Here is a 141,060-nt window from a genome sequence, read left to right as displayed (position 1 = left end):
CCAGGGAAATTAGTGAAGAAGACGTACAGGTTACCAGGAGCCTTTGGGATGGTTAAAGTGGCATCAGTGAGCATGAATTGTTATGGGTGCTGAATGGAGATTAGGTGGTTGGTAAGAGGATGTGAGGGTTGAGAATCAGAGATCATAATAGTGAATAAAATAACTGGACAAAGCTTCAGAGAATACAGACAGGCCTTTGAACCAGTCTAGTGCAACACTTAGTAGCCAGTGTGTTCACCTCTGAACTACTTCCTGGGGCAGACATCCTGACTCTAGTGCGCATCCTCACTATTGAATTAAGAGCCTGAAACACAGCCTACTCTTTCTCAAGATGGGTGAAGCCAGCTGGGAAATTTCCCAATTCTGTGTACTTGCCACAGGCTGAAAATCTGGGCTACAGTTTGTGGCTATCATTTGTATGTACCAACCATATCATGTGGTGCATTGAATTGGAGTGGAAACATTGTACATTAGCTCAAATGTAATACTGAATACATACCATTGTATGCATTGCAATGGCACATTATTTCTTTTAAAAAAAGATATGTTCTCTCTTTGTAGCTGTTTCTTGCACTAATTCAGATTGATTTCTTTCTCAATATATATTTAGTAGTTTAATGTGATCTTCATGTCAATGAGTGTTTTTCCATAAACTTCCTGAGGGAAATAATCTAGTCTTTACTCACTGCCATCAAGAGACAGTGAATTGAATTGAATTGAATTGAATTGAATTGAATTTATTGACACGTGTACCGAGGCACAGTAAAAAGCTCTGTCTTGTGAGCAATATAGGCACATCACATAGTCAAGTAGCATAGATAAGTAACTAATAGGTAAATAGCGGGAAAACCAAAAACACAGCTACAGGTGAATGCTAAGAGTTTTGTGAGTCCATTTCAGTATTCTAACAACGGTGAGTAGAAACTGTTATGAAACTGGCTGGTGCGTGTGTTCAGGCTTCTGTACCTTCTCCCTGATGGTAGACATTGTAGAAAAGCATTGCCAGGGTGGGATGGATCTTGGAGAATGCTGACGCCTTTCCTTGACAGCGGGCCTGGTAGATGGATTCTATAGTTGGGAGGTTGGCCTTTGTGATTGTCCAGGCCGGTTCGCCACTCTCTGTAACCGCCTCCAATCTTGAATGGTACAGTTGCATACCAGGTAGTGATATATGAAGACAAAATACCCTTGATGACACACCTGTAAAAGTTGGCAAGGGAATTTGCCGTCATACCAAATTTCCTTAGCTGCCTGATGAAGAAGACACCAGTGTGTCCACATGAAGAGTCCAAGAAAGCTTGCTGTGGAAAACCATTCCCAGGAGCTTGACATTTTCCACTCGTTCCACATCTGTGCTGTTAATGTGTGCGCGTTTGTGGCGGGGGTGGGGGGAGGGGATGGTGCATGCATGAGTAATATCCCACTGAAAGTCAATAATGAGTTCCTTGGTTTTGCCAGCATTGAGAGCTAGGTTGTTCTCAGTGCACCATTTTTCCAGGTCTTACACCTCCTGTCTGTAGTCTGTTTCCAAATCAGAATGGTGATAGCTTGGAGAGGAACTTGCAGACGGTGGTGTTCCCATATAACTACTGCCTTTATCCTTCAAGATGAAAGTCATTGGGGGTTTGGAAGGTGCTGGTTAAGGAATGTTGGTGCATCTTGTAGATAATGCACCTCCCACTGCTACTACTAAAGAAGGAAGCATATGTCAGGTATAGACAGGATAGATCGAATGAATCCTTAGAAGAGTATAAAGGAAGTAGGAGTATACTTAAGAGGGAAATCAGGAGGGCAAAAAGGGGACATGAGATAGCTTTGGCAACTAGAATTAAGGAGAATCCAAAGGGTTTTTACAAATACATTAAGGACAAAAGGGTAACTAGGGAGAGTATAGGGCCCCTCAAAGATCAGCAAGATGGCCTTTGTGTGGAGCCGCAGAAAATGGGGGAGAAACTAAATGCGTATTTTGCATCAGTATTTACTGTGGAAAAGGATATGGAAGATATGGACTGTAGGAAAATAGATGGTGACATCTTGCAAAATGTCCATATTACAGAGGAGGAAGTGCTGGATGTCTTGAAACGGGTAAAGGTGGGTAAATCCCCAGGACCTGATCAGGTGTACTCGAGAACTCTGTGGGAAGCAACAGAAATGATTGTTGGGCCTCTTGCTGAGATATTTGTATCATCGATTGTCACAGGTGAAGTGCTGGAAGACTGGAGATTGGCTAAAGTGGTGCCACTGTTTAAGAAGGGCAGTAAAGACAAGCCAGGGAACTATAGATCAGTGAGCATGACGTCGATGGTGGGCAAGTTGTTGGAGAGAATCCTGAGGGACAGGATGTACATGTATTTGGAAAGGCAAGGACTGATTAGGGATAGTCAACATGGCTTTGTGCATGGGAAATCATGTCTCACAAACTTGATTGAGTTTTTTGAAGAAATAACAAAGAGGATTGATGAGGGCAGAGCAGTACATGTGATCTATATGGACTTCAGTAAGGCGTTTGACAAGGTTCTCTATGAGAGACTGATTAGCAAGGTTAGATCTCATGGAATACAGGGAGAACTAGCCATTTGGATACAGAACTGACAAAATCTTTTCCCTGGGGTCGGAGAGTCCAGAACTAGACGGCATAGGTTTAGGGCGAGGGAGGAAAGATATAAAATAGACCTAATGGTCAACTTTTCCATACAGAGGGTGGTATGTGAATGGAATGAGCTGCCAGAGGAAGTGGTGGAGGCTAGTACAGTTGCAACATTTAAGAGGTATTTGGATGGGTATATGAATAGGAAGGGTTTGGAGGGATATGGGCCGGGTGCTGGCAGGTGGGACTAGATTGGGTTGGGATATCTGGTCAGCATGGATGGGTTGGACCGAAAGGTCTGTTTCCATGCTGTACATCTCTATGAATCTAATGGCTGAGTGGCAGGAGACAGAATGGAAGGATAATGGGTACATATTCCAACTGGAAGGATGAGATTTGCTGTTACAAAAATTGATATTAGATCCTCAATTCTTCATTGTATTCATTAATAATATAGATAATGGAACAGAAATTTGCAAAACACAAATTTGTCAATGACACAAAGACAGTCTGTCTTGTTAGCAGTGTAGATTGAAATGTAAATTTGTTGTGATAAAAGTGGGTGTATTTCTTTTGGGAATTTTGATTCTTAAAATAGATTTTAGATTTTAGTTCAAGTTCTGCAAAGGGAACTTTTAAAAAATAAGATTTGTAATAGTGACCTAGTTTCCAAAAATTTCAATCAGTTGCCTCGCAGGTTACCAATGGTGTTAATTAATGAAATGTTTATACTGCTGAGTTCATCAAGGTACAGAAAACAGACCAGAGGCCATTAACTTAGCTCTGACTTCAATTCAGGAGATTCAGGGCTTCAGTTCAGTGAAGAATCCAGTGCTTCATTCAGGAGAATAGTCATTGTAGCAGAACAGTTTTGCTTGAGAAATATGCAAGGTGTGAGTGTTGGTAAAGAGGTTTCAAAGTTGTCATATCAGAAAATCGCCAGGCCAGCAAATATGGAAAAATGTTTTAAGACCCACCTCAGCAGTCTGAAAAGGAGAACTGGAAAGAGTCAAAAAAAAGGATATATACAGTTGAGATGGAGTGTTATTTCTTTGCGACTTGGGTATCTGTTATGGATATTACTGGCAAACAGGTTGAAACTTTATTTTCCTGTTAATGTTAAGATTGTCCTAAACTGTCTTATCAATGTAGCTATAGTAATTATCGTTTTTTTATAGTATAAATTTATGTTCTTGAGTTAAAGGACATTGACAACTTTTGTGACTATGTTCTATCACTGACTTACTGTGGTAAATAATTTCAAAATTAAATTTAAGATCTTTCAATTCAAGTTTCACCCTGGGATCTGACTTGTCCAATGTTACCACCAGCTGGAATCATAACATTATTCACAGTAATAAGTAAACTGGCATTAAGTAAATAAGCAAAACTGTAGCAAAAGTTGATGATGTTGGAGTCAAAAACTGTAGTGCTGGAAAAGCACATCTGGACAGGCAGCGTCCAAAGAGCAGGAGAGTCAACGTTTTGACTCTGATCTCCAGCATCTGCAGTCCTCACTTTCTCCTGATGGTGTTGGGGGTATAATATTAACAGAGATAGAAGATTGGCTAACTAATAGAAGACAGAGATTTGGAATAAAGGGGAGCATTTTCAGGATGGCAACACTTACAAGACATGTTAATGACATGAATAAGAAAAGTGAATGTACTATAGCCAAGTTTGCGAATGACATAAAAATAGGTGGGAAGGCATTTGATGAGGATGACAAAAAGAATCTGTAGAGAGATTTAGACAGGTTAAGCACAGCAGATGGTCTTCCTTTATGATAGTGGGCAATACCTTCTCCAATTTCAAAGCTACCATTTTAGACAGGATTTTAAAATCTACCTTCAGCAGCAAGATAGGCCTATATGAGGCACAGTCCTCAGGCTCTTTCCCAGTCTTTAGAATAAGGCCTCCCTGAGAGAGGCCTTATTTAAGAAACGAGATAACCACCCCACACCCAGAGGAAACAAGGAAATAACAGGAATTAGCAAAAGAAAAAGGGTATTTTACATCCAAGAAATGCCAAGCATATAAAACCAACAACCAAGAAAGCAAAAGATATACCATTGTCCATAATTTTTTCTGACCCAGACCATCTATTTCAAAGAGTCCAGGAAATCCCTTGCTTTCTCCACTGAGTCAAAATTGTAAACAGACCCTCCATGGTCGAAATGCAGTACTGCTGGGTACCTCACAGAGTATTGGATATTCTGGTCTCTCAACCTCTTCCTGACTTCATCAGAAGATTTTCTCTTCTTGATTACAACGCCAGAGAAATCTTGAAAATGTAATTATCGACCCCTTGTACGCCAGGGCCGGTGAGTCTTTTCCCAGCCTTCTGGAGGCTTGCATTATCATTTGCTTTTCCTTGTAACACTGGAGTCGCACTAGGACTGAGCAGGGACACTGATCTGACCTGGACCTGCACATTGCGATCCGGTGGGCCCTCTTCACACGCGCCCAGCCAAACTCGACTTCCAACCATAGAAACTGCGAGTGCCATTGCTCCATGAAGCTGACCAGGCTGTCACCTTCTTCACGTTTCGGGAGCCCGACTATTCTTAAGTTTCTCCTTCGACCTTAATTCTTGAGGTTGTCGACCTGATCCAGCAGAGCCCGAACCTGGAGCTTCCAGTGTTTGGATCTTCCCCTCTGACTTCTCTGCCACGGTCTCTGATGCCATGGTCCTTTGTTCAACTGCCTCGATGCGTCGATCCAGCACTTGGATTTCCTGCTCATGCTTCTGCAGCATGGCAGAGATTGGTTCCAGTGCCGACTCGATTTTTTCACAGAGTTTTACAAACTCCAAGATTAAATTCTGTTGTTCCAGTGGGTTCTAGGGCGTTGCCAGGGAGTTAGGGGTGTGCCTGGCACTGTAAGGGAGTGCCCTGCTGGCTGCAATCTTTGCACTCCCTTCCCTTTAGTCGTCTTCATCTTCTTCTTACAATGTTTTAATCAATATTTAAAGGGTTTAGGGTCTTTAGTTTACTCTATATTCTCAATTTTTCTCATAGATGGCTAATTGGGGTGGGGGATAAAAGCATCACTTAATTTGGGTTATGGTGCAGAGCCCAGCACAGCAGACTTATCAGATTGCCACCATTTTGGATCCCGCGGAGAGGCAAATGTTTAATCAAAAAGGGACTCAAGATTAGGAGAAGAAGGCTTGAAAGTGAAGTGGAAGATTAGCAGATCAACCATTGAATAGCAGACCAGATGCAATGGGCTAAATAGCTTACTTCTGCAAATGGCAAATGGATATCAGTTAAGTTTCAGCAATTTGACCAGACCCATCCTTCATGTATGGTGACAGGAAGAACCTCATTTGGCATTTGTATCCTGAGGGTCTATTCCTAGCTTGATAGAGCTACTGAAAAAGGTGAAAATCCAGATGAGGATGATGTTGATATAATCTACCCCCTCTTTAAAATACATTATGCAGAGATTTGTACATGGTTCCCCATTGTCACAATTGACATGCAATGACCAGATGAAGTAGAGTATGGCTGGAGTGACCACTGCATTATCGGGAAACGGACCAGATCGGCAACATCAAGAGCTCTTGTCTCAATTTATCTTGGGCCCATGAGGCCAGTTCAAACTGGTCATAGATGCACATGAATTTGCACACCAACAGTGGATCAGAACAGAAAATGGTGACTTAATTCACGTATGCAGAAGTCTAGACAATCCAATAGGGAGGTGTTGCTGCACTAACAGAGACGCCCCTTAAAGATTAATCAAACCCCATGTGTCCAGACAGAGGAATGTATTTTTCACAATGATATTTGCTGTTTGCATTTTGCTATCTACAAATTGGCTGCAGCGTTTTCTGTGTTACAACAGCTAATGTACTTTAAAAGTAATTAGTTGACTTTGAAGACATGTGATAAGGTGCCTCTCAAAACTTATTGCTGAAAATAAAGGCTTATGTTATGGGGTAACAAGTTGCAATGGATAAAAGGTTGCTTGCCTGATAGAAAACAGAGAGGGTTATGCGCTGCAAGATTCCCAGCTTCTGACTTGTTCTTGTAGCCAAAGTCAATGATAATTCCCAGGATGTTAAGATAATTCATCAACTGTAGCCATTAAATGTCAAGTGGCAATGCTTACTTTCCCTCAGTTGATGATGGTGATTGCTTGGCACGTGTGTGATGCCAATGTTACTTGCTGCTTTTCAGCCTTAACCTGGAGATTAACCAGGTCTTGCTGCATTTGGATATGCTTCATATCTGAGGTGTCTCGAATGGTGCTGAAAATGGTGCAAAGATGTAATTGACTGGATGTGGCATCAAGGAGCCCTAGTAAAACTAGAGTCAGTGGGAAGACAGTGGAAATTCTCCACTGGTTGGAGTCACACCTGGTACATAGGAAGATGATTGTGGATATGTCTGCAGTCATTGGTGAAAGTATCCCTTCTGACCCTGTTGGAAGAAATATCATTCATGAAATAACTGCAAATGGTTAGGGCGCAGACACTACCCTGAGGAATTCTTGCCGATTTGTCCTGGAACAAGGATGACTGACCTCCAATAACCGCAATCATCGTCCTATGTACCAGGTGTGACTCCAACCAGTGGAGAATTTCCCCCGTCTTCCGACTGACTCTAGTTTTACTAGGGCTCTGTGATGCCACATCCAGTCAAATACATCTTTGTTATCAAGGGCAGTCATTCTCACTTCACCTTTGGAGTTCAGCTCAAACTGACCTTCAGTGAGCAGGCAGTTGCTAAGCAAGCGCTGTTTGATAGCACTGTTGCTAACATCACTTCTTTGGTGATCAAGCATAGACTTACAGGGCAGCTATTGAATTGAATTTTTGTTGGATATGTAATGTGTACAGGACATAACTGACCTGGCAGGGAGATACCTTGATCCAAAAGAAGGTTCTCCCTGGTCAAGGAAATCCCATTGCACGTTAGGTGTGCTGATGCCTGCAATGTGGGAATGTGGGAAACTTAACTGCAAAGTTTGTACCTAAGGTACCTATGGACCTTTGTACCTAAGATGGTGCTGGGAATGGCGACTTTGTAGACTTTTCACTTTACTCCTGTATCCCTGTACTTGAACGTAATTCTAATTCTAAACTGGGTAAGTTTCCACATAGTTGGGTAGGTGCCAGTGTTGTAGCTGCACTAGAACACCTTTGCGAGAGGTGCAGCAAGTTCTGCAGCACTATTCTTCAGTACTATTAGATTACTTACACTGTGGAAACAGGCCCTTTGGCCCAACAAGTCCACACCGCCCCACCGAAGCGCAACCCACCCATACCCCTACATCTACATCTACCCCTTACCTAACACTACGGGCAATTTAGCATGACCAATTCACCTGACCTGCACATCTTTGGACTGTGGGAGGAAACCGGAGCACCCGGAGGAAACCCACGCAGACACGGGGAGAATGTGCAAACTCCACACAGAGAGTCACCTGAGGCGGGAATTGAACCCGGGTCTCTGACGCTGTGAGGCAGCAGTGCTAACCACTGTGCCACTGTGCCGCCCACAATTGTTAAGATTACTCAGAGTTCACAAACTCAGGTTGTATTCTCTAAAAGTGAGCAGGTTAAGGGTGCTTTAATGAACATTTTCAAGATATTAGGCAACCAGATTATGTTGAAAGAGATAAGTTAGTTCAGTTGATGGGAAGCCTTGAACTGAAGAGAGAGTCATACCTTTCAGGAGTGAAATCATTCAACAGTGCATCATGTGAAGACTGACAGGTTCGAAACCCACTTCTGCAAATGACTTGGTGTTAGACCATTCATTTATTTTAATACCAAAATAGATTTTTGTTGATCAAAGTGTTTAAAGGACATTGGACAAAGGCAATATAAGGGGGGGGGGGAGTTGGACAGGGGTCTGAGCAGTGTGGGCTATGGTGCAACACACGGTGGAATCAGAGCACAAGTACAGCCAGGCCCATCTCGCCGTCAGGAGTTAGGTGCACCACCTTTGATGTCTTTCACACAGTAAGGTGAGTTTCTCAAGAGACAGTGACAAAGTTGCCAATTGAGGGGGAATTATTGTTTATTAAATGCCTCATTGATGACCCAACTCACATCATTACAAATCAGCTTCCTGTCTTACCAAACTCACCAAACAAGCTTCACATCAAGAAGACCTGACAAGAACACCAGTGCCTGACAGACTCAACTTGCTGCTTGCACTAAATGACCTCAATGTTGCATACATTTGCCAAACTGCAGCCCAGGCCAAGATCCACAAGCACCAACTGTGCTCATCTTGTGTCCATGAGCATTGGCATCCAACATCTGCCAACACCTTCCCTTTGCATCATTCTGATGCACTGGAATCTGACCACTTGCTCCCTTAGCACTCACTCACTCAGCAAGCATCATCCTTGATATACCTTGCCTGATTTAGTGTACCCATATCACCAGGCAGCTTACCTTGTTGGTCAACAGTCCTCAGGCAAGGAAACATAGTAAATACAAATAGTATACCATTCCACCCCTTGAGCTTGCTCCGCCATTCAATATTATCAGGGCTGATCATCCAGTTCAAGTCCCTCTTTCTCCCCATACCTTTTGATCCCTTTTAACCTAAGAACTAAATCTAAGGCCTTTTTGAAAACACTTTTACTCAACCAGTTTCTGTGGCAGAGAATTCCACAGGCTCACCACTCCCTGGATGAAAAAAATTCTCCTCATCTCAGGCAAAAATGGCCAACCCTATTTCCTTAAACTGTAACCCCTGGTTCTACACTCCTCAGTCATTGACAGCGTGCTTCCTGCATTTACTTTGTTGAGTTCTGTTGGAAATATGTAGGTTTCCATGAGAACCCCTCTCATTCTTCTAAACCTGAGGAGTATATCTTATTCAATGGTATTATGCTACATTATTCTTACACCTATTCCATGAGGCAACAGTTCATGCACTAAACACATTTCATGTGCAGCAAGCAGGCAAATGTCTCGAATTATTAGGGGACAAGTCCTCACTGAGCTCCATGGAGGCAGCCATCAGTCATTTGGGTCTGACACAGTAAGTTAAGGGCAGCCTCCCATACCAGTCAAGGGGATTGGCCAAGATCAGGCGGACAGTCAGGGTGTTCTCAGTCAGGGAGACTGAGCTACTACAATCCATGTCTGTACTGCGGCTCCATAGGACCAATGCAGTTAGGCCCATGTACAGGTATCAATCAGGGACTGAGCACAGCTTGTCTGAGGCTATCAGGTCAAGTTGCTCAAGAGGGTGGGTCACCATCAGTCCGTTGGAAAAGGGGGTTGAGGCAGGGGTGATAGAGCCGATAGGGACAGACACTGCTGCGGGGCTGAAGGCCGCAGGATCTAGAGAAGGTTACAATTTGCAAAGAGTGTCAACAATATCTGCAACAGATGATATGGTAAAGCATGCTGGGAAGAGTGTACTGCAGTGGGAGGGTATTTGTCCATCAGGAGCACCTTGGCTTCAAGGGGAGAGCAGGGGGAGGGCATGGACCCATCATATGGTGGGAAAGGTGGGCAGTAGCATGTAGATGGATTGGATGAGGACTTGGGCAAGAGTAAAGCCTGTGGGGTTAACATTATAGAGAATTAGGAAGGGGATGTGAATGTTTAGGGGCTTCACTGACATGTGAGCCTGAGACTGCAAGCCATTGACTGAGGAGCTTTCACTGTCACCTTCCATCATCCTGAAAGTCAAAAGTATGCAATGGGGAAGAAAGGACAGGGTAAGTGATTCGACCTGTGAGAGAGGGGATTGATCCTACATGAGAACGTTTTAAAAAGAAAGAACATTGCATACAGACTCATGTATTATACTAGTCACAGACCTGCAGGGTGCCTATTCCTTGACCACCCTAACACATTGACCCCTCTGTATGTTGCGTCTCCCTGCTGCAGACATCAATAGCTTACTCTTCTGGACACAGAAGCCACAAATCAATAGGAATATTGCACAATAAGGGCCAAAAGTGTCAGTGTGACTCAATGCCATGTACACGCACTGTTCCTCTTCCTGCCAAATGATGCAGCAAGCTCTCTACACAGACCTCCATTGATGGCACCTCATCTGTGACCATGTTGTAACAATGTCATTCAGCCCTACACAGAGAGGTTAGGTTTATACATTAGTTCAGAATCATTTATAAACCATTGACATCAGTGCCACCAAATTGCTCTTAATAGATTTTCTTCCTCCATTCCCTTCTAAATGAAGACCTGGGTGTTCTTTTTTGGCCTGTTGCAGAGCTCTTGGTGCTCACCAGATTGTGCTCCCACAATTTCTAAGCCTAATGTACCTACCGAGCCATCAGTTTCTGAGCCAGAGGGTGGTGCCGGTAGCAACCTTGGTACTATCGTCCTCAGACGAGGTGGCTTCTGGGAGAATCGATTGTTACACTTTGGATGTGGTGGACATACTGATGGTATCTGCACAACAAAAGAGAGAGAAAGCCAGTGAGTAACTGGTGAGACTGGTGTGGCTGAGTTTATATAAGGTTTACAGTGGATTGAAGAATAGCACTTACTTGGTTGGTGGGACATAGATATCTCTACATCCCCAGAGGAATGTCTTTTCCTGAAAAAGCCAGGATTTTCTCCTCATAAAGGGTGAGGAGCTGAAAATCAGGAACAATCCACCTCACAGCCTCACTCTTCCCTGTTGTATGCCATTCTCACCGATAATAAAAGAAACAGCATGATTGAGTTAGGGTTAGGGTTAGGGTTCATGACATGGTAATGGGTAGCACAGTTGTTAACGCTGGTGCAGGTGATAGAAGAGTGTTTTGGTGGCCTGAGCACATGAGTGGGTAGCACAGAGGGCATGGGGGCTGGGTGGTTGTGAGCAGGTGAGGCAAGATGTTGCATGCAGTGGTGAGAATGGAAGAGCCTGAGTCTTAGTGGGGGATGGGTGCAGTAGCAGAGATAGAGTGAGTGAGAGGTAGTTAAGAGAAGATTGTGGCACTTGCCCTGCAGGATCATTGACCTTCTTGCAACACAGCTGGCACTTCCTCCTCATGGAGATGGTATTAACCCATGTGGTGACCTAAGACCAGGCTAGAAGGGTCTGATGATACAGGCTTCTCTGCCAATCCTCCAAGAAGACGACTTTTGTCCTTTTAATCATCCATCCACCAGAATATCCAGGTCCCTGTTGGAGACACAAGGTGTCGTGCTCAGATCTGTTCATGACCAAGCAGGGTAACCTCAGAATGCTAGTGCTTGTCCAAGTGTGCAGGGACCATTTGGTGATGGTGTGACTGTAAGGATAGTGGCCTTTCAGCAAATATTGGTTGAGTGGTGAGTTGTTCCAGGTACAGCATATAGTAAGTTGGAGCTGGATTCACTTGTAAGAGATTCCACAAAGGTGTGGCTGGTATTTAATTTGGTGGGTCTGGTAGGATACACTGAGAAATCTTGTAAGGCCTCGGGCAAAAAACCCTCCATATTACTCGCAGCAACTCAGACATAGCCAAACAAAACGTGGAGTCAGCTGTGATCTTTATGAATAGTTGAGCAGACTTGAGGGGCTAAATGATTTGATTCCATTCATATGATCCTATGTATTTTCGAGTCTCTTTTTAAAATTTCTGATATTCAGAATTCTTATACCTTTATTATTTTGAAACTTGATGTATTATTTGTGAGCAATACATTCCATTCTTTGAGAGTTTTAAAGCAAAGCCTTCAGTTAGCAAAGAAGAGTGTCAGAATGAAACTTAGATATACAACAAACTAATAATCAGTTTTCAGTTCTTTCTCAAAAGAATATAGGTCTTTAAGTGCAGCAAGTGTTTAACCATTTCTTGGTGACTCACTAAAATCCTTCAAAATTAATCTCCATATAAACTGGTTTTAAATTTTATATTGCAATCAGATTTCTTGTTGGATGCATTTTGTATTTATATGTTATCAAGATTATTCTAATGTAACTTGTCTCTTAAAATTATTCAATACAATTAGAAATCAATATTTTGAGGAATTCCATTGACTCTGGGTAGATATTACAACACAAAATAAAAAGACAAAGGAGAAACAGAGTTAACGTTTAGGTTCAAATTCTCTTCTTTGGAATTCAAATCAAAACATTTCTATACATATTGTGAATGGACTGCATTGACTGCTACTTTCCAAGAAAATATATAAAGACATTTTTCACAAACTTCCAAATTAATGATCAAGATTGAAAGTTGCAGAATTCTTTTATTCATTCTCAGGATCTGAGCAATGTTGCATGGTCAAACTTTGCCACCCATCCCTAATTGTCCTTAAGAAGGTTATGATGATGCACCTTCTCAAATGGCTGCAGTCTGTGTAGTTTAATACAGTGCAGTTAGTCAGTGAGTGCCAGGATTTTGACCAAAGACAATGAAGTCAAGGCAATACAGTTCCATGTCAGAATGGAATTTGACATGATTAGTGTCTCATTTTAGTAATGACTTTTATACTTCTTTGAAGACTACTATGCATTCATACAATTCATAGTGACATTCAATGTTCCAAAAATAATTTGTCAGGCACTCAGTTACTGATTGACAAATACCATTTGCAATAACTTGAAAGGAAGCAGCAGATTCTGAACTGTTTTCAGGAGCAAAGTAATATTAAAGAAACCAGCATCATGTGCTGATTTTGCAACACTATTAAATTTAGAGTGCTTTGGCATTTGTACAGCTCTTGGTACTGTGACTGCAGCCATGTCCAGTTTGGATTTTGTACAAAATATGATTCTGTACCAAAACATGGTGAAATCAAAAATGATTTTTAAAAATTGAGTTGATTTTCCAGTCATTTTCCCTTCATTTATGTAATAAGTACCTATATTTTTGAACTTTAGGTAATGTAATCTAATCTATTTTTATTCTTGATATTTCTCTCAGGTTCTCGAACAGACTTGCAACTTCTCATCTTTCAGATAGTCTCATTCCTTACATATCCACATTTGAGGGTTTGAGCTATTTATAAATTTGCTGTCATTTTGATGGATGCATGCAAGACTAGACATTTGGTCTGACATGCAGCCTTTCAAGACAACAGTTGCTCTGGAATAGGAAACTGTTTCCATCATACTTTAAAATCCTCAAGTGTAATATTACTGTTATACTTTACTGTCTGAAGTTACATTGCCCTTGCTGCTGCTTAGCAACATATGTTCTGTAGAAAACATTATTGGTGCAGATTTCCCATGTTCTCTACTGCTTTTGTGTTACAGGATATATAACAAAAAGAGTGGCTTAAGTTGGCTTGATTAGATACTGTGTTATTTTATTTTGTAGTTTCTGCACGCCCCCATTTCTCCATTTTATCTCTATTTTCTATCTTGGTGTTAACAATCTAGCTTCTGTAAGTGTAACTACTAGTCATTTTTAATCCACTACATGGAATGTAGGTGTTGCTGCTTGGGCCAGTATTTATTGCCTGTCCCCATTTGCCCTTGAGAAGATGGCGGTGAGTTATTTTCTTGAACTACTGCAGTCTATGTGCTGTTACAAAGGGAATTCCAGGAGTTTGACCCAGTGACACTGAAGGAACAGTAATATATTTCCAAGTTAGGATGGTGAGTGGCTTGGAATGGAACTTGCAGGTGGTGGCATTTCCACGTATCTGCTGCCTTTGTCTTTCTAGATGGAAGCGAATGGGGTTTTGGAAGATGCTCTCAAAGGAACCTTGGTGAATTTCTGTTGTGTGTCTTGCAGATGGTACATAATACTGCTACAGAGCTTCGGTGATGAAGGGAGTAGATGATTGTGGATATGGTGACAATCAAGTGGCTGCTTTATATCGAATAATGTCAAGCTTGTTGAGTGTTGTTGGAGGCTATCGGGAAATGTTCCATCATGCTCCTGACATATACCTAACCGGTGGACAGATTTTGTTGAGTCAGAGCGTAAGTTACTTGCTACAGGACTCCTTTCCTCTGATCTTGTAGCCACAGTATTTATATAGCTAGACCAGTCCATATTCTGGTCAAGGAAAACTCTTAGAATTTGAAAGTGAGGGATTCACTGATGGTAACACCATTGAATGTCGAGGGGTGATGGTTAGTTTGTATTTTATGGGAAATGGTCATTGTTTGGCATGAATGTTACTTGCCACTTTTCAGCCAAAGCCTGGATACTACCAAGTCTGAACATGGACTGATTCAGTATCGAGGAGTCACGACAGTGCTGTTATCTCCACTTTTGACCTTATAATGGAGCGAGTGTCATTGATGAAGCAGCTGAAGATGATTGGGCCGAGGACACTACCCTGAGGAACTCCTGCAGAGATGTCCAAGAGCTGAGATGACTGACCTTCAACAATCACAACTACCTTTCTTTGTGTCAGGTATGATTTCAACCAGCAGAGAGTTTTCAGAAACAAAAATAGAAATTGCTGGAAAAGCTCAGCATGTCTGGCAGCGTCTGTGGAAACAAATCAGAGTTAATATTTTGGGTCAAGTGACCCTTTCTCAGAATGTTCTTTTGGGTTTTATTTAGCAGAGAATTTTCCTTGATTTCCATTGACTCCAACTTTATTAGAAAAGCGCAGCAAGTCAGGCAGCATCCAAGGAACAGGAGAATCGACGTTTCGGGCATAAGCACTTCTTCAGGAATGAAGAAAGTGTGTCCAGCAGGCTAAGATAAAAGGTAGGGAAGAGGGACTTGGGGGAGGGGCGTTGGAAATGCGATAGGTGGAAGGAGGTCAAGGTGAGGGTGATAGGCCAGAGTGGGGGTGGGGGCGGAGAGGTCAGGAAGAAGATTGCAGGTTAGGAAGGCAGTGCTGAGTTCAAGGGACTTGACTGAGACAAGGTGGGGGGAGGGGAAAAGAGGAAACTGGAGAAATCTGAGTTCATCCCTTGTGGTTGGAGGGTTCCTGGGCAGAAGATGAGGCGCTCTTCCTCCAACCGTCGTGTTGCTATGGTCTGGCGATGGAGGAGTCCAAGGACCTGCATGTCCTTGGTGGAGTGGGAGGGGGAGTTGAAGTGTTGAGCTACGGGGTGGTTGGGTTGGTTGGTCCGGGTGTCCCAGAGGTGTTCTCTGAAGCGTTCCGCAAATAGGCGGCCTGTCTCCCCAATAGAGAGGAGGCCACATCGGGTGCAGTGGATGCAGTAAATGATGTGTGTGGAGGTGCAGGTGAATTTGTGGCGGATATGGACGTATCCCTTGGGGCCTTGGAGGGAATTAAGGGGGGAGGTGTGGGCGCAAGTTTTGCATTTCTTGCAGTTGCAGGGGAAGGTGCCAGGAGTGGAGGTTGGGTTGGTGGGGGGTGTGGACCTGACGAGGGAGTCACGGAGGGAGTGGTCTTTTTGGAACGCTAATAGGGGAGGGAAGGGAAATATATCCCTGGTGGTGGGGTCCGTTTGGAGGTGGCGGAAATGACGGCGGATGATACGCTGTACATGGAGGTTGGTGGGGTGGTCGGTGAGGACCCGTGGGGTTCTGTCCTGGTGGCGGTTGGAGGGGCGGGGCTCAAGGGCAGAGGAGCGGGAAGTGGAAGAGATGCGGTGGAGGGCATCGTTGACCACGTCTGGGGGGAAATTGCGGTCTTTGAAGAAGGAGGCCATCTGGGTTGTACGGTTTTGGAACTGGTCCTCCTGGGAGCAGATGCGGCGGAGATGAAGGAATTGGGAATATGGGATGGCGTTTTTACAGGGGGCAGGGTGGGAGAAGGTGTAGTCTAGGTAGCTGTGGGAGTCGGTCGGTTTATAGTAAATGTCGGTGTTGATTCAGTCGCCCGAGATAGAAATGGAAAGGTCTAGGAAGGGGAGGGAGGAGTCTGAGATGGCCCAGGTGAATTTGAGGTCAGGGTGGAAGGTGTTGGTAAAGTGGATGAACTGTTCAACCTCCTCGTGGGAGCACGAGGCAGCGCCAATACAGTCATACAGATCATGCCACCAGGGATATATTTCCCTTCCCTCCCCTATCAGCGTTCCAAAAAGACCACTCCCTCCGTGACTCCCTCGTCAGGTCCACACACCCCCACCAACCCAACCTTCACTCCCGGCACCTTCCCCTGCAACCACAAGAAATGCAAAACTTGCGCCCACACCTCCCCCCTTACTTCCCTCCAAAGCCCCAAGGGATACTTCCATATCGGCCACAAATTCACCTGCACCTCCACACACATCATCTATTACATCCGCTGCACCCGATGTGGCCTCCTCTATATTGGGGAGACAGGCCGCCTACTTGTGGAATGCTTCAGAGAACACCTCTGGGACACCCGGACCAACCAACCCAACCACCCCGTAGCTCAACACTTCAACTCACCCTCCCACTCCACCAAGGACATGCAGGTCCTTGGACTCCTCCATCGCCAGACCATAGCAACACGACGGTTGGAGGAAGAGCACCTCATCTCCTGCCTAGGAACCCTCCAACCACAAGGGATGAACTCAGATTTCTCCAGTTTCCTCTTTTCCCCTCCCCCCACCTTGTCTCAGTCAAATCCCTTGAACTCAGCACCACCTTCCTAACCTGCAATCTTCTTCCTGACCTCTCCGCCCCCACCCCCACTCCGGCCTATCACCCTCACCTTGACCTCCTTCCACCTATCGCATTTCCAACGCCCCTCCCCCAAGTCCCTCTTCCCTACCTTTTATCTTAGCCTGCTGGACACACTTTCCTCATTCCTGAAGAAGGGCTTATGCCCAAAACGTCAATTCTCCTGTTCCTTGGTTGCTGCCTGACCTGCTGCGCTTTTCCAGCAACACATTTTCAGCTCTGATCTCCAGCATCTGCAGTCCTCACTTTCTCCTCCAACTTTATTAGGTCTCCTTAACAGATGTCCCTTATGTGATAGGAAACTTGATGAACATTTCCCTGGTCTCCTGCCAGCCCTGTTCATTAATGATTAGGGTATACTGTATTCATTCATCGATTCATAGAATCCCTACAATGCAGATAGAGGTCATTCGACCCATCACGTCTGCACCAAACCTCTGAAGAACATCTCACGCCTCCCACCTTATTCCCGTAACCCCACACTTACCATGGCTAACCCACCTATCCTGCACAATCCTGGACACTACAGGGCAATTTAACATAGCCAATCAACTAAGCTGCACATCTTTGGACTGTGGGATGAAACCGGAGCACCCACACAGACATGGGAAGAATGTGCAAACTCCACACAGTCACCCAAGGCTGGAATTGAATCTGAGTCCTTAGTGCTGTGAGGCAACAGTGCTAACTACTGAGTCACCATGCTGTCCATTTGTTACTGCAAGTTATTCAATTTAGCAGCCTTCCCAAAACCTGTGAGCCTCACTTAAAAGCAAGGAAATTCTTAAAGACTGGAGTTGAATTTTCTGAAAGGGAGTTCTTCCAATTGATACATTTCACAATTAGATTTATCCAGTAAATTTCTGATTTCTCTTTCTAAATAATATATATTTTAAATTGTGCCAATTTTTGGGGTATCACTTCCCTGAGCTACTGCTCTGAATATGCAAAGCGATGGACATGATCTTCCTTTGTCCTGAATTTTCAATTTCATCAAATCCACTATAGGAATTTATCAATCAGGTGACAGGAAGTTGGACAACAAAGTTGACATTAGGCTCCTATCAACTATGAACTGGTTCGAGTAGGCTCAGCAGAGCTTAGGCACATCGTCCCAAGCTATACCTTTCAACTGAGCTTCCTGCATGACTGTGGATGGAGGACAATGTTGAAATATGAACACTGTCAATAATGGATTAAATTATGGTGTAATCATGAATAAATTAGTAGAATGGATTGTTCTGAGACTATATGGAAATGTCATCTTTGATGTTTCTTTCCTAATTTTTCCGTCATTCATAATCGTGTTGTGGCATAATTTGACAGATATTAATAGGTATTTACATTATCAACAATTTCTTTATGCCAAATAGGTTGCTATAGGTAACATAGAGCAGTGCTTCCCAAAATGGGGGTCATAACCCCAAGTTGGGTCACAACCTAAACGCTTGGGGTCGTGAGATCCAAGGCAGTATTGGGTTCTAGAACTTAGGACCAAATTTATAACAGCTATGCTCCTATTATAATAGGTTCTCACTCTCAGAGTCCTCACTGAGGGGTTCCAGCAATTTCCAAATCTCAAAATGGGGTCACAATATACCTGAATACTAAATGTGTGTGCCAGAACTATATTTGATTATGGAAGACATGATGCATTAAACTTGATGTAATAACCATAAGTTTAAATGCTGATACACTTGCTAGCAAACGATTCTAGACAGTAGTCAGGAATGGAGCATGTACTTTCATTGATCTTCAATGTTACCAAATCCAATGCAGTGGTCCTGCTATTGTGCTGGTAATTGGACCCCTAATCCTTCCATTACAAATTCCGATACTAATTAACAGGCAGCTTTTCATTTCCGCATTGAACCACATCTCCATAAACTTGCAGAATGGGCAAGTTTAATTTGCAAATTATTTTCAACACTGTTAAGAATGTGCTATTATATTTTAGTTAAAAATAAAACTAAGGAGATCACATATCACTTGAAAAAAATAACTTAAATGGGTTGGAAGAACAAATCGATGAATGAGTACAAATCACAAATCAGATAAAAGATTGTAGGTTAATAAGATCTTGAAAAGGTAGAGTTTGTTTTTAAAAGGATAAAATTTAAAAGTTGAAATTTTATGTAAAACTTTGGATTGAGTTTACATTAGATCACACTTGTAGAATTATGGTTTCCATATTGTAAAAGAAATATTGAGGCACTAAAAGGTACAAAAAAGATTTATGGAAATGTTACTAAGATGTTGTTTTTTATTTTCATCAGGAATAGATTAAAGGTCTCTTTCCTTATGAAAATGGGAAGGCTGAGAGGAGACACAATAGAGACCTTTAAATTATGGAAGTTTTTTTAAATCAAAAGACACAGATTTTTGACTTTCTGGGAAACAGCAAAACTAGTGACATTAATACAAAATAGTCACCAATAGATCAAAGTTTCAATTCAGAAGAAATGTCTTTCCTGATGTGGTGAGAATATGAGAAACATTATCACAGGGAGTGCTCGAGGAAAATAATGTAGACGTGTATATGGGGAATTGTCAGATTAGCACTGGAGACAGAATGAACTAGAAGGCTATGCTGCTAGTTATGTGAGGAAGGATAGGAAGAGGTGTGAGTGGAGCATAGTCACAGACATTTGTAGCAGATGGCATTTTTGTATGCTGTCTATCATATACAATGTTATGTCTTTCATTCATCGTGTAATGAGCTGTATTATGGACTATGTTCAACAGACATTACACATAATAAAAGACACAAATTATGAAAGAAAACCTTTCTTATAGTAATTATAATTTTTTTTCCTTTGTATAGATTGAAACTGCACAATGTAAACACTGTGACAAGCATGTTAAGCTGCTTCAAGAAAAAGAGATTGAGATTCGAGATCTGAAGGTTCTTTTGAATAGGTTAGGTCTCCTTTTCTTGTTGTACAGTTCATAATTTATAAACACTAACACTAAAATCTTTAGGTTAACATAAATTAATCTCATCCATCAATGCTTTTTCTGGGGGTGTACGAAAACATTATCCAGTATTTTACTTTAAGTATTTATTTCAATTCTCACCTCATTTACTATGTCAATTATCATCAAAATTCCAAAGCTTGGAGTTTGGAAAGTGAAAGGATCTAATGATCTTGCAGAGCCCATTTTGAAAGTTGATGCAAAGCTGAAAGGAAACGCACATAGAGGTGAATTGTTCATATTTAGTTTTTTTTTTAATTTTGGGAAAATTCAGCAGGGAAGTAGGGAACAAAAGTTCTGTTTCTTGGCAGCAGTTACAATGCTGCCTTGATTCTGTGAAAATCCATTCAAGCCAGTAGCATTTGAGCCATTTGACAAATCAGAGAGTGGCTAAAAGGTGATAAGAGTTATTCACTAACAATGTGGATCCATAGTCCTGAGTGCATTCTGTGCATCCTATGTAACAAGCATACAACAAAAGCCATACTGATGCACAAGCTGTGATACAGCAAATGTTTTGCATGCATCAACAATGTTTCTGCTACCTGCCAGTCTGCAGGAGCTCTGTTAGGAAAAGTCATCATAGAGTCATAGAATCATAGAGATGTACAGCATGGAAACAGACCCAACCTGCCCATGCCGACCAGATATCCCAACCCCATCTAGTCCCACCTGCCAGCACCCCGCCCATATCCCTCCAAACCCTTCCTATTCATATACCCATCCAAATGCCTCTTAAATGTTGCAATTGTACCAGCCTCTACCACTTCCTCTGGCAGCTCATTCCACACACGTACCACCATCTGTGTGAAAAAGTTGCCCCTTAGGTCTCTTTTATATCTTTTCCCTCTCACCCTAAATCTGTGCCCTCTAGTTCTGGACTCCCCAACCCCAGGGAAAATACTTTGCCTATTTATCCTATCCATGCCCCTCATAATTTGGTAAACCTCTATAAGGTCACCCCTCATCATTCAACGCTCCAGGGAAAACAGCCCCAGCCTGTTCAGCCTCTCCCTATAGCTCAAATCCTCCAACCCTGGCAACATCCTTATAAATCTTTTCTAAACCCTTTCAAGTTTCACAACATCTTTCTGATAGGAAGGAGACCAGAATTGCACGCAATATTCCAACAGTGGCCTAACCAATGTCCTGTACAGCCGCACACCACAGGGCTGCTTTCCCATGAGTGAGAGATGACTGGTGGTGCTGTAACTTGAGTGTCACCAAACCTCAGATGTTGGAAGAGTCTTTAATGGTAACTTCAGCCAGTACAACAATTGAATCCAAGCTGTTGTGTCACTCTGCATAGCAAACCAGCTGTCTAGCCAACTGAGCTAAACCAATTCCCCACGAGGTGCTCTGTAGGACTCAGCCAAACAGTTATCAAATTTTGTGGTGATAAGTTGCCTGCTGTATAACCTGAAAGGACACCAACCTGGCACCTACTGTGTGGTGAACAACTGAAGAAGATGAGCATGAGGAAGAGGACAAAGAGGAGGCAACAGGCAGCTAGACAGCTTCTTCCTACTAAAGAAGAGTCATACCGTTCTCGAAACATTAATTCTGTTTCTCTCTGCACAGATGCTGCCAGACTTACAGAATATCTCCAGCACTTTCAGTTTCTGTTTTCTTTCTACCAAGGCTGTTTGTGAAAACAAATTTGAGTGCAACATCAGTCACCACACACTCCGTTTTTCAGTTTTCCAGTCCCTTACCCTATTTTCCTGAGCATGGATCAAAAATCAAAGCAATCACAAAGTAAGTATTCTGAAGGAAATCAATAAATAAAATTATGTTGTTATACATACAAATGCGTATTTGTGTATTTTGTCACCGTCTGTTTTCTGATGTGGAGGTGCTGGAGTTGGACTGGGATGGATAAGGTCAAAAGTCACACAACACCAGGTTAAACTTCAACAGGTTTATTTGAAATCACAAGCTTTCAGAGTACTGCTCCTTCATGAGGTGAAGTCGTTTCACCAGATGAAGGAACAGTGCTCCAAAAACTTGTGATTTCAAATGAACCTGTTGGACTATAACCTGGTGTCATGTGACTTCTGACCTTGTCTTCTACCTATCATCGCCTGTCCTACTGTTCCTGCACAGAGCGATCTCACTGGCAAACTACACCATCTTGACATGGGCAGTAGAGTATGGGAAGTTTGGATGAAAGGCGATACCAGGAGCACAGCCACAGTTTATGAATTTAGTTTTTAATAACCCATACAAACTGATCACTCTGTGCCTTCCTTGTAACTGATCCACATGCCTCTTTTCGCATTCTGGTGGTCCTCTGAGGTAGTTTGCCAATGGTTACAGCATGGTTTTCAATAAGGAGAGTACAGATGGCTTTGCTAGGTGACCTTGATCAGCTGTGGACTAAATGCCTAGCTTTAGGCTGTGCCATCTAAGCCTGGGCAAATTGGATGGCTCACAGGTTTTTGCAAAGTCTGGCAGAGTGGCAGGGATGGAAGCATGATTACAGTAGCAACTTGGAACTTTGTGCCTTAGTGGAAGTAGCAACATTGATCACCAAATGCTACATAGTGATTGGGTTCACACATGTGCAATCACCACTTCCTGGAAAGACTGAGCTACAAACTCTGTGCATAGTTCTGCCTCAAGTTGGTGCTCCTTTAACATTGAAAATGAGATTCCCAATAAACCAAGTGTTTTGTTATGCATTCCTAGATTGTTCCTTTGAATTCCTAAGTTGAGCCTTCTGTGAGGGAACCTATACTATTCTTTCTCCCTGCATTAGCTGCAGTGCACTCCTACCTAGTGGCTGACCACATCCAGATCTCACTACTAATCTCTCCTCTCTGATACTTATAATGCAGGATTTAAGGTGGTGGCTGCAAGACTGAAATCAAGTAGTGGTGTGCCAGGATCACCACTATTTTTGTGTTGTTCCTCCACCGCCTTGTTAAGTTGCAACTCTTGCATATTAATAGGTTAAAAATACAAAAGTAAGGCTGTGGTAAGAGATGATGTGGAAGAGCCAGTGTTGGACTGGGGTGGACAAAGGTAAAAATCACACACAACACCAGGTTATAGTCCAACAGGTGTATTTGGAAGTACTAGCTTTCAGAGCACTGCTCCTTCATCAGGTACCTAATGAAGGAGCAACAGTCCAAAAGCTAGTGCTTCCAAATAACACTGTGATAAGAGAGTGAGATGAAAAGTAAGAGGAGTGAGCTTACACCATCTTCATGTAAATCTTGAAAACAGAACAGAGCATATGATGTGATAAGGAGGATTAAGATTTCTAGTTCCATCATCATGTCACTGTTTTCAGTTTCACTACTAGTCACAAATTCAGCAAGTCCAATCCAATAACCAGCAGTACCTCCTCCTCAGAGTTTGGAGAGACAGCTGCACCTAACTGCTTCAGTTAACTGCTGCTACCTTGAGCAGTATATCACTTTGTCATCCAGGAGAGGATGAGGCATGCTGGACCACATTAAAATAAAATAAGATTACAGTATGGAAACAGGCCATTTGACCCAATAAGTCCAGACCGACCCTCCAAAGAGTAATCCACCCAAACCAAGTCCCCTCCCCTATATTTATGCCTGACTAATGCACCTGACACTATGGGCAATTTAGCATGGCCAATTCACCTAAGCTGCACATCTTTGGATTGTGGGAGAAAACCGGATCATCTGGAGGAAACCTGCACAGACACAGGTGAATGTGCAAACTCCACACAGACAGTTGCCCAGGGTAGGAATTGAATCTGGGTCCCTGGTGCTGTGAGATGACAGTGTTAACCACTGAACCACCATGCCACCATGTTGCAATCTGTTTGGGTGAGGTGGCTTGCAATGTTGACTGGCAGTGTGTGCAAGGTGTAAGATGGAAGCATGACACTTGTCTCAAGGAATGGTGAGGTAAAGCATATGAGTGTTTGATTTGAGACCTAATTGATAGAGATTATTGATTGGTGAATGATAGGGCATTTTGAGATAAAGAATCACCAAGGTTTGGGATACAGTTGACAAGTAAGTACTTAGTATTTAAATATGCACTCACTTAATTATCATTTATTGCCTTTGAACCTCAAGACTTCCTAACACTGACCTCCTCAACTCAATACTCTGGCTGCCTTTCAACCATGTATTGACAGGGACTTCCAATCCTTACAAATATATGAACAAATGAGCAAGGAACAGGAGTAGGCCACTCCTGGTCGCCTGCTCTGTCATTCAATAAGCTCATGGCTGATCGGATTTTAACCTCAACGGTATATTCTAATTTAGCCCTGATAATTTTTCATCCACTTGTTATTTAAAAATCTAAGTCCTTAAAAATATTGAAATATTGTGCATCCATTGCCTTTTGAGGAAGAGAATTCAAAGACTCACAGAAAATGTTTCCTCATCTCTATTTTAAATGAACACCACCTTATTTTTAAACTATGATCCCTAGATTTTCCCAGTGGTGATTGTCCACTAGAAACATCCTTTCAACATCCACCCAGCCAAGCCCCTTAGAATCTTATGTGCTTCAAAAATATGTATTTGCAGTGACAAAGCCTGTCTTCACCTTTTTAACCTCCTCCAAGATATTGGTATCATTGATAGTCACAGGTGAGGTGCCGGAAGACTGGAGGTTGGCAAACGTGGTGCCACCATTTAAGAAGGACAATAAAGACAAGCCAGGGAACTATAAACCGGTGAGCCTGACCTCGGTGGTGGGCAAGTTGTTGGAGGGAATCCTGAGGGACAGAATGTACATGTATTTGGAAAGGCAAGGACTGATTCGGGATAGTCAACATGGCTTTGTGCGTGGGAAATCATGTCTCACAAACTTTATTGAGTTTTTTGAAGAAGTAACAAAAAAGATTGATGAGGGCAGAGCAGTAGATGTGATCTATATGGACTTCAGTAAGGCGTTCGACAAGGTTCCCCATGGGAGACTGATTAGAAAGGGTAGATCTCACGGAATACAGGGAGAACGAGCCATTTGGATACAGATCTGGCTCATAGGTAGAAGACAGGGGGTGGTGGTGGAGGGTTGCTTTTCAGACTGGAGGCCTGTGACCAGTGGAGTGCCACAAGGATCAGTGCTAGGCCCTCTACTTTTCATCATTTACATAAATGATTTGGATGTGAGCATAAGAGGTACAGTTAGTAAGTTTGCAGATGACACCAAAATTGGAGGTGTAGTGGACAGCAAAGAGGGTTACCTCAGATTACAACAGGATCTGGACCAGATGGGCCAATGGGCTGAGACGTGGCAGATGGAGTTTAATTCAGATAAATGTGAGGTGCTGCATTTTGGGAAAGCTAATCTTAGCAGGACTTATACACTTAATGGTAAGGTCCTAGGGAGTATTACTGAACAAAGAGACCTTGCAGTACAGGTTCATAGCTCCTTGAAAGTGGAGTCGCAGGTAGATAGGATAGTGAAGAAGGCGTTTGGTATACTTTCCTTTATTGGTCAGAGTACTGAGTACAGGAGTTGGGAGATCATGTTGCGGCTGTACAGGTTAGGCCACTGTTGGACTATTGAGTGCAATTCTGGTCTCCCTCCTATCAGAAAGATGTTGTGAAACTTGAAAGGGTTCAGAAAAGATTTACAAGGATGTTGCCAGGGTTAGAGGATCTGAGCTTTTGGGAGAGGCTGAACAGGCTGGGGCTGTTTTCCCTGGAGCGTCGGAGGCTGAAGGGTGACCTTATAGAGGTTTACAAAATTATGAGGGGCATGGATAGGATAAATAGACAAAGTATTTTCCCTGGGGTCGGGGAGTCCAGAACTAGAGGGCATAGGTTTAGGGTGAGAGAGGAAATATATAAAAGGGACCTAAGGGGTAACTTTTCATGCAGAGGGTGGTACGTGTATGGAATGAGCTGCCAGAGGATGTGGTGGAGGCTGGTAAAATTGCAACATTTAAGAGGTATTTGGATGGGTATATGAACAGGAAGATTTTGGAGGGATATGGGCCTGGTGCTGGCAGGTGGGACTAGATTGGGTTGGGATATCTGGTCGGCATGGACGGGTTGGACCGACGGGTCTGTTTCCATGCTGTACATCTCTATGACTCTATATTGAGTGCAACAATTGAAATCATTGAGACTGTACTGTCTCTGGTTATGCTATTCCTCAAACGTTCCCAGAATAAATACATATCCTGCATAACCCAGCACCTGCTCCAGTCAAAATGTACCTCCTCTTCAAGATGAGTAGGTTAACTTAATGTCATGCTGGGAAATTGAAATTTTGGCTGATCAGTTAGTGTTGTGTGTATAGTACTCACAATAATGATGATAGAGGACAAAGTGAACATGGCCACTTTCAGGAGCTGTCCAATTTTAAAGTCATTCAAGTGTAAATGAAATCAAATTATAAGTTATTAGATTAGTGTACACAAATGTAACCCAGTTACATTTGGATTTGTTGTTGGCCTATTCGCCAAGCTGGTAGGTTTATTGGCAGACATTTTGTCCCCTTTCAGTTACATTTCTCAGAGCAACGTAATCTGAACCTCATCCATCACCTTCAACATTCACTCTGTAGCAACTTTGTGTACTGTCCACAAGATGTAGTTCAGTGACTCACCAAAGATCCTCCAGAAGTATCTTCCACATCCATAGCTGCATCACGTGAAAGGACAAGGGCAACAGATCCATGGGAGCATCATCACTTGCAAGTCCCCTTTCAAGTCACACACCATTCTGACCTGAAACCATATAATTATTCCCTCATTGTTGCTGAGTCAAAATCCTTGAACTCCTTTCTCAACAACATCATGGGGGACCCTACACCACAAGATCTGCAGTGATTCGTTACCAGCTTATTAAGGGCAATTAGGGATGGGCAATAAATGCTGGCTGAGCCAGCAACATCCACCTTTCTTGAATGAATTTAAAAAAAGGTAACTCAGCTGCTATTGTAAAATCATTCTGCTTTATTTACATAAAAACTTTGGTTTTCTGTAATTATTTATTGGTAACTAAAAAAAAAAGTTGTTTAGGCTGTACAAAAACATTGATTAGAACTGGAAATAATACAGAAAAAGTGAATAGATGTGACCAGCCAACAGATTTGTTAGTCATGTCATAATGAGGCCTAGCAATTTAATCTGCTGTTCTTCAATGAAAAACTCGTCAAAAAATATTGGCAATGGTCACGGTTACATGAATCATCTTTATGTAGCCAGAATATTAGCTAACAAAGGACAAGCAGTCCTTGGAAATTGGCAGTCGTATGCTTATGTTGGAGTTTAGCTACGGCCATACTTACAATAGAGTTATTTCATAATCAACCTGTGCAGATTACATTACACATGACTGGAGCAGGTGGGATTTGAACAAGAGGTTGCTCACAAGACCACTGCACCACAGAGCCCCCTTCAATCTTCCCACACTGACAGCAGATTTCAAAACTCTCAATTGGCTCCAGTTGATCCTGGAACTTGCAAACGTAGTTATACTAGCAGGTAAATGCGTCATGGGTTGTAGACACAATTGATGGCATATGTAAGTTTCCATTTGTTCACCTATCATGTATCCTATGTCTCAATTTGATTGTGAAATGCTGTAATTCTGGGTCATTAAAATGAAACTCAGTCATTGGCTTTGCATTCAATTACTTCCTGCTACGTTTCAGTTTGTAGTTAAATGTTGTGAAACTGGAAAGAAATTTAGCCCTTAATCTTTCAGGTGTCAATGAAAGTCAGGTGTTATCAAAAATTCAAGTTGTCACATATCTGAAATTATACCAATCACTTTATTTCTTTATCAGTGTTGACTTTTCACTTATAATGTGATTTTCATCTACATAGGTACAATTTAAAAAGTCAGAAATCACACAGCACCAGGTTATAGTCCAACAGGTTTATTTGGAAGTACTAGCTTTCGGAGGGCTGCTACTTCATCAGGCATCTCCAGTCATGGCAATAAAATAAGCATTGTTCTGGGATGCAATGAGCAAATATTGGAGGTCCCTCCAATACAATTTATAATTTCATAAATATTGACCACATATACAACTGAAAATGCATATGCAACTGTATAAAACTGGTACCAAAGCAACTTAAAAGGGGCAACACCTGAAGTCTCTAAAAGCCAAAAGAAGGGCAGATGCTGTAAATTAGAAACAAAAACACAAGTTGCTGGAAAAGCTCAGCAGATCTGGCAGCATCTGTGAAGAGAAATCAGTTAACTGAATTCTGAGGGTCACTGAACCAGAAACGTTAACTCTGATTTCTCTTCACAGATGCTGCCAGGCCTGCTGATCTGTAGTCTGCACCTATTTGAGAGCTTAGTGATATGAGCAATTTGTTTTGTACACATTCCAAATTTCCTTTGAACTGTAGAAGCCTGGAAATTATGCCAGGTGTTCACGTCAACACTTCTTGCAAATTTTCAATATTTATACTGAGGCTTTAACAGCAATATTTATGTACAGCTGCCACATTCAGTAAGATATCACAAAATTTTCCAGTAACTAAATGCAGAGAAGGCTGAAGCGAACTAAAGGGCTACAATGTAAGTTGTAAAGATAGTTCTTGCACATTTTTGAAAATGTTGAGAGAGGTTACATGGAGTGTTGTAATAAAAATATGGCAACTTTAAAAGAATATAAATACAACAACAGAATTACCAGCTGGTTTTGCACTTTGCTCACAATTTTACTTTTTTGTTGTCTTTGGTTTTAACGAGAATCAAGTGAAGTGTAAAATGAGCTGCCAATTTTACACCTGCTTTGTAGTGCAGCCAAAGACAAATTTCATACCAAGATATGTGCTGACTGAAAAGTCAGAGTTGAGCCTGAATAGCAATTAGCTGCAACCAGATTTTACAACTGTATAAAAACAAAGTGCTGCAGATGCTTCAGACTTTAGGGTTGCTAGTCTATTAATTGTCTGAGGTTGAAGTTTCATCAAAGCTTTCTGGCCGACAGCTCACTAGTTGCTGCAGTGCTATTAAAAGGATGTCAGATGCCAATATAAATCTGGAATGTTTCACCAGGAATTGAGCAGGTGGATGGTGAAAGGTCACTACCAGCAGGCCAGGGTGGGGAACAATGGAGCAAAATATCAGTCGCAATGGGAGGATGGCCTTAAATGGCCATTCATTAAGCACGAGGGCTTCAGTTGGCCAAAAGTCAGATGGACCACCTGATTCCTATTCCACTTTTGATAAAATACCAGCAGAGGTAGGTGGGATATAGGCACATGACTCCCTCACATCTCACCTGATTGAATGCCTCTCATTCTGCCCACCAGTCCTCTGCCAAGTTGAGGGTTCTTAAAAATCCAGCAATGTAGTTGTCCTCCACTTAACAGGTCATTGAAAAGATAGCACCTTCAACAGTGCAGCACTCTCTCAGAACTGTCGTTCCAAATTAAGTCCTGGAATCCTCAACTGAAGCTTGAATACATGATCTTCTGAAATGGAAAAGTGGGTAATGACACTAAGTAAAGACTGGTGCTCAAGAGTACCCTTCTTCACCTGACATCTAATGGATGAACAATTGAAGATCAGCCTTTACCTGGATTGCAATAAGCTGGTCAAGTTCTTACACCTAGATACTGAACAGGTTTTTCATGGAACTATTTAAATCACTACAATCGCTGCAGGTCAGAAGCAAGAAGCAGCGTTCTTGATGTTGAATTCAAAGTTGTACAAGTATTTTGTTTTCTGCATTATACCAACATTGATGCACACTACTCCAAAATAAATTATTGAACTCAGCTGAAGACATTAATGTACTTATCTTACTATTTAGGCATAAACAAGAGCTGAGACAGCAACGGAAAGGCCAAGGAAATGAAGTTCAGTTATATAGTAGTACACTGGAGAGAAATAATGCATTACTGGTAAGTCTGGGACCAAATATATTCACACACTTGCAGTTGTTTTAAATGGGTAAGTTACAAAGGCTGGGAAGTAGAGGGAAGAGTTGAGGATAGCTTCCAAATCTCAACATTTATAGACTTGGCAAAGCTTACTTTTTGGAAATAAGTGTTATAGACAATAGACCATAGACAATAATGCAAGAGTAAACCATTCAGCCCTTCGAGCCAGCACTACCATTCATCATGATCATGGCTGATCATCCACAATCAGTATCCTGTTCCTGCCTTATCCCCATAACTCTTGATTCCACTATCTCTAAGAGCTCTATCCATCTCTTTCTTAAAAGTATCCAGAGACTTGGCCTCCACTGCCTTCTGGGGCAGAGCATTCCATATATCCACTACTCTCTGGGTGAAGAAGTTTCTCCTCAACTCTGCTCTAAACGGCCTAACCCCTTATTTTAAAACTGTGTCCTCTGGTTTTGGATTCACCCATCAGCAGAAACATGCTTCCTGCCTCCAGAGTGTCCAATCTTTTAATAATCTTCTACGTCTCAATCAGATCCCCTCTCATCCTTCCAAACTCAAGTGTATACAAGCCCAATCACTCCAATCTTTCAACATATGATAGTCCCGCCATTCTGGAATTGACTTTGTGAACATACACTACACCCCCTCAATAGCCAGAGTGTCCTTCCTCAAATTTGGAGATCAAAACTGCACACAATACTCCAGGTACGGTCTCACCAGGGCTCTGCACAGCTGCAGAAGGACCACTTTGCTCCTATACTCAATTCCTCTTGTGATGAAGGCCAGCATGCTATTAGCCTTCTTCACTGCTTGCTGTACCTGCATGCTTACCTTCATTGACTGGTGTACAAAAACACCTAGATCTCATTATGTTCTTAGAATATATTGCACTCTGCAAGAAATTTATGTTATTTTGAGGTCCTGAATGAGAGCAGTTAATAATATTAAAGTAGCTATGGATGCTTTTCAAATTTGATTTCCAACAGCTCTGATAATCACACGAGAATTCAGTCTCACATTTTATCTATATTCAATTCTTTGTAAACCATGTTCTCGCAGAATTCCTGGTCAAAGCTTGAACCTGAACTGACTTATCTTATTTTCAGAAGGATTTTTATAACTGAACCTAAAATATGATATCTGGGAATTGATATTTTGTGCCTTTAGCAGGTAATTCATGATTGGTTTTGAAATAATGCATGACACCCTGCTGAAAGTGAGGGTTAAATTTTAGGTTTGCAAATTGTAAAACTCCTCCACCAGCCTCCTCCCACCAGCTTTCACCCCTCTCCACACTCTCACCCACTCAATGTGAATATAACATAGCAGCTGATAACTTCAGATTGGCAATGTGACATTAGCATTCCAGGATACAAAATGATAGTTTACAAACAGATATGAAAATTGGCAGCTTGCCTACTGTATTGAAATAACAAATCTATTATCTGAGATTTTACATTGCTGTCTGCATTTTTCAGTGTGAAAAGCTTTGGGCATTTTTTGTGGTAGCTCTGATGAGATGACACAAGGTCATGAAGAATAGATCTGCTACTTGCACTATGGTTGATTCTCCTTTTTGTTAATGTGCTATGGTCATAGCTGGTAAGGTGAGTATTAGTTACCTGTCCCTCATTGCCCTTGAACTCTGTATTTGGCCATCTCAAAGTGTCGACAATGTTACTGTGGATATGGAGTCATGGTACGCCAGCCCAGGTAAGGAGGGTAGATTACCTTCTCAAAAGGATACTAATGAATCAGATGGATTTTTAACGACAATGTATGATTGTTTCATAATTTCATGCAGACACAACCTTTTAATTCCAGGTTTTATGAATTGAATTTAAATTCCAGCAACTGCTAATGTTGATTTAATCTCATGAGACATTGCAGAGCCCTGGCAGGGCTCCACACATTTCATGTGCTGTACTGTGCTCAGGGATTTAAGTACATGAGCTGCATTGTTGTGAGTGGCTTCTCCAAAGAAACACTAACGCGAAAGTCATTCTGTCTCTGTGGATTCCATTCTCTCATCACCACAAAGCCATCTTCAAATAGTCATATGGTTGCACATCATTTGTGTATTGTTGATAAAGACAGACTTTGCCGAAGATTTTTGTCATGCGCCCACCCAGACATTGTTTCCTCCTTCAGTATTCACTGAGTTTACAGGAACACTATATCCTGAATTTCCACAATACCAGAGAGTATCACCATCGTTGTAAAAATGACTCCAAAGGCCTAACTGCACAGCCTTCCCCGCTATTATTTTTGCCGGAGAATGGAAGCGGGCTTCAAATTACACATCACCGGCTCACAAAGATTGCTGCTCAAAGCAAATCAGCAGCTTCTTCCAGCTATATCCAATTTTCACTAGCAGGAAACACAATGTGGGCGGATTAGACCTGGTTTTAGAAAGTCTAAACTTTGTGAAGTTGCTTGAATAACTAGTTTTGGACGTGGTCCTGGAACACCTTTGGGGAAAGCCAAGTGCCCTTTTGAGCAGGTAAACTGTACTGTGAGAGTGGTAAAGTGTCCTTGTAGTTTGTTAAAAAGTAGACATGAACATAGGAATAAGTAGGCTGTTCTGACTGTCAAACCTGTTCTTTCATTCAATTAGATCAACTGCCTAAACAACACTTTCCTGCACTATCCCCATCTACACTGATGTCATCAGTCTCCAGAACATTTCTGATTTCTGTGTTAATCATGTTTACTGCCCTCTGGGGATTGAGAACTTCAAAGAATCACCACCTTCTGAGTGAAGAAAGTCCTACTCATCTCAGTCCGGAATGACATAGCCCTTATCCTGAGATGACAGCCCCTGCTTTAGACTCACCTGCCAATGGAAAAAGTTTATCTTTATCCATGCTTCTATGGCTAAGATTTTTGAATGTTTCAATTTTTCCCCAAAGTATTAGAAATATAGGTCCCAACAAGTCAATATCTCCTCATAAGGCAATCGCAGGATTATTCTAGTCAACCTTTGATACATTCCTTCTATGGCAATGATACCCTTTTCACATAAGGGGACCAAAACTACATAACTCACAATGTGTGGTCTCACCAAGGTCCTATACAATAGCAGCAGGACAGCTTTACTCCTATATTCAAATCCACTCACATTGAAGGCCAACAGGATATTATGGACCAGACCAAATCCTCTCAAAACATATTAAGAATGTAACCTACATCCTAACTTTTTTTATTTTAAAGATGAATGTATGGTGCTGCATTCCAGATGCAATCTAATTCATCAAACTATTTGACTTTAAGCAAAAAAAACTTAAATTGTTTATCACAGTTACAATACAAAAAAATTAAGCAAAACACACTTAAATTTTATATTACAAAAAAAAGAGTTGGCTTAACTGTAACTCTACCAAAATGCTTAACAAAATGGGTGGCATGGTGGTTCAGTGGTTAGCACTGCTGCCTCACAGCATCAGGGACCTGGGTTTGATTCCAACCCTTGGCGACTGGTTGTGTGGAGTTTGCACGTTCTCTTCATGTCTGTGTGGGTTTCCTCTGGGTGCTGTAGTTCCCTCCCACAGTCAAAAGATGTGAAGGTTAGGTGAATTGGCCATGCTAAATTGCCCATGGTGCCAGGTGCATTAGACAGGGGTAAATATAAGGGAATGGGTCTGGCTGAGTTATTTTTCAGAGGGTTGGTGTGGACTTGTTGGGCTGAAGGGATTGTTTCCACACTTGACAAAGGCAAATTCAGTAAATTAGATTGTCTCACATGCAATTGTAGCAGCAGGAAGAGAACCCAGCTTTTAGCTGTAACAGAGAGAGGAACAAGAGCTTCCACATCCAGCTTCAAGACCCCAGCAACTGCAACTAAAAACTAAAACTAAAAATCCTGGGTCTGTGAGCGCTTGACCCCACCCATTCAGGCTGACTCTATTGTTTCAACTTCTAAAAACATCCAAGGCCTCACAAGCTGTTTTCTCTGTTGGCTTTGAACAGGCCACTTTACACCTTTGTTTCAACCTTTCCTGATGAAACAAAAGGACAAAATACATCTCTTAAAACCATAGCATTGTCACAAGACCATCTGCCTTTTTAATTGCTTACTGCATCTGCATGCTAATATTTAGTGACATTTATGAATGAAGACACCCAGCTCCCTTCAAAACCTCTCACTGTTTTAAAGAAATTGTGACTTGTTTTTTACAAAAATTAACAGTTGCTCACTCATTATATTGCATCTGCCATATTCTTGCCTATACAATTTGCCTGCCCAAGAACTTTTGAAGCCTTCTTTCTCTCAACTTATATTCCCACCCAATTTCGTATCATCAGGAAATTTGTAAATAATACAATTGGGATAAAAGATTATCATAGAAATGCAGATATGTACAGTTGAGGTTAAAATCAGAGCAGCCCTGATCTTATTGAATGGCAGAACAGGTTCAAAGGGCAAGTGGCCCACTCTTGCTCCTTGTTCTTATGATCTTATGTCCAAATCATTGACATAAATTGTGAACAGCTGTGGATCCAGCACTGGACATTCGTAGTTATCCATTTGTAACAACCTGCCATCCAATGATCCATTTATTTGTACTCTTTGCTTTCCATGTGCTAATCAACTGTCAATACATTTTCAGACACTTACCCCAATCCCATGTGCTCTAATTTTATTTACTAAACTTCACTTTGGGACCTTTCAAAAGCCTTAAGAAAATCCCAACACATCACAGTGTCTGGTTTTCCTATGCTACCCTCAAAATACTCTAGCACGTATATCCAACATGATTTGCCTTTCATAAATCCATGTTGATTCTGCCCAATTTTCTATTTCTTTCTAATTGTCCATTTATCATATCTTTTATACTATTAACCTTAAACTAGCAGATCTGTCAATCTTACTTCTCTCTCTTCCTCACTTCTTAAATAGGATGGTTACGTTTGTACTTTGTAGCCTGCAAAAGCCATTCCAGAATTTATTTGAATTTTGTAAGATAACCAACAATGCATCTACTATCTCTCTAGTCACTCCCCTAAATTCCAAGAGATTTATCAATCCAGTTACCTTTTCAAAGATGACCTCTTTAATTATATTAGGTTCTTTCAGTTCCTCAGCTTCACAAGCTCTTTGGTCATCTGGCATTTCTGGGAGATTTTCTGTATCTTGTTCCATGAAAGAGATGAAGTAACTTCATATTCTCCACAATTTCCTTATCCTCGATTAAAAATTCTTCTGTCTTCAACTGTAATGAGCCTATTTCTGTCATAGCTAATCTTTCCAGAAAAGTTGGGATAGTTTGTAGTCCTTTTCTTCCATTCATATTCTCTTTTCCCTTTCTAAATCAGTTTCTTGATTCTAAATTCACTGGATTCTAAATTGCTCCCAATTTACAGACGAGCCACTTTTCTGGCGTCCTCATAAACCACTTCCTTTATTTTAATGCAATATTTGTTAGGACTCCTTAACCACAGTTACCTTAACCTTTGGGATTGTGTGCCTCAGAAGCATGCATATCTTTTGTAAACAGTGAAGTATTTTGATAAATTCAAATGACATAGATTGATATCTCTTGCAGATTGGCATCACTGTCTGCATTAAAGGCCTCTGACTTTCATTAGATGTGCACATAGTATGCTTTGTAATATGATGTCTGGTGTACTTTCTATTGGATATATATCTGATTTCATTTTCATGCATTAGGAGGCCAGTTAGCATCTAAGAAATTAGCACTAAAGAGCTCAATTGCTTTCACCCATGTCTTTTGTTATTTTTTTTTCAGAATGCCTTCTATAACTTACACACAGATTTGAAATTCTCAGCAGTTCTCATTTAGTGTTTTAAAAATTGGAACTGCAATACATGATCGCAAAGAGTCATGCAGCACAGAAACAGACCCTTCAGTTCCACTCATCTGCACTGACCAGACATCCCAATCTGACCAGTATCATTTGCCAGCATTTGGTCCATATCCCTCTAAACTCTACCTATTCATGTACTCATCCAACTGCCTTTTAAATGTTGTAACTGTACTCACCTCACCACCTCCTCTGACAGTTCATTCCATACATACATACTGTCTGCATGAATAAATTACCTCCTCAGGTCTTTTTAAAATCTTTCCCCTCTCACCTTAAATCTATGCCCTCTAGTTCTGGACTTCACCACCCTATGAAAAGACCTTGGCTATTCACCCAATCCAGGCCCCTCATGATTTTATAAACCTCTAAAATGTTAACCCTCAGCCTTCAACGCTCCAGGGAAAACAGCCCCAGCCTATTCAGGCTCTCCCGATAGCTCAAATCCTTCAGTCCTGGTAACATCTTCTCTTGAACTATACTGGTTTCAAATTATTCCTCAAAGATATTGGCAAGAGCGTAGTTGGTTTTGCTTTTCAGTCTTATATGATCCCCATCTGGCATCTTGTCTTGCTTTAACTTCAGCAACAAATTGCTCGTATATCACGCCGATACCATAAAAATAGCCCAAGATGCTTTACAGAAGAGTAATCAGATGAAAACAGATGTTGTCAAAGTAGGAGATATTAGAACAGATAATTAAATGCTTGTCAAAGAATTGTGTGCAAAGGGAGCATGAAAGAAAATGGAAAGACAAGGGGTTTTAGATGGAAATTCTAGTGCATAGGATGCAAACTTGATGGCAGGTGAACCAGTAATGGGGCAAGGGGCAGGATGCACTAGAAGCAAAAATTGGAAAGAATTGTTTGGTCAAAGGAGGTTAAAGAAATAGATTTGGGTGAGATTTATACTTTTGGATAAGAATTTTAAATTGAAAATTTTGGTGTAGTGGAGCCAATGTTGATCAGTTAGTGTAGGTCATAGGTCAATGTTGACACTTCATTACAACTGTGCTTGGCTGGCATCTAACCTTGCAGTTGTGTCATGAAAAATGGAGCAGTGTTGCAGAGGATATCCTTGCTTGTGACAGCCACATTTATCAATCTCATGGTTTGTGCATAATGTTTTCTTTTTCTTATTTATCTAGCTCCAAGACCAACTGTTGAAGAGCAGTGAAATGCAAGCAGATATAACTGAACTCAACAGGAAAAATGAACAGTTGCAGACAGTTATTGAAGCACTTCAGAGCGTGAATGGACAGTTTTCCACAAATAATCCAGATATAGATGTCCAAATGCATGAGTTCAAAACTAAAAATGCTAACCTGAAGAAAAGGAATGCAAAGATACAATCTACAGTCACAGATCTGATTAAAAAATCTTACAAGATGTGGAGCCATGTGGCTGATGTGCAGGAATCAATTACTGATTTGAAAATTGCAGTACATGAGGTAAAGGAAGATAACAGCAAACTGCAATCTATGATTTTTGAATTGCATTTGAAAAGTGAGCAGCTTCAATCAGTTGTGATGGAGTTGCACAGCAGTATTCGGCCAATGGAAACATCTATTCGAGAAAAGCTTTCTAAACTGATGTTTGCTGGAACCGAAGATCAGCAACTTCATCTCCAAATCTTACATTTACAAGAACAGAACGATCAGCTGAAAACTATGATAACGGAGTTAGATAAGAAACAAGGCTGTCAAGAAGCTTTAAATTTGCAAATACAGGATAATGTCACTCAGGTTAAAGACATAATGGAAAAGTTACATGAAGAGAGTAAACAAATGCAAACCATAATCACAGAACTTGAAGATAAAAAATGCCAACTCGAGGTTTTCATTTCAGCATTACAGCAAACTAATTTCAAACTGAATGCAGCTATTCCCCACAATGATCAGTTCTTTGCATTTTCAGAACAGCAGAAGAATTTGGCAGAAGAGAACTTGAAGCTACAACATGAGAACTGGGAATTGCAGTTCACAATATCAGAAGTTTGCAAAAGTAAACAACAGCTTGAAGCTTCTCTTTTAGCAGTCAAAGAAAAAATCTCTAAACTTGAAGCTATTGAGTTTGACAATAAAAAGCTTCAACTCATGATCTTAGAATTTCAGAACAAAAGTAATGAATGTCAAACCAATATTATTAAACTTGAAGACAAGAATATTAATCTACAAAAACGTTACAATGACCTTCAGGACTATAAAAATGAACTGTTGACAGCTATTTCAGAATTACAAAGTAAGCTATTGAAGGTAGGGGGTGTTGAATTACAAAACCGACAATTCCAATTCCTGCTGAAAGATCTACAAGATAAAAATGCACAGTTAAACATCAAAATCTATGAACTTTCAGAGGAAAATAATTATCTAAAAGAGTATATTTCACAAGTTCAGTGTTATGGAAATCACCATTGGACTGCTAATGTTGACTTGCAAGAAGATGTGAGACCCCAAGTTGTAACTGCAGAAAATAAAAGGAGGAAATACCACTTTGGAAGTTCACCATCAGAGTTGCAATCAGTATTATATTTATTAAAGATTGCTGATACCATGAAGGAGAGACTTCGTACAACAGTCTCACGGGTGCAAGAAAGCATTTTTGTCACTCAAGCAAGCATTTTCAAACTGCATGGGAGGATCAAACATCTTCTTAAGATTGCTATGGAATTACAGGAAAATAGCCATCAATTTATTTCTATAGTTCCAGAACTGCAAGACAAGATTTATATTTCTGACATATTTCTGAAATCACAAAACCAGCACCTAGGAATCTGTCATGAGAAAATAAGTTATAATGAAGAAACAATTTTTAATCCAGAGCTCAAAACCATAGTTGCATCATCTACTGCCAGATTTCTACCCTCTGGAGAAGGTTCTCTTATACAAGTAATCCTTAGAGTGATAATGGTTAGTAAAGAAATTAAGATCGCCATTGAGAATATTGAAGTTGAAACCAAAGAACTTCAGACTTCATTTGTTGATTTAGAGAGCAGGTTCAGTGAAATACAGTTACATAAGAGTGGCTTATTAAATGCAGAGGAGTGCATTATTCAAGAAATTATTCAGCAGATGAAGCAATATAAAATTACTCTTGAGAAACAGGAAGAAGAGAATATTCTACTGAAACAAAAAGTATCTGAACTGGACAAAAGATTAGCTGAGGAAATGTCATTCTCTAATAAAGCAGAAGTTAAAATCCAGAAACAACAGCAGGCAGCCAGCTCCGAAATTTCAAAATTACACAAGTCAATAAAGGGCCTTCAGAGTAGTAATATGAAACTTGAAGAAACAATTAATTGGTCTCTGGAACGGAATGTGGTATTAGATGTCAAGCTTGCCGCCCTTAGAAATATTCTTGCAGTGGAAGAGTTTCACTTTAGTGAGAAAGAAGCCAAGACAAGTCACCAGTGGAAGATATATATCAACCAGGTTAACAGTCTGCAGGCCCTGTTATCAGAAATGTTTACAGAAAATATAGCTCTTAAGGAAACAATTAAGATTCTTGACCAGGAGAACGTCCAACTACAAATCGCAATATCTGAACTGCAGTCCAAGCTAAAATCAGAAAAGTTAAATGTGGGTGTTCAGCAGGGTGACCAGCTGGCTACTAATTGTTGTGGCAATAGTCCACAAGAGACATGTCCAAAAATGCAGAAAAAATGCAATAAATTCACAAAAAGGCTGGAGAACATTGAAGAAGGTAAAGATATTCTCCAGGATACAATGAACAAACTAGAGACAAATGTTACCAAGAAGAATGATGAAAAAGATACTCAAATGAACAGTCAACAGAAGATACTAGATTGTGATGAGAATAATTACCCAGAGGAAATAATAAAGGAACTTCCAGACAACAACAATACTGTTTGTGAGCCTCAGATTACCATTGCAGAAGCAAAGAAAATGTTTGGTCAGATAGACTCTGAAATGAAAGTTGTATTTACGGGTGAAATGCCGTGCTGCACTGGAAGTGATATACCAGATGTAATTAATCAGTCCACATTAACAATCTTTCAGAATAATCTTCTGTTGGAAATACCTAATGAAAAGATAGAGAGAAACAAACATCTTCAGGCATACATTGAGAATCTGATGGAAGAACAATGCTTGTTAACAGGTATGGTGTCTGAATTGGAAAATAAAGTGAGAGAAGTACAACAGCACATTAATGAAAGTGAGATACAGAAACAAATTCCATTTTGTGAATGCATTCCAGCAATTAATGGTCCTCAGGAAAGAGAATGCAAACAGCCATTAGACCAGAAAAATACACTTGAGGACAAACTCTCCACAGATGCCATTGTTGTTGAATTGAAGGAAAGGATTGCAAGAGAAAAAGTTCATTCTAAAATACTTGCCATTCAACTGGAGTCCCAAAGAAGACAATATAATGCAGAAATAGACAACCTTCAAACCAATGTTCAACATGTTCAAGAAAAGAATGAAGTGCTAAAAGAGACTGTTATAAAACATGAGGAGGAAAAGAAATTGTTAGAGATTTGGCTAGCTGAGAAAGAAAACATTCTTTCTATGGATCAAATGCATAATCGTGAAATACAAGCTCAAATGAACTATCAAATTCAGTTACTTGAAAACCAGAAATGCCAGTTAGAAGATTTGTTTGATGATCTATTGGATGAAAATAGAACTCAAGATGTTGATGTGAATGAATCATTATCACAAGTCATAGATGATGAAATATGTAGTGAACTTAAACAGCAACACTGTTCCAGTGAATTTAAACTTAAAAATAATATTGAGCCTGCTGGAAGAGTTTGTGAAGGGACCAAACTTCAAGAAGAAACAAAAACACTGGAAGAGAAAAATAGAATGTATGAGTTGGTTGTTGAGGGGTGTAGGTTAGAAAAAGAATCACTTACAGAATCTCTATCAAAGTTTAAAAACCTATTTAAAAAACAGCAAATGTACTGGAGAGAGAATGTGGCAGACCTAGCTGATCAGTTAAAGGAAGCTAATACAAAAGTGCAACAGCTTAAAGAGAAGCTAACTGCACTGACACATACTAATGCAAAATCTGAGGAGGTCATTTATAAATCTGAAGAACAAATCTTTTCTCCTCAAGTCAACAAAGCATGTAATTCAGAAGGCCAATACTGTAAGTCAGAACAAATGGAATGTGAGCACCACTCAGATGATATTACACACCCAGGTAACTCCAGAGAACAGTCCAAAAATTGCTCAGAGAATAAAAGATGTTCAAATTCATATCTTCAGATAGCTGAAGAAACAAATGATAGTAAACTCTTAGATTTAAAGAATATTCAACAACATGAAACAACTGAGGAACTACAGAAAGGTAGTGAAACAAAACACAATATCACAGAGAACTTTGAAAGAGAGAAAATAATGTTTGAACAAGATGTTATTTACCTCAAGAAAATGCTAGATTTTGAGCAATGCACATCCAATAAAGTGAAAGCTTATCTGAAAAGCAAATGCAAGACATTAGCAGATCAAAATAATGGTCTCCAGGAAATGAACACAGAACTATTGGATGAAAATGCAACTCTTCAAGTTTCAGTTGATAATCTGGAGAAAGAAAAAGAGCTGTTGGTTTTTAAAATCTCTGAGTTGAAAGATGAAATGAGATTGAATCAGGGTCACTGCACCAACAAAACAGTGCAAAAGGTTTTATCAAAAACCATTGACTTGCAAGATAATTTAAAGGGATGTGAGAACAGTAACATGAATCTCCAAAATGCTATTCAAAAACTGGACAGTGAGGTGGTTCTTCCTAAATGTATAGTTTCAAACTTTGAAAAACAAAATGAATGTCAGAATTATCAACTAAAGGATGGAGACATTGTAAACAACCACCTCCATGAAGCAGATCAAGAACTTCAGGACAGCAACACAAAACTTCAAGAAACTATTTTTAACAGTGAAAATGATAAAACTCTGTTGGATGAGACAGCTAGAGGTTTGCAAGATAAAGTAATTGATGAGCACAATTTCAGCACTGGGTTACAAAAGAATTCTCAGACTGAGGCCCATTATTCTGCAAACATTTGTCAACAAGAATTGAAGGAGAATTTATCAAAAAATCCTCATTTTATCATTGAAAAGCTTGCAGAAGGGAAGTTGGAATTCACAGACTCTCAGATTAATGATGAGCCTGCAGAAGGAAAATTGTATATAAGTACAAATATAGTTCAACCAGGTAGTCAAAAAGACATTACATGGATAACACAGGAAAGGAAAGAACTGCATGAGAGTATTTCAGGAGAAAGAAGTGTTCCAGAAATGGCTATGCTTAAAATAGAAAGATTAAATTCAAATGAGCAACTGCACTCCCAAAAACCTGAGAGGCTTGCTGTAGACAGTACCCCTCAGGATGAAACAACAAACAGAGCAATGAATAACAGGCAAGACACTGTCAATGAGATGTATCATCAGGCCACAAAGCAAAATGATTGTTTAGCTTCTGCTCTGACAAGTACAGTTGATGAGAAAGATCTTAATACAATTTATACTACCTCTCAATATGACATTGACTGGAATAGTGCTGATGTTGAATTAAAGAACAATTGGCTACCCAAAATAGCTGACTCCTTTGGCAATATGGAACATCTAGAACTTATACGTAATGTTAAAATGAAGAAAGAATCACAGCTGGCTGTGGAACCCAAACTGCAGACCAAAGTAGAAGAAGCTTCTGATGGTGAAAAAGCAGCATCTGTTTGTGTTTTCAGAGCTCCAATTGGACACACTGAGGACATGCATTGTCAAGAAAAGACCCAATCAAAGTCGAAGAGAATGCAGGAAGTCAATGAGGTTAGCAATAATCATCAGGAAGAGGAAAGATTGCAGAAAATAACTCCCTCTGTTCAAGAGATAGAAAATTCAGAGGAAGAAGTTAAAAACACATGGTACATTAATCAAAGGTAGGAAATAGATCAATTTGAAAAGTTTACAGGTATTAAAAGAATCTGTAATTTATCTTTAACATATTTGCTATTTACAGCTAGCTAAATTCTTAAACTTTCCCTTCATGTTAGACTTGCAGCAGCATTGCAAAATTTGTATTGTTCCCCATGTGTAAGTATTGTTCAGTATAAACAATGTTCTAATCCATGTTTTTTTAGAAATACAGTAGGAGAATATTGATAGGTCTTCCATTTGGATGTAAATTTATATCAGCATAAATAAGAAATTTTCACTGAAATCATTATTTATAAAATTAAAATCTAAGGAATTTATTACCAATTGGTATTATAAATACCAATAACTCAATTTACCTATATTCCACAATTACATGCTACCTAATGAAAAATGGTTACCGCTTACATGTAATTCTGAATGGTGAATTCACAACATTCAGAAATACATTCAAACTATAAATGTTGTTGTACAATTGTCAATAGCAAGACTTCAATACCAATGTGTTGATTTTATTTTTAAAACTTATGCAGCTTATCTATTGAAGCAGCAGCTACTGAGTTTAATGGATCTAAACCAAGTGGTAGCAAACAACGCACTGCAAATTCTGAACTCCAGAAAGGCTACAACAATGTGAAGGTAAAATTAGAATCATTGTACCAAAGCATGTCACTCAGAAGTCCTTATTTTCAACCATTTACAATTGTGTGAAGGTGCTGATATTCGTCCATCAAGGTCATTATTGATTCTGTACAAATTGTTGCATAATAAGATTCAGGTAAATCATGATGATATAACTGATCATATGACGCTGAACTCAGTAAGAGAGTAAACATTGGTCTCGAATGAACATGTGAAATGAGCAGTGCTAGATCCTTCATAAGAGAGCCAGGAGTTGCACATGATAACCTAACATTTACGGATGTAAATAAAGGAGGGTTCAAGGATATAAGGAGTTGAAGAGCTTTGCACAGTGATAAGGAGCCAGTCTCTCCCACAGGCATGCAGACACCCATATCCCAGAGATTCTTTGCACTGGCTTCTGAATGTGTAGGTAGCAGTGGCTTAAGGCAAAAGGTAAAATGCGAATCATATGCTTTATCTCTGCTATTTTTATGGACACCAATTATATTTTTAATTTTTTTTTGCTTCATTTTTTGAAAATTTTGCTTCATTTTTGACTTGTATAAAAATTGCTGGAAATGAGAACAGTGATCTAAAGATTCTCATGAAGAGAAAAGTTACATAGATGGATAGAAATCAGCAGCTAAACTGTCTCTAAGTTTACTTCCTCCAAATTCTCAACCAGAGTCCATAGATTAAAATGCTAAATGTGTGCACAACTTCAGCTCTCGGCATAAATAAGGCAATGTTGTAATGGTTTAAATATTTGGTACTCTAATGCAATGTGTTAGCAGATGTTTAAATGTGATTTTGTACCCACAGTTCTGCGCAGTTTCACCAGCACTAGCACTAACAGCTGTGCCACCCACTTACATCTCATTCAATTTCTATCACTCCAGCAAAAAAAAGCCCACGATTAGATAGAAAGAGCCTGGCCTGAGTGCTGGGCTATCTACCATTTAGTTCCCCACCCCCTATGAAGAGAGGATCATGACCCTAACTGCCTTAAGTAGCTGCCTGACCATGCCTAAACCTCTAGACTGATATTTAAGGCTGCCCTTGAACTTACCCGTCAACTGAAGGCAGTCTCTCTCTCGACTTGGCTGAAATCCACTGACATCCCTGACAAGCTTCCTGCATTTGCACCAAATTGCAAGGCAAGACAGAAGTACAGTGAGCTTTGCCTTGCCATTTAGGCTAGGGATTTAAAGCACAAAAAGGCAAGACAGAGACACTGTGAACATCTGGGTAGCCTCAGGTTTAGTTAGTGCTGAGAGAGCAATGGAGCAGCCCTGAGATTCAAGGTAAAAACAATGACTGCAGACACTGAAAACCAAATATTGGATTAGTGGTGCTGGAAGAGCACAGCAGTTCAGGCAGCATCCAACGAGCAGCGAAATCAACGTTTCGGGCAAAAGCCCTTCATCAGGAATAAAGGCAGTGAGCCTGAAGCATGGAGAGATAAGCTAGAGGAGGGTGGGGGTGGGGAGAGAGTAGCATAGAGTACAATGGGTGAGTGGGGGAGGAGATGAAGGTGATAGGTCAAGGAGGAGAGGGTGGAGTGGATAGGTGGAAAAGAAGATAGGCAGGTCGGACAAGTCAAGGAGACAATAACTGAGCTGGAAGTTTGAAACTAGGATGAGGTGGGGGAAGGGGAAATGAGGAAGCTGTTGAAGTCCACATTGATGCCTTGGGGTTGAAGTGTTCCAAGGCAGAAGATGAAGGCCCCAAAGCCCCAAGGCCCCAAAGGCCCCAAAGGAGCCTTCCACATCCATCAAAGTTTCACCTGCACATCCACCAATATCATTTATTGTATCCGTTGCTCCCGATGTGGTCTCCTCTACATTGGGGAGACTGGGCGCCTCCTAGCAGAGCGCTTTAGGGAACATCTCCGAGACACCCGCACCAATCAACCAAACCGCCCCGTGGCCCAACATTTCAACTCCCCCTCCCACTCTGCCGAGGACATGGAGGTCCTGGGCCTCCTTCACCGCCGCTCCCTCACCACCAGACGCCTGGAGGAAGAAAGCCTCATCTTCCGCCTCGGAACACTTCAACCTGGTTCAGCCTGGTCCAGTTCATGTGCTGGGTTCCTGTCCCTGCATACAGTGTCCTTGCAGCAGCATTTCAGTATGAGTTGGCAGCATGCTACAAAGTGCAGTTCAAATTTTAGAAGTTTCCTATAAGTGGACTTGACACATACCATGATGCTGTGAGAGGCTGATAGGTGTCAGGTGCCAGCATCCATGGCTGTGGGGAGTGTGCAGCAGGTGCCCTGAGATTCTATGCCAAGTGTCCAAGATGGCAGTCCAGAGGATTAAGTGTCAAGCTGGAATTGCCAGCTATTTCATGTCAGGATTTCTCAGCATCTACTTTCGTCGCAGTAGGTGGTAGAATAGGAAGTGACAAACTAAAGATATGAAATGCACAGTTAATGATGCTGATAACAATCTATAATCTCCACTAAGAGGCAACTGGTCACAGCCTAGTGAGAATCATGTCTTGCTATCTGGAAGCTAGTTGTAAAATGGAGTTAGTTGTTCCCAACATGGAGAATGGCCTTGCTAGACTTCTCACATGATTCTCCCAGATGTTATGCCTCAGCCGACAATTACAAGACTAGATTCCTATGAGATTTTCCTATTCATTAGTTAATGTTAGTTCATTATGCCTTGGAACACTTAATAATTTTAGTTATTCACATTTCTAGAAGAGAATTGGTTCTCCTTATCAAATGATAATTGGGAACATTAAATAATCATTCATCTAAAATGACATGTCTCATTCCTCAGAGTTTAAGTATCGAGTTTAATGATGGAATTCTAAGACCCACTATATGTCAAAGTAAAGGCCATCAGGAGGACCAATCTAACTCACTGAGCAACCTAAAACCTTAACAAAAGTAAAGATTATGAGTATAGCTATTCATCGCTTACCCGCACTCTTGGTCAGAAAGTGGTTCGCACCAAAACACTTGTTAACTACAGCAAATCAGAAAGATACCAATTCAAATGGGGTACATGCATAAAAGGCAAATGAATCTGAAAGCTGACATGTTTTTAAGACTTAGTGTAGGGGCTTCTCATAACTCTGCTCAAAGTGAATATCTAGAAGAGTATAAAATAATAACGATGCAGCTGGATAACTGAAAAAAAACTTTCTGATCCTCTGATACATTTTCTTTATAAAACACTCAATAGGAATCAGTCAAGAAACAAGGTACAGATCTTGTTCTCAAGACAAAATGTAAGTAAGCAATATGGCATTTGGATGTATATGTAAATGACGAAGGCTTGTTCCTATATTTGGGCACACAAAACACAAACTGATATTGGTTTTCTCGCTCAAAGCACACTTCCATGAGCATCCTAGGATCTCTAAAGCTTATTTTCTTTACCACAACCTTTTTTTTAACTCTCCCTGCCACTTCTTCCCTCACCTCCAACAAGTGTGAACAGCTTATAAATTTGTTTTTTACTAGGATTGGGGCTATCCATTCAGTCTGCTGCTCTCCTAGCCCTTTAATCAGTAAGATTATACCCAGCCATAATCGTAAACTTGGATCTGCCTTCTTTGTTAACATTCAATTTCCTTCTATGCTTCACAACAACATATGTCAAGTAAGCCCAAATGTAGTATATGGAATAGATATAATTAATGACCAGCTTGAGTGATTGCAAGAAAGGTCAACTGCATTAGTGTCTTTAAAATAATGAAAATTCCTAAGGCGCTTCAGAAGAGCATTTGATCACCAGCTACAGAAGGAGTTTTTAAACCAAATGATCCAAAGCTTTGTTCAGTATATGAGGTTAAAGAACAACTTAGAAGGAGAAGTGGAGAAATACAGGCAGAAAATTTCAGACTTTAAGGTCTAGGCAGTTCAAGGCATGGCATCCAGTGACACACTGATTAAAGTTGGAAATGCTCAAGAAACCAGTACTGGCACAGCACAGAAGTTTAGGGGGAGAGAATTAATGGGAATTACAGAGATGAGGAAGGGCCAGACCTTTGAAATCTCCATTGTGCACCATTATTTTGCCTACAACAAAGGTACCTGTCATTAATAAACTTCATGGTGTTCCTATTATCAAGTCCTTTGAAGATTGTCTGTAAATAGTTGTTGCTTAGCACAAAACCACTTCCTCAAACAAGGCTGTATGATTTTTCTTTGCAACCTCTTTGTTGATCAGAGTCTACCAACCACTATCTTTTTACACTCCAACAGATAATGGATAGCTCAACCTGTGTTTATTACCCTAGCCCTGACGATGCTAGGCTGATATCATTACTAAGCATTTTTTACAGAAGCAATTTACATACGAGAAGAAAGGCTATACATTCTTCTCATGGCACTTCAAAGCCAACCTATTTATCTTGGAAGGTTTTTGCTCCAAGAAATGAAGACATTTGGTTGTTAATCCTTCAGCTCTCTGCAAAACATAACAATCATGCCAATGGTACCCACTCCTTGTCCCCTCAACCTTATTTGGTCTAAATCCATCTAACTTCTCTTTCTGGGCCCCATGTTAACTGATATTGTTAATGGTTCCTTCTCCTGCTCCCCTCCTCTCCAAACCTGCAATCATCACCTACGCACCCACAGCAGTGCCCCCCTCCCCCAAAAAACACAATCCTTGACTTCTCTGTACGTGACAATTATCATCCTATCTCACACTTCCCCCTTTCTGTAAAGTACTCTTAATTATTATTTTAAAGACCTGAGAATAAGATGCGGTGAGCAATATTTTAAGCAACAGTAAGCTCAAATGTAATCTGTGTTGTTGGTTATAAAATATGTTGTGCTTAAAATTAATTGTTACAATCTATTCTGATAACCCAATAAGTAACTATGATGGCATATAAAATGAAGAATAATATGGTTGGTTTTTATTGGCCAGTGGTAAGCAATTGAATTTCTACAATAAAATGAACAAATGCAATTCAATAATACTCTTTCAGACCTTTCTGTTTTAGTTATAAATTCAGCATGTATCATGATCTAATAGAAGCTTTAGTCAATTACAAAGGCTGAAATCAAATGCTAAAATACTAGAATGTGAAACTCATAGCTGGAGCAACACTTTTTGTGTTGCAACAGAAACTGAGTACAGTCCTTAGGGTGAGCACTGGTCTGCCTCTGAGCATGTGCAAGGCACCCTCTTTAAAAAGTGCTCTCAGGGATTTTTCCTATGTGTCCTGAAAGTGATACAACTTATGCTGTGTTGCCATCACATAGTCCAGCTGGCTGATGAGATCTCCATTGTCCTAACTGGACCATGTCCTGTCAAAAAGCATTTTAGTCATTTACTAAATAAAACAAGCATTCAAGTGTAGGCAGGGCCCAAAGATGGTATGGTTTAAAAGGTCAGGCAAGCAACTTATGGGTAAAGTGAATTTGAGGAGCTTCTGGTTCAGCAAAGTGTCTGAGTGTGAGTTTGGTGTTATTTCCAAAGAGCTGATGCTTACCATCAGGGAAAATAAAAGAAAACATTTTCAAGACATGGGGACTGTGATACCACCTCTTTGTCTGCTGTATGATGGTGAAATCAGGTAGAGAATGCAAAGAGGGAAAGTTCTGTTAAGAAGGAGGAGGTGGGATCACAAAAAGCTAGCATTCAAGTTCATTACATAATAGGGAGAGCAAGTGGAATATTGACATTCATATCGAAAGCAACAGAAAACAAAAATGGGAGGTCTTGCTAAAACTTGACAAATCACTAGTTATACACAGCTGGAAAACTGTGAACAATTTGAGGCCCTTTATTTAAGGAAAGATATACTGACATTATGTGTAGTCCAGAAAAGATTCACTGAGTTGATCTGCGCACGGAGGGATTACTTAAAGAGGGGAGTTTGACTAGATTAGGCCTGCACTCATTGGTGTTTTGGAGAATGAAAGGATTACTAGAATATATAAGATTCTTAGGGTGTTTGACAGGGTAAATGTGGAGCGATTGTTTTCCATTGTAGGAGAGTCCAGGACCTGGAGGCATAATCTCAGCGTAAATAGTTGACCATTTAATCAGAAATGAGAAGGACTTGTTTCTCTCAGAGGGTAGTGAGTTTGTAGTGTTCTTTACTGTAGAGGGCTGTTGAGTATATTCAAGTATAGGGTAGACAGATATTGAATCAGTGAGGGAATCAAGTGTTATAAGGAAAAGGCAGGAAAGTGGAGTTGAAGAAGATCAAATTGGCATACTCTTAGGATGGTGGAGCAGACTCAATGGATCAATTGCCCACTTCTGCTCTTAGATCTTATGGTTTTATGGAAAGCAGAGGTGACATCATGGATTCCATGTGACTGGAACGTTTGTCAGAGAGGGGTGTGTTTGGCTTTGTGTTCAGCAGACAGTTCCCTTAACCAACATGTACCCAGAATTCCTACTGTTGCATCCATCTGGGAGGCCCTATCACTGTATTCACTTGACCAGCATCCAACAATAAAAGCCACCTAAAGAAATAGTCATATAATACCTCCTACAACAAATCCAATTATGCAAATAACAGTGGAACTGCTTATCCCTTAGTGCCTGTACTCTGGGTGCTTTTGCCTGTCCTGTTCCATCTATAGATTTCTATCTGGTGTGTATGGCTGGTGGAAGATTGCTTACTTTCATCAAGAGAAGCCCATGATTAGGCTGGCGGGCTGACACAGAGCAGCTCCAATTGTCCAATTTAACCTGGCATCCTCTGGCATGGACAATGGAGCATGGTATTGGTGGGAACGCAATGCTGAAGTATTTGCAACAGTCTTCAGGCAGACGTGCCAAATGGATGATTCAATACGTCTCCTCCAGAGGTCTCCAGGTTCACAGATGTCAGTTTCCAACCAAATTTGATTCATTCCATGTGATGTGAAAAAACAGCTGAAGGCACCAGATACTGCAAAAATAGGCACTGACAACAGTCCAGAAATAGTATTAAAGACCAGTGCTCCAGAACTTGCCACACTTCCTACTCAAGTTGTTCCAATACAGTTAAAACACCTGGTAATGTGTAAAGTTGCCTTGGTGTGTCCTGTACACAAAAACAAGATAAATCTAATCCAGCCAATTACTGTCCTGTCAGTCTACTTTTGATCATTAATAAGTTGATAGAACATCTCATCAACAGTTATATGAAGCAGCACTTACTCAACAGTAACCTGCTCACTGATGTGAATTTGAGTTCCCCAACGGCCAATCAGTTCCTGACCTAATTATAACCTCGGTTCAAATATGGACGAAAGAACTGAACTCCAGAAGTGAAGTAGGCATTTGGCATTACAATTGCTTTTGAGATTGAGTCTGTCATCAAAAAAGCCCTAGTAAACTGGAATAAATAGAAATCAAGGAAAGAACTTTCCACTGGATGGAGTCATGAGTCGAAGAGTGTGGTGCTGAAAAAGCACAGCTGGTCAGGCAGCATCCAAGGAGCAGAAGAGTTGATGTTTTGAGCATAAGCTCTTCATCTCCTGCTCCTTGGATGCTGTCTGACTGATTGTGCTTTTCCAGCACCACACTCTTCCACTTTGATCTCCAGCATCTCCAGTCCTCACTTTCTCCTACTGGATGGAATCATACCTAGCATGAAGGAAGATGGTTGTGATTTTTGGAAATCAGTCATCTCAGCTCCAGGATATCTCTGCAGGAGTTCCTCAGGGCAGTGTACTACGTCCAACCATCTTCTGTTGGTTCATCAATGTCCTTCCTTCTATCATAAGGTGAGAATTGGAGATGTTCACAGATGATCGTGCAATGTTCAGCACTATTCATGACACCTCAGAAAGTGAAACAATGCATGTCCAAATACAGCAAGATCTGGACAATTCCCCATCTTGGGCTGACAAATGGCAAGTAACGTTCATGCCACACAGGTATCAGACAATGATCATCTCTCATAAAAGAGAATCTAACAATCTCCTCCTGACATTCAGTGACATTACCATCACTGAATGCTTCACTATCATAGCGGTTACCCTTGACCAGAAACTCAACTGGATTCACCATATAAATACTGTAGTTACAAGAGCAGGTCAGTTGCTAGGAAACCTGCAGTGATTAACTCACTCCCTGACTCCCCAAAGTTAATATCCTCTATTAACACAGTACAAGTCAGGAGTGAGATGGAATACTTCCAATATGCCTGGATAAGTGCAGCTCCAACAACACTGTAGAATCTTGACACCATCCAGGACAAAACAGCTAGCTTAGCATCACATTCACAAACATTGAGTCATCTTATTACCAACAATCAGTAGCAGCAGTGTGTAGCATTTATAAGATGCACTGCAGAAATTCACGAAAGGTCCTTAGATCGCACTTTCCAAGACATTGCAATCTGACAGGACAAGGGCATCAGATACATGGAAATATCAATACTTACAAATTCCTTCCAACCACTCACTGTCCTGATTTGGAAATATTTTGCTGTTCCTTCAGTATTGACTGGGTAAAAATCCTGGAATCCTCTCTCTTACTGCACTGTCATCAAATGGACTGCAGTGGTTCAAGGAGGCAGCTCATGCCTACCTTCACAAGAGTAACAAGCAATGGGCAATAAATGATGACCCAGTCAGCAATGCTACCATCTCCTGAATATTTTTTTGTTTAATTTCATCCTGAGGTTGGATGGTGCCATGCCACTCCCTTGGCATGGTGACTCTGCAAAGATTCTTGGACCAGTGTTAGAATGTGAAGTGAGATCCACAGTATTGGTTGACAGCATTATGCACCTGCACTGATTTCATGGTCTGTCAGATGAGACATTAATTGGAGGTCCTGTCAGCTCACTCAGGTGGATGTGAAAGTTCCCTTGGCAATATTTCAGAAAAGAGCAGGGAGGTTATCCCAGCATCCTGGCCATTTTTTGCCCCTTAGACGACATCACAAAAACAGACTATTCATTCATTACCACTTTGCTTTTACTGGGACCTTGCTGTATGCCATATGGCTTTCCTACATTACACTAGTGACTCTACTTCAACGTTTCTTGATTTGGAGATGCTGGTGTTGGACCGGGGTGTACAAAGTTAAAAATCACACCAGGTTATAGTCCAACAGGTTTAATTGGAAGCATACTAGCTTTCGGAGCGACACTATCACCTGATGAAGGAGCGTCGCTCCGAAAGCTAGTGTGCTTCCAATTAAACCTGTTGGACTATAACCTGGTGTTGTGTGATTTTTAACTTTCAACATTTCTTAGTTGGCAGTGAATTGCTTTGGGATATCCTGTGGTTGTGTAAGTCACTATTGAACTGTTAGTCTTTTTTCTCCTACCCTATGTCAGAAGACTATCTTATGACAAACTAATGCAACAAGCATCTCATACAAACTGATCAGCCTTCTCTTACAGGTCACCCCCTCAATGTCTTCATCTGTACTCCCTGCAAGAGAACCTGTCTGTGATCTCTCCCTATGGTGTACACAATCTCCCCTTTACTCTGCCTGGCTGCAGCTCACTCATGTCTGAAGACAAAACCATATGCAGATTGACTGTATAATAGCCTGAAAGGTACACACAGTGTCAGTAGTCACATTGTTGGTTACAAGTGTCAGATCAACTAATGGTACCTTTTCTGCACTGGTGTGGTGTTGACATTTTTCTTTCTTCTGGTGCTACTGTGATTTACCTGGCAGCAGCTCTTGGGTATGTGGACTACACCTCCTCCCACCCAGTATCCTACAAGAACTCCATCCCACTCTCCCAATTCCTCCGCCTCTGCCTCTGCCACATCTGCTTAGAAGAGGAGATATTTCACTCGCAAGCTTCCCAGGTGTCCACCTACTTTGAACAACGTGCTTTTCCTCCCCCAGTCATTCAGACAGCCTTCCACTGCATCACCTCCATTCCCCGTTCCAGTATCTAAACCCCCCTCCCAGCACAATAATGACAGAGTCTCCTTGTCCATACCTACCAACCCACCAGTCTCCGTTATCCAACACATCATCCTTCAACACTTCTGCCAACTCCAAATAGACCCCACCACCTAGAACATCTTCCCATCCCCACACCTCTCTGCCTTCCTCAAGGACTATTCCCTTCAACAGTCATTTGTTGGTGCCACCCTCTCCACCAAATCCCCTTGAACCCTCAGGTACCTGCCCCTGCAACCGGAAAAGATGTAAAACCTGCCGACACACCACCCCCTTACCTCCATCCAGGGCCCCAAACAGGCCTTCCAGGTGAGACAGAAGTTCACCTGCCACTCTTCCAACCCAGCTTACTGCGTCAGGTGTGCCTGATGTGGTCTTCCCTACATCGGGGAGACTGAATGAAAACTTAGGGAACAATTCACCGAGCATCACAGCCAGGCCCGCAGGGGCCAACCAGACTTCCAAGTCAGCGCCCATTTCAATTCCCCCCACCACTCCCTTTTCAATATGACCATCCTTGGCCTTATCCATTGCCAAAATGAATCACAGTGCAAATTGGAGGAACAACACCTCTTCTTCCGCCTGGGCAGCCCACAGCCCAGAGGAACTCAACATCAAGTTCTCCAATTTCAAATAACCTCCCTTCCCATTCCCCAACTCCCTTCCCAGCCCCTCCACTGCCCTTCCACCTCTCCCTGCCGGACTCATTTCTTCCACTGACCAACCAGGTCGTACCCTCTACCTGTCTTTACCTATAACCACCTCACCACCCTGCCCCCACCACTCCCTTTATCTGCAGCTACGCCCCCCCCCCCCCATACCTACCCCGGGTACTGAAGAAGGGTTATATCCAAAACTTCTCCACTTCCTAATGCTGCCTGGCTTGCTGTGTTCTTCCAGCCTCCTGCCTGTCTATCTTGGTATCTGAAAGCATAGATAAAGAAGAGGAGGGCTATCATGAATGAATAGAATTGGGGGAAAGCAGGAGGTCCTTGGTCATGCCACTCTGCCATCTCTCAGGATGGATCAGACAGAAGTTGAGATGGGCGTTCAGCAGGAACTTAATGTCATCTTTGGTGGACAGGATGAGACAAGATCGCATTGCTTTAGTTTATCCTCCTTTGTGTTGGGAGCTTCTACCACAGTGCTAAGTGAGACCGACTTCAAACAGATCATACAACTCAAAACTGGGCATCCATAAGGCATTGTGGGCAATCAGCAGCAGAATTGTATTCAACCACAATCTATAACCTCATGGTCCAGCATATTCAACCCTCTACCATTCATATCAGGCTAGAATAAAGAGGACATGCCAGGATCTGTCCCAGGCATACCTGAAAATGAGGTGCCAACATGGTAATGCTACAACACAGGATTGCTTGCATGCCAAAAACTGTAATCAGCATATAACAGACAGGTCTATGCAATCCTACCAATGGATCAAATCTAAGCTCTGTGATCTGCCGCATCCGGTCACAAATAGTGTTGCATAATTAAGCAACTAACAAAAAGTGGGAGATTTCCAATGATGGGGTATACCTGAAATGTGTAAAAGCCAAGGCTGAAATACTTGCATCTACTTACAACCAGCAGTGCCAAATGCATGATCCATCTCAGCCTCCTGTTGAGATCCTCAGTGTCGCAGATGTCGGTCTTCAACCAACTGACTCATTGATTTGATAGCAGAAAGTGAGGTCTGTAGATGCTGGAGATCAGAGACAAGAGTGTGTTACAGGTCAGGCAGCATCCGAGGAGCAGGAGAATTGATCCTGATTCGAAAACCCATCCTGATGAAGGGCTCCGGCCCGAAACATTGATCCTCCTGCTCCTAGGATACTGCCTGACCTGCTATGCTTTTCCAGCAGCACACTCTCCACTCACTCCATTTGATATCAAGAACATCTGAAGGCTTTAGGTACTGCAAAGACTATGGGCCCTGTCAACAGTCCGGTGATAGTACTGAGGAATTGTGCTCCAGAACCTGCCATGCCCCTTGCCAAACTATTCTATTACAACTATAACACTGGCATCAACCAACAATGTGAAAAATTGCCCAGGTATGTCTTGCACATAAAAAGCCAGTAAAATCCAACTCAGCCAATCACCACCCTATCAGTCTACTCTTAATCATCAAAATGGTGTTGGAAGTGGCTATCAAGTGACAGTTGCCAAAGAATAACCTACTTGAAGACACTAATCTTGAGTTCCATCAGGGTCATTCAGCTCCTGACCACATTACAGGTTTGATTCAAATACAGGCAAAAGAGCTGTAGAAGGGAGGTCAGAGTGACTATCCCTGATATCAAAGCCGCAATTAACTAAGTGTGGCATCAAGGAGCTCAAAAAACCCAGGGTCAGTGGGAATCGAGGGAAGCTCTTCACTGATTATAGTCATACTTGGCACATAGGAAGTTGGCTTTGGTTGTTGGAAGTCAGTCTTCTCAGTCTCAGGAGACTGCAAGAGTTCCTCAGGAGAGTGTCCTAGGTGCATCCATCTTCAGCTGCTTAATCAATGAGCTTCTCCCCATCTTAAGGTCAGAAGTGGGATGTTCACCAGTGAATACACAATATTCCCCACCATTCACAATTCCTCAAATACTGAAACAGTCCATGTGTTTATGCAGCAAGACCTGAACAATATCCAGGCTTTCAATGTTAAGTGACAATTAACATTCATGCCACACAAATGCCAGGCAACAAAAATTTCTAACATGAGAGAATCTGACCATTTCCTCCACACATTTAATTGCATTACCATCAGTGAATTTCCCACCATAAACATTTGGTGGGTTACCATTGACTGGACCAACTATGTAAATACTGTGGCTACAAGAACAGATCAGAGGGTAGGAATTTTGTTGCAAGTAACTCTCCTACTATCTCCCCAATGCCCATTCACCATCTACATGGCACAAGCCAGGAGTGTGATAGAATACTCACTATTTGCTTTCATTATTACTTCCCTAACAATGAAGCTTGACACATCCAGGACTTGCAGCCCACATGACTGGTTTCACTCCCTTCAACATTCGCTTCCTTCACCACTGACGCACATTAGTGATAATGTGTACCATCCACAGGTTACACTGCAGAAATCCACTGAAAACCCTGAGACAGCTCCTTCTAAATCCAGTCTCACCTACATCCAGAAGGACAGGTTCAGCAGATACCACCTGCAAGATCTCTCCAAGCCATTCACCATCCCAACTTGGCAATGTATTGACATTTTTTCTGTGTCGCTAGGTCAAAATCTGAGAATTCCTTTCCTAACAGCATTGTGGATCAACCTACAACACACTCATTGTAGCAGTTCAAGATGGCAACTCATCGTCACCTATTCCAGAGTGTTTAGAGATGGGCAATAAATGCTGGCCTAGCCAGAGATGTCCACACTCTATGAATGAATAAAAATTGTTAAAACGTGTATCTGGTCCCATGACCCTTGGCACCATTCCCTCCACCTAGTGGAAAGAGGCATGGCAGTTCATGGACAATCCACAGTTTCTCCTTCCTGATTGTGTGACATGGTGATAGGGTGATGTCCGTGCCAGAGAGGAATCTAATGGGAGGTGAGTAGGTGTGAGGGTGACATCTTTAGGAGGTATTTGAGAGTGAGGTGAGTATTCGGTGTATGTCTTGGGTGGTACTCAATGCTGCTGGTGAGTGAAAGGCTTATGGTGCACAGAGCAGTCTGCAAGGCTGGTGCTTTAGTGAGTACAAGTAAAGATATATTCATTGATTTTGACCATGTGTTTGAGATGATTACTCTTCTCTGTCACTGCTAGAGGACTTACCTACCTTGTCACCTGCTCCCACACTTTTGGAGGATCAAACATGAGGATCAACTAGTCCCCACCAGAAACATGGCTTCTTTCCTTAAAAGCCTTCATGACTAGTATCTCCATAGCAGCATCGGTGAACCGTGCAGCTCCTACATGGGTTGATGGTCCATTTTTCCTCACTTCCAATCTTCAAATTTGACTTTTTTAGCATTCTTCACTTGACCAGTACACCTTTCCTTCAAGTGGGAAGTGATGTTTTAGGAGCTAGAAACCAACTAGAACATGTACCTGCTTTGCCCTTAGCTCCTTATTAGAAACATAGAACATGGTAGCAGGAGTAGGCCATTCAGACCTTTGAGCTTTCCCTGTCATTCAATATGATCATAGCTGATCATCCAGTTCAGTATCCTGCTTTGTGCCCATAACCTTTGGTCTATTTTGCACTAAGAACTATATCTAACTTCTTCTTGAAAACATTCAATGCTTTGGCCTCAATCATTTTCTGTGGCAGAGAATTCCACAGGTTCATCACTCTCAGGGTGATAATTCTCATCTCAGCCCTAAACAGTTTATCCTATATCCTTAAACTGTCACTGCTGGTTCTGAACTCCCTGATCATTGGGAACATTCTTTCTATGTTTACCCTGTCTAGTCATGTTAGAATTGTATAAGTTTCTATGAGATCCTCTCTCAATCTTCTAAACTCCAGTGAATTATAGACCCATAAGTGGTCCAATCTGTCTTCATATGTCAGCCCTGCTATCCCAGGAATCAGTCTGGGAATGCTCTGTCGCATTCTCTCCATAGCCAGAACATCTTCCCTCAGATAAAGAGATCAAACTGTACACAATACCACAGGTGTGGTCTCAGCCCTGTATAATTGCAGTAAGATATTCATGCTCCTGCACTCAAATCATCTCACTATGAAGTCCAACAGGCTTTCTTCACTGCCTGCTGTACCTGCACTCTTACTTTCAGTGTCTTGCACACAAGGACACCCAGGTCTCATTTCATGCCCATTTTACCCAATCTATTGCCATTCAGATAATAATCTGCCTTCTTGTTTTTGCTACCAAAGTGGAAACCTCACATTTATCTGTATTATATTTCATCTGCCACACATTTGCCTGCTCAATTGACTAATCCAAATCACACTGAAGCATCTCTGCTTCCTCTTCACAGCTCAACCTTCCACCCATCTTTGTGTCATCTGCAAACTTGGAGAAATATTCATTAATCTAAATCATTAAATATATATTATGAATAACTGGGGTCCCCCTTGCAGTCAGCCTGTAGCTTGGGTTTCATTGCATGTCACAATTATTAAACCAAGAGTCAACACAAATTTTACAGGCTGCTTCCCTTCATCAGAACTGACCCAGGGAGCTTGTGAATCCCGAAAAGTAGGAATCCAAGTTTTACCAAAAACTGAGCCAAATAACATATAGCATCTTTGCCAGACCCTCAGTGTCCACTAAAAACATGGCTATTCTGACCCTTCACAGATTTCTTGATAATCTTCTTAATGCTAATAAGCCAAGGAGAAATATTTTCTTACCTTTTATGTCATTGCTCATTTTCTCTTAATCTTTTTGTAGCTTTCCTGGTGTTATGATTGTCCGAGGTTTCTTTCTTATCTGTCTTTTAAGGATTAAATTTCTTTTTTTTTCAGTTTAAAATTTGAACAAGGTCTCTAGCCTCACAACATTTTTGTCTGAATGGAATTTGATTTGTACTTTCTGTAGCTCCTTTTAAATATTTCCCATTGTAGCCTATCAGTTCTATCTGCCAGTTTTCACTTCTATTTAATCTGGGGTAGATCCTTTTTATCTCATAATAATTTGCCTTTAGTTGGTCAAGTACACTTTCTTTTACTTTTTCTTTACATATAATGATCTAAATATGTGACAGTTTCAAAACACCAACTTATTTTGCATCACTCTTCACATCGGGTTTCCTTCTATGTTTAAACTGCAACATGTTGACTGAGAAAATATTCTTCAAGACACTGCAAACACTCTCCTAATCACAAACACTTTTTCCTATTTCACGTACACTTAAAAACTTCTTTAAAAATATCTTTATTATTGATGCGGATCTCTCTACTTTTTGAATTCAATACTCCCCTTGTGGTAAACCTAGTCATCTTCCAAATGTGGACCTCAATATAAAAAGGAATTCTCTTTGAATCACATCTCCATTTAAATCATTATATTCGCTTGCAGTAATACGGAGACCTGAATTGTCTTGCACATTTATACTCACTTAATCTATACTTGTTTAAAATTTCTATTCAGGCCAAAATTGTTTTCTTACCTACTCCTGGCACAGCAGTATGATTGTATCTTACATGGCCAGTGTCTTGACAGCTCAATTTCAGCATATATCATTTATACTTAATAGTTTTAAGATCTGGATAACCATTTTATGTAAGAATAAAATGCTGATACATTGAAAATAATACATATTTGTTATTGTACATAGAAACTTTTGCAAGGATGTATTAATTTTTTGAAGTATTCCTTGGTATTGTTGTTGGGTTGATGGGTTATCCATTTAGCCAAAGGAACAGCATGAAATAAATTCATTTTCTGAAATATGTTCTTGTATGTTTATAGCTGGCCTGCTTGAGAATGCCAACAATAGTTTGAATTCACTGCCATCTGAAGAGATAACTGACCAAGAAATGAAAAAGAAGGAAACTTACTTATCTACCCCATCTGTATGGATGAAATGCATGGTTCAGTAATCCAAAGCTACATTCTGATGCTGCTGCAAAATCCTTACCAACATACGTTAAGATAGTCCCCAGGTCAAAGACAATATTGATATGACAGGTTATTTATTCAGATGTGTACCAATGGATTTCTTCATCTGTTTAATCTACCATGCTTTAAGAAGAAACAGCCAAATCTTTAATTTTTTTATCCTTATGTCAATTGACATTTAAAATGAAATTCAATTCAGCAGGTTGTTTACTTCCTGTAACATTTGCAGCTGTAGTAGAATTAAAAGATTCACTGTTGGTAACTCACTTCATAGAAGCCACAATGTTTATTATATGAATTATGAAATTTTTAGTTTATGTGAGTGTCTGTTATTGTTTAACCCATTTTCTTTCCCTCTTTTTGGTAACACAAACCAAGCCTGATTTGAGCCAAGATTGTTTGAAATGCAGCTTTATGGGAAATTGATGCTGATCTTATTTAATTTGAGACTAGCAAGTCACTGTTTGAACAAGGGTAGTTGGGATATACCCAACAAATGCAATACTTTCCACAGATGCTTGATCTGGGGAGCCTCACTAAGAACTGACAGGATCTTCTTAAAATGAGACAAGCATTGTTAAGCGACCAGCAGAACCAGGTCTGGATTGTGCAGCTTTCTGCTTCCCAATCAATCCTTTGAACATCCATTTTACTACCTCAGTCATCAACTCCCAAACTGCAGTGAAGCAAATAAATTGTATTAATTATGCTTTTGTAAGCTTGTGTACTGCCTGTTTAATCACCGTAAAATAAATCTGCTGTTGTTAACTTAGCGGTAACACATCTTTCAAAGAGGAGATGATTCAGGTCGCTAACAACATAAAACGGAACACAAAAATATTTTAGACACATATAAAGTGTGAAAGGATAACTAAAGAATGGTGGTACATTTAGGCAAAAAATACAAAATCTTGCAGAGGCAGAGAATATGGCATGCAACATGTCAGTGAGTAAATTTGCTTTCATATACGAAGGGAATGAGAGTAAAGTTGCAGGGAGTAGTTATTGAATAGACCAAAGAAAAAGGAATACCTGTATTTTATTTGTTGATGGGATGTGGATATTTCTGGCTAGGCTAGCATTTATTGTGTATCCCTAGTTGCCCCAGAAGACAAAGTCAACCACTTTATTATGGGCCTGGAGTCACCAGTAGGCCAGACAAGCTAAGGAGGGCAAACTTCCTTTCCTAAAGAACATTAGTGAACCAGATCATTTTTCACAACCATCAACAATGGCTAAATGATCCCCATTAGAGTAGATTTTTATTTGGAATTTTTAAAAATTGTCATGGTAAGATTCAAACCCAAGTCCCCAGAACATTAGCATGGGGTTCTGCACTAATAGTCTAAAGACATTGCCACCGTATCCCACAATTAATAATTGCTATATTAGTAATTACTAAATTAGGGGTCCTCTCTCAAGGTTAAAAGCCACTCATCCCAAGTGGAATGCATTCTATGTTTCTGAGGCAATCTGGGGTAAACATTTGAAGTTTGGAATTCTGCCTCCTAAATATGTCTCCAATCTCTGCCTCCTCTGCAATCCAAACAGGGCTAGTTCAAATGGGGCTGCATCATTGGAAATGCAAGTGTCAGCAAAAGTAGGACAACAATGCAGTGGGTGTGGCTGAGGAGCAGCAAGCATGAGAAAAACAAATTATTCCTCCAATTACTTACGATAATGTGGAGACCTAGGTGTCCCACGCTCACTGGCCCAGCTCCTGGGTTTGGTGTAGAGGTTTGTACTGGGATTGGGGTGGGGTTTTGTGCTGAGTCAGGGTTGGGATTGAGACACTGCACTTGGCCTGGAGTAGGTGTTTTTAACAGAACAGCTGTTGCTCTGAAAGTGCAAGGATCTCTGTGTTTGAGAATGAGAACACAGTCCAGGATTATCACAGCAACACTTCTTAAGTTTCAGGGGATCCTGTGTACATTATTTTAGGCTCAGGCTTCATTCTATTTAAAATTGTAAGTGAGAGATACGGATGTGGAAAATGGCTGCCCTCATTCTGACATTGTTCCATCAAGCTGAAACCTGAATGTGTTGATTGTTGGTTGCAGCTCCAATTAATTGGTCAAGAACAGTCAAAGATGAGCAGTTTTAAACCTGGCAACTATATGTCCTTTGAGCCCACTGTGGATAATTTGCTAGGCTTCAGCATCTTGACTGCTACTGTTTATGTAAATAAATCTATGGTGGCAGTGGGTAACGAGGCAATGACAAATGAAAAGAGAAATGCTCAATCATGCAGAAATTCACTTGTTCTGTTACTGATTATGTCGATGGTTTCTTAGATCTCTCTGATTTCTGTTTCAAATGTGTTAAATAGTTGACATTTGAGATAAGTATGATCTTACTTTATTATTGTAAATTTGGATTTGTATTTCAAATCCAGATTTAAGAGAAAAAAAGACAAGGAACATGTTAACTGCTTTGAATGACTGGCACTGACTCACTTTGACTATGTAGTGATGAACAGTGACTTTTCAAATTGCAACCTTAGCTTATGTGTGGTGACACCTTGTCCCATTACTAAAGCTCGCCTGCCTTATGATGTATACACTACACCCAGCTCAGGCTCTGTTGTTTAGATTAGGTTCCCTACAATGTGGAAACAGGCCCTTCGGCCCAACCAGTCCACACTGACCCTCTGAAGAGCAACCCACCCAGACCCATTTCCCTCTGACTAATGCACCTAACACTACAGGCAATTTAGTACGGCCAATTCACCTAACCTGCACATGTTTGTATTGTGGGATGAAACCAGAGGAAATCCACGCAGACACAGGGAGAATGTGCAAACTCCGCAGAGACAGTCACCCGAGGCTGGAAGCAAACCTGGGACACTGGTGCCGTGAGGCAGCAGTGCTAACCACTGAGCCACCGTGCCATCCATTACAGTACATCATCCTGTATTATATCCTGTGTGGAACCGCAGGAGATGGGGGAGATACTAAATGAGCATTCTGCTTCAGTCTTTACTGTGGAGAAGGATGTGGAATATATAGAATTTGGGGAAGTAAATAGCAATATCATGATAAATGTTCATATTATAGAGGAGGAGGAGGAGAACTATGATTCTAAATAAGTGCATGAACAGCTGAAATCCTATAACACATAAAGGTGGATAAATCCCCAGGACCTGATCAGGTGTACCTTAGAACTCTGTGGGAAGCTAGGGAAGTGATTGCTGGGCCTCTTGCTGAGATATTTGTATCATCGATAGTCACAGGTGAAGTGGTGGAAGATTAAAGGTTGGCTAATGTGGTGCCATTATTTAAGAAAGGTAATAAGGAAGAGCCAGGGAACTATACACCAGAAAGCCTGACATTGGTGTGGGCAAGTTTTTGAAGGGAATCCTAAGGGAATAGGATTTACATGCATTTGGAAAGACAAGGACTGATTAAGGATAGTCAAGATGGCTTTGTGCATGGCAAATTGTGTCTCACTCTCTTGATTTGAGTTTTTTGAAGAAGTAACAAAGAGGACTGATGAGGGCAGAGCGGTGTACGTGATCTATATTGACTTCAGTTTGACAAGATTCCTCATGGTAGACTGGTTAACAAGATTAGATCACACAGAATAGAGGGAGAACTAGCTATTTAGATACAGAATTCACTGGAAGATAGGAGGCAGAGGGTGGAGGTGGATTGCTTTTCAGACTGGAGGCCTGTGACCAGCAGTGTGCCACAAGGATTGGTGCTGGATCCACTGATTTTTGTCATTTACATAAATTATTTGGATGTGAACATAGGAGGCATAATGATTTGGAGATGCCGGTGTTGGACTGGAATGTACAAAGTTAAAAATCACACAGCACCAGGTTATAGTCCAACAGGTTTAATTGGAAGCACTAGCTTTTGGAGCGCTGCTCCTTCATCAGGTGGTTGTGGAGGACACAATTGTAAGACACAGAATTTATTGCAAAACTTTACAGTGTGATGTAACTGAAATTATACATTGAAAAATACCATGATTGTCTGTTGAGTCTTTCATCTGTTCGAATACCAGGATTCACTTCTTACATGTGTAAATGACAAAACATTTTTTTAAAAGTTGCATTCTCAGGTTAACTGTAACAATTGGTGTTAACTAGACAATTTGTTGAAGGTGTTAGCCCCATGTGTTCTCTGTCTATGCTGTGAAGTTTAGATTGATTCTAATCTAAAAAGTGAGATAACAGAGTTTTACATGAATTCATGCAGTTTTTGAGCAAAGTACAATGTAACTCTACAAGTACAAATTCACCCCACAAATGTATATGTATATGTGTGCATGTGGGTCTTTGTGTGTGTGTTTGTCTGTCTGTCTGTCTGGGATGGGGGTTGTGAGTGTGAAAGAGAGTGTATATGTGTGTGTATGTGAGTGTAGAGTGTCTTAAGTCTGTGAGGGGGCGCATGTGTGAGTGTGGGAGTGTGTGTGTGTCTGGGCTGGGGAGTTGTGAGTGTCTGTGAGAGAGTATATATGTGTGTGCGTGAGTGTAGAGTGGTCTAAGTCTCTGAGAGGATGTGTGTGTGTGTGTGTGTGTGTGTGTGTGTGTGTGTGTGTATATAGTGCAACGGTAGTCACCTATAGTGTGACATGAACCCAAGGTCCCAGTTGCGGCCCTCCCTATGGGTACCAAACTTAGCTATCAGCCTCTGCTCGGCCACTTTTCACTGCTACCTGTCCCAAAGTACCCCTTGGAGGATGGTCCGAGGTCGAATGTCCTGGACCGCTGAAGTGTTCCCTAACTGGGAGGGAACCCTCCTGTCTGTTGATTGTTGTGCGGTGCCCATTCATCCGTTGTCGTAGCCTTTGCTCGGTTTCCCCAATGTATCATGCTTCAGGGCATCCTTGCCTGCAATGTATAAGATAGACAATGTTGGCTGAGTCACATGAGTACCTGCCACGTACATGGCGGGAGGTGTCCCCACCTGTAATGGTGGTATCGATGTCCATACACTGACACGTCTTGCAGCACCTGCTGTGACAGGGTTGTATGGAGTTGTCCTGAAAGCTGGGCAGCTTGCTATGAACAATGATCTGTTTGAGGTTTGGTGGTTGTTTAAAGGCAAGCAGTGAAAGTGTGGGGGTGGTCTTGGTGAGGTGCTCATCCTCATTGACAATGTGTTGCAGGTCACGAAAAACATGGCGTAGTTTTTCAGCTCCTGGGAAATACTGGACAACGAAGGGTACCCTGTTGGTTGCAGCATGTGTCTGTCTCCTGAGGTGGTCATTACGGTTCCTTGCTGTGGCACTTCGGAACTGGCAGTCGATGAGTTGAGCATCGTACCCTGTTCTTGTGAGGGCATCCCTGAGTACTTCCAGGTGCCCATCACATTCCTCCTCATCTGAGCAGATCCGGTGTACGCCTAGGGCTTGTCCCTAGTGGATGGCTGTTTTAATATGTTTTGTGTGGAAGCTGGAGAAGTGTAGCATTGTGAGGTTGTCTGTGAATTTGCCGTAGAGTGTGGTGCTGAGGTGTCTGTCCTTGATGAAGATGCATGTGTCAAGAATGAGACAAATAGTAGAGAGTAGTCCATGGTGAGTTTGATGGTGGGATGAAATTTGTTGATGTCGCTGTGTCGTTTTTTTCAGTGACTCCTCACCATGGGTCCAGAGGAAGAAAATGTCGTCAATGTACCTGGTGTATAATGTTGGTTGGAGATCCTGCATAGAGAAGAAGTCTTATTCGAACCTGTGCATGAAGATGTTGGCATATTGGGGTGCAAATTCGTTCCCCATGGTTGTTCCATGTGTCTGGATGAAGAACTGGTTGTCAAAGGTGAAGACGTTGTGATCGAGGATAAAGCGGATGAGTTGTAGGATGGTGTTTGGAGATTGGCAGTTGTTGGTGTTGAGTACTGAGGCTGTTGCCACGATGCCATCATTGTGGGGGATGCTGGTGTAGAGTACAGAAATATCCATTGTGACGAGGAATATTCCCAGTTCGACTGGTCCATGGGTGCTGAGTTTCTGTAAGAAATCTGTAGTGTCGCGACAGAAGCTGGGGATCCCCTGTACAATAGGTTTCAAGATGCCTTCAACATAGCTGGAGAGATTCTCACACAGGGTCCCATTGCCTGATACAATGGGATGTCCTGGTGTATTGGCTTTGTGTACCTTTGGAAGGCAGTAGAAGTCACCTACACGAGAAGTACATGGGATGAGGTATAGGAGGTATAGTTAGTAAGTTTACAGATGACACCAAAATTGTGGTGTAGTGGACAGTCAAGAAGGTCCCCCCAGAGTACAATGGGACCTTGATCAAAAGGGCTAATGGGCCGCAGAGTGGTTGATAGAATTTAAATCAGATAAATGTGAGGTGCTGCATTTTGGAAAGGCAAATCAGGGCAGGACTTATAGACTGAATGGTAAGATCCTGCAGAGTGTTGCTGAACAAAGAGACCTTGGAGTGCAAGTTCATAATTCCCTGAAAGTAGAGTCACAGGTGAGGAAGATGTTTGGTATGCTTGCCTTTATTGGTAAGTGCATTGAGTATAGAAGTTGGGAGGTCACTTTGCAACTGTACAGGACATTGTTTCGGCCACTTTTGGAATACTGTGCACAATTCTGGTCTCCTTGCTATAGGAAGGAAGTTCAGAAAAGATTTACAAGGATGTTGCCAGGGTCAGAGGGTTTGAGCTATAGAGACAAATTGAATAGGCTGGGGCTATTTTCCCTGGAGCATCAGAGGCTGAGGGGTGACCTTATAGAGCTTTATAAAATCATGCGGGGCGTGGATAATAGACAAAGTTTTTTACCAGGGTGGAGGTATCCAAAACTAGAGGGCCTAGGTTTAAGGTGAGAGGGAAAGATTTAAAAGGGACCTAAGGAGCAACTTTTTCATGTAGAGAGCCGTGTGTTATGGAATGAGCTACCATAGTAAGTGGCAGAGATGGGTACAATTACAATATTTAAAAGACATCTGGATGGGTATGCAAATCGGAAGGGTTTAGAATGATATGGTTCAAATGCTGGCAAATGGAACTGGATTAATTTAGGTTATCTGGTCGGCATGGTCGAGTCGGACCAAGGGTCTGTTTCTGTGCTGTATATGTCTCTATGACTCTAAATAACTGCACGAACTGCTGAACTGTTAAAATTCTGAAATAACCTGGTAATTTTAGTGAAATGCATTGGTCCACAGTCTTGATGGAACACAAGGTAAGGAAAGAGAAAATTAATTTCTCTATCCACTTTAGCCTAATAAGGGGAAGCAGTCATTGGAGATGGTAAAGGTGGTCGGTATTTCAGTCATGATGAAACTGAGCCAGGTTAAAACCCCAATCCCTCAAATGAAGCCCCCAGCTTTGTTAATAATAAGAAGGAGGTGGCCACGGGTTCAGCTCCACTCCAAGGTCAGGCCCAATGATCAAGCTGCCTGCTTCTTATGAGGGGCTTGTTTACAGACGCTGCAGCTCAGTCTTACCAAACAGATTAAAGATGTTAGAAATCCTTATACCTTATGTGATCTGATGAAAGTTATACTGAATGAAAATGAAAAATTGGTCAAACAATTATATTAATTCCTGGATTTTTTTCGATTTCACTTCTTGATTTGGCAAAGAGACCATTTTGGTGCTTCTGACATTTAACTATCTGCCAAAGGAGTGGTAAATGCAGGTACAGTTACAAACTTTAAGAGACATTTGGACAGGTATATGACTAGAAAGGTTTTGGAAGGATATGGGCCGAATGCTGGCAAATGGGACGAGATCAGATTGGGATGTCTGGATGGCACCGATGGGTCTGTTTCTGTGCTGAATGACTCTATGACTCCATGAGTCTATTGTCCCATCTAGAAATCTGTCCTGGTTTGAGTGACCACTCCCTTATTCTCCTAGTCATGGTCAATGCATATCCGACAATGACAATGGCGTATTTGTGTTGAGTTGTTCTGGGAATAGCTCATTTCTGCAGAAGCCTTAAAATCAGCAAAAAATGTCGTTCAGCCTGCACCATTTTCCTCCCTGTAGATTTATGAAACTTTAGTTAATTGTGAAAAGCACCCAAAATGTGTAGAATTGCAGGAGAAGGTAGATGAAGTAGTTCAATAAGGAACCTGTGAGTATGTTGGTGATTCCTTTAAGTGGTGTTAGTAGAAAGACACAGTCTGCTATTGAACCTGTTTAAAGTTGCGGAAGGGTAAGCGAGGATATCATGCGAAGTTCCAATATGACAGCATTGGCATCAATGGTGTTACATGGTGACTAACATCAACATACACTCTGCGTATTGCTAATCAACATCATACATACTAACTGTACCAGACAGATGGCACCGACCCACATCACATCAAAGCTGTGCACTCTTCATTCGCCATTGTGAGACTTTGAGGGACCTTGTAATGCCCAAAACAAATGGGCACCGCTAAGAGCAATGTAGCTCTCTATATGTTTATGAAATGTTTTAGAATTCAGTTCAAAGTGACACTTGCAACAGTGGTAGACTGCCTAATGAGGTGGCATGAATTGTAGAACAGTATACATTGGAAAGTTGGGGAAGCAGAGAAATAAAATGTTGAGTACAAGGTAGACTGCAGTTGGTTCAGGTATGAGGAAAGAGTAACTGATCTGAGAAATAAGGTTCTTACCTGAGTAACTCTGGTGAGATCATTGTAGACATTCCCTGGGATCCATGGTCTGAGCATTATGTATTTAGCAACCTCTTCTTGGCTTGTTGCCTGGTTACCTTGGAGACTTCCTGTTCCCCTGAGTGGGAAAAAATCTCCAAACCCCATCACTCCCAACATCTAGAGCTCCTGCTGCAACATCACAGAATGTGGATGCATTTTCTGCACCAGTTACAAGCATTTCATCACTTGCCAACTTTCCCTGTTGTCTGTAGCCAGGCCCTGCAAACTTTAATTAACGTGTGTTGTCTCTACTTGTAAAAAAAGGAATTATATTTTGGCTGATAGATTTGCTTCAGAAGCAGTGTATAGTATGTCTCTGCTGTGGCTTGATTTCAGTCTGTGGCTGTAATTGCGTCAGGTAAGAATTAAGAAATCATTTTCAAATTTCAGCACTTGCAAAGAGGCTCAGCAAGAAGATTCTTGATTGTTTTTATATTTCATGGAAAATATGAAGATTTATGAACATTATAACAAGCTATTTGCATAAAATTGTTCATGTTACTGACAATCTTATTTTGATAACTTCAAAATCATCATAAGAAAGAAAAGTATACCATTTCAAATGCACTAATTTTTTTTCCTGTTCTATACAATGCAAATGTTTCCTGCAATTTGGTTCAAGTTTTGAAAAGCAAAGTGAATTTTCAAAAAACATGAAAATGAATGGTTTTAGAATATTATTGAAGCTATACAGTATGCTAAATAGAATGAAGAAAGAACAGTATAGTTTTCATATTTTATGCACTGTTGCTTCTCAAGGTTGTACAGACCATATGCATCTAAACTAATGTGATGGTGCCCCCTAGAGGAACTGCTTCAATAGAGAAAGATTTGTACATTTTTATTACACCATATTTATTCAAACTTGACATTGTTCAAGTGACATATTTTCGCCTGTATTTCCATTTCTTGTCTACTTAACAGAATAATAGCTTTGCCCAATTCCCATGGGCATAAATTCTAGGTTTTATAGCAACCATGTTATCTGCAGCTTGCCATTCAGAATCACAAGGAGCTCATTTGGTTTCTGGTAGGAGTTACTGTAGTCCAGGTTGCTATTACCCAAGAAAGCTTGACATCCCAACCCCGTCCCCCAAACTCCCAAACCTCCAAGGCCTGGAAACCTCCCTCTCCTTCTGCTTCATGTTCACTATGCGCCACATGGTTAGAAACCTCTCTTGCCACACCTCCCCAACACCCCAGATTCTGGACTCTCCTTCCAGCTTGCCCTCATCCTCACTAGGCTCTGAACCCTCCCCCCTTGATGGCAGTGAAGTTGGGGACCCCTGGTTATAGGGCGAGTGTGGGTTCAGCACGGGATCCAGCATCAATGGCAAAGAGGTGGTGTCTGAAGAGTGGCGACTCCTAAGTTGGTAGGTTTGGCGCAGGTGGCGTGGTGGTAGAGGAAGGATGGAGGTGCAGGAATCATGCTCAGGGCTCAGGGCCAATGGTGGTGGCAGCAGAATGAAGGTAGACGCTCTTTCAGTTATATATTTTTATTTTTAATCTTGAACTATTCAAAATGGTCTCTGGGATGCATAGCTCATCCAATTAGCCCTCCCCCACTTTTTGACTGACCCTTAGCCCATCCTGCCAATTGAAACCCTGAAAAACATTAGGCAGTCATAACATCTGCATCTGTCTAAACTCAACCAATGCCTGAACAAGACAAAAATATATCTCCGACTAAGCCAGTAAACAGTCATATTTACATAGAAAGACTGATGTGAGCAAAGGTACTATTTTTGAATCTGAATATGGTTGTTGGTTCTGTATTGTAACTGTTTGCACAATGTAAAATATAGTTGCCTTATGTTTATTTTACAAAAGGGAAGCTTGTTTACTGTTAAGGAATTTTAATTGTATCTCCATGTAAAGAAACAGAATAAATGCATTTAAAAACACAACAAGCAGTGCGAAAAGATCTTTACAGTTGCACAACTGTAACCACAGGGTGGTCTGTGGAGGTAAAACAAATAGTAGGTTCTTGGGTATTGATGTAATTTACACGAACAGAGTCATCAAATCCACTGGCTGCAGTTTGATGTTGAATCTGGACCTCAGCAACGTGTGATGGAGTGGTATTGTAAAGAACAAATCCAACCATAATGATCGCAAATGCCAGGACATACAGTACTGAAAACTAATAAAGAAAAGAATTGAAAATTCAACTATTCTGAGGCTTTTCAATCTTTACATATTAATTCAATTTAAGTAAATCATATTGTTGCTAAACTCCCCAAATATATGAAACGTTTCAACTTCAAGTTTTCTACTTAACAGCACACAGAAGCATTGAAACAAATAAGGGAAGGAGTCAACCATTCAGTGACTTGAGCCCACTGTGCCATTCAACATGACCATGGTTGATCATTACTCTCAAAACCATTCTCCCTCCATATTTTTGGCACATACAGCTTCTAGAAATCTATCTAGTTCTTTCTGCAAAATATTTGTGAACCTCATCACCTTCTGTGTGGTAGAGAATTCCACAGGTTCACCATTCTCTGACTGAGGAAATCTCTTTCATCTCAGTCTGAAATGGCCTACTGCATATCCTGAGACTGTGACTTTTTGTTTTGGACTCCTCAGCTCGGGAAACATCATCTCTCCATTGATCTGTCTAGCCCTAACAGATTTTTATACTATTCAATGAGATACCCTCTCGTTTTCCCAAACTCAGAGAAAATACCATCCTGCTCAACCTAATCTCTCCTCACACAGCAAACCTCTCATTCCAGGAATCTTTGCTGCACTCCCTCTTATGGTAAGTATATCGTTTCTTAGGTCAGAAGACCAAAATTGAAAACAACAATAATATGGCCTCATCAAGTCATTGAGACAGTAAGATTTCCTTCTTCCTGCACTCACACCCTCCTGCAAAAAACATTGCCTTTCTATATGCTTGTTGCACTTCCATGCTTGCTTTCAGTGACTGGTGTACAAGGATACCCAGGTCCCTGTGTACAACAACATTTCTCAATCTATCACTATTTAAATAACACTGCCATTCTGTTTTCCGAACAAAGTAGACAACATCACCTTTCTCCAAGTCATACTGCGACTGCTATATATTTGCTCACTCACTGAACTTGCGTGAATATGCATTCCTTTTGGACAAAAGAATAGAACAGGAAAAGTGGCTTAACCATGGTTAACAAAATATATTAAAAATAGTATTAGAAACAAAGAGGATTGATATAAACCTGCTCAAAAATGTAGCAAGCTGCAGACTTGGAAGAGTTTAGAATTCAATGAAACAGGATCAAGAGGTGATTATGAGGGGAAAAAACGGAGTATGAGGGTAAAACTTGCAAGGAACATAAAAGCAGACAGCAAGAGCTTCTATAAGTATATAAAAAAAATGAAAACAAATGTAGACCCATTACAGTTTGAAATAGGTTAAAAATCACACAACATCAGGTTATAGTCCAACAGGTTTATTTGGCAGCACTAGCTTTCAGACACTGCTCCTTCATCAGGTGGTTGTAGAGTATAAGATTGTAAGATACAGAATTTATAGCAAAAAATTTACAGTGTGATAAAACTGAATTTATATATTTGAAAAAGACCTGGATTGTTTGTTAAGTCTCTCATCTTTGAAAATGAACATGTTGGTTTCAGTTCTTTCATATGTAAATCCCAGAACTTTTTTAAAGTTACATTCTCAAGTGATTTTTAACAATTGGTGTCATGTTGGCCCAGATAATGCGTTTAAAGTGTGAAATGTCCTGTGTGAGACTGTCTGTGCCACAATGTTCAGACTGATTCAAATCTAAAAAACGGATTTACAGAACCTTACATGGATTCATGCAGTTTTTCAGCAAAGTAAAATGTAATTCTGCAAGTACAAATTCATCCCACAAACCTATGTGTGTGTGTGTGTTGGGAAGGGGAGGGGAGGGCGTTCTTATGAATGTCTGTGAGTGAGAGACAGAGAGAAAGAGAGAGAGAGTGTGTATGTGTGTGTGTAAAGGAGTATAAGTCTGTGAAGGGGTGAATGTGTGCATGTGAGTCTGGAAGTGAATGTAAGAGCATATGAGAGAGGGCTTGTGTATGAGAGAGGGTCTGCGTGAGTGTATGGGTGTCTAGGAGTGTGTGTGTGTGTATATGTCTGTGAGTGTGCATCTGTCTGTGTGTGTGCATGTGCCTGTCTGTCTGTCTGTGTCTGTGTGTAGTGCAGTGGGGTCACCTGTAGAGTGATATGGACCCAAGGTCCCGGTTGAGGCCATTCCCAGGGATGCTGAACTTAGTTATCAGTCTCTGCTCAGCCACTTTGCGTTGTAGCCTGTCCCAAAGTCCGCTTTGGAGGACAGTCGCCCAATGGTCCGAGGTCGAATGTCCTCTGGCTGGGAAGGAACCCTCCTGTCTGTTGATTGTTGTGCAGTGTCCATTCATCCATTGCTGTAGCCTCTGCTCGGTCTCACCAATGTACCATGCCTCAGGCCATCCTTGCCTGCAGCATATGAGATAGACAATGTTGGCATGAGTACCTGCCACGTACATGGTGGGAGGTGTCCCCACGCATAATGGTGGTATCCGTGTCGACATTCTGACACGTCTTGCAGCATCTACCATGACAAGGTTGTATGGTGTTGTCCAGAAAGCTGGGCAGTTTGCTACGAAGAATGATCTGTTTGAGGTTTGGTGGTTGTTTAAAGCGAGAAGTGGAGGTGTGGGGAAGGTCTTGGCAAGGTGCTCATCCTCATGGATAATGTGTTGCAGGCTGCGAAGAACATGGAGTAGTTTTTCAGTTCCTGGGAGGTACTGGACAACGAAGGGTACTCTGTTGGTTGCAGCACATGTCTGTCTCCTGAGGAGGTCAGTACGGTTTCTTGCTGTGGCACATCAGAACTGGCAGTCGATGAGTTGAGCATCGTACCCTGTTCTTATGAGGGCAACCTTGAGTACTTCCAGGTGCCCATCACGTTCCTCTTCAACTGAACAGATCCTGTATGTGTGTAGGGCTTGTCCCTAGGGGATGGCTGTCTTGATATGTTTCAGGTGGAAGCTGGAGAAGTGTAGCATCATGAGGTTTTCAGTTGAGGAAAGTGCTGAGGTGCCCATTCTTGATGGAGATACATGTTTCCAAGAATGAGACAAATAGGAGAGAGTAGACCATAGTGAGTTTGATGGTGGAATGAAACTTGTTGATATCACTGCGTCGCTTTTTTCAGCGACTTCTGGCCATGGGTCCAGTGGAAGAAAACATTGCCAATGTACCTGGTGTATAGTGTTGGTTGGAGGTCCTGTGTAGAGAAGAAGTCTTGTTCGAACCTGTGCATAAACATGTTGGCATATTGGGGTGCAAAATTGGTCCCCATGGCTGTTCCATGTGTCTGGATGAAGAACTGGCTGTCAAAGGTGAAAATGTTGTGGTCGAGGATAAAACGGATGAGTTGTTGGACTGTGCTCGGAGATTGGCAGTTGTTGGCGTTGAGGCTGTTGCCGCAATGTTGTCATTGTGGGAGATGCTGGTGTAGAGTGCAGAAACATCCATTATGGTGAGGAATGTTCCCGGATCAACTGGTCCGTGGGTGCTGAGTGTCTGTAAGAAATCTGTAGTGTCGTGACAGAAGCTGGGGGTCCCCTGCTTTCAAGAGCCTTTGACATAGCCAAAAGGTTCCCACACAGGGTCCCATTTCCTGATATGATGGGACATCCTGGTGTGTTGGCTTTGTGTATCTTCGGAAGGCAGTAGAAGTCACGTTTGCGAAAAGTACGTGGGATGAGGGCACGTAGAGAACTCTGAAGGACTGGATTCAAAGTTCTGATCAATGTGTTTACTTGCCTGTAGTATTCCTGGTTGTTCAGTTGTCGGTACACTTCCTTGCGGTAATCTGTTCTATTCTGAATGAAGATGGGTCCTCCTTTATCTGCTGGTTTGATGACAATGTTGTGATTAGTTTTGAGAGCATGGACGGCATTGCATTGTGATCGGGTGATGTTCTGCTTTACCTTGTGAGTGTGGCTGATGAATCTGGCATTTATATATTTCCTGACGGTTTGAGCATATATGGCAAGTCCAGGGCAGCGGCCCTCCGGTGGTTTCCAAGTTGACTCCTTCTTTGATCGGTCCTCCACGGATCCCTGTGATGACTGTTCCAGTTCCTTAGTGGGTTCACTGGGATCACTGCTGGTGCCTTGAAAGAATTCCCAGAGTCTCATTCGTCTGATGAATTCCTCCATGTCTGCTGCAAGACCGACGGGGTCCATTTTGGTGATGGGACAGAAATTGAGACTCCTGCTATGAACTCTTCTGGTTGAAGAGTGTGGTTCGATAAGTTGATGATCGACTTCCCCGCGGTGATAATGTTTTCAACTGTGGTGCCAGTGTGGGCTTGGCTACTGTTGGTGGTGATGCCTAGTTTGTCCAGTTTCTTGTTCTTGGCATGCACTTCTCGCCTTTAAACAACCACCAAACCTCAAAAAGATCATGGTTTGTAGCAAACTACCCGGCTTTCAGGACACACCATACAACGTTGTCATGGTAGACGCTGTAAGACATGTCAGAGCGTCGACACAGATACCACCATTACACATGGGGGCACCTCCCGCCGTGATGTGGCAGGTACTCATGTGATTCGGCCAACGTTGTCTATCTCATACGCTGCAGGCAAGGATGCCCTGAGGTATGGTACCAAGTAGAGGCTATGGCAATGGATGAATGGACACCGCACAACAATCAACACACAGAAGTGTTCCCTTCCAGTCGGAGAACACTTCAGCGGTCTAGCACATTCAACTTTGGACCAACAGGTGACCCCCCTCCAAGGCAGACTTCAGGACAGGCAACAAAGCAAAGTGGCCGAACAGAGGCTGATAGCTAAGTTCCATAGCCATGGGGATGGCCTCAATCAGGACCTTGGGTTCATGTCACTCTACAGGTGACCACACACACACACCCCTACTCATGCAGACCCTCTCTTATACACAAGCTCTCACTCACACACATGCACACACACTCTCTCACAGACACTCATGATGCCCCCGCCCCACCCCACCTCCACACACACACACACACACACACACACACACACACACATTTGTGGGGTGAATTTGTACTTGCAGAATTACATTTTATTTTGTTCAAAAACTGCCTGAATCCATGTAAGATTCTGTAAATCTGGTTTTTAGATTTGAATCAGTCTGAACATTGTGGCACAGACAGCCTCACACAGGGCACCTCACACCTTAAATGCATTATCTGGGCCAACAAGACATCAATTGTTAAAGTTCACTTGAGAATGTAACTTTTAAAAAGTTCTGGGATTTACATATGAAAGAACGGAAGCCAATATGTTCTTTCTAAAAGATGAGAGACTTAACAAACAATCCAGATATTTTTCAATATATAATTTCAGTTACATCACATTGTAAACTTTTGCTATAAATTCTGTGTCTTATGATCTTATACTCAACCACCTGATGAAGGAGCAGCGCTCCGAAAGCTAGTGCTTCCAATTAAACCTGTTGGACTATAACCTGGTGTTGTGTGATTTTTAACTTTGTACATACCAGTCCAACACTGGCATCTCCAAAGTTTGAAATCAATTATCTTCTTCTCATCACTCACACTCCTGTAGTTTTGTGTCATAAGCAAACTTGGAAATATTACACTTGATTAGCTCATCCAAATAATTGATATCAATTGCGAATATCTGAAATCCAATGTAATGTCTGTGATAGCCCAGTTGTTATTGCTTCTGAAAATTACCCACTTATTCCCACTCTCCGCTAACAAATTCTTAGTCCATGCCAATATATTATCAATCATGTGCTTCAATTTGGCATAGTAACCTATTTTGTGGGACTTGATCACAAGTTTTTTGAAATTCCAAATACACCACATCACTGGTTCACCCTCACCTATTGTATCAGTTACCTCTTCAAACATTCCAATAGGTTTATCAAACACCATTTCCCTTTCATAATCCATGTTGACTTTGTGTAATTTTTTTGGTATTTTCTAAGCAGTTTTTTATCACATTTTTTATAATGTTCTCCAGCATTTTGCTTATCACTGATGTTGGAGTAACCAGTCTTTAATTCGCCATTTTTTCTTTGCCTTCTTTTTAAACAGTGAGATTACATTTTCCACCCTTCAGTCTGCTGGGACAATTCCAGAACCTGCAGAACTTTGGAAGATGACAGACAACGTGTCCTTAATTTCATTGAGCACTCTTTTAATACTCCAGCATGTAGATTATCAAACCCTGGAGATTTATCAGTTGTTAAGTCCCATTAATTTCTCCAGCACTTTTTGTTTTATGAATTCTAATTTTTAGGCTACTTTTAGGTTACTGCATTCAATTCTGATCACTCCTCAGAAAAGATTTACAAGCATATTGTCAGGGTTGAAGGCTTGAGTTATAAGGAGAGGCTAAATAGGCTGGGGCTATATTCTCTGGAGTGTTGGAGGCTGAGGAGTGACTTAATAAAGGTTTATAAAATCATGAGGGGCATAGATCGGGTGAATAGCCAAGGTCTTTTTCCCAGGGTGGGAACTGGAGAGCATAGGTTTAAGGTGAGAGGGGAAAAATTTAAAAGGAACCTAAGGGACAACTTTTTCATGCAAGACAGTGGTGCGTGTATGGAATGAGCTGCCAGAGGAAGTGGTGGAGGCTGGTACAATTACAACATTTAAAAGGCATAGGTATATGAATAGAAAGGGTTTGAAGAGATATGGGCCGAGTGCTGGCAAATGGGACTAGATTAATTTGGATATCTGGTCGGTTTCCATGCTATATAACTCCATAACTCTATGACTCTAATTTCCTTCAGTGCCTCCTATCCAAAAGATCCTTCCTTTCTTAGCACTTTTGGTAAATTATTTGTGATTTCAATTGTGAAGGCAGGACAAAAGTAATGACATAAATGTTCTGTCATTTCCTTGTTCTCCATTATCAATTCTTCGATTTCAGACACTAAAGGGTCTACATTCGTCCTCACTAATCTTTTTTTGTTTAGATAGTGTTATAGAACCTCTTCCGGGCCACTTTTATGTACCTTAAGATTTACTCTTATACTTTTTTCATGTCATGGTCCTCTGCTGAATTCTAAATTGCTCTCAGTCCTCAAGCTTGCTACTTTTTCGGTTGTATTAGTTTGACCAAAATGAATTTATAACTAAAATACAACTGAGCACATGAGATACAATATCTGAAATTCTGTTTCTGAATTCTATAAGCTGTATGAAATAAGACCTTCTCTACATAAAAACCCACCTCTAAAGTCTGAAATTCAGAAATGTCTATTAGCAGTTTGCAGTCTATGATACTTTTCAGATAGTTTCTTTTTAATGTAGAAGCATAAGAATGATTAATTAAATATGTAACTATGGTAACTATTGTGCAATGCATTCCACCCACAAATAGACACAGCTGAGAACAGATTCAAGAATTAACCTTTAATAGTTATCTTAAAAAAGAAACAGGGAAGAATTTTAATGGTAACCTTTCATATTAGTTGACTGGTTGATATAAAGTGGTGTATTAGATCACAGTAGGAGGTTGATGTTAATCGCAGTAGTGACTTGATATTTTTCTTTTGGTTTCCATGGCATCCTCCTACACACTGCTACTGGGAGACACCAACCTTTGCACCATTCTGTAATTATCTAACCAAGAAAAAGCCTGAAATCTGTTACTGGGGATGTAATCTTTAATTGTCGATACTATTGCCAAGCACCTTAGAACAACTATATGATCTTCTAACAATAAAATCTAACATAAATTAAATGCAATATTATCAAAAACTGTGGGTGCATCTGTTAGGTTGACTTATGAACACAGAATACTGATTGCAATTATGCCACATAATGATGTTGCGACATCATGAATTATTATTTAACAATTATTGAATCTTCAGTTATTTCTTCATTCAGAGTTCGCAAATGAACAAAAAGTTAATTTTCAAAGGAAGTCACGTGTATGGACTTCAATGTTTCTAATCAAGTTATGAAGTATCAAAAAGAAATACCATTTTTGTCATATTTATTTTCATTTCCTCCAGTAGTTCTCTACATTTGTTTAGTCTTGTCCATTGTTCTCTCAATAACTACCAAGGTCTCACCGATGGCAATCCTAGAACCTCTTCAATGTGGGTACAGGCCATTGATCCATCAAGTCCACATTTACCCTATCCCTGCAATTTAACAATGCCCATGGCCAATCCTAACCCGTAAATTTTGGACTATGGGAGGAAATCAGAGCACCTGAAGGAAACCACACAGACACAGGAGAATGTGCAAACCCCACATAGACAGTCACCTGAGAGTGGAATCAAGCCCAGGTCCTTGGTGTTGTGAGGTAGCAGTGCTAACCTACTGAGCCACTGTGCACATGAGAAAGAGACAGCTTGTGATGACTAAATAAAGACTTTCTATCCCAGGATTAGAATCACAGTCAGGTAATGCCAATTTACGCAAAACTTTGGAGGAGTGAAATTCAAGTGGTCTGAAGTGAAGAATTATTGTTAGTAAACTGCAATTTAATAGTGGCTGATGAAATGAATTCCCAGAGTACTGAAAATGGAAATTCACTGATGTAAATTTGAATTGGATTTATGCCTTTAGCTTCTTCTCAAGAGTTTTGTTCAAAACTGGAGAGAAGAATAAATCAAGTTACTATCAACCACAAGTCTATCAACTGTGGTGGACTTCCTTAGGATCTATAAATTGAGTTAAAATTGGTGAGAAATGTTAAATACAAGATTTAATTCAAGGACAGCCAGCAGATTTGTTAAAGCAAAATCTTGTTTGATAATTAAGAACACATGAAATAGAAGCAGAGGTAAGGCATTCAGCCTGTAAGTTTGCTCCACCATTCAATGAGATCTTTGACTGCAACACCATTTTCTGCACTATCCCCATTTCCCTGTTTTTAATATGCAAAAAGCCATCAATTTCTATCTGGAACATGCAATGACTGAGCCTTCACACCCTTCTGAGTGAAAAATTCCAAAGATTCACCACCTCTGAGTAAAGAAATTCATCCTCATCTCAATCCTAAAAGGTTGTCCCTTATTCTGAAGCTGTGTCTCATGGTTCTAGACTCCCCTGGTCAGGAGAAGCACCCTTCCTGCATATAGCCTGTCAATCCCTGTAAAAATGGTGTATGTTTGAGTGAGATCCTATCTCTTCTTTTATTTGCACCATGAGATGTAGGTGTCACTGCCTAAGCCAGCATTTATTTTTGTGCCACCCAAAAATAACCAGTTACCAGAAGAAAGAAAAGGTGACTTTGCATCTTCCAACCCATTGTTGGCATCTGGTTGTCCTTGAGAACGTGGTAGTGAGCTGCCTTCTTGAACTGCTGCAGTCCTTGTGGTGCAGGATCATTCACAGTGCTGTTAGGAAGTCCAGGATTTTAACACAGTGGCACTGAAGGATCAGCAAGTTAGTTCCATCAGAATGTATGTGCCTTGGAAGAAACTTGCAGATGCTGTTGTTCCCAATCATCTGCTGCCCTTCTCCTTCAAGGTGGTAAAAGTCACGGATGTCTAAGGATTCTTGGTGCTGTTATTGTAGTGCATCTTGTGGATAATACATTGAGGGTTGGTAGTGGAGTGATAGATGTGGTGCCAGTCAAACATGCTGCTTTGTTCTGGACAGTATCAAATGATATGAATGCTATCCAGGTCTTACAGCAATATGGACATGGACTGTTTCAGTATCTGAGGACCCACAAATGAGACAGAACATGATGCTATTATCACTGAACATTCTCACGTCCCACATTATGGTGAAAGGAATGATCACTGATGAAACAGCTGTAGGTAGTCGGGCCTGGGACACTGTCCTGAGAAACTCCTGCAGTGATGACCTGTGGCTGTGGTGATTCTCCTAGTCTCCAGCGAATGTAGACCCAGACTATTTCCACCTTCCTCAAAACACAATGCCCTTATTCCAGGAATTTGTTTGGAGAACCTTAATTATACTGTCTCTATGCCAAGTCTGTCTTTCAATGGGCAAGGAGACCAAACCCACACACACTTCTCCAGGTGTGGCCTCAGTAAGGCTCTACATATGCAATAGCCTTTTGAAGAGCAGCCTGATTGGATAAAAGAAAGATGTCTATACTTTAGCTTTCAAAGCTGTCTCACAAGAAAATACTCAGGTCCGTGATCTAACAGGAAATGTTGGTTGACAGACAAGAAAAAAATAGATAAGTTAACATGGATGTGTATTTTGGAGGAGTGTTGGAAGGGTCAGTATAGGGCCAGTTTTTGTTCTCAGTATACACAGATGGTTTATAGTTGAGTATTGGGAATACAATTATGAAAATGATGTAGAACAGAGATCTATGGTTTAAGTACACAATTCCATGAAGGAGAGAGCATAGGTAGAAAAAAACTATTTTCTAAAGTACCAATCATATTTTGGCTTTTAATATGAAGCATAGGATACAGGTATGATAAAATTGCACAATACTTTGGATTAACCCATACTTAGAAATGAGGTTGGCTGTTTATTTCTACCATACTGGCTGTAAATCAATTAAAAGCGCTCCTTCATGCTTCAAGATATTTGAGGAACAGTTAAAAATTATTGAACCTTATGATGGTGGTAATGACCTTTCTTCAATATTGTATAGGAGAATGTTTCCTGAATACCATTAGAGTTTCTTGGTCAAAATACATTTGAATAAGTGTTCACGCTGACACCAGTTAGGTTTGATATCACTGATATGCAAATTTAGAAAGTTAATGAAAACTGATAAAATTTGAAGGATGCGAGTTCCTCAGAAGTTGATAGCTTGAAAGAAACTATGCATATAGTTCATAGCAGATACAGCCAAAGTGTTAGGCTGAATGTGACAGGACAAGGGTTTATTCTATGAGGTAAAAACAATAACTGCAGATGCTGAAAACCAAATACTGGATTGTGCTCTTCCAGCGCCACTAATCCAGTAAGGGTTTATTCTAGTCTAAGCAGTAGGCATACACAACATTTCATCACTTTTATTGCCCTGTAAAGTGCTGAAAGTCTGCATATTATGTGGAGGTGCTTCCTAGAACAGTTTGATTTTTAATACCCAATATAATGCAGATATTGATGTTTTGGAGAGATTACTCTGAAACTGAACCTCAGTATAACTGTTTTCATTTACAACTAAAATATGCTATAATTCCAACTCCTCTTACTTTGTTTCTGAACTTTGTCATTCGACAGTGATAGCAATTATTAAATAATAACAGCTCATGTACTCATGAAGAGAACATCTTCTTTATGTCAAAACTTAACCATTGGAACCAGCATATATGGACCAGCACATAGACATTGAAAAATTCTTTTCACAAAAATAAGGTTTTGGAAACTGCATTTTTCAGCTTATTAGTCATATCGACTTTCTAAGGGTGAAGCTAAAATGAACAAAGCTTTAACTCAAACTCTGAGAAGCCATTAGCTCACTTGAAAGCAATGTCTGATTCGTTCCAAACCTACTCTTCAGCAATCCTGATTCTCAAAGGATCCAGCCTCAACTTCAAAATGATCTGACTGATTATACTTACAACCTCCACTGCTGGTCAAAAGCTATCTTTTCTTGTTAAACATGAACAGGTTGTCACTTGACTGGACAATCATTACCAATGTACTTCAAAGCTGTAACAAAGGATTCAACAATTTCATCATCTGCATACAGCTTTTGATCATGTTGTCCAGAAACACAAATTTCACAGTTTCTGTTCAAGATGGTCCAAAGTTGAGGTTTTGGATCAAAACTTTAATCTCGATATTTACCAATAATAAAACTCTCATTCACTTTTAACCAAAAGAACATCACCCCAGACACCTCTGATGTAGATGCTCATGTTGGGAGCCAAGCAAAGTTCCAACCTAAATGTTCCAAAAAAGTCTAAGGCCAACAGCTAATGTTTCCTCGTGGAGTTAAGTCCAACACTGCCACATTTTCCTTCACCTGATATGAACAAAAGTGAATCCATCTTTGTCAGCTCCTCTCAGTTTAAAGTCCTTAGTGTGTTCATGAGGCTTAAGGTTTTAACCTGAAACCGCAGTTGTTTAGTTAGTGCCTTGAATCACCAGTAGACATGAATGCCTAACAATCTGTTTGCCTTTGGTCCCATTAGTTCATGATTTTGACTATCACAAGGTCTTCTCTTCCATTAGCATCTTACTTAACTGCTATCTTTAGGATGTTTGCAATATCCTCCACTTTGAAGACTGAAGCAAGATATTTCTTTGAGCTATCTGCCATTTTTGTGTTCCTAGTTATTAATTCCCAAGTCATGTCTTCCAAGGGTCCAATACTTACTTTAGTGACTCTCTTTCATCCACTGACTTATTCCTTAGTCTATTTTTACAATCCACTTCAGACATTTTCTTCATACCTGTCAAACTGCCTTAGTTCAAGTTGAAGATAATGGTTTGAGACCCTAGTTGTTCTCCCTCAAACTGAATTTGAAATTCTACCATGTTCTACCTCCTAGATTATCCTTAATTATGCAATCTCTTATTAATCCAACTTCATTATACACTGCTTCATCTAAACAGCCTGTTCCTGACTAAGTTCTAGTATGTGCCGCTCCAAGAAACAATCTCTGATACATTCTACAAATTTTACTTCCATGTCACCCTTGCCATCTGATTTGTCAGTCAATAGCATATCAAGAGCATCCATGACAGTTGTATGCCCTTCTTACACACCTTCATTATTTCTTGATTTATTCAACAATGAAGCAACTCTTTGGGGGCCTATAGATGACTCCAACATGTGACTTCTTTCCCTTTCCACTCCTTATTTCCACAATTCTTTTTTTATTTGCTCATGGGACGTGTGTGTCATTGGCTGGGCCAGCATTTATTACCCATCACTTGTTGCCCTTGAGAAGGTGATGGTGAGCTGCCTTCTTAAATGACTGCAGTCCATGTGCTCTAGGCTAGACCCACAATGCCATTATGAGGGGATTCAAGGATTTTAACCTAAATTGATTCCACATCATGATCCATTGTATCTATGTCACTATTCATCACTGCACTGAAGCATTCTTTTATTAACAGAGTCAGAGATGTACAGCATGGAAATAGACCCTTCGGTCCAACATGTCCATGCCAACCAGATATCCCAATCCAATCTAGTCCCACCTGCCTGGTCCCGACCCATATCCCTCCAAATTCTTCCTATTCATATACCCATCCAAATGCCTCTTAAATGCTGCAATTGTACCAGCCTCCACTACATCCTCTGGTAGCTCATTCCATACACGTACCACCCTCTGCGTGAAAACGTTGCCCCTTAGGTCTCTTTCCCCTCTCACCCTAAATCTATGTCCTCTAGTTCTGGACTCCCAGACACCAGGGAAAATACTTTGTCTATTTATCCTATCCATGCCCCTCATAATTTTCTAAACCTCTATAAGGTCACCCCTCAGCCTCTGACGCTCCAGGGAAAACAGCCCCAGCCTGTTCAGCCTCTCCCTATAGCTCAAATCCTCCAACCCTGGCAACATCCTTGTAAATCCTTTCTGAACCCTTTCAAGTTTCACAACATCTTTCCAATAGGATGGAGACCAGAATTGCACGCAATATTCCAACAGTGGCCTAACCAATGTCCTGTACAGCCGCAACATGACCTCCCAACTCCTGTACTCAATACTCTGACCAATAAAGGAAAGCATACCAAATGCCTTCTTCACTATCCTATCTACCTGCGACTCCACTTTCAAGGAGCTATGAACCTGCACTCCAACAGTCCCTAGGACCTTACCATTAAGTGTGTAAGTCCTGCTAAGATTTGCTTTCCCAAAATGCAGCACCGCGCATTTATCTGAATTAAACTCCATCTGCCACTTCTCAGCCCATTGGCCCATCTGGTCCAGATCCTGTTGTAATCTGTGGTAACTCTTTTCGCTGTCCACTACACCTCCAATTTTGGCGTCATCTGCAAACTTACTAACTGTACCTCTTATTCTCGCATCCAAATCATTTATGTAAATGACAAAAAGTAAAGGGCCCAGCACCAATCCTTGTAGCACTCCACTGGTCACAGGCCTCCAGTCTGAAAAACAACCCTCCACCACCACCACTGTCTTCTACCTTTGAGCCGGTTCTGTATCCAAATGGCTAGTTCTCCCTGTATTCCATGAGATCTAACTTGCTAATCAGTCTCCCATGGGGAACCTTGTAAAATGCCTTACTGAAGTCCATATAGATCACATCTACTGCTCTGCCCTCAATCTTCTTTGTTACTAATTCAAAAACTCAATCAAGTTTGTGAAACATGATTTCCCACGCACAAAGCCATGTTGACTATCCCGAATCAGGCCTTGCCTTTCCAAATACATATACATCCTGTCCCTCAAGATTCCCTCCAACAACTTGCCCACCACCGACTTCAGGCTCACTGGTCTATAGTTCCCTGGCTTGTCTTTACCACCCTTCTTAAACAGTGGCACCACGTTTGCCAACCTCCAGTCTTCCGGCACCTCACCTGTGGCTATCGATGATACAAATATCTCAGCAAGAGGCCCAGCAATCACTTCTCTAGCTTCCCACAGAGTTCTCGGGTACACCTGATCAGGTCCTGGGGATTTATCCACCTTTAACCATTTCAAGACATCCAGCACTTCCTCCTCTGTAATCTGGACATTTTGCAAGATGTCACCATCTATTTCCCTACAGTTTATATCTTCCATACCCTTTTCCACAGTAAATACTGATGCAAAATATTCATTTAGTGTCTCCCCCATTTTCTGTGGCTCCACACAAAGGCCGCCTTGCTGATCTTTGAGGGGGCCTATTCTCTCCCTAGTTACCCTTTTGTCCTCACTATATTTGTAAAAACCCCTTTGGATTCTCCTTAATTCTATTTGCCAAAGCAATCTCATGTCCCCGTTTTGCCCTCCTGATTTCCCTCTTAAGTATACTCCTACTTCCTTTATACTCTAAGGATTCAGCAATCTATTGTGTCTATACCTGGCACGTTTCCTTCTTTTTCTTAACCAAACCCTCAATTTCTATAGACATCCAGCATTCCCTATACCTACCAGCCTTCCCTTTCACCCTGACAGGAATATACTTTCTCTGGATTCTTGTTATCTCATTTCTGAAGGCTTCCCATTTTCCAGCCTTCCCTTTACCTGCGAACATCTGCCTCCAATCAGCTTTCGAAAGTTCTTGCCTAATACCGTCAAAATTGGCCTTTCTCCAATTTAGAACTTCAACTTTTAGATCTGGTCTATCCTTTTCCATCACTATTTTAAAATGAATAGAATTATGGTCACTGGCCCCAAAGTGCTCTCCTACTGACACCTCAGTCACCTGCCCTGCCTGATTTCCCAAGAGTAGGTCAAGTTTTGCACCTTCTTGAGTAGGTACATTCACATACTGAATCAGAAAATTGTCTTGTACACACTTAAGAAATTCCTCTACATCTAAATCTTTAACACTATGGCAGTCCCAGTCGATGTTTGGAAAGTTAAAATCCCCTATCATAACTACCCTATTATTCTTACAAATAGCTGAGATCTGCTTACAAGTTTGTTTCTCAATTTCCCTCTGACTATTTGGGGGTCTATAATACAATCCCAATAAGGTGATCATCGCTTTCTTATCTCAGTTCTACCCAAATAACTTCCTTGGATATATTTCCGGGAATATCCTCCATCAGAACAGCTGTAATACTATCCCTTATCAAAAATGCCATTCCCCCTCCTCTCTTGCCTCCCTTTCTACCCTTCCTGTAGCATTTGTATCCTGGAACATTAAGCTGCCAGTCCTGCCCATCCCTGAGCCATGTTTCCGTAATTGCTATAATATCCCAGTCCTGTGTTCCGAACCATGCCTTGAGTTCATCTGCCTTCCCTGTTAGGCCCTTTGCATTGAAATAAATGCAGTTTAATTTATTAGTCCTACCTTGTCCCTGCCTGCCCTGACTGTTTGACTCACTTCTGTTCTCAAATGTACCCATCTCAGATCGAACTCTTTCCTCATTAACTCCCTGGGTCCCACCCCCCACCTTACTAGTTTAAATCCTCCCGAGCAATTCTAGCAAATTTCCCTGCCAGTGTTTTAGTCCCCTTCCAATTTAGGTGCAATCCATCCTTCTTGTACAGGTCACTTCTACCCCAAAAAAGAGATTCCAACTATCCAAAAATGTGAATCCTTCTCCCATACACCAGCTCCTCAGCCATGCATTCATCTGCTCTATCCTCCTATTCCTGCCCTCACTAGCTCGTAGATATTACTACCCTTGAGGACATCCTTTTTCAGTTTCTTGTGGAGCATCACGTATCCTTGAATATTGACTTCCCAGTCTCGTTCACCCTGCAACTACATCTCCATAATATCTAATAAGTCATATTCATTTACTTATATTTGTGCCATCAATTCAGCCATCATGTTACAAATGCTTTGTGTATTCAGATAAAGAACCTTGACTTTTTACCTTTATTTCACGGATTTTAATTTCTGCATAAATTCTCTACCCTTCCTCACACTTTGATTATCATTTGCCTTTTTACTACCTTCCACTTCTGCTTTCATTTGTCGTTTTGATTTTTTTAAAAATTCCCTTCAATTGGACCTCTCCATTAATTATTTTAAGTCCCTACCTTCAGCTCTATTTACATGCATCATCAGGACATTGATGCCAGCCTGGTTTAAGTAGAGCCTGTCCCAACAGAACAGCTCTTTCTTTCCCCAGTATCGGTGCCAATCCACAATGAATCGGAATCAGAAACCATTTCTCCCACACTAATCCTTGAGCCATACAGTTACCTCCCTAATCTTATTTACCTCACGGCGATTTGCCTGTGGATCAAGTAGCAATTCTGAGATTGTGTTTCTGCATTTTAATTTAGCCCAGAGCCTCTCATAATCCATCATTAGAACCTCTTTCCTAGTTCTCCAATGTCATTGTTACCTACCTAGACCATAACAACTGGATCTTTCCTCTCCCACTCCAAGTTCCACACCACCCCAGAAGAGATATCCTTAACCCTGGGCACAAAAACCCATCAATCACCGACCCGTTTTCCTGTGCTGTCATACTCAGCTTCGCAAGTTAAAAACAAGTTGGGAGGAAATCTCTGTTGCCAGTTTTCATCTCTTGCCTTCCTCACTGCCTTTCTTATGCAGGTCCATTCTTTTCTATATGAAGCTGCCTGCTCCACTCTCTACAGGGCTGCTTTTGATGTTGCTGTCTCCACTCTGTCCTGTTCTTCATAAAGCTACTGTGCCCAGGCTCTCTCATACTGTTCTTCTCTCATGTTATTTCAAGAGCTGCTTTCCCCACTCTCATACTATTTCAAAAGTTATTGTCCTCTCTCTTTCCTGCTCTTTAAAAAGCTATTATCCCCATTCACTCCCGCTCTTTATGAAGCTGATGTCTTTGCTCTTTCCCACAGTCCTTTGAAGCTGCAGTCTCCTCTCTCTCTAGCGATGTTTCAGAAGCTGCTATCCTCAGATTCTTTTCAGTTGTTAATGAAGCTGCAAACACTGCTTTCTCTCCCACTTTTCCAGAACCTGCTGTTCCCATGGTCTCTCTAACACTGTTCAGAAACTGCTATCCCTGTACTTTTGTGCTGTTTCAGGAGCTGCTTTCCCTGTGCTCTCTCTTGTCTTTTATGAAGCTGCTGTCCTTGCTTTCTAGCACTGTTTGAGATGTTACTGCCTTCATACTCTCTCTCACTCCTTACAAGGCTGCCGTTCCTGCTGTATCTCACACTATTGCAGAAGCTGCTATTCCTGCTCTCTCCTGAGCGGCTTCATAGGAAAGTCCAGTTCATATGAAAAGTAAATAGCCCTTAAATAATCAGAAGAATGTGTTACATTCAAAATGAAATAAAATTAGAATATGCTCCCATTTACTAATTCAATTTTTCTTGAATGGTTGCTCACCTTGTAGTGGAATAAGAAAATCCCGAAGAAGATGCTGTAGAGGTCTGCAGTTAGGATCGCAAGATTGACTGAGGTGGCGTTGCTGACCTTAATCACAAGTGGCAGGAAGCTATACCATCCAAACATGCAAACAGCAAAGGCAGTGAACAATAATACTGGCAGGAAAAGAATAAAATATGTTTATCTCAGATCATGAAATTGTCAATCATGTTTTTATGTAGTCAGACTAGATGCAATCTTTTAAGAGGTTTAAAATGGCATCATTCCCTACTTATGCTGTTTTTTTGCATTTTAAAACAACTATCAATTGGTTCTTTTATCAGCAGACTTGTGTACTCATCACAATTTCTATCAATGTTTCAAATGATGCTATTTCATAGATTAATTTGCATATTTTAATGGTCTTTATGTTAGGATATTGCTGGCTTTGATGGAAATGTACAAAATACTTCAGTGCCAATTTTTCTCCAAATTAGAAATTTAGCTGTGATGTTAGACTATTAGTGGTCAGAACATCTTGCTATGAATTTCCAATATTCATTGTCAACAGTCAAGGCCAGCAGACAACATCTACCATTGCTTTCTATTACATTTCCAATGTAAAACACCGTCTTTTGGTTGTTAGTATTGATTTTACAGTTTTTGTCCCCTTGCTGCTTCACCAAAAGAAATATTGAGATCAATCAATGCATTATTACTTTGAAGGTAGACTGAACAAACACTTGGTGGGACACATTTTGATGCAAACTAATAAGTTGTTTCATTTTGCCGTAAAAGCAGATCTAGTTCAACTCGATAAATTCAATCGATGCAACTCATCTTCTACATTACAGTTTCTTGCCTTGAAGATTTTTCCTTTTAAAAACCTGTCTGGCTTTGTTTCTTTATTCAAAGCCAAAAGCAGCTTGCCAAACACTTTCAAAACTGTGTGTGAATCAATAAATGTAGGGTGTTAGTTATTAATGAGACAAGTTATCAAATTGATAATTGTCAACATTCTGCTAACAGGGAATGTGCCACATCAGGAATCTAAATGTTATTTCTCAAATGCAACACAGTCATTTTCCTGAAATAAGTGGCAATTGTTTTGAGAATGTTTATCACAGGCAAGTGACAATTATCTGATAATAGGAAAAAGTGATAAAGAACTTGCCTTCTCTTTAATTCTGGTTCAAGAAGCAATTCTGTGCTATCAACTGAGACAGCTAATCCTATGAAATCTGTTCTGTGTATATTATAAAATGAACTCCAAACTTAAAATCATGGTTCAAGACAGTATTTTGTCTGTTCAATCTGTCTAATGACCAGAGAAATTCTGCACAGAACAGTGATGGAACGATCGAATCATTGGCAGGGAAATATCCTTAACTTGATGACTTCTAAAACGTATGATAGCCATGGTTGTAATCATATTTGCTACTGAGAGTACTGGTTGAAGCAGAGCTGCTTGGGGTCAGTTAACAGAACAGCTGGTTTGTGGTATAGAGTGATGACAACAGCACAGGTTCAATTCTTGCACCAGCTGAGATGACCATGAAGGACTCAATCTTTCCCCTCACTTCAAGCATGGTGACCCTCAGACTAAACCACTACCTGTTGTCTCTCTCTCTCTAATGTGAGAACAGTCCAAATATCTTCTTGAACCAAGTACAACTTTATTTTCACCTTTTACCTGGCGCCGTCAACAAAAAATATTTTTTATATGAGGCAGGTAGGAAAGTAACAGTGGCTCTTAACGTGTGACTGCCACAGTTGTTAAGATACTATCACACTGTCAATAAAACATTTGAAACATCCCAATGCAATTCCAGTCCGAGTATCCCATCTCAGATACTCAATACCCTGACCAATAAAAGCAAGCATACCAAACTTCTTCACCACCCTGTCTACCTGCGACTCTACCTTCAAGGAACTTTAAACCTGCACCCCAAGGTCTCTTTGTTCAGCAACACACCCACGCCTCTAACATTATGTGTATAAGTTCTGCCCTGATTTGCCTTACCAAAATGTAACATCTCACATTTATCTAAATTAAACTCCATCTGCTACTCCTCAGCCCATCTGATCAGGGTCTTTTGTACTCTGAGATAATCTTCTCCATCACCCACCAATTTTGGTATCATCTGCAAACTTACTAGCCATTCCTCCTATATTCACGTCCACAACATTTATATAAATGACAAAAAGTAGTGAACCCAGCACAGATCCTTGCGACATACCGCTGGTTACACATCTCCAGTCCAAAAACCAACTCTCCATCACCACCTTCCTATCTTTCAGGCAATTTTGTATCCAAATGACTAGCTCTCCCTGGATTCCATGTGATCTAACCTTGCTAACCAGTCTACCATGCAGAACCTTGTCAAACATCCACCATTCTGCCTTCATTAGTCTTCTTGTAGCTTCTTCAAAAGATTCCATCAAGTTAGTGAGACACAATTTCCCACACACAAAGCCATGTTGACTGTCTCTAATCAGTCCTTGCTTTTCCAAATACATATAAATCTTGCCCATCAGAATCCACTGCAACAAATTCCCCACCATCGACATCAGGCTCACCTTGCTTTTCCTTGACCTTTCTTAAATAATGGTTCCAAGTACCCACCCTCCACTTCTGGCACATCACTTGTGGCTATTGATGATAGAAACATCTCAGCAAGGGACCTCACAATCACTTCTCTAGCTTTCTACAAAATTCTTGGATACTCCTGATCGAGTCCCAATGACTTATCTACCTTTATGCATTTTAGCACATCCAGCACCTCCTCCTCTGTAATAATGGACAACTTCAAAGTTATTTCTATTTGTTTCTCCAAGTTCTCTAGCTTCCATATCCTTATCCACTGTAAATAAATATGTGAAATGCTCATTTAGTATCTCAACTATCTCCTGCAGTTCCACACAGACAGCCTTACTGATCTTTTAAGGGGCCCTATTGTTTCCCTGTTACTCTTTTGCCCTTAATGTATTTGTAGAATCGGTTTGGATTCCCCTTAACCCTATTTGCCAAAGCTAACTCATGTCTCTTATTTGTCCTCATGATTTCCCTCTTAACTATACTCCTACTGTCTTTATTCTCCTCTTGGGGTTCACTCAATTTCTGCTGTATATACCTGACAAATGCTTCCTTCCTATTCTTGACTAAAATCTCAATTTTTCTGGTCATCCAGCATTCCCTACACGTACCAATCTTGCCCTTCACACTAACAGTTACACACCTACCTATGGACTCTCGTTATCTCATTTTTGAAGGCATCTCATTTTCAATAGCCTCTCCCAGTCAACATTTGAAATTGCTTGCCTACTGCCATCAAAATTGGCCTTATTCCAATTCAGAGCATTAACTTTTTATAGATCATGTCTATCCTTTTCCATAACTATTTTAAAATTAATAGAATTATGATCATTGGTCCCAAAGTGACACCTCAATCACTTGTCCTTTTTTATTTCCCTAGATGTGGAAAAAAATCTGCCACCCTGCCTACCCACAGCATGGCCACAAGGAACACAGGAAATCAACCTGTCCAAACGTTACAAGAAACACCCAGAATGCCTCAGCTTTGACCAAACAGGCTGGCAAAAGAAACCAGTCATGACCATAGTCACTCTCAGAGAATATACTTCCCAAGACAAACTAACAATAAGCTTTCTGAACCTGATCAACGCAGTTATCTCAAAGCCCTCAGGGCAGTCTCACGCTCCAGTGATACCAAAGCCACACAAGGGACAGGTCAGACAGAGGCACCAGAATACCTTGCTCACAGGAGAGAAACAATGGTAACATCTTACTGCCAAGGAAAGGGATATTTTCACCTACCCTCAAAGAGAGCTGGAATCTCCTGATCCCATTAAAGACTGATTGATGCTGCCAGGATGCCATATAGTAACCACGTTCAGGACATTCGTCTGATAACTGCTTTGCAATTACCACCATTATAACTGGATTACTTGATTATCAAGACCATTGTATTTTCCCTATTTTCAATTAGCATCATTGTACAATATTCCTCTCTGTATTGTCGATATCTTGGAACATTCCGCTGCCAATCCTGCCCTTCCCTGAGCCACGTTTCTGTACTAGTTATGATATCCCACTTCCTCAACCATGCCCTAAATTCATCTGCTTTATTTCCAACATTGAAATAAATGCAAAAACTAGCTTGATTCTCTGCTCAGGGAAGAGAACCCTTGGTCTAACTGTAAAGACTGTCAGTTCTGTGTCAGCCTAGTCAATTTCTCTTCCAGCGATATCGCTTGTAATAAACAGCTTGTCAATTTCACCTGATTTGGCTTGTGTGATCTCTGCTTATTGGGCTAATTTCTCTGATACTAGAGAAGTTCAAGTTTTGCTCCTTCTCAAGTAGGTACATCTACATACTGAACAAGAAAATATTCTCGTACACTCTTAACAAATTCCTCTCCATCCAAGCCCTTAACATCAATCCCAGTCTGTGTTGGAAAGTTAAAATTACAACCCTATCATTCTAATAGATACCTGAGATCTCCTTACAAATTTTTTTCTCAATTTCCCACTGGCTATTGGGAATCTATAGTACAATCCCAATAAGGTGATCACCTCTTTCTTATTTCTCAGTTCCACCCAAATAACTTCACTGAATGACCTCCAAGGAATATCCACCCTCAGTACAGCCGTAATGTTATCCCCAACCAAAAACTCCACGCCCGCACTTCTCTTGCCTCCTTTTCTATCCTTTCTGTAGTGTCTATATCTTGGAATATTCAGCTGCCAGTCCTGCCCTTTCCTGAGCCACATTTCTGTAATAGTTAAGATATCCCATTTTCTCAACCACGCCCTGAGTTCATCTGCCTTATCTGTCAGGCATCCAGCATTGAAATAAATACAATTTAATTAATCAGTCTTGCCTCATTCTCTGCTCTGCTCTTACCTGCTTTCACTACTTGACTTGTTCTTCTTCTCAACCTTACCAGCGTCAGATTTATCTTTTTTTCTCTTTATCCCAAGTAGCACTAGCAAAACTCCCCACCAGTATACTGTTCCCCTTCTAATTCACGTGCAACTTGTCTTTCTTAAACAGGTTACTTCTAACACAGGAGAGATCCCAATGATCCAAAAATGTGATCCAAAAATCCCATGGATTAGCTCCTCAGCCACGCATTCATCTACTCTATCCTCCTATCCCTAATCTTACTAGCATGTAACACAGGGAGTAATTCAGATATTACTAACTTCAAGGTCCTAGTTTTTTTTAAACCTGCCAAATTTCCTACATTATCTGTTCAGAACCTTGTCCTTTCTCTTCCTATGCTTTTGGTACCAATATGTGCAAAGACCTCCTGCTGGTCACTCTTCCCTTTGGGAATATTCTGGACCTTTTCTGAAACATCCCTGGCACAAGGGAGGTAACACATCGTTCTGATGTCACACTATCAGCTGCAGAAATATCTATTTGTGCCCCTGATTAGAGAGTCCCCGATCACCGTCAATCACTTGGAACCTGACATACCCCTTATTACAGTAGTGCCAGTCACGGTACCAGAAACTTAGCTGACTGTGTTATATTCCCTTAGCTGACTGTGTTATATGATGGATGAGTCCATCTTCTACATCCGCTTCATTCTCGACCATAATGTTTTCACCTTTGACAACCAGTTCTTCATCCAGACACGCAGCTCAGCCATGGAGACCAAATTCATACCCCAGTATGCCAACATTTTCATGCAAAAGACTTCTTCTCTGCACAGGACCTCCAACCAATACTATACACCAGATATATCAATGAGATTTTCTTCCTCTGGACTCATGGTGAGTTACTGAAAACAACTACACAGTGATAACAACAAATTTCATCCCACCATCAAACTCGCCGTGGACTACTCTTTAGTATCTGTTGCATTCTTGGACACATGTATCTTCATCAAGGATGGGTACCTCAGCACCTCACTCTACCGCAAACCCACGGATAACCTCACGATGCTACACTTCTCTAGCTTCCACCAGCAACATTAAAACAGCCATACCCTATGGACAAGTCCTATACATACACAGGATCTGTTCAGATGAGGAGGAACATAACAAACACTTGGAAGTACTCAAGCATGCTCTCATGAGAAAGGGTATGATGCCCACTCATCAATGCCAGTTCCAACATGCCACAGCAAGAAATCGTAATGACCTCCTCACGAGACAGATATGGGCTGCAACCAATAAGGTTGCCTTTGTTGTCCAGTACTTCCTGGGAGCTGCAAAACCACGCCATGTTCTTCATAGCCTGCATCATATTATCAATGAGGATGAGCGCCTTGCCAAGACCTTCCCCAATCTTCAATTTCTCGCCTTTAAACAGCCACCAAACCTCAAACAGATCATTGTTCGTAGCAGAGTGCCCGGCTTTCAGAACAACACTATATACCCTATCACAGCAGGCACTGCAAGGCATGTTAGTGTCAACACTGGTACCATCATTATTCATGGGGACACCATCCAGCATGTATGCAGCAGGTATTCATGTGACTCAGCCAACATTGTTTACCTCATACGCTGCAGACAAGGATGCCCTGAGGTATGGTACATTGGTGAGACCGAGCAGAGGCTACAGCAACGGATGAATGGACACTGCACAACAATCACCAGGCACGAGTGTTCCCTCCCAGTCGGGGAACACTTCAGCAATCCAGGACATTCGATCCTGAACCTTCAGGTAACTGTCCTCCAAGGTGGACTTCAGGACAGGCAACAACGCAAAATGGCCAAGCAGATGCTGATCGCCAATTTCACTACCCAGGGGGAATGGCCTCAACCAGGACCTTGGGTTCATGTCATACTACAGGTGACCTCACTACACTATACACTGTCTCTCACACACACACACACACAGACCCTCTCTCATACACAAGCTCTCATATGCTCACACACACTCCCCCCACATGCAGTCTCTCACAGACTTATACACCATTACACTCACACACAGGCACACACTCAACTCACAGACACTCTCACCCTAACACACACACACACCCACATGCACACACTCACTTGGTCTCCCCTGCATGCACACACAGGCACACGTTTATTGGGTGAATTTGTATTTGCAGAATTACATTTTATTTTGCTCAGAAACTGCATAAATCAAGGTAAAATTCAGTCACTCCCACTTCAGAAATAGAAGCAGTCTGACCTAACATTGGGACACGGACAGACTTTAAATTTACACATTCAATACACGGAGCTGAGATGACACCTATTGTTAAAGCTATCTTGAGAATGTAACTTTAAAAAAGTTCTGGGATTTACATATGAAGGAACCAAAACTAACATGGTCATTCTAAAAATTGACAGGCATAAGCTAAATTTATTTAATAGTACATTCCATGACACTGCAATCCTGTTGCTATAAAGTCTACGTCTTATGATTCTACTCCAAAACCATTGATGAAGGAGCGTCGATCCGAAAGCTAGTGCTTCCAAATAAACCTGTTGCACTCTAACCTGGTGTTGTGTGATTTTTAACTGTAGTCCAACGCTGGCACCTCCAAATCAATACATTTTCTAAAACAGCAGACTGCCTTCTGCATGACCTTCCCAACTATCCTAATTTTTCTAGGAGGTAACCCATCTCAAGGACTGTATCTCCTTTTTTATCTTTCTGAAACTGCCATTCATCACACCCCCAGTCCCTGTAAATTCCTCTTTGCCTTTAACTGTTGCTTCAACCAAGCTGTGCTATCCAATAGTATTTGTATCCAAACACACTTCCTCCAGACATAATCATCAGCAACATTGAAATTCTCCCTAATCTCCCCCATCCAACAGGGAGAGCACATCACTTTACTATAGGCCATCTCTTCACCTTAATCTACAGATCCAGAAAATAGCACAGACTTACTGCTCTGAAAACACTGTTCTAGGATAACTTAGTCCCCATGTTTTATATTTTTATATAATAAAGATTTTAGTAAAACATAAAAACAACCCTCACCCTACCCCCCCTCCCCAGTATAGTTTTACAAAAAAAAAGTTAACGTTTGTAAGTTTTTTAAGACTTTAAAACAAAAACTTAGCTGCTGACACTCCCAGTTGTGAGTAGTTCCAATAATCAGGTCTCTCCAAGGTTGTCTGTGTAATTTTACTGATTTTTTTTGGTCTGAACTCAGAGTTCCAGAGATGCTGTACTTTCATAGTCAGTCAGCTGTGAAAGTTCACTGCTTAGGTTTTTTTGATGAACTCTAGAGCCGTCCTCCCACGTGCTCTTTCCCACGTGCTCTCGCCCTCTTTCCTCTCACTTAAAGCATCATTGTTTTTGATTTTTTTTAAGTTCCAAAAGCAAAGCAAAAACTTATAAAAAGCATAATTACTGCTCCAATAAATTGAGGAAATCAGCTCCAGTACTGATAACACCTCAAAAAATGATCATTCTTACAGATAAGGTGACTTCTTGGCCCGGGCACACTCTGCTCACTCAGGGCAAAAGCTTTTCTTGGTGGGAAAAGTATTGAAGCCGAAAATTAAATAAATGCACAGTAGACTTCCCCTTAAACTTTTGTGCAGCTCAGAATGTACGGATACACTTATCAGTGAGGACAAGTATCAAGAACTCTGATGTTTCTTGTCAACAAATTCGTTGTGTAAGCTTCTATTATCTCCTCTAAGCGTGAAATATATGAAGGCTTTCTTTGGACCCATGTGCTGTTTTTTGCTCATACCATCCATAAACAACATCATGTGCATGTTGGTGATGCCCAACGCTACCTCATCCCAACCTCTCTCAAACCATCCACTGTCTCTGATTTACCATCCTGTTAAATGACCATCCAAGAAATTTCCTCCAATGAATTATCGGAAAAGCCATTGTCCTTGCTCATCATCCTTGGGCACCTGTTCACAGTTTCCATCCCTGGTAACTGTCTGAAGCTGAGGCAGACCTCTTACAACCCGGCCAAGGCATTTGACCCCAAGATGAGCCTTAGACCCACACATCATCAAGTCTGCCTACTTTCACCTCTGCAATACTATTCAACTCTGACACCTGATGCACCTGCTCAAACTTGTGATCATCCAAATATCAACCATCCAAGTCTTAACTTGCACCATGTCTTCTATTAAAATATGTGTTTTCAAATTCCTACATGGAATCTCCCCTTCCTATCTCTGCAAATTACCTCCAGCTCCACATTTCTGAGTTACCACACATTTACAATTTTAATCATTCTAATTTTGTTTTCAACTGCCTTAAGCTTTAGACTTCTCTCCTGAGTCTTCTCCAACCTTCTAATTTTAGGATCCTTCTTAAAACATACATCTTTGACCAAACACTTGGTCATCTATACTGATATCTCCTTCTGTGGCTGAATGCTAAAAAAAAATCATTTTGCTAAATGCCTTGAGACATTTAGCTATGTTAAGGGAACTACACAAATGCAAATTGTTGTTCTTGAAGAGATGCTTACCGACTTGCCAGCTCCAATTAATGTTTGTGATTGCATGACGTTCCAGAATACTTCTATAATACAAGAAAATGAAAACCATGATCTAATAATAATAAATACTAAGCACATAAGGCCATTCACAACTTATTCTCATGAAACAATCCTTTATTCCAGTCTCTTTTCTCTCCCATATGTTTTAAATAGATCATCCCTATTGATTTTTATTCCATAAACAGTAACAGCAGTGCCATATAACGCCATGTCTGACATCACATATCAGACATGCAGTTATATGGCATTATTCAACTACCTACAATATTCAGAATTGTTTTCAATAACACCATTAAATAACCCAAAACTAACTCAGCAGAATAAACTTGAATGACCTCCACCCTCACTTAGGCTGTATTTAATATAAAATGTGAAGATATAAGATAGTAGGCAAATTTAAGGGATTTGTTGTTATGACTTAGGATGTTAATCACTCATACTGTTCTCCATTGCTCAATAAGTGTCTGATATTTCACTGGCTATTACATAACAAGTAAATTACAAGCATATTGAAATATTGTAATAATATTTATATATTTTCATTGTTTATGCTAACTGTCACAACTAAGTCAATAGTAAGAGTGACATTCATAATTAACATGAGCAACTCTCAGAGTCAGAGTCATACAGAGCCTTTGGTCCATCTCTTCCATGCCAACCATGTTTCCTAAACTAAACTAGTCCCATTTTCCTGTGCTTAGCCATATTCTTCTAAACCCTTCCTATTCATGTACCTATCCAAATGTCGTTTAAGTGTTCTGTGACCGAATCTGTGCCCACTTCCTCTAGCAGTTCATTCCACATATGAATCACTTGTGTGTAAAGATTGCTCCTCAGATCTCTTAAATGTTTCCCCTTTCACCTTAAAGCTATGCCCTCTAGTTTTGAATTCCCCTACCCGAGGGAAAAGGCCTTTGCTATTCACCTTATCTATCCCCCTCTGATTTTGTAAACCTCTATAAGGTTACCCCATAACTTGCTGTGCTCCAGGAAAAGAAGTCCCAGCCTAACCAGCTTCTCCTTTAACTCAAACGCTCCAGTGTCGGTAACATCCTTTTAAATCTGTTATGCACCCTTTCCAATTTAATATAATCATTACCAATCCAATCAACAATATTGAGTTGGACTTATTTTTCAGATCACTAAGTTGCTCCTTAAGGTTAGTTCTTGACCAGGACTTTTAAAAATTATTAGTAAACTTCCTTGAATTGAAATAAATTTATTTCAGCTCAGTCTGACACATGGACAGTTTGCTGGACAGTGATTCATAACTTGTTATGCATTACAAGATCCCAAAATTATCCTTAGGAAACAAGCTCGATCTTAATGATAAATGATAAACAAATGTTGAATATTACATGATAACAAAATATTTAACTTATGGCATCCCTGCAGAAGGTATCCTATAATGAAATCAAAACATATTTTTAATTGATTATATTTTGTTTTCATTTCATCTGTTGCTGGTCAAATAAGTTTAAACATTTAGCAAGACTGTCATGGGAGCCACTTTTTAACCTTCCATATGGAAAATATTGATAAAAAAGAAGCTAAACATGAGCTAAAATTGTGCCAATGAGCATTGCTTTCTATTGTACCGATAAAATTAAAGCACAGTTTAAATTAGACAATTTAGAAAAAACAATGCCATTCCTTACAGTTGTATACCACTAAAGAAGGTTGCAAATAAGCCAAGCATTCCCAGGAACTCCTCACGGCTAAAGTTTTTCACAACAAATTCTTCACACACATTAGAAACTCCATAAAGTGCAGCACCACCCAGGACCAGAAAGTCTCCCAGCAACTTATTGCTACCTATTTGAGAAAAAAAAAACAAAATCCATTTCACAACAAAAAAAATCGTAGCACATTTTATAACAATTATTCCTTATTTGAGTAACGAAAATGTCTAAAAGCAAGTTGTTGAATATTTGGGACAAATCGCCATGGAAACTAATCAAGCCATGGTCAGTCAAACAACATTTTTAAAAAGTAACATTCTGTTAAGTAGTAGTATTGAGGCTTATAGAGACACTCATTGCACTACCAGAGCGACTGGAAAGGAAACTAATGTTTCCTAAAGTGTGGGAGGGAAATTCATGATAAAGATAATGAAACATTAACTCTGCATGGACTGCGCCTGATTTCCCCAATGGTCATTTTAGGCCCTGGGTTTCTTATATTACAATCAAATGAAAAGTGTAGCATTGACAGCTTCCATCAGAGGCTAACAACTCAATTTCTCAACAACTGAAAATAGTTTGAGATATTTTCTAGACCACCTGTTCATAGATGTTATTACACATTTCTGAAGCAGGTGGGACACAAAGCCAGGTCCCCTGGTTCAGAGCTAGAGGCATTATCACTGCATTACAAGTTCTATTTTGTCCCTAATACTCCCAAAACCTTTTTAATTTGAATAGTCTACCAGCTTGGATGAAGTCTAATTCTTTTATAGAGTCATACAAACCCTTCGGTCCAAACAGTCCATGCCAAAAATAATCCAAACTAAACAAGTCCATACCCACATCCCTCCGTTTCCTATTCACGTGCATATCCAAATGTCTTTTAACCATTGTAATTGTGCCCCCATCTACCATTTTTTCGGGAAGTTCATCCACATATGAACCTCCCTCTCTGTGTAAAAAGTTTGCCCCAGTGTCTTTTTAAAATCTCTCTCCTCTCCTATTAAAAATGTGCCCCCTAGTGTTCAAATCCCCCATCTTTGGGAAAAAGACACCTATCATTAACCCTATCTCTACCCCTCATTATTTTATAACCTTCTATATGGTCAACTCTTAACCTCCTACGTACCCCCACGAAAAAAGTCCCAGCCTTTCTTTATAACTCAAACCTTCCATTCCTGGCAAAATTCTGATAAAGTTCTTCTGAACCCTCTCCAGCTTAATAATATCCTTCCTACAACTGGGCAATCAGAACTGGACATGGTATTCTAGAAAAGGCCTCACCATGTCTGTACAATCTCAACATGACTTCCCAACTCCTATACTCAGGACTTCAATCAAAACCACATATGTTTTTCTAAATTAGCAAGCCTGAACTCTCTTAAGTTAGTTATCAATTAGAGTCTTCTCATTGATGTATTTGAATAAGGCGGCTGATTGGAAGAATGGTTCCAAAGATATCAACATTGATCTCTGCAGCCCTGGTTAATAACACCTGCAAGATTTAAAAACAGAGCTAAACTCAATTCAGATATGGCCAAAATCATGAGATAGTAGAAGCAAATATTGATACTTTAAATTGGGCTTTAAATACCTGGCTGGATCACAGTAATCTCGTAGTGTAATTCTATTAGATTGTTCAAGGTAATTGATGGAAACTCTATGCTACATAACATTTCTAGCATAGACTAGAAAGAACTGAAGGAGGTGGTCTGATCACATGCCAGGCCAGATAGGGCACTGCAATGACTTTTAAGATGTCACATGCATTCGAAGAAGCCATGTTCACCTAAATCCTAGAGCCAACCCTAGAACTATGTTTTTTGCATAGGTGCACAATGCAATGCCTGAGACATTGTCCTCTGCATTACTGCAACTATCATGGTTGGAATTGTTCAGAATTCTTCCCTGCAATGTTAAAAATAAACCATTTGGATAAAGTGATGAAAAACATTTCCTAGGCTATAAATTTATATGTGTTTATTGTAGCTTAACAGCATATGATCTATGCCTCATCCATCATATTCTAGTGCTTTTGTTACTAATTTCCCTGTTCAAGTACTTAACATTCAATTGAATTAAGGTGGCCCTGTATCTCTTTGTGCTGGCCTTGAGAGAATGTTTAAAATGGTTCCTGCACATCTGTTGCTGTGTTCATTGTCTAGTCCTGCTCACTTTCTGGAATATGTACTGACAGTTAAGGAATAGGCTGAAAGTGATGCTATGTGTGTCTTAAGTTAAAAATCACACAACATCAGGTTATAGTCCAACAGGTTTAATTGGAAGCACTAGCTTTCGGAGTGCTGCTCCTTCATCAGGTCGCCTTGTTGGACTATAACCTGGTGAGGTGTGATTTGTTTTGACTTTGTACACCCTAGTTCCAACACCAGCATCTCCAAATCATGTCTATGTGTCTTAGCAGTCATTAGCATTCATACATGATGCAGTCTATAGCAAGTAACTCCCTTGAGCAGAAGGCCTTTTGTTCCTGAAATGTTTACCACAGCTGTAGAATTCTACAGTGAAGCCATGCTGTAAGTGGCTTGCAATTGCAAAGGGCAACATTCACAGATATAGTGATGGGGCTCCACCTTCACTAGCAGACCTTCAGAGATCTTACACATAGTATCAGATGACTCCCAAATGTTAACCTCTTATACCAACATTCTTCTCCTTGAATAATTTGCATGCAGTTGTAGGCAATCTGTTACAGTTTGAATGGAAACGTTTTGGGTGGTTATACACATAAATTTACGATAGCAAGAATTGAATAGCTTTGGTTTCTTACATTTTCAGATGCCTTTTATTCATCTGTTTCTTTGAGTGTTGCAAGGTACTACTGGCTTTCTCAATTGTCACCATTTCCTTTGGAGACTGCTTTCCAGAAGAAAAGTGATGTGAACTGCTGAGCAGACCAATTTGTCTTGGTGCATCTGTTCAACAGTTCTCATGCGGCAGCTATACAATGTTTCAACAGGTGCAGATTCATCACTATTCAGTGTACACTTCTTTTAATTTTGCAGCAAGGAAACATTAGGCTGCAGTCCTTGAAATTCCTGTGTTTGCACAGAGAATATCAATTATGGTCAAAGATTTGTGTTTGGTCTCTTAGTATTCCTTCTAAATGTTCAGCATTGTCTGTGGGCTGATAAAAATTATATGCGTGAATACTAAGTATGAAGCCACATTTCAAATGTCTTTTTGGCAGCCTAATTCCAACAGGGCATTGGTTTATCACAATATAAGAAAGCAAGATAAAGGATGAAGATTGACTCAATTGTACTCAATCCAGCACACCAATCAAGAAAAATCATCTATATTAATTTAGAGTGAAATATTCACAATGCCTGTACAATATGGTCAATGTCAAGAAATTTAAGGAATGATAATGAAAAGATGAGACTTCTAGTGACAAGAAAGATGTTGGTCAGATTTTCGCTGAGTGTTTCAGTGACTAGTTAAAAGCATTGCTAGTAATTCCATACATTTGTATCTGATTACTAGCTAATCTCATGTCATTTCTATACAGGTACCTCCCAAGAGCTAATGAGAAACTAGTTAACATCAATTCCCAACCCGTCATTGGCATCTTAGTTAGCCCTCCATTTTAGCTATCATTCCCAAATGCCTCAGAGCTGCTCCATAAGTAGCAATTACCCCCATTCTCTGTCCACAGATGTTAGCACCAGCAAAACACTGGCATTGCCACATCACCATGGCATATTTCAGACTAACGTAATACAATTTAGCACTTCATTACTGCACTTTGGAGCTCATTGACCCCTTACATTGTAATGCTCTTGCCAGGATGCTTTGTGTGAAGGGACAAACACCTCAGACATCTGAACAGGTCACTTGTCAGGGCTTTTACCAGCACTCAGTCACTTTGCGCTTATTTGGACACTCATAGAATCTCTGCCTTACCAATTTGTACATAGAATATAGAAAAGTACAACACAGTACAGGCCCTTTCACTCTCGATGTTGTGCCAACCTCTTATTCTAAGATCAGACTAGCCAACATATCCTTCATTGCACTATCTTCCATATGCCTATCCAAGTGTCACTGAAATATCACTCATCTTTCTGACTCTACTACCACTGCTGGCAGTGCATTCCTTTGATGTAACAGCCCTGTTTACTTCAATCAACATTAACCTGCCCAAGGAAACATTGACTACACTATTAGAAGACCCAAAGACACATACACCAAACACCACTAACTTCATCAACAAGGAGATTATCATCAAGCATGTGGACCTATGCCTTACCACCCACTTCACCTTCAACAACAAAACATATAGACAAACCAACGGAACACCCATGGGATCTTTGATATCAGGGTTCTTAGCAGAGACAGTAATGCAGAGACTTGAGCAAACAGCTCTGCCAGCCATCCAACACAAACTCTGGATCCGCAAGATGACATCTTTGTATTCATTAAATGAAGCAAGTTAGAGGAAGCCTTCAAAACCATCAATAATACCCTTACTGGCATAAAATTCACTAAAGAGGAGGAAAACAACAACAACAAACATTCCCAGATGTCACAGTAGGACGAACAGCCAATGGGGAACACCCGCACCAACCAATCCAACCGCCCCGTGGCTGAACACTTTAACTCCCCCTCCCACTCCGCCAAAGACACGCAGGTTCTTGGCCTTCTCCATCGCCAGACCATGGCAACGTGACGCCTGGAGGAAGAGCGCCTCATCTTTCACCTAGGAACCCTCCAACCACAAGGGATGAATGCAGATTTCTCCAGCTTCCTCATTTCCCCTCCCCCCACCTTATCTCAGTCCCAACCCTCAGACTCAGCACAGCCTTCTTGACCTGCAATCTTCTTCCCGTCCTCTCCGCCCCCGCCCCCACTCCGGCCTACCACCCTCACCCTAACCTCCTTCCACCTATCGCATTCCCAACACCCCTCCCCCAAGTCCCTTCTCCCTACCTTTTATCTTAGCCTGCTTGGCACACCTTCCTTATTCCTGAAGAAGGGCCTATGCCCGAAACGTCGATTCTCCTGTTCCTTGGATGCTGCCTGACCTGCTGCGCTTTTCCAGCAACATGTTTTTCAGCAATGTCCTGTTACAACCTACAACAGCCCTCTACACTATCCACAACTCCACCAACCTGCGTGTCATCGACAAACTTACTAACTCACCTTTTCACTTCCTCATTCAAGTCATTTATAAAAATAACAAGGAGCAGAGGTCCCACAGCTGGTCCCTGCGGAACAGCACTGGACATCGAGCTCCAGGCTGAATGTTTTCCATCTACGACCACCAATAGGCCAGCCAATTCTGTATCAAGACAGCCAGATTTCCCTGCATGTCATGCCTTCTTACTTTCTGAATGAGCCCACCATTAGGAACCTTATGGAATGCCTTGCTAAAATCTATGTAAACCACATCCACTGCTTTACCTTCATCAACATTTTTTGTCACATCCTCAAAGCATTCAATAAGATTTGTGAGGCATGACCTGTCGCTCACAAAGCCATACTGACTATCTCTAATCAAATTATGGTGTTCCAAGTAATCATAAATCCTCTTTCTCAGAATCCTCTGCAAATCTTTGCCCACCACTAACATAAGACTGACTGGTCTGTAATTCCCAGGATTATCCCTATTCCCTTTCTTGAACAAGGGAATAACTATTGTCACCCTCTAATAATCTGGCACTACTCCAGTGGACAGTGAGGGCGCAAAGATCATCACCAAAGGGGCAGCAATCTCTTCCCTCGCTTCCTATAGTATCCTTGGGTATATCCCGTCTGGCCCAGGGGATTTATTTATCCTTATGTTTTTCAAAGTTTTCAGCACATCCTCCTTCCTAACATCAACCTGTTCTAGCATATCAGTCTGTTTCACACTGTCCTCAGAAATGTCAAGGTCCCTCTCAGTACTGAATACAGAACTTACAGGTTCACAGTAGCTTCGTCTTGAAACTAGGCAAGTTTTCATGATTGAACAGTCAAAGGGGTGGACATGTTGCTGCACTGCACCATGCTATGTCATATGCCAGCAGCTGACACAGCAAACATACTGCATGTGCTTCAAAGAAATGGCCATATCTGAAAGCCTAAGGGGAGAATTCTTTCATTGAGTCAAGGATGAGCTGTGGCCACTCAGGTACTGCCAAGCTCAATCAAGAGCATCATCTAATCTCAGTTCAGGGCACTGGTCACAGTCAGTTGGACACTTGATACAAACAGGATCAGTGTCCTTCAAGTGTGGAAATTGGCATGGTTAGTCCTTGAGATCATGAGCAAACAATCTGAAGGTTGCTGGCAAGTCAATCGAGGAGTTGCTCAAAAATCAGACAGGAGGCTGAGCCATCCTCAGTCAGGGATGTCTTCCCAAATCAGTATGGGGTTGTGTTACTATTAGTAATGTGTATTTGGATAGTAATCACCAAGGGGAGTTATCACGAGAAGTGCACACGGTCAGGGCAAGTAGGAAACTCAAGTGTGAAGCTAGTTCACTGGAAAGCAGAGGAAGCGATGACTTTAGAAGAAGGGCAACTCCAGGGGTAAAGGTGGGAGCCAAGTAATATAGGAGGGCTGAGGAATATTTTAAAAAACATTTTCTCATGGGTGGCCAGCATTAAGTGCCTGCTGTAGTTCCTTCCCAGTAAAATTCACCTTAACTATCGAGGTAGGCTAACAGAGTGGTGATTTAATCTTTAGAGAAGTCTTGACTTTAAGAAGAAAGGAGAAGTTTGTCTCTCTGTTAACAGTTTAAACAGATTAGTGAGGACCAGAGATTATAATTTTACGGTGCATTAAGCAAGATCTGTGTTAAGTACCAGGATGTTGATCTTTTTCTAGAATCAAAGATCACAACGCAATATAGCACTGGAGGCAATTCAGTACACAGGGGCTTGTGCTAGCTGTCTCACAAAACAATGCTGTCAGTCCCAGTGCCCTTGCGTTCCCCATTTCACTACAGTCCCTTCTTTTTCAAGTGTTTACCTGATTCTCTTCCAAAACTACACATTATGCTGTATTCACAATGCTATCAACAGTCGATTTTTTTAATTTAAACCTCTTGATGCATAAGATAGTTTAACTTAACATCGCCTCTGGTTCTTCCACCAATCATTTTATACTGGTGCCATTTCATCATTGAACCTTCAGCCATTTATACTATCTGAAACCTTCGTGATTTCATCAATCTATTCATTGCAGATGTATTTTATCTATGCCAGAATCGGTAGGAATGTCTTTGTCTAAGACATTTTTTGTCTTTGTTAACACAATTTGTTGACACGAAGTCCTGTATTCACACTAATGATAACATGGGAACACCATCACCAGCAGGTCCCGCTCCCAGTCACATATCAACCTGATTTGGAAGCATTTCACTGTTCCTTCATTGTTTGGTCAAAATCCTGAAATTCCCACCTTAACAGTCCAATGGGTGCATCAACACCAAATGGACTATAGTGACTCAAAGATCGCATGGTGGATCAGTGGTCAGCACTGCTGCCTCATAGCACCAGGAGTCCAAGTTCAGTTCCAGCCTAAGGCTGATTGTATGGAGTTTGCACATTCTTCTTATGTCTGTGCAGGCTTCCTCTGGGTGTTTCAGTTTCTTCCCATGATCCAAAGAGGTTAGGTGGATTGGCCATGTTAAATTGACCATAGTGTTCAGGGATGCAGAGGTGGATTAGCTGTGGGATGCTTTTCAGAGGGTTGGTGTGGACTCAGTGGGGAAAACAGCCTGCTTCCACTTGGGATTCTTTTGAAGAAGGTAGTTGACTGCACCTTCTCAATTGTAACAGAGGATGATAACAAATGCTGACCTTGCCAATGATTTTCACATCCCACAAAATAATTTTTTCAAACAACTACAAAAGTTTCTCTTAGCTACAAGGAGATCTAGCAGTCTAGCCTATAACTAGCCCATAACCTATAACTAATTCCTCATCCCTGGAACTATCCTATTATATTACTAGGCTGGGTATGCGAGGGGATGGGATGGGGGTTCAGTGACCTTCTGGGGACGACAGAGGAAAGATAGATGTTCCACCAATAGCAAGGAGTTTGTCACTTGGGCACACTGGTACAAGCAAAGTGCTGATTTTGACAATTACCCCTACGTGTGGCCACTGGATTTCCTGAGATTTGTAAAACCCAGCTTTCAAGAGTTAACTTGAATCTATTAATAATGAGACTCTCAAGCTTATTATATTCAAAGCTCCAAGCCAATTCTTTAGTGTAGATTAGACTCCTGCTTTGTTAATCTGTCCTGCCACCTTGCAAAGGACTTACACAAAAGCAGTTCCAGGTCTCTCTGACCTTTTGGGCTGTTTTATTTTATGTGTACAGTCTTGCATTTCTCCCATCAAAATGTATTACTTCACACTTCCCTGCACTGAATTTTGCCTGCCTTCTGTCCATCCATTCCATCAACTTATCTATTCTTCACATCGATCACTTCCTCTTCCCTGTTTACTGCAATTGCAAAGATTTGTGTCATGTGTAGGTTTAAAATTTGTGCTCTTGACTCTACACCAAGTTTTTGTTAAATATCAAAAAATAGCAACAGTCATCATAATGAGTCAGTGTATAGCTCCTTCATGTGTGAAAATTTGGCTGTCTGGCCAAATGTTGTCTGAACTCCATCTACCGGTTTGCTGACAACACCATCATTGTAGGCTGGATATCGAACAATGATGAGACAGAATACAGGAAAAGGTTAGAGTGTTCGTAGGTGTGGTGTAAAGATAACAATCTCTCCCACAATGTCAGCAAAACTAAAGAGCTGATCAACTTCAGGAAGCAAGGAGGAGGGCATACTCCTATCTACATCAATGGAGCGGAGATGGAAATTGTCAAGAACTTCAAGTTCCTAGGCGTAACAATTACCAACAATCTGTCCTGGTCCACCCATGTAGATGCAACAGTCAAGAAGGCACAACACCTCTTCTTCCTCATGAGACTAAAAAAGTTCAACATATCCATAAGGATTCTCACCAACTTTTATAGATGTACCACATTTTATCTGGATGCATCATGGCTTTGTACAGCTTCTGGTCTGCCCAGGACTGTAAGAAACTACAGAGAGTTATAAATACAGCCCAGTCCATCACAGAAGCCAACCTTCCATCTATTGACTCCATCTACACTTCTCACTACCTCAGAAAAGCAGCCAACATAATCAAAGGCCCCTCCCACCCTCTCAATCTCTTCCAACGTCTTCCGTTGGGCAGAAGATACGAAAGCTTAAATATATATACCAACAGGTTCAAGACCAGCTTCTGCCCCGCTGTTATTAGACTTCTGAGTGGACCTCTCAAATTCCTAATCTAATATTGATTTTGCTTTTTGTGCACCTTCTTTGCAGATGTAACTTTGTTCTATCACCTTATGATCTTTGTACTGTACGATCTGCCAGTAATGTATGAAAATCCTAGGTACATGCGACAATAATATATCAAATCAAATCAGAACAGTCATTCACAACAACACTCTTTTCTATCCTTTTAATTTAGATACTGCCTCTTTTAATCCATGGGTTTTAATCTGCTAATAAGCCTAATATGTGTCTTTTTATATACACAAATGAACTACAGAAACAAAAGAGAAATTGTAGGAAAAAGTCAGCACATTTGGGCAGCATCTTTGGTTTTGAGTCCAGTGACCTTTCACAGATGCTGCCAGATGCTGAGATTTTCCAGGAATTTCTGTTTTCATTTCTGATTTACTTCATCTGCAGCTCTTTTGTTTTTTTTTACGCAAATGCACAACACTGGCACTGTGCACTTTTACAGTTGAGTAATCTTAAAAGGTAATCAAATTAGGCAAGTCAAAATTGACTTAAAACAGTCCATGCTGGCTCTCCTTTATTGGCTCATTTTTGTCTAAGTGGCTTTTCATTTTCTTCCATATTATTGCTTCTGAAAGTTTCCCCACCATCAAATTGATTGGCCTATAATTGCTAGGTTTATTTCTCTTCCTGAGAAAGGGGGTGGCATTTTCAATCCTCCAATTCTCTGTCATGACCCCTGTATCTGACATGGATTGGAAGACTATTGCCAGTACCCCTGCAATTTCAACCATGCGTCCCTCGACTAGGATGCATCTCACCTGGATCAGATGCTGTACCTACTCTGAATACAGCCTGCCTTGCTCATACATCCTTTTATGTTTGACAGAGTCAGAGATATACAGCATGGAAACAGACCCTTCCATCCAACTCTGCATACCGACCAGATATCCTAACCCAAACTAGTCCCATTTGCCAGCATTTGGCCCATATGCCTCTAAATCCTTCCTATTCATGCACCCATCCAGATGCCTTTTAAATGTTGTAATTGTTCCAGCCTCCACCACTTCCTCTGGCAGCTCATTCCATATACACACCACTCTCTGCATGAAAAAGTTGTGTCTCAGGTCTGTTTTAAATGTTTCCCCTCTCACCTTAAAGCTACACCCTCTAGTTCTGAATTCCCCCACCCCAGGAAAAAGACCTTGTCTATTTACCCTCTTCAATTAAGTTTATGTTCAGTCCATGCCCCTCATGATTTTATAAACCTCTGTAAGGTCACTCCTCAGCCTCCGACGCTCCAGTGAAAACAGCCCCAGTCTATTCAGCCTCTCCCTATAGTTCAAACCCTCCAACCCTGGCAATATCCTTGTAAGGGTGGCACAGTGGCTCAGTGGCAAGCACTGCTGCCTCACAGTAACAGAGTCCCCGGTTCAATTCCTGCCTTGAGCGACTGTCTGCGCAAAGTTTGCACATTCTCCCCATGTCTGTGTGGGATTCCTCCTACGGTCCAAAGATGGGCAAGTGAATTGGCCATGCTGAAATTACCCATAGTGTTAGGTGCATCATTCAGAGGGAAGTGAGTTATTCTTTGGAAGGTCAGTGTGGACTTGCTGGGCTGAAGGGCCTGTTTCCACACTGTAGGGAATTTTAAATAAATCTTTTCTGAACCTTTTCAAGTTTCACAGCATTTGGGCCGAAGGGCCTGTTTCTACACTGTAAGGAGGGAGACCAGAATTGCACACTGTAAATCAAAAGTGGCCTAACCAATGTCCTGTATATGTGGTATACTTGAATTGCCAGAAGCATTTAATAACGTGTCATATCAAAGGTTACTAAACAAGTGAAACCAAAAGAGAAAATGCTGGAAAATCTCAGCAGGTCTGGCAGCATCTGTAAGCAGAGAAAAGAGCTGACATTTCGAGTCTAACTGACCCTTTGTCAAGAGCAAATGGTGTACAGGGTATACAGGGTATACCACACATATTAGCATGAATTAAGGATTGGTTAGCAAACAGGAAGTTTAGAGTTGAGGGATAAATGGATCTTTTTAAGGTTGCCGGGCTATCACTAGTGGAGTGTTAAAGGAATCAGTAGTGGATGTCAAATGTTGACAATCTATATCAATGATATGCAGGGACTGAATGCATGGACATGGATCATAGTAAGATGAGTCAGGGGCATGTCAACTTTGAGGAGGAGAAGGTGTTAGGTGTCTTGAAACAATAAGATAGATAGTTCCCCAGGGCTTGATGGGATCTGAGGATATTGAAGGAGGCAAAGGAGAAGATTGTAGGGGTCTTGACAGAGATCTTTGTATACTCTTTAGGCACAGGCAGGGTCTCAGAAAATTGGAGAAGAGCCAATGGTGTTACTTTGTTTAAGCAGGGTTTATTAGGGATAGTCAGCAGACTTTGTGTAGGGAGGTTTCATCTTGCAAACTTGATTGAGTTTTTGAGGAAGTGATGAAGATGATTGATGAGGATTTGGGTCGTTTAAAGGAGATATACAAGGCAGTTTCTTTTATAAAGGGGAAGGTAGGTACCTGGAATGTGCTGCCACTGGGAGGTGGTAGAAGCAGATACGTTGACAAAGTTTAAGAGGTCAGTAACCTGGCAACCTTATTTACTGTATCATTGGAAAAGTTCTCTTCCTTAGCAAACCCACCATTGATACAGGACTTTTTCCTCCACCAATATGCTTAGTTTAGTCACTGTTCGGTCCCATGGGTGCCATAGCAACCCTTTACTGTTAGTATGAGTAAAAGTCTCTTTTTTTTTATTTTAGCCATCAATCTGTTCTCATTTTATCCCTTTGCCCCTCCTATTTCCTCTTTCGATTCTCCTTTGTACTTCTGATATTCAGCCTGATATATGAAGTTGACATCTGTCAATTGCCAAGCAGAGATCAGGAACAGGACCCCAGCAGTTACTGCTGAACTCCTTCAAATGTTAATGGGACCTATTTCTGACTGGAGTAGAAATCACTTCTTATAAAAGGTAGGTATTCATATCTAGAATAATCTCCTGGACTAGTCTGAAAGGAATTATCCAGTATTTGCTTCTATCAATTGACCTGGGTTTTTATCTGTTTTCCGGTAGTCTGGAGTTAATTTGATGTGATTGACAGGATATCCTGATGAAGGGCTTTTGCCCAAAACATTGATTTTCCTGCTCCTTAGATGCTGCCTGACCTGCTGTGCTTTTCCAGTACCATTCTAATCTTGACTCTAATCTCCAGCATCTGCAGTCCCCACTTCTGCCTAGCGTATCATAGTTATTGGCACAGGATTGATTAATGAAAGAGTCTTTTCCTGCGTGTCAGTATATGTGAGTACTCCCCGAAAGCTGCTGGATAACAATTACCCCAGTTGAAAATAATGTAGATATTGTGAAGTTTAGGAAAAAAAACCTCAGTTTTCTTAGAAGAGTAATTAAGTTCAATAGAGTTAATGATCAAGTATATTATACAGCACTTCTGTGCTGAATGTCCTTTTCTCATTCTATGCTTTGTTAAAGCTCATGCAGCACTCTGAAGGCATTGATTGTTAAAAACATTTCATACAATTCCAAATCCAGCCAGGTCTCCAGCACCAATGAGTCTTACCTAATCCTTCTTGTTTTGATGCTAGTACATCCGCACCCACCATAATTCCGACTCCCAATAAGCACATTAAAACGGCCACAAAATGGATGATTTTATATCTCGATCGCAAGATAAACCAGGATAGGAGCATCACCACAGGAATGACAAAGCAATCTAGGAGCTGAAAATGTACAAACACATCTTAACATTTAATTCATTTATATTTACCTGCAGTGTGAGTAGTCTGGAAATTGATCAGAGGCTAACAGGAAAATACACAAACAAAGCTCTTAACCCTGCCCCTCCCACTTCCTCTTCCAAAAATGCCTTCTGCCTGAGGCAGCTAGCACCAATGGTTGCCTCAAGAAAACTAATGCTAAGCACCATCAAATGAAAGGAAGATTAGTACTTACCTTAATAACCTGACTCCCAGTCTCGAGATTTGGGCGGCACGGTGGCACAGTGGTTAGCACTGCTGCCTCACAGCGCCAGAGACCTGGGTTCAATTCCCACCTCAGGCGACTGACTGTGTGGAGTTTGCACATTCTCCCCGTGTCTGCATGGGTTTCCTCCGGGTGCTCCGGTTTCCTCCCACAGTCCAAAGATGTGCAGATCAGGTGAATTGGCCATGCTAAATTGCCCGTAGTGTTAGGTAAGTGGTAGATGTAGGGGTATGGGTGGGTTGCGCTTCGGCGGGGCGGTGTGGACTTGTTGGGCCGAAGGGCCTGTTTCCACACTGTAAGTAATCTAATCTAATCTAATCTAATCTCAGAATTTACTCATAACTCCATCCTCAAGGACCTCTCCCCACTCCAATCAAATTCCCAAAGACCAAACCTCCAAACACCTTCAACAATGCTCCCAACTCCTCAAAAATACTGCTGATCTCTGCACTGTCCCCAAACCTGAGCACACTCCAAGGTTACCAACAATGCTGCAAACCCATAGCTCATTATTTTCTGACCTCTTAGTATCCCCCAATGCACATAAGTTCCAGACATTCCACTATCAGATATGTGCAACCTTACCCAATCACTCAAGTGAATATTGACCTGAGTCTGCAGACTTCCACCACTACACATTTGACATTGTAACAACACACAATGCTCAAAGTCACAGCTCCTAGCACTTCCCAATGCAAGTATGGACTGTTAAAGTAGGCAACCAAAAGTAGGCACTGGAATTCTGGCCAGTTGTTTTAATCTTTTTTACTCATATATTCTTTCAAGTACTTTTTGAGTCGCATTAAAATTATACTCAAACCAATGGTAAGAATTATTAATTGCTCAAATTGGTAATGGAAGGGCATAACATTTCTTCGTTTTGTTTCATAATCTCTAGCAACTTCAAATTTAATGAACAGTGCAGAAGTGAAAAATGCTTTATTGCAAAGAAGGCTTTTCCTGCGAGTTGCATGTTTACCAGTTTTCTATCAGGTTTATCTGGTGTAAGTATTGGCCAATGTAAATCATTTTCTTTGTGAGAATCATATGGTGGTTTTGGGTTTCCACTCATGAAGGAACATAAGGCTCAGGACAATTACTATCATTTTCGATATTTGCCTGTTTTAAAAATAGGAACAAAACAGACCCCACCACCAGGGATATATTTCCCTCCCCACCCCTTTCCGCCTTCCGCAAAGACCGTTCCCTCCACGACCACCTGGTCAGGTCCACGCCCCCCTACAACCCACCCTCTAATCCTGGCACTTTCCCCTGCCACCGCAGGAACTGTAAAACCTGTGCCCACACCTCCTCCCTCACCTCTATCCAAGGCCCTAAAGGAGCCTTCCACATCCATCAAAGTTTTACTTGCACATCCACTAATATCATTTATTGTATCCGTTGCTCCCAATGCGGTCTCCTCTACATTGGGGAGACTGGGCACCTCCTAGCAGAGCGCTTTAGGGAACATCTCCGGGACACGCGCACCAATCAACCACACCGCCCCGTGGCCCAACATTTCAACTCCCCCTCCCACTCTGCCGAGGACATGGAGGTCCTGGGCCTCCTTCACCGCCGCTCCCTCACCACCAGACGCCTGGAGGAAGAACGCCTCATCTTCCACCTCGGAACACTTCAACCCCAGGGCATCAATGTGGACTTCAACAGTTTCCACATTTCCCCTTCCCCCACCTCACCCTAGTTCTAAACTTCCAGCTCAGTAACTGTCCCCTTGACTTGTCCGGACTTGTCCTACCTGCCTATCTTCTTTTCCACCTATCCACTCCACCCTCTCCTCCTTGACCTATCACCTTCATCCCCTCCCCCACTCACCCGTTGTACTCTATGATACTTTCTCCCCACCCCCACCCTCCTCTAGCTTATCTCTCCACACTTCAGGCTCACTGCCTTTATTCCTGATGAAGGGCTTTTGCCCGAAACGTCAATTTTGAAGCTACTTGGATGCTGCCTGAACCATTGTGCTCTTCCAGCACCACTAATCCAGAACAATATTTCACTGTTCAGTATGGCTAAAATAAGGAGATATGATTGTCTAATACAGGCATGTTCATTTTGACATCCTATCTGTGTTTTTATTCAAAGCTCAAGAAACCACTTCAAGACTTGTAAACAACAATTTAGTGGCTTACAGCTCTATGGCTCTATGACTCTAAGAGTACAAAGGGATCTTGATCAGCTGGGACAATGGGCTGAGGGATGGCAGATGGACTTTAATTTAGATAACTGCAAGGTTTCATGTATTGGTAAGACAAACCAGGGCAGGGCTTACAGTTGATGGTAGGACCATGGGGAGTATTGTCGAAGAGAGACCGAGGGGTTCAGATACATAATTCCTTGAAAGCAGCCTCACAGATAGATAGGGCGGTGAAGAAGGCATTTAGCACTCTTGCCTTCATTGGGCATTGATTCTAAGAGTTGGGTCATCATGTTGTGGCTGTACAGGACATTGTTGAGGAACCTTTGGGATTACTGTTACAAAACTGTTACAGTCCCTGCTAAAGGAGGGACATTATTAAATTGGAAAGGGTACAGTAAAGATTTACAAAGAATCTACTAGGACTGAAGGGTTTGAGTTATAAGGAGAGGCTGGATAGGCTGACACTATTTTCCCTGGAGCATAAGAGGTTAAGTGGTGACCTTATAGAGGTTTTTAAAACCATGAAGGGCCTAGAGAAGGTGAATACCAAAGGTCTTTTCCGTTGGGTGGGTGAGTTCAAAACCAGAGGGCATAGTTTTAAGGTGAGAGGGGAAAAATTTGAGAGGGACCTGAGAGGCAACCTTTTCACACAGACGGTGATGTGTATTTAGAATGAACTGCCAGAGGAAGAGGTAGATGCTGGTACAGTTGCAATATTTAAAAGACATTTGGACAAGTACATGGATAGGAAAGGTCTAGAGAAATATGGGCCAAGAAGAGGCAAATGGGACTAGTTTAGTTTTGGAAACCTGGTTGACATGGATACGTTGGACTGAGGGTCTATCTCCATGTGCTATGGCTCTATGGCTCTATGACTCTATGACCATGTCCTAAAGTGCTTAATAGAAGCATTATGGAACAAAATATTATATAAAGACATATAACCTGATCGTGAGTCAGATGATACAAACTTTGCTCAGAGAAGTAGGTCTGAAAGAATGTCTTAAAGGGCAAGTTAGATGGAGAGGCAGGGAGGTGCAATGAAAGAATTCTACAGCTACCAAGATTACATTTAAGAAGCTCAAGATATCAATAATTAGTTAAAAGTAGATATCTTTGAGGGTTGTGGAACTGAAGGCAATTACAAGATGGGTGGGGGTGGGGAGGCTGTGGAGGAGCTTGGAAAGGAGAATGAGATGTTTAAAACCAAGACATTTTTTGATTGATATCCGATGTAGATATCAATGAGTACAGGGATGATAAGTGAACAGGAATTATTGTAAGTTAAGACACAGGCAGCAATGTCAATGGAGGATAGAATGTGAAAGACAAGCTAGGATTCCATTCGAGCAATGAAGTTAACAAAGGCATGACCAAGGTTTCAGCAGAGATAAGCTGAGACAGGAGTTGTCATGATACGTTGTGGAGGTTTTGTGTAGTCTTGTGATGGTGTGATTATCATTGGTCAATTTTGGCACCAAAATTGCAAATAGACTGCTTTATTCTCAGACTTCTGTCAGAGAGAGGAAGAGAATCAGTAAACTAGGAGCAAAGTTTGAAGCAGACACCGAAAATAATAACTTCAATCTTCTCAATATTTAATTGGAGAGATTTTTGCTTAGTGTTAGATCACCAACAATGGAAAGGTTAAAAGAAATGAAGGAGTAGCAAAGCTGGTGATAGATTATGCTGTAACTTCAGATGATACCATTAAGGAGCAGCATGTAGACAATAAAGAGTAAGGAATCAAGGCTCAATCCTCATGGAATATCAGAGGTAACAGTGCAGGTGCAGTAAGAGAAGTCGTAGCAAGTGATACCCTGACTAAGATTATATATATAAGAATGGAATTAGTTGAGCGTGGTTTCACCTAGCTGAATGACAGTGAAGACGCATTGGAGGAAACTGCTGCAGTCGACCATCTCAAAGGTCGCTAACAGCTTGAGAAAGTTGAGAAGGAACAGTTTATCTTTGTCACAATAACAAACAAAATACAAAAACAAGTATCATTTTCTCACTTAGATAAGAGTAATTTGAATTCCAAGGCAGGGGCAGGAACCTGATTGGTGGAAATATAGAGTTACAGTCAAGATATACACAGATTTGAACAATGCATTCAACTTTGAAAAGCAAATGGGTGTCAGAGATGAGACAGGAATTTGCAAGGACAGGCATACTAACATCAATGTTCTTGAAGCAGCCAATAGCACTGGCATCAAGTCCATGCATAACCGAAACCAACTCCACTGGAACGCCCATGTGCTTAGGGTTCCTGAGTTTGACTACAAAAGCAAATCTTCTTCATCCAGTTTAAGGAAAGCACTCAAACAAGACGAGGACAAAGGAAGTGTTTCAAAGAGCCCCTGAAAGTTTCTTTCAAGAATTGCAACATAGATCTCATCACAAGGTAGACTGATGTTCAGAAGAAACTGAAATGGAGGAAGCTCTTGTAAGAAGGGACTCAATTTTTCAAGAACACCTGTCAGCAAGAAGATGTACCGAAACCGAACCAGAGAAAGGAATGCCAACTATTTAGAGGCCAAAAACCACTTCCACTCCCTGAAAACATCTGTCAAATGTATGGTTTGAGGATCACACTCAGCAGCCATGCAATGACCCACAGAATCTACGATTAGTGACACAGAATGTCCAAGGTGGACAATCCTACTAATTAGTGAGTGATTGTCAAAGACTGATGAATGGACATTTTGGAGGATGATGCACTGTCCACAAGGTCAGCAGTTGGAGGGATTGAATAGGAAGAAAGTCTATCATCCAGCTAGTGCACATTGTGACAAGGTTGATGAGGATGTAGAATAAGACAATTAATGTTGCTGCTCGCAGTTAGCCTCCACTAGGTGCCTCAATGTACCTTTCAGGGAATTCTGAGAAAGTCGCAAAAGGAAGATGTAGGTTTATCCAAGCAGTGTCCAAAATAGAATGGTGACAAGACAACAGGAATGTTGAATTTTGAAGGGTTGGAGTCGGGAATAGAAAAGACAGAGAACCTGAGAGTGGACAAGTGAAAGGAGAATTTTTGATAGAAAAATGTAATTGGAGCTCTTGGAGAAAAAGCAACAAAATAGAGAATAACCATAGAAATATAGTGATAGGTTTGGGTTCAGAGCATCAGCCAGAACATATATGCAATTGAATGCATGGATAGCTCAAGTCACAGAGTCTTGGCTTCATAAACAACTGATACATAAAATCAAATACAAGAAGCAGGAAAATAATGAAAAGGGTCTGGCAGCTGATATAAAAGAGAATTTAAAAGTCTTTTATTGGAATATAAATTTTTTAAAAAGTAAGAGAATGTTTGGGGCCAAAAAGGAGATCTGTACATGTAGGTAGTAGACATAGCTGAGGAACTAAGTGAGTGCATTATGTCTATCTTTATCAGGAAACAAGATGTTGCTGAATTCATAGTGAAAGAGAGGTCATTGAGACATTAGACAAACTAAAGTTGATAAAGAGGAGTTGTTAGAAAAACTGGCTAGATAAAGTTGCTAGGTCACCAAGATTGATATGCATCAAAACTTGCTGTGGGAAATCAGGGATGAAATTGCAGAGATACTGCTTATAAACTTCCACAATTCCTCTTCAATCATGGCTTGTGCCAGAGCACTGAAGAATTGAAAATATTAAACCATTATTTAAAAAGGTCGTAGGAATAAACTATCTTGGTTGTCAGAAGGCTTTTAGAAATAAAAATCCAAGAAAAAATTTAACAGTCATTTATATAAGCATGGACTGATCAAGGCAAGCCAGCACCTGCAAGGATTAAAGGCAAATCAAATTTAACTATCCTGAATGAGGTTATTAATGAGGCAATTGAGGGTGTTCATGAGAACTAATGCAGTTGATGGACTTTGAACAGTATTCGATAAACTATCACATAATAGAGTTGCCAGAAATGTTGAAGCTGAATGGAATAAAAAGGGCAATGTCAGCATGAATGCAAAGTTGGCTGACTGATAGTGAATAGTAGTGAACATTATTTTTCAGACTGGAGGAATGGATACAGTGTGATTCCCCAGAGACAGGTGCTAGGAGCTTGGCTTATTTTCTGGTGCATATTAATGTCTAAACTTGGGTACGTGGCAGCATTTCAAAATTTGCAGATGACAAAAAAAAACTTGGAAATATTGTGAACTGTGAGAAAGCTGGTGATAGATGGCATAGACAGGATGGTTGAACGGGCAGACAGGTGGAGGCAAATTGAATTTGATGCAGAGCTGTTTGGAGTGATACGTTTTGGTAGCAAGAAAGAGGAAAGACAATATAAAAACAAAGGATTCAATTTGAAAGGAATCATAGGAGCAGAAAAATTGGGAGAGGGTAGAATATACATACACAAATTGTTCAAGGTGGCAGGAGAAGTTGAGCAAGTTTAAAAAAAGCGTACAGCATCCTGAGTTTTTAAAATGTATACACTGTATAGAAACAAGGAAGTTATGATGAACTTTTAAAAAACATTGGCTTGGCATCAACAGGAGTTTGCATCCAATTCTGGGTATCACATTTTAGGAAACATTAGACTGGATGCAGAAAAGATCTGTGAAAATGGTTCCAAGGATTTCAGTTACGTGGGGTTGTAACAGCTGAGCTGTTCTCCTTAGAGCAGTGAAGGTTGAGGAGTTTGGATAGAGCTACTCAAACTATTAGGAATCGATTCAATATGAGGAAACCTTTTCCATTTGCTGGTTCAAGAAGCAGAGGACACTGTGTAAGATGAATGGTGAAAGAAACAACATCCTCATGAGAAAAAATAATGTTTGTAATGCAGTAAAAGTTAGAATCTGGCAAGCACTGTCTGAGATTGAATCTGCCTCCCCCACAATCAGGATTTCAAAAGCAACTGGATAACTACCTGGAGAGGAAAGCTTCACAGGAAAAAAGGGAAAAGGCTATGGAATGTGACTGGACAATTTGCTTTAGCAGATTTGGGCTACACAACCTTCTCTGGCATACTAGCCTTCCATGATCCTAGCTACTGGTTTAATTTATCAGTGCATGCACGATAGGGTTCTGAAACACACAAGAGAGAAAAATTACAGAGACAATCCCTGCTCAGTAATTACTTTGCTGATCTCATCCAGGACAACAAAAGTAACATTCTAACACAATAGAAGCGGAAACAATACACCTGATCTTGCACACATGGCTGCTCTCTAATAATCCTATATCTCCTGTATGTTATAGATAGTTTTTGAAAATTGGATTTCAAAACCGGTATTAGTTACTTTAGTGGAGGGTTTACTTTTAAAATAGAACAAAGTCAGTCCCCTATGAATCATAGAATCTTTGGATTGTAGGAGGAAACTCATGCAGACATGGGTAAGAATGTATAAACTTCACACAGATAGACACCTGAAGGTGGAACTGAACCCACATCCCTAGCACTGTAAGACAGCAGTGCTAAGCACTGAGCCACCATGCCATCCTTGATATTACTGTGGTGGTTTCTGATTAGTGGGTAAATGTTGAAGGCCGTTAGTTTGTTTTCAGTCAAGAATAATTGAGAATTTATTTTAGTTTAGAAATCCCTAAGATTAAAACTTTTTAGGTTGGTTTAAAGGAGACCTGGTTGGTGTCAGAAGCAAGTGTAAATTCTCTCCTTATAAGTCTGATGTGAGATGCTGGAGGTGATTTGGAAGAGACAAGTTCAAGCAAAATATTTGTCTTCCTTAACCTCCCAGGAAGAATCCTCAGTGAAATCATGCTAAACCTGAAACAATTTTTGAGTAGCAGAACTAAGGAAGTGAACATGTTGATATCACCAATAATACCAACACTGACAGTGAATGAAAAGGCCAAACCAATCATGAGTTGAAATAAAACGTTTGTATGCTTCAGCACAAATCTCCAGGTGGATTGAGAATGAAAGTATAAACCAGCTGACAACTTGAAGGTGTAATGCATACAACTCCATGGAAGTCACCACTGGGAATGAGCAACCAATGTTCAATGTTTCAAGATGCTGTGAAGAAAAAACTGCTTCTTTGTGCAGAAAAACGTCCTCCATGAAATCCAGGACAACAAAGGTCCTCCAGTTTCAAGGGACCTACACACGTCAGACTTAGGAAGGGAGTCAAAAAACAATAGTCTTCCACTCAGCAAACTACCAGTATTCCAATTCTGAAGAGAATGTGTTCCAGAGAATGGTGAAACTATCAATTCACCTGAAATTTAAATTCAAATTCTGGGCTGGGGAGGGAGGATAGTAAACGTAATTACATGCACAAATTTTTAACATTAACAATGAGCATAAAAGCTTGCAGGAGACATTACGTAAGGATCTGAAAGGGTTCATCTCGAGGATTACCATAAGCACCACCCATTATGATGAGATTTGTACTCTTGTGCAAAACAGCTTAAGATCTCAATGGAGTGAGATCTAACATGTCGTCCTCCTCAAAGTCTCTGTACCAATGTTCGTCGCATCGTTGTCATCCGTAACTAGTTGCTATAACTAGATGCTATAAACACTGTCTTATTAACTACAAAAAACTCTTCTAGTTAGACCAGAACATAGTTTTCCTTTGGACCGTACTAGACCCATCAGACACTTAACTCGGATGGTGGCGGCAACTTTCATCATGAGCAGCCGCTCTATCAGTGAAGTGACCTGGCATGGCTTGCCCATGCAATATTGGTGAGACCTTGTCTGGAGTACTATGTAAAGTTTAAGTCTACTTATTATCAAAATAATATAATTGCCTGAGAAGCAGTTCTGAGAGAGTTCACACATCTCATTCTAGGATGAAGGCCTTATCTTTTGAAGTCTACACTCATTGGAGCTTAGAATAATGAGTTGACCTGAAACATATTCAATCTAAGGGACAACCGAGTGGGGGATACTTGTAGCATATTTCCTCTTGTAGGGAAGACTAGGACCAGGATCATTACTTAAGAATAAGACATTTCCCTTTTAAGACAGAGATGAAGACTTCTTTTTCTTCATAAGTCATTAGTATATGGAATTCTCAGCCTCAAAAAGGAATGGAGGTTATGGATATCAAATATATTCAATGCTGAAGTGGATAGATGTTTGTTTGGCAAGGGAATCAAAAGTTATGGGGGCAGACAGAAAAGTGGAGATGAAACCATAAACAAAATCAGCCATGTTCTTATTGAATGGTGGTGTAGGCTTGAAGGACCAAATGTCTACAGCTGCCTGTAACTCTTATGTTCCTACGTAAGATGTCTTTCACCAGTGAAATCTCCTGCTGCCAAGAGTCAAACCAAAATGTTGTCCAGTTGGGTGAGGTGCAAATGAATGCTGTGACTCATGGAACCATACCTGACCTGAATTGAGAATTACAACAGAACTTATGAAATTGAGAGTAAGAATTAGTTGTTTGCTAAATGTTTCCCATCTACTCATTGGAAAATACTGGTGATAACTGTGTTAGTGGTGCATAAGATTCAGCACGTACCTGAACACTTGTTAAGGTGGTATACTGGTAAGCTTTGACTACCAAGTAATTTGCTTCAACATCAATTAATCCCAGCAGAAGATACTTCCACCACTTTGTCTTCAGTATTTGTAATAAACTGCCATTACCTAATTCAAAGTAAAATTGAGTTATCACTTCAGTTTTGGCCACAGTTGTTTTCATGTAGTACTGTATATTAAGCTAATTCTAAGCATTTCAAACAGATCCTTGCTTTTGTTCGCCACATACCCTGTCTGAATGCCAATATTCCCACGTAAACCAGGCACAATAGAGAGTAGTTGATAAAACTCTGAAGTATTGGGGTGTTCACAGCAAAGTCATCTGCCAAATATTGACTGCTGATTGCAGTTCCACACAATAACATGGATAATCCTTGACCAAGGAATAATACCTTTAAAAGATTCCTAAAATAGATCAAGAATTCAAGTTAGTACACAAACATTGCCACCTCACATGAAAACTGATTATTGAAGGGAAGAAAATTAATTCAAGCAAGTTAAATCATACCCTCAATTTGACAGGAGGAGTTAAAAGGTATTGAAACAATCTTAAAGGTATTGAAAGTCGCTCTGATTGGTCTTATTTTTATTTATTTGTCAGTGGGATTTGCATGTCACTGGATAGGCTAGCATTTATTGCACAACCCTAATTGCTCAGAGGACAGTTAAGAGTCAATCACATTGATGTGACTTAGATTTACATGTGGGCTATACCAGGTAAGGATTTTGCTTTTATTCATTCAGGAAATGTGGGTTTTGCTGGTTGGGAAACCACCTCTTGCCCATCACTAATAATTATACTTGAATGTGGTGATGAGCTGCCTTCTGACTTTTTTTTATTGTCGGTATACCCATAATGCTAATATTAAAGGAGTTCCAAGTTTTTGACCCAGTGACAGTTAAAGGAATGGAATCTTTGGAGCACCAGGAACCTGGATTCGATTCCAGCCTCGGACAACTGTCTGTGTGAAGTTTGCACATTCTCCCTGTGTCTGCATAGGTTTCCTCCAGGTGCTCCAGTTTCCTCCCACAGTTCAAAGGTGTGCAGGTTAGGTGAATTGGCCATGCTAAATTGCCCACAGTGTTCAGGAATGTGTAGGTCAGTTGCAATGGTCAGGGAAAATGTCGAGTGATAGAGTAGGGGAATGGATCTTGTGAGATACCCTTCAGAGGGTTTGTGTGGATTTGTTGGGCCAAATGGCCTGTTTCCACACTGTAGGGGATTCTATGATTCTATATTTCCTTGTCAGGATGGTGAGTGACTTGGAGAGGTACCTACAGGTACATCTATCTACTCTTGTCCTTCTAAATAATATTGGCCGTGGGTTTGGAAGGAGCTGTCGAAGGAACCTTGGTGAATTTCAGTGGCGCCCCTTAAAGATGGTACACTTTGCTGCTACTGAGCATCAGTGATGGGGGAGTGACATTTGTGGATATCCTATAAATCAAATGGGCTGTTTCATGTTGAATGGTGTCAAACTTCTCGAGTATTGCTAGAGCTGCATTCATCCAGACAAATGGGAATTTGTCCATAATCCCCTTGATTTCTATCTCTTAGATGGTGGACAGCCTTCTGGGAGTAAGTAGTGAGTTACATGTTGCAAGATTTCTACTCTCTGATCTGTTCTTGTAGCCACAGTATTTAAACAGTTATTCCAGTTCACTTTCAGAATGGAAGATGATCCTTCCCTAAAAAACATTACTGAACCAGATAGATGTTTATAACAATCAACATCGTTTACATGATCACCGATAAGCAAGCTTTTTTTATTCCAGACTTCTGTTGAATTCAAATTTCACCATCTGCCATGCTTCAATCCCATGTCCCCAGAAGATTACCTTGGGGTAAAAGAAAAATACTGTGAATACTGGAGATGTAAAACAAACACAAAAAATGCGAGAGAAACTCAACAGGTCAGGCAGCATTTGTGAAGAGAGGAACAGAGCTAATGTTTTGAGTCCAGTATAACCCTTCTTCAGAACAGAGCCTGGGGTGGATTACTAGTGCTGTGAAATTACTATTTCATCGCCATCTCCCTCAAAGTGAACAAGTTAGACATTTTTGAAATTCACTGTTACTTTGCTCCTCTCAAGGAAGTTTCTTCCATATTAAAAAAAATCAGCAAATCTCTGGACTTTTGTCCTTTTTGTACATAATTTGTTTGTGAATTGTTGGTCATTTGACTAGGAATACGTGCATTAGGAGCCGGAGTAAACTATTCAGATCTACTGCGAATCCTCTTGCAAGGATGCCTGCCTTGAAGAAGTTTTCCTCCTCTCTCTACAAGAATCTCAGGGAGTCCCTCTCCCACTGCAACTCCCAGGTACTCTATGCTACTCTCTTCCCACCCCCACCCTCCTCTAGCTTATCTCTCCATGCTTCAGGCTCACTGCCTTTATTCCTGATGAAGGGCTTTTGCCCGAAACGTTGATTTCGCTGCTCGTTGGATGCTGCCTGAACTGCTGTGCTCTTCCAGCACCACTAATCCAGTATTTGATTTTCAGCATCTGCAGTCATTGTTTTTACCTTATTCAGTCCCTTGAGCCTGCATTGCCATTTGAAATGATTGTTGTGGTCTCCGCTCTACTCTATTGACATCATGTGACCGTTGACAGATGATCTCATAACTTTGAGGTAAGTTATGTATTAAATTATTGGGATTGAACAGTTCAAAGAGAACAAGAAGCATAAAATATAAGTGGGAGATAAACCAACCTACAACAGTGTAAGAAAAAAAGTGAGTTACATCGGAAAGCAGATTTCTAAATTGCTGTATAGGAGCTGATCAATGCCTTACTCAAAAGATCAGTCAGAGGGATCTAGTAGCATTCCCCAAGGTACAAGGTCATTGACTACACCAATGTGGCCACTAAGGCTCCACCAAACCAATAACAAGAAGTATTTCCATTCCAACCAGAGTCCATCAATGGAAGTGGCTCCTTTAGATGAGTACCTGGGTCCTGGAAGCAATTGCAATGCCTACATAGTACACATAGTGCCAGAACTATTCCAATCTATACTCCACTCACCACCCCAAGTTTGGGTCAATAGGGATAAGACCATAAGCCCCACAAGACAGAGGAGCAGAAATTAGGCCATTCAGCCCATCGGGTTTGCTGCAGCATTCAATCATGGTTGACAGGTTTTTCAAGGTCAAAACGTGTGGCGCGAGTAAAGCACAGTCAGTCAGGCAGCATCCGAGGAGTACGACAGTTGGCATTTCAAGCTAAGCTCTTCATCAGGATTATAGGCAGGGCGGGGCAATGGGGCTGAGAGATAAATGGGAGGGGATGGGGCTGGGGGCAAGGTAGGTAGAAATGTGATAGTTAGATGAAAATGGGGGGTGATGGTGACAGGTCGGAGCAGAGGGTGGAACAGATAGGTGGGAAGGAAGATGGACAGGTAGGACAGCTCAAGAGGGCGGTGCCAAGTTGGAGGGTTGGATCGTGGATAAGGTGGCAGGAGGAGAGATGAGGAAACTGATGAAATCGACATTGATTCCGTGTGGTTGGAGGGTCCCAAGGCGGAAGATGAGGTGTTCTTCCTCAAGTCGTCAGATGGCTTGGATTTGGCAGTGGAGGAGGCCCCCAAGTCTTGCAGGTCCTTGGCGGAGTGGGGGGAGGGGAGTTGACGTGGTTGACTACAGGACGGTGGGGTTGTTTAGTGCACATGTCCCAAAGATGATCTCTGAAACATTTCGCAAGTTGACATCCTGTATCTCCTGCATCTGCAGTCTTCACTTTCTCCTGATAGGTTTTGCAACCCCATTTTCCCACTTTCTCTCTGTATGCTACTTAACCAAGCCCTGGTTACTAGTTTCTCTGAGAAGCCCTTGGACTGCAGCAGTTGAGAGTTTCTGTATCTGTCACTGGCCCAACTCAACAACCATTGAGCATGCCATTGGGCTGCAGAAGCTGAGGCTTAACTTGGTAGATTGATGTGGTGAAGTCTTCAGCATTCACCAATCAAGATCTCTCATTTGGCTGTCTGTTATGTTATGTACAATCTAGCACTGCAGATGGAGAGGCTTTGTATCAGGAGGATATCATTGACTGTCATTCCACATTCAATTAGAATGATGGGAAGGAGGGGGCACTGTAGGAGGGACATTAGGATGTGTCCCTTTGCACCAGAGGCATTGAAATTGGGAGTCATTCAATGGAGGTTCAGGAAATCTCATTCAAACTCATCTCTGTAAGCATAATGCCATTGAAATGGTTGAATGATGAAGACTTGCCATCACACTGTATCACACTTTACCAGCTGGCACCCACCTCTGTATGCACACTGGTGTTTGCAGTTGATAGATCAGCTGAAGATGAGGTTCTGTTGCCTGGACCAGACTAATGGGGCCTTGCAATATAACCCAGATAGAATGCGCCACATAATCCTATTATGCTGTGCTCCTCGCAACTGGAGCAGGCAAAGACGGCATGTCATAGAGGCTGATAGACTGGGAGAGCAAAAGCAGTTTTCTGAGGAAGAGGATGAGGATTTTAAGAAGAAGGAACATCACCTTGTACATGATACCGTTCAGCAGAGTCAGGAGTTACAATCCAGACAGGACTTAATTGACTGGATTAGTGGTGCTGGAAGAGCACAGCAGTTCAGGCAGCATCCAACGAGGACTTAATTGACACCCAGTTTCAGTGGATGACTACTGGTTGCAGTGACTGTTCATTGATTTTAAAATAATTTGTGATTTACATGCAAGCAGTTTCTTTGGTATTCAAGAGGCACATACAACCCCATCTTTGTTTGATTTCTGTTCTTCTTTGGTTTTGCAAATAAAGGTGAATATTTTGAAGCAATATCCAAAATTGAACAATAATAAGTTGCTCAGCTACAATGAGCATTGAGGAAAATGTAGCAGTGACTAAAGGATTATAAAATAGGATGTGACTAAGAAAGGTAAACTGTGTGGTCTGGCAGTGTTTTAGTAGCAACAATTGTAGGAATTCGCAGTTCTATTTGTAACAAAGTGGTAGCCATGACATCTATGTGGTATGAGGAGCATTGGTTTGTGACTGTCATGCCACTGCATTGATGGTCAATGGCAATTCTAGACTGCCAATGCTTGACTGGGTATATGTTTGAGGTTCAAAGTTGACACTGGCACCAAGGGTTCTGATTATTGCCAGATATCCCACTGGTGGCTAATACTTCTGGCTGTGGTGAATGGGAAAATGAGGTAAGCAGCTGTTAGGAGGGGCACTATAGAAGCATGCTAGGTCTGTAAAGAGGCCAGTTTGGGCTGATCTTGGAAGGAAAATCAACTGACCTCACAGAGAGAAATCCTCCATAAAACTCAGCAATAATAACACTGCTAAGGTATGGGAAGTTTCAGCCTACTATTTCCTGTTAATTAGCCAATTCTTTAACCATGCTAATATATATCACCTACAGCATCAAGAGCTCTCATCTTGTGTGATAACATTTTATGTGGCCCTTTATCAAATGCCTTTTGGAAATCGAAATACACTAGACCTACTGGTTCCCCTTTATCCACTCTGCTTGTTACATACTCAAAGGGGAGAGGTGTATGTAGATCACTGACCCTTTTGCAGCGCTGCATCCAGAATTGGGGAATGATCCCATTCAGGATTCCTTAGGCAGGCACAAGTGTGCTTTCCTGCTGCTCCTTGGGAAGAGAGGTGCATACCTCTCCTTTGAAACATGGAGGAGAACTTCAAGGGGAGGCATCCCTGAACCATGGAGTCTCGCAATATCTTCCCTCAGACATGTTTCCTCATCACCTTATTCCTCTCTTTGACTTCCTCAGTCAACTACAAACCTTCTGCTGGATTGCACAACGGTCAATATCTCAGTTAGCTGGATTTTACGAAGATCAGCCTTCAGCTTGAATGAATCCTCGAGTGCTGTTGCATCTTTTGTAACATGCAAGGTGGTGTACTGAAGTTAGGCTGGCAGGTCTTTAAGAAATGCCACCAACACCTAACCTGTATCTGTGACACTGAAATAGTGTCCTCATAAACTACTCCACCTTAGCACTGTAGGGGCCCATCACCTCTTTTAGCAATTTCAAGAAATCATTATTTTCTCTCTCATTGAAATACTTCAAATGTTGTGTATAAAATGAAATAGTAGGAACATGAAAAATTGAAATTTAATCAACACAGTTCAAAGTTTAATTCCAATATAATAAGATCAGAATGTAGTAATTAATTTAGTAGAATTATGTTCTCAGATAATAAAAAGAGTTCCTCTGTAAAGGTCAAAAGAGTGTCAATGATAAATCAAAACCTAAGGTGCTTTGGTCTTACTCCAGTGTCATCAGTTCTCATGTCTAGACCTCTAATGTCTACTCAAAACTGAAGAGAGGAAATAATTAAATATTGGAAATTAGTATTTGTTTTCCATAATCAGAATACAATGTAACCATATATGTGCAGCAGGCAGTAAAAAAGGCAAATTGTATTGGCATTCACAGTGGGAGGATTCAAGTAAAGGAACAAGGATATTTTGCTGCAATTATTCAGGGACTTGGTAAGGCCATACTGGTATATTGTTTGCAATTTTGGTCTCTTTATCTGAGGAGGATGTTCTTCCTGCACAGGGAGTGCAGCGAAAGTTTGCCAAATTGGTTCCTGGGATGGCAGGACTGACTGTTGAGAAAAGATCAAGTCAGTTAGGATTGTATTCACTGAAGTTTAGAAGACTTAGGGAGGGAATCTCATAGAACCCTACAAAATCCTAATAGGAATAGACAGGTTTGATGCAGGAAGGGTGACCCTGATAGTGAGGGAATCCAGAACCAGTGTAAGGATAAGGGATAAAACTTTTAGGGCTGAGAGGAGGAGAAATTTCCTCACCAAGAGAGTGGTGAACCTACAGAATTCACTACCACAGAAAGTTGAGTCCAGAACATTGCGTTTTCCAAAAGGGGTAGATATAGATCTTGTGGCTAAAGGAAACAAGGAGTAAAAGGAGGACGTGGGATTAGGATATTGAGTTTGATGATCAGCTATGATCATAATGAATGGGTAGGAGGTTGAGAGGACTTTGTGGAGGCTTTTTCAATGAAGACTTTTGGCGGCTATAAGGAGGACTCCTTGCAGTGGAGTTTAAAATATTTCTGTCCAGTAACAGCTGCACATTTGTTTTTGCGAGCTCAATATTTCAGTTGACTACATTGTTAATACTTCTATTCACTCTTGAACTCTTTGTCAGAATCCATATAATCAAAGATGACTATTGCCTGTTCAGATTATTCAAGGCATCACCATGTGACTTCTATAGTAACACGTGTATTAGCCTTATTTAAAAAACATAGAAAATGCAGCAAATTTATCTTACTATGAGAAAGCTAAGAAAACAAAATATGGCTACTCAACAAGCTGTGATGCCTTCTCTGACTAAGGCTGTATTGATCCATTTTACTCAGGTCCATAACAGACAGTATCGCTGTATGGATAGCAAGCATCTCTGTAAATTCCTCAATGTTTAGCTCATCCAATCCAATTTACTTGTCTAGTCCTGCATTCACCTTTTGGAATTTCTCAATAGCTTCCAAACAACCTTTAGCTCTAACACAATCTGGCTACATCTTCCACTTTAGTCCATTCACATTGGATCAGGTAACTTCATTCCATGTCACTTCATTCCAGATTCTATCAATGACCTTAACAATGTTATAGTTCTCATAAAATCTATTAAAGATGGAAGTATAATCACTTTAAGTTTCCTGGTCTATCCAAAAATTCTTCTCTGGTAATAGGCCTTGAAGCTTTCACCCCTTGTTCCATAGGTTGAGAAATGGAGCTGGTGTTAGGAAAATCACCTTACCTCTCAGGTCTCAAGTGTCCAGGATGATCCTGAGCTTGTGCACAGCTAAATAACTGAGTGATCACTGATGGTAGCAAAATTTAGGTGTAACAAAAGTCTGAATGAACTAGTCAGAAAGCGACATGAATAAACAAACAGATTTCAGCAACAGGACTGAAAGATCTAAATCTAGACATACATCCATATAGATTGACATACAGATAGATTTCCATGTGTTTACATTGCAGTATTTCCCAAAATTTCATATTTATATTTCTCATTCAGCTTATGCAATAGTTTTACAAATTTATGCATCTACATGAGCATTCCAAAACCACTGAGCCAATAAATAATATCAAATAATATAATTTAGTCTAGCCCACGCTGTCTTAAAATCATTGATTGTATAAATAGCATACAAAATCATGAGACACAACATCACGTAGTGAGGCTAAACAACATTGATATCAAGACTGGATTATGGCATCCAGGAACCCTAGGAAAACTGGAGTCAATGGGAGCCGGGGAAAATTCTCTGCTGGTTGGGGTCATTCTTGGTACAAAGGAAAATGATTATGGTGTTTGGAGGCCAATTATTTCAGCACAAGGACATCTCTCCAGGAGTTCCTCAACATAATATCTTAGGCATATCCATCTTCAACAGCTTTATCATAAATTCAGAAGTGGGGATGTTTGCTGACGGTTGCACACTTTCTGCAGCATCTGCAACTTCTCAGATACTAAGACAGCAAGACATGGGAAATATATAGATTTGGGCTAACAAGTGGCAAGCAATATTTGTGCCATGCATGTGTAAGGCAATGACTATTTCAAACAAGAGGGAATCAATCACTGCCCTTCAATATTCAATGGCATTCTATACTATCAATATCCTGGGCTTTACCAGTTCAGAAACTGAACTGGACTAACTATATAAGTATTTGGCTACAAGATCAGGTAAAAGATTCAGAAATTCTACAGTGAATTCTATCGTGCCTTTATCTCTTCAATGCCTGTTTACGTTACACAAGGCATAAATCACAAGTGTGATGGAATATTTTCCACTTGCTTGGATGTGTGCAACTTTAGCAATATTCAAGAAACTCAACTTCATCTAGAACAAAGCAGCCTGCTGGATTGCCATCCCATCTAAAATGTTCACTCCCTCCACTAACAATGCACGATGGCAACAATGTGTACTAACTCCAAGAAGCACTGCAGAAACTCACCCAGGCTACTTAGAGAGCAGTAGATACACGGGAATATCACCAGCTGTAAGTTTCCTTCCAACCCACAAACAACTCTGATTTGGAACTGTATCTCTGCTCCTTCACTGTTGCCAGATCAAAATCCTGAAGCCCTTCTCCCAACAACACTGTAGTTGTTCCTACACCCCAAACACTGGGATGGACAGCAGCATTGTCCAGGAACAGTGATGTTTTGTTGACAAGAGTTTTGTGGAACAGTAATACATGAGATCTAAATTTGAACCTTGATCTGATTCTACTTCTTTGGGTAATCCAAAAATTGAGCTAACCTTTCCAGTATGATTTTTGCAGTAGTTTTTCCAAAAGATACTGTTTCAGGAAATCATTTGGGAACATCCACAATCTTGAAATGACACTGGCTCCCTGGTTTTGGGTTGACACAATCATTTAAGACCCAATTAAACCAATCTTCAAATGCTGGTATCAGAGTTAAAGATGCAGGTCTAATTCAGGGTTGGAGTTTTCCCACTACCTGACATGTTTGCATGTCTGGCAAAATTTGATCACACCTTTTTCTGATCCTGGTCAGGAAGAATGTTTTAAATATTTATCCTTGGGGTTTTCTAGTGTGTAAGTAATCTGGACACTGGAATTTGTTGTGATATTCAGATGGAATTATCACTTGGTAGGCCACTGCCCATTCCTCATCAGTTTATATGTGAGATGGTCTCCATTTCCTCATTATTACCTTGTGTCTCAAGTAATAACATTCAGGTATTGTTTCTGATTGAGCTTCTGAGCAGGCTGTTAGTTATAACTATTTCAATTCCAAATCCGTTTGTGTATTTCTATGAAAGAAGCTGGGTTAAATATGTCAGTTTCTTTCTTTTTATCTTCATCCTTTTTTAGTTACATTTTCAAAAATTGATATTTTAATCTCCAAATCAGCTCTCTGTTTTATAGTCTTTTTCTTTCTGCCTAATTCTATGGGCCTGCAATCTTGTCAGAACACAATCAGGAGACATTCCACGATGTTCCTCCTGTACATTTTCTAGTTTATTCTACCTCCATTGCCAGCTCCCCCACCTTTGGTGAGGCCAATATTCTTGAACCTGCAGGTCTTTTCTCAAAATAAGGCAAATTCCTTCCATAGGAATTTATTCCACTAGTCCCACTTCAACTTCTCTATTTACCAAGTTACCCTTTAATAGAAATCTGTATAATGAGACTGGTTTGCAACCTCCATTCATGCCTCCAAATGGGCAGCATGGTGGCACAGTGGTTAACACTGCTACCTCACAGCGCCAGAGACCTGGGTTCAACTCCCGCCTCAAGCGATTGACTGTGTGGAGTTTGTATGTTCTCCCCGTGACTGCGTGGGTTTCCTCCGGGTGCTCCGGTTTCCTCCCACAGTCCGAAGATGTGCAGGTCAGGTGAATTGGCCATGCTAAATTGCCCGTAGTGTTAGGTAAGGGGTAAATGTAGGGGTATGGGTGGGTTGCGCTTCGGTGGGGCGGTGTGGACTTGTTGGGCCGAAGGGCCTGTTTCCACACTGTAAGTAATCTAATCTAATTATATTTCCTTGTTCATGAACCCCTCTGCAAGACAAATAGTATCAGCAACTAGCATCAATGATTGAGTTGCTTCAGCATCCTTAATTGTTCTCATTGGTTTACCTCCTTGATTCAAAGCTTAAGGAAATACTACGCATTTTAAGATAAAATACTTAGATCCTCCAGCAATCTGATTACTCTGGGGAGCCATCTCTCCTTTCTTAGTACATTTTAAGGAAAGATATTCTTTTTGTACTACCTCACTACAGTTTTAACTTGCTTCCTGATGTCCCTTTTACTAGTGATTCCTTAGTCTACAATAGTTTCCCGTTTAATTTCCAGAAATTGGTTTTGATGTGTTCAGTTTTATAACAACAGAAGCTTGTTACTTTTCTTGCATCATGTATTTGCTCTGACCATTCTCTTCTGTTTTAGTTTGGCAGCCTTCTATCTGTTCTCTAAACTTAGCACTGCTTCCACACCTCTTTGCTCTAAGCTCTTCATAGCCTATTCATGTTGTCTAAGTTCCCTTTCTCTTTTCTAAATTCATGATTCCTTTCCATTTTTCTTCATTGTCCTTTCTTCTCACGTACCTTCTTTTCTGTTTTTGTGTCTCCTCAAGTTTCTTTGTCCTCTATTTTTCTTCTAACTCAAGTCTTTGCATTTTTTCTTTCTCTCAGTCCAGTTTTTTTTCATTTCTATTGGTACCTTATCCAATTCTAACAATGATGCCCCTAATGTCAGGTTTTCTATCTTCTTATTATAAATGTTGGATAATCTCTTAGCAACATTCAAAGCCAACTTAAAGTTCTGTGAAATAACCCAGCAGAATCGCACATGTCAGAACTATAGTGATTGTGACGAGGTCAGCCAAGTGGATCTCAGAGAATATGAATTCTCTGATTGGGGCTGTTAATCTGGTCCAATCCAGGAGCCATGGCTGACAGATATAAACAGGAGTGTCAGAGGCTCTGCTCACTTTGATAGTTGGCTGTGAAGAAGCCAGACCAGTGTCAAGTACTATGCATGTGTAAATAAAGGGCGAGTTGGTGATGGGATACCTGCCTCTGTGAAGTTATTTCTGTGATGACAAGAGAAATATTTGCCTGAAGAAATTTGCTTGCAACAGTCATCTTTGAGTTGGATTAAGCATTTCTAGCAACATTTCATTATTTGGGAAGCTTAACTCATTTGATCCTGCCATTGAAGGCTGGGCCCAGAATGTGGAAAAAACGTGTTATGCTTCCAGGCAAGTGACACTAGGGCAGATGCAAAGCAATGAGTAAGTCTCCTGATAGTTTGTGGACCCGCAGATTTTTCAGTTGTAGGAGCCTGATGTTTCCTGAGGCACAGATACTAAAACCTTTCAAGAGTTGATGGATTTAGTTAAGGAATATTACAACCTAAAGCTTCCTCTAATTCTGAAATGCTATCAATTTTAATCAGCACTTCGAGAACCATGGGAATCCGTGTCAGGATTTTTGATGCAGTTAAGACGAGTGGCAGAGGCGTATGACTTTGGTTTAACCCTTAATGAGATGCTGAGAGACTGTTTTGATATGTGGGATTAATGATATAACCATACAAAAGCCAACTAATTGAAGCCCAACCGTACGTCAAATAGACACTACAATTGGCGTTGTCATTGGGACTATTAGCCTGGTCCAATCAGGGACCCCTGGCTGACAGATTTTAACAGGAATGTCAGAGGTTGTGCTCACTCTGAGAGCTGGCTCTGAGGAAGTCAGACCAATGGCAAGTACTATGTACGTTTAAATCAAGGTGAAAAGCTATTTCAAGAATCATATTGTTCCCGATATTTCAAAACTAAACTTACTAATCCCTCTTAAATCCAGTTATTTCAAATCTTGCAAAGAGCCTGCAACTATTATGACCCTAGCTGATGTTGTTACTACATAAGCCAGATCCAAGACTAAAATCTGGCTTGATAGACCATATTTTGTTTTGATCTATTGCAGTTGAGTGGTCTTTCACTGAAATACATGTATGCAAAGCATTTGGTTTGGTTTTAACAGTAAAAAATAATTTTATCAAGTAAATTTGGGTGGCACAGTGGCTCAGTGGTTAACACTGCTGCCTCACAGTGCCAGGACCCGGGTTCAACTCCAGCCTTTGGCAACTGTCTGTGTGGAGTTTGCACATTCTCTCTGTGTCTGCATGGGGTTCCTCTGGATGCTCTCCAAAGATGTGCAGGTTAAGTGGATTGGCCATATTAAGTTGCCCATAGTGTCCAGGGATGAACATGCAAGGTGGTGGGAAATGCAAGGAAAAGGTAAGGGGGTAAGTCTGGGTGGGATGTTTTTCAGAGGGTCGGTATGGACCAAATAGCCTGCTTCCACACTATTGAGATTCTATGAAACGAAGTGCAGATAAAATACAATAAATTAAACTATTTGCATTTAACCCAAGTTTTAATGTTTTGAAAAACATGGTAAAATGTAATCCCAATAATCTCAAAAGTGCCCCATTACAGCCCCTCAAGCAACAGAGAGAATGTCCTTCTCTAATACATTTGTAGAGGTTAAGTTAAATAATGTTTCAATGCCCAGTCCTGAGAATCTGAGAGCCTCTTCCTTAGACCTTTGGGTGATTTTTGAGCGATTATGAGTGATATTTTTTGCTGGTCTGTCCAAACCCCACTTTTCCCATAGCCCTCATTATTTCTGTTAAGTGATTTTCTATTAAGCAAGGTTTCACTGGAATGCAGCTATAGCGTTATGGGAGAGCTGTCTCAGGTTGTTCTACTATAACACGCATTTTGTTAACATGAATTTGCTATAACGCCATTGTGGACACTGTTTAAATCAAGATGAAAAGCTATTTCAAGAATCATATTGTTCCCGATATTTCAAAACTAAACTTACTAATCCCTCTTAAATCCAGTTATTTCAAATCTTGCAAAGAGCCTGCAACTATTATGACCCTAGCTGATGTTGTTACTATATAAGCCACATGCAAAGTTTTAAAGCATGTATTAGTTATAATGTGATTCTGACCCCATTAGTTTAAATGGTGCTGCTATTACACAATTTTCATATAACACAGGTTTGAACAAGAACGGAACTACCACGTTACAGCAGAATTGGCTGTACTACAATTGCCACACCATTGCTTTAACAAATTTTGGCTTAAGCAAACTGTAAAATTAATTATTAATATGCTTCTCACTCATACAGGCCAAATCCCACATGCCAAAACCCAAACTCTAAACCAAAAGATACTAACATGGACATAAATCAGACACATAGATCACTCAAACTGATCTACTGTTGTTACGAACACTTCAAGAGTTCTAGCTGTATCATTTTTATATCTAATTTCTCTTGATGTATAGCTTGTTTTCACTGTCTGTTTACATATAGTTATTAAGCTTCCAGCCATTGATGATTTCCCCAAACAAGTTGATGGTGAGAGACTGGGTGATGGTGGTATCATTGAAAGTTGGGGATGGCTGTGCTATTTCTTTTTTGGAGATGTTCATTGTTTACTACAAACATGGAAAAAATATTACCTGCCAGATGTCAGCTCAGCTTGCTGTTAGCTGCTTAATTCTGTGAATTGTGAATGGAATTGAATACTGTAGCATTATCACTAAACATGACAGAATATCTGTGTTGGACTGACTATGTCCATCAGATGGATGCTGGCCTTATACCCAAAGACCTCCTATATCATGAACTGATTACTGGGTCACTACCTCCTGAGCATCCACATCTCTGCTACAAGGACAACTGCAAGTGTTGTCAAACAGCAAGACCTAGGGGGTTCAGATTCATAACTTCTTGAAAGTGGCATCAGAGATAGACAGGATGGTGAAGAAGGCGTTTAGCATCCTTCCCTTCATTGGTCAGAACATTTTCTCTATGAGTTGGGACATTATGTTGCAGCTGTACAGGACATTGGTGAGGCCAATTTTGGAGTACTGTGTACATTTCTGGTCACCTTGCAGTAGGAAGGACATTATAAAGTTGGAAAGGGGGTGGAAAAGATTTACAAGGATGTTACCAGGATGAGAGAGTTTGAGTTATAAGAAAAGGCTGGATACATTGGGACTATTTTCCCCGGAGTGTTGTGGTTTGGGGTAAACTTCTAGAGGTTTGTAAAATCATGAAGGGCATAAATAAGGTGAATGGCAAATAAGGTGAATGTTTTCCCTAAGATAAGGCAATTCAAAACTGGACAGCATAGTTTTAAGGTGAGAGTGGAATGATTTGAAAGATCTGACGTTTTCAAACAGAGAGGAGTGCATATATGGAAATAACTGCCCGAGGAAGTGGTAGATGCTGGTACAGTTATGATATTTAAAAGATATTTGGACTGGTACCTGGATAGGAATGGTTTAAAGGGATCTGGGGCAAACGCAGGCAAATGATACTAGTTCAGTTTGGGGAAACTGGTCAGCATGGACGAGTTGGACTGAACGGTCTATTTCCATGCTTTATGGCTCTATGACTCTGTGAGAGATGAAGATGGTAATTATTGACATGGAAGACTAGGAAACAGTTACTGACAGATGTGACATTTGAAAGCAATTGCTTAAAAGGACATTGCAAGCAGTGAGCAGAATGATAGACAATAGACAATAGACAATAGGTGCAGGAGTAGGCCATTCAGCCCTTCGAGCCTGCACTGCCATTCAATATGATCATGGCTGATCATTCCTAATCAGTATTCTTTTCCTACTTTATCTCCATAACCCTTGATTCCACTATCTTTGAGAGCTCTATCCAACTCTTTCTTAAATGAATCCAGAGACTGGGCCTCCACTGCCCTCTGGGGCAGAGCATTCCACACAGCCACCACTCTCTGGGTGAAGAAGTTTCTCCTCATCTCTGTCCTAAATGGTCTACCCCGTATTTTTAAGCTGTGTCCTCTGGTTAGGCACTCACCCATCAGCGGAAACATGTTTCCTGCTGCCAGAGTGTCCAATCCTTTCATAATCTTATAGGTCTCAATCAGATCCCCTCTCAGTCTTCTAAACTCAAGGGTATACAAGCCCAGTCGCTTCAGTCTTTCAGTGTAAGGTAATCCCGCCATTCCAGGAATTGACCTCGTGAACCTACGATGCACTCCCTCAATAGCCAGAATGTCTTTCCTCAAATTTGGAGACCAGAACTGCACACAGGTGTGGTCTCACCAGGGCCCTGTACAGCTGCAGAAGCACCTCTTTGCTTCTATACTCAATTCCTCTTGTTATGAAGTCCAGCATGCTATTCGCCTTCTTCACTGTACCTGCATGCTTGCCTTCATTGACTGGTATACAAGAACACCCACTCTCTCTGTACTGCCCCTTTACCTAAATGGATTCCATTGAGGTAATAATCTGCCTTCTGTTCTTGCCACCAAAGTGGATAACCATACATTTATCCACATTAAACTGCATCTGCCATGCATCTGCCCACTCACCTAACTTGTCCAGGTCACCCTGTAATCTCCTAACATCCTCATCACATTTCACCCTGCCACCCAGTTTTGTATCATCAGCAAATTTGCTAATGTTATTGCTGATACCATCTTCTATATCATTAACATATATTGTAAAACGCTGCGGTCCCAGCACGGATCCCTGCGGTACCCCACTGGTCACTGCCTGCCATTCTGAAATGGAGCCGTTTATCACTACCCTTTGTTTCCTATCAGCCAACCAATTTTCAATCCAATCTAGTACTTTGCCCCCAATACCATGCGCCCTAATTTTACTCACTAACCTCCTGTGTGGGACTTTACCAAAAGCTTATGATGAGCTCAGGTGACTGAGAAGGAGGCCAGAGAAAATAAGAATCAGTGAACCCTGCACCTTTTCAGTCCACTCTCTTCCTCTGCAGCAAGTGTAGCAGAGACCGCCATGCCATAATGGAGCCCCGAGCCTCTCCACACAATGCCTAAGTTGGCAATCACAGCTCAATCTATTGACTTACAAACTGAAGGCTGTCACCACAGTACAAATGAGAAATTTCTTAAAGAAGGTATATTCCAGGCTGAACACTCAAAATGTTATGTTACAACTATAACAGATGCACTTCACTTTTGTCTGAAAATTTCTAATGCATGAAAGGCTGATGGCTTCACTGTTATTGTTCTGAAAGCTAAATCATGTTTAGAAAGCAGATAATATTAAACTCCGTTTTGCTTACCATGTAAAATACTCCCTTGCTTTGGTTTTTTCCATCAAAGTGGAGAAAAAGATTTTGATTTTGCTGCGCCTTTGATATATTCCATCAACGCTGTCCATTGCTCAAGGTGAAGTACATAGAAAACCAAAGAAGATCAAAATGAAAGGGCAAAAGAAACTGACCTGGCTCGTTCAATAATACATACTGTTTGCTAAGAAGCTTACTGAATGACTAACCCTTTTAATGAACAATTAAATACGATAATGTGCCAGTTCACCCATTCAGTAAGGTTCCGATGAAGGATGAAACAGGAATGATTAAACATACTGATTAATAGTGCAGAAAATAAACCGAGGTCATTGAGCAACAGTTTTCGTAAGAACGTGTTTGAATTTGATAATGTGCTTTTGTGCTTCTTGATTAGATTTTTAAATGAAAATTTATAATTTTAGAATGGATTTCCTAATTAGGTGATTTGGTACATCAAGGTTTTCTTTAAATTCCATTTAAATATTAGAAGATTAAGTAGATACTGTAAAAGTCTAGTCAATAATTTAACCTTCGTGGGAGTTTTATGACTTGCAAACATTGGGTGCAATTTATAAATAATATCATTTGGAGATTTAGCTGACCTTAAAAAATGTGTTGTATCAGTTACAGCGGATTTTATGGCAGTTTCACAATGTTATGCAGAGTTAAGCTGATTGTTTGGTTTAATGTTTGCCAGGAAGCACATGATATGCTGTAAAAATATAATACTGCGCAGCTAGAAACCAATGTCCCAAAGGCTATAAATATGGTATTGATATGGATAAACGCTAAAATTTTATGTAACCCTAGTATAAAATAATCTGTTCAAGGATTTTATATTAAATAAGTACATGTCTTAATAATCATGAACCAAGACTTTAACAATAAGAACAACTGTGACAAAAGACATCTCCCAGAACACAGAATTTTGATGTTAATGGATGAAAAGTTTGGAAATAAACTAATCTCTGAAGATCCTTTCCATACTAATGTATGTGAGAAAGGATGAAATTGGAAAAGACACAACAACTAACATCAGAAAGTCAATTGATTTTGTAGTTTTTGTGATATAACTTTAAGAGGAAATAGCCTGGAGAACAAGTAGCCGGGTTGTAGCTACGTGACCAGTAGCCATTACACAGTCTAGCTTGCATGTAGTGTGAGAAAATGCATCTACATCTTCTTGTAATAGTAGTTGCTGAACCTTTACAATGAATCAGTCTTTGAGTAATCCTGTAAATCCCATGCCCCCTCCATATTATTATCCAATATCTGTTTAACACAAACTTACCAATCTTACACCAGGCTTGAGAAACCTTTGGAATGCTTGAAGAACAGGTTGCAATCTCTACTCTTTTGTAAAAGTACACAAAGCTTGAAGAAACATAGGAGCAAGAGCAGGCTATACAAAGCAAGTTATTTTCTCTGACAAGTGCTTTTAATCAGTAACTAAGAAATATTGAAGTTTCCTGCCAAAAAGTGAAGAAAGGAGATTGAAAAACAGAAAGTCCTGGCAAGCTAAAAGGAATAACACAATAAACACTATGGACTGATGACATTGAACTGTGTTCCTTAGTTTCTTTTCCCTCCATCCATAAAACCATTTCTTTTGTTAAACTGTGTCTGAGTGTTTGTGCTGGCGCAGGGGTTTTAAAAGGAGGATAGGGTCTTAACTAAAAGAACTATATTTTGATAGTTCATCATTGTTTACATGTGATTATAACTTAGTTACTTGTAGTAAACAACCATTCTTGTTAAGAACAAGAACTTGGCCAGTGTTTTCTCTTAACTTGATTCCCTCAGGTAAATCAGGGACTTTGTATGCTTTGATTAAATCATTAACTTTTGTAGTGACCCCAGCAGTAGTGGAGCTTGAGAATCAGCACACTTTCTCAAGTGGTTCGTAACACATGGAACAAAAGTTAAAACTTAATAAAATAAACTCATACAAATGTAGGTTGCATCTGGAATGAAGACAAAATAATAGAACACATCACTAAAGAACAAAGAATATAGTCCTCTGTTATGACTAGTTTGTAGAAAGGATTCACCACAAGATTCATTGTGTCAGAAGTAAAACTGGCAGAATAACACTGATGAATGAGACAACAAGGGCATCCGCACCCAGAGAACAAGTGATGCGAACAAACAAATAGCCATTTCAACATAAAGGTGAATTATAATCAATCACT

At 40.9% G+C, this 141,060-nt stretch overlaps 1 protein-coding gene across 2 annotated transcripts; it reads right to left on the bottom strand.

Moving 5' to 3' along the window:
- Positions 1-69,076: 69,076 nt before the first annotated feature.
- LOC140481379 (solute carrier family 35 member F2-like) lies at positions 69,077-140,227 on the bottom strand. Of its 2 annotated transcripts, none has more exons than XM_072577474.1 (9): positions 140,160-140,227; positions 138,860-138,959; positions 122,387-122,562; positions 122,138-122,265; positions 112,116-112,275; positions 99,209-99,365; positions 97,521-97,573; positions 88,095-88,249; positions 69,077-70,376 (listed from the first exon to the last, which is right to left on the bottom strand). In XM_072577474.1, the coding sequence occupies exons 2-9, from the start codon at positions 138,955-138,957 to the stop codon at positions 70,161-70,163; spliced, it is 1,143 nt and encodes a 380-aa protein (XP_072433575.1). In that variant the 5' UTR covers positions 138,958-138,959; positions 140,160-140,227; the 3' UTR covers positions 69,077-70,160. The 2 variants fall into 2 exon arrangements, with proteins under 2 accessions (XP_072433575.1, XP_072433576.1); XM_072577475.1 differs by lacking the exon at positions 140,160-140,227 and adding an exon at positions 123,900-123,996 and having other exon boundaries at positions 138,860-138,899.
- Positions 140,228-141,060: the final 833 nt, after the last annotated feature.

This window comes from Chiloscyllium punctatum, chromosome 9 (genome assembly GCF_047496795.1).
Source record: "Chiloscyllium punctatum isolate Juve2018m chromosome 9, sChiPun1.3, whole genome shotgun sequence".
NCBI classification, from domain to species: Eukaryota; Metazoa; Chordata; class Chondrichthyes; order Orectolobiformes; family Hemiscylliidae; genus Chiloscyllium; species Chiloscyllium punctatum.
This window is presented reverse-complemented; position numbering and strand designations above follow the sequence as displayed.

Coding starts and splice junctions, on each gene's coding strand:
- LOC140481379 (XM_072577474.1), bottom strand. CDS start 138,957: ATGGACAGCGTTGATGGAATATATCAAAGGCGCAGCAAAATCAAAATC. Junction 99,366..112,115: donor ATCAAAACAAGAAGGATTAG/GTAAGACTCATT, acceptor TTTCTCAAATAG/GTAGCAATAAGTTGCTGGGA. Junction 97,574..99,208: donor TTCTTTAGTGGTATACAACT/GTAAGGAATGGC, acceptor CTTGTATTATAG/AAGTATTCTGGAACGTCATG.